The 144,179-nt window shown below is 42.5% G+C and overlaps 2 protein-coding genes across 4 annotated transcripts; both read right to left on the reverse strand.

The window, feature by feature from the left end:
- Window positions 1-7,848: 7,848 nt before the first annotated feature.
- On the reverse strand, window positions 7,849-9,629 carry LOC140200782 (forkhead box protein I1-ema-like). Its single transcript, XM_072264386.1, has 2 exons — window positions 9,065-9,629; window positions 7,849-8,366 (listed from the first exon to the last, which is right to left on the reverse strand). The coding sequence occupies exons 1-2, from the start codon at window positions 9,627-9,629 to the stop codon at window positions 7,849-7,851; spliced, it is 1,083 nt and encodes a 360-aa protein (XP_072120487.1).
- A 22,805-nt stretch (window positions 9,630-32,434) lies between these two features.
- On the reverse strand, window positions 32,435-106,820 carry LOC140200353 (sodium-dependent phosphate transport protein 2A-like). Of its 3 annotated transcripts, none has more exons than XM_072263563.1 (13): window positions 106,693-106,820; window positions 101,492-101,621; window positions 99,286-99,477; window positions 92,046-92,174; window positions 91,423-91,566; window positions 89,821-89,932; window positions 87,926-88,121; window positions 82,319-82,414; window positions 75,699-75,819; window positions 71,635-71,802; window positions 63,123-63,239; window positions 60,591-60,715; window positions 32,435-32,843 (listed from the first exon to the last, which is right to left on the reverse strand). In XM_072263563.1, the coding sequence occupies exons 2-13, from the start codon at window positions 101,607-101,609 to the stop codon at window positions 32,805-32,807; spliced, it is 1,557 nt and encodes a 518-aa protein (XP_072119664.1). In that variant the 5' UTR covers window positions 101,610-101,621; window positions 106,693-106,820; the 3' UTR covers window positions 32,435-32,804. The 3 variants fall into 3 exon arrangements, with proteins under 3 accessions (XP_072119664.1, XP_072119662.1, XP_072119663.1); XM_072263561.1 differs by lacking the exon at window positions 32,435-32,843 and adding an exon at window positions 50,296-59,301 and having other exon boundaries at window positions 106,693-106,818; XM_072263562.1 differs by lacking the exon at window positions 32,435-32,843 and adding an exon at window positions 50,296-59,301 and having other exon boundaries at window positions 101,492-101,689; window positions 106,693-106,818.
- Window positions 106,821-144,179: the final 37,359 nt, after the last annotated feature.

A 144,179-nucleotide genomic window follows, 5' to 3' on the forward strand; every position in this document is an offset into this window, starting at 1 on the left:
GTTAGAAAGGGCAAGAGGAAACTTTATCCCTATTAAGGCAGCAGGAAGACGGGGAGGATGAATGTCTGAGAAATGGAGGTGAGGGCTTTGATGAAGGTGGATATTTCTGATGTGCTGGAAGGGAAAGCTTCATCCTGGGAACAGGCAGCAGAGACGGAGGAACTGAGAAAAGGGAAAAACATTTTTACATGTTAAGAAGTATCGCTGAGAGAACTGTAGGAGTCAGCTAATTTATAAAAGATTAACAGTCTGTAATCTTATCTCTGGAGGCAGACAAGGAAACAGTCTGTCTCCAGGGATGGAGACAGAAAGATCAAGAAAGGGGAGAGGGGTGTCAATGATGGACCAAGTAAATTTAAAAGCAGGGTGGAAGTTGGAGACAAAGCTGTTGAAAATGACCAGCTCAGCATGGGTGCATGAAGCAGCACCAATGCATTCATCAATGTAGTGCAGAAAGAGTTGGCAAGCATTACCAGGGAAGGTTGGAACATGGACTGTTCCACATAGCCAATGAAAAGGATGGCATAGCTGGGTCCATGTGGGTGCCCATAGCTACACTTTGGGTTAGGAGAAAGTGGGAGGAGCAGAAAGAGTAATTGTTGAATGTGGCAAGAAAGATTGGTGCCTTCGTGGTGTGTTCCTGTGGATGACCCAGTTCCTCACCGATGTCGCTGACTGGGGCGTCACGGGAGGTTGATACTTAGGTGCGCTCCTGTTGAAATAAGCAATGCTGCAGATTGTAACATTGAAACAGCGAGCTGTTGGCCTCCTCTCTCACTTTGGCAGGAGCAATATCTCTCTCTCCCTCACTGGTGATGGAGAGAGTCTGTGAGATGTTAAAGTGTTGGGATGGACAGTAGATTTTCTGATGGACTTTAGATCATGGTCCCTGGGGGCTTTGCTATTGCTTGCATGGTGGGTGGTGGGTGGTGGACGCTTTCGTTGAATAGAGTGGGGTGGGGTTGCTGCTGCTCGTGCATGGGAGGGAGGAGGGGAACATTGGTGTTATAACATTTTCTGTCATTCATTCTTTAGGGTTTTTCTTCTGGATTGTGGATGTCTGTGAAGAATAAGAATTTCAGGTTATATACTGTATACATTCTCTGATTTTAAATTGAACCATTGAGGATCAGTTCCACCAGATGGAGGAGGCTGATGATAAGAGGAACTGGTTAGGTCCTGTCTAGAGAGAAGCATACAGCATTAAGTCCTTCTTGATGGGGGTTAAAAATATACAGAGACTGAACATCCATGGTGAGAATGAAATGATCAGCACCAGGGAATTGGAAGTAGTTGAAGAGATTGAGAGCATGTGAAGTGTTGTGGATGTGGGTGGGAAGGCACTAAACAGGTTTTTATGAACCACCACTTGGTTGCTGTGTCAAAACCTTCCATTGTATGTAACACACACAAAATGCTGGAGGAACTCAGCAAGGCAGGCTGCAGCGATGGAAACAAATAGTCAATGTTTCGGATCAAGATACTTTGTTAGTGACCCGATGAGGGATTTTTATCCAACACATTTACTCTTAATTTCTCTCCTTAGATGCTGCCTAAACTGCTGAGTTCCTCTGACATTTTCTGTGTGTTTCTCTGCTGAATCTCTTGTGTCTTTCATGATATGCCATGTTTTTAAAGACTGCACGATGTTACTCTGAACTCTGCACGTTTTCACAACAGTCTCTTTTCTTTCAGGAATTATTTTCTGCAGTTGCTGAATGAATGCATTTCCCTTCTCAGAAGTTTCAGTTGAAGTCGGAAGTTTACATGCACTTAGGTTGAAGTCATTAAAACTCACTGTTTAACCACTCCACAGATTTCATATTAGCAAACTATAGTTTTGGCAAGATGTTGAGGACAATTACTTTGTGCATGACATGAGTAATTTTTCCAACAATTGTTTACAGACAGATTATTTCACTTTTAATTGACTATATCACAATTCCAGTGTGTCAGAAGTTTACAAACAAAATCAAAAGAAATCAGCCAAGACCTCAGAAAAAAAATTGTGGACCTCCACAAGTTTGGTTCATCCTTGGGAGAAATTTCCAAATGCCTGAAGATACCATGTTAATCTGTACAAACAATAGTACACAAGTATAAACAACATGGGGCCACACAGCCGTCATACCGCTCAGGAAGGAGATGCATTCTGTCTCCTAGAGATGAACATACTTTGGCGCGAAAAGTGCAATTCAATCCCAGAACAGCAGCAAAGGACATTGTGAAGATGCGGGAGGAAACAGGTAGACAAGTATCTATATCCACAGTAACCACAAACACACTGGTGCTCCTGGTGCGGCCTCCTCTACATCGGTGAAACCTGACGCAGATTGGGGGACCGCTTCATCAAGCACCTCCTCTCCGTCCACCACAACAGACAGGATCTCCCAGTAGCCACCCACTTCAACTCTGCTTCCCACTCCCATTCAGATATGTCCATACATGGCCTCCTCTACTGCCATGACGAGGCTAAACTCAGGTTGGAGTAGCAACACCTCATATACCGTCTAGGTAGTCTCCAGCCCCTTGGTATGAACATAGAATTCTCCAGCTTCCAGTAATTCCCTCCCCCTCCCTTCTCCTATCCCTATGTCACTCTGCCCCCTCCCCCAGCTGCCTAATCACCTCCCTCATGGTTCCGCCTCCTTCTACTACCCATTGTGTTTTCCCCTACTCCTTCTTCACCTTTCCTGCCTATCACCTCCCTGCCTCCCCTCCCCCACCCCTTTATCTTTCCCCTTACTGGTTTCTCACCTGGAACCTACCAGCCTTCTCCTTCCCACCCTCCCCCCACCTTCTTTATAGGGCCTCTGCCCCTTCCCCCTACAGTCCTGACGAAGGGTTCCGGCCCAAAACGTCGACTGATCTTTTCCACGGTTGCTGCCCGACCTGCTGAGTTCCTCCAGTGTGTTGTAAGTGTTGTTATATCCACAGTAAAACGAGTCCTATGTCGACATAACTTGAAAGGCTGCTCAGCAAGGAAGAAGCCACTGCTCCAAAACCACCATAAAAAAGCCAGACTACAGTTTGCAAGTGCACATGGGGACAAAGATCTTACTTTTTGAAGAAAGATTCTCTGGACTGATGAAACAAAAATTGAACAAAAATTCAGAAAGCCTTTGAAAGTCCCACATAGGAGATTAGTGGGCAAAATTAGGGCACATGGTATTGGGGGAAGAGTACTGACATGGATTGAAAATTGGCTGACTGACAGGAAACAAAGAGTAGCGATTAACGGATCCCTTTTGGAATGGCAGGTGATGACCAGTGGGGTACCGCAGGGTTCAGTGCTGGGACCGCAGCTGTTTACAATATACATTAATGATTTAGATGAAGGGAGTAACATTAGCAAATTTGCCGATGTGGCAGTGTGAAATGCGAGGAGGATGTTATGAGAATCCAGGGTGACTTGGACAGGCTGGGTGAGTGGGCAGATGCAGTTTAATGTGGATAAATGTGAGGTTATCCACTTTGGTGGTAAGAACAGGAAGGCAGATTATTATCTAAATGGAGTCAAGTTAGGAAAAGGGGAAGTACAATGAAATTTAGGTATTCTTGTACATCAGTCACTGAAAGCAAGCATGCAGGTACAGCAGGCAGTGAAGAAAGCTAATGGCATGCTGGCCTTCTTAACAAGGGGAATTGAGTATAGGAGCAAAGATGTCCTTTTACAGCTGCACAGGGCCCTGGTGAAACCACACCTGGAGTATTGTGTGCAGTTTTGGTCTCCCCAGATTTGAGGAAGGACATTCTTGCTATTGAGGGAGTGCAGTGTAGGTTCACAAGGTTAATTCCCGGGATGGCGGGACTGTCATATGTTGAAAGATTGAAGCGACTGGGCTTGTATACACTGGAATTTAGGAGGCTGAGAGGGGATCTTATTGAAACGTATAAGATTATTAAGGGATTGGACATGCTGGAAGCAGGAAGCATGTTCCCACTGATGGGTGAGTCCAGAACCAGAGGTCACAGTTTAAGAATAAGGGGTAGGCCATTTAGAATGGAGTTGAGGAAAAACTTTTACACCCAGAGAGTGGTGGATATGTGGAATGCTCTGCCCCAGAAGGCAGTGGAGGCCAAGTCTCTGGATGCTTTCAAGAAAGAGATGGATAGAGCTTTTAAAGATAGTGGAATCAAAGGTTATGGGGATAAGGCAGGAACTGGATACTGATTGTGGATGATCAGCCGTGATCACAGTGAATGGCGGTGCTGGCTCAAAGGACCGAATGGCCTACTCCTGCACCTATTGTTTATTGTCTGTTGTCTATTGAACTGTTTGGCCATAATGACCATCGTTATGTTTGGAGGAAAACGGGTGAGGCTTTCAAGCCGAAGAACACCATCCCATCCGTGAAGCATTGGGGTGGCAGCATCATGTTCTGGGGGTGCTTTGCTGTAGGAGGGACTGGTAAGCTTCACAAAATAGATGGCATCATGAGGAAGGAAAATTATGTGGATATATTGAGGCAACACCTCAAGACATCAGCAAGTTAAAACTTGGTCGCAAATGGGTCTTCCAAATGGACAATGACCCCAGGCATAACTCTAATGTTGTGGCAAAATTGCTTAAGGACAGAAAATTCAAGATATTGGAGTGGCCATCACAAAGCCCTGACCTCAATCCAATAGAAAATTTGTGGGCAGAACTGAAAAAGTGTGTGCGAGCAAGGAGGCCTACAAACCTGACTCAGTTACACTAGTTCTGTCTGGAGGAATGGAACAAAATTCCAGCATCTTATTGTGAGAAGCTTGTGGAAGGCTACCCTCAATGTTTGACCCAAGTTAAACAATATAAAGGCAATGCTACCAAATACTAACAAAGTGTATGTAAACTTCTAACCCACTGGGAATGTGATGAAAGAAATAAAAGCTGAAATAAATCATTCTCTCTACTATTATTCTGACATTTCACATTCTTAAAATAAAGTTATGATCCTAACTGACTTAAGACAGGGAATGCTTTCTAGAATTAAATGTCAGGAATTGTGAAAAACTGAGTTTAAATGTATTTGGCTAAGACGTATGTAAACTTGTGATTTCAACTGTATCTTTAAGTTTACCCAGTTCTGTTGGACCTTATGATGGCAGCTTGTTATTTACTAATTTGAGTTTAAGCTTCCTTTGTTGAGTTCGTGATGAAGATGGTCACAAGAGAGGAACCTGTGGAGAAAGCTAGAGTATTTTATGAATGGTGAGAAGTTAAAGGTGTTGGTGTTTTTAAAAATGAACAAAACTAACTGTGGTTACTGTATCATCAACACACACAAAATGCTGGTGGAACGCAGCAGGCTAGGCAGCATCTATAGGAAGAAGTACAGTAGACGTTTTGGGCCGAGACCCTTCGTCAGGACTAACTGAAAGAAGAGATATAGTAAGAGATTTGAAAGTGGGAGATCCAAAATGATAGGAGAAGACAGGAGCGAGAGGGATGAAGCTAAGAGCTAGAAAGTTGATTAGCAAAAGGGATACAGAGCTGGAGAAGGGAGAGGATCATGGGACGGGAGGCCCAAGGAGAAAGAAAGGGGGAGGGGAACCCAGAGGAAGTTGGAGAGCAGGCAAGGAGTGATTGTGAGAGGGACAGAGGGAAAAAGGGGGGGGGAGAAAGAATAATAAATAAATAGATAGATAGATAGATAGATAGATAGATAGATAGATAGATAGATAGATAGATAGATAGATAGATAGATAGATAGATAAATAAATAGATAAATAAATAAATAGATAAATAAATAAATAAATAAATAAATAAATAAATGGATGGATGGATGGATGGATGGATGGATGGATGGATGGATGGATGGATGGATGGATGGATGGATGGATGGATGGATGAATGAATGAATAAAGGATGGGGTAAGAAGGGGAGGAAGGGCATTAATGGAAGTTAGGGAAATCAATGTTCATCCCATCAAGTTGGAGGCTACCCAGACAGAATATAAGGTGTTGTTTCTCCAACCTGAGTGTGGCTTCATCTTGACAGTAGAGGAGGCCATGGATTGACATATCAGAATAAGAATGGGACATGGAATTAAAATGTGTGGCCACTGGTGGATCCTGCTTTCTCTGGCAGACAGAACGTAGGTGTTCAACGAAACGGTCTCCCAGTCTGCGTCGGGTCTCGCCAATATATATAAGGCCACACCAGGAGCACCGGACGCAGTATATCACACCACCCAACTCACAGGTGAAGTGTATAATGTTTTAGGAGCTTGACACTGCGATATCTCATACAGTCGTGTTGTGCAATGCAGAGGCAGGCCCTTTGGCTGACCCCATCCAACCTGACCCTTTTTGCCCATCTATTCCAATCCCATTTGCCTGTGTTAGGACTTTCCATGTCTTGTATTTTTGAGTATCTGTCTTAATATATTTTAAACCAAATAATTGTATTGGATTCCACTACGTCTTCTGGCAGCACATTCCAAATAACTGTCTGTGACTATCTGAAAGCCTTTGGTAGAACACGACTGAAGAATGTTGGCTCCAAAACTCTCTGGTCTGGGAGTGCTTGACAGGACAGAGTAAACAGTGTGTTTTCTAACCTTTGCTGCACCTTTATCTTGGAAGTTTCAATTAGGGAAGTTAAGATGGAATTTATCCATGAATCACACTTCAGTATAATTGAGCTGGGAGTTCTTCATGCTGACAATAGGTGCCTGAAGGCAATAGGTGCTCAACTCAAGGGAACGAAAATTTGATTTGCATAAAACCACAAAAAAACTGATCTTAAAATCTCTTAATATACTTTCTTCATAGTAACAAGCCCAAGAATGAAGTAATACCCTTTATAAAACATTTTATTGTAGGTTAATTCCCTTTATCCTCAGAGGTAAAATTTTACAAAGCACAAAATTGGACATAAGAAAAAAAATACAAATCACAAACTGCAATTAAGCATTTGTTGAAAATAGTGGACAATTAATATAAAGTTGTAACAACTGAATGCCATTTAACAATCACACAAACTTAACACATTACTGAAAGCTTAAAACACTCACTGGAGCATTGCACCCCATCTACAATCAACCCATTTAAATAATCAAACAACGTTAGAATTGAAATGCATATTTGCTGATAATTGTTGGACCTTTACTAGTTATCCTCTCTCCTGCCCTGATCACCCGTGTTGTGTTATTACAAGTGCCTGCCACCCTTCTCATTCGTTGTAAACCTGGGGGTTGATGATAAAGTTGATCAACAACGAAGGTCATCACATTGAAGTCTGTTCCCAGTCCCTTAACAAAGCCCACATACATGCGGTTTCCAGATTGCAATCAGAAACCAAAAACTGTATTTTTTCCTTTCCGTGTTCAGGAATGAAGAGACTTAATTGGAGTATCCCTGCAGGTCCAGTTTTCTACATTATTTCCTACCCTGTAGGACCATCCCTATTTATTGATGCAGCCTCATCAGGAATGGCAGAGAAAGCTGTTTTTCCCCAGGCACTTTACCTCTTCAATGCTAGAAAGCTCAAGCATATTTGAATGGCTATTTCTTTCTTACTGGTCTGATCAATTTGAATCTTATGGACATTATGAGGAACAGGTTAGGTAAGGGAAAATCAATTAAGACAGCAAAAACTGTCAACGTCAACAATTTGGGACTCATGCAAATTAAGTCAATCTCTACACCGGGTTCTGTGATGCTATGGTTTATATCCATGTGCCCAGGCTTAGAAATTGTTAGTTTAATTCAACTGTTCTTCTTTTATCCTCAAGGCGCCTGAACACAGTGCCCTTGAAATGTTTTCTCATAAATAAGCTGCATACATAGCATAAAATGGACTAGTGTGTTACAATTATTTATTATTTTACAGTTGATCCTTCATTCAGCAAATCTCCCTTTTCATGCTTCTGTCCCTTCTCTGGAGAACAGCAAACTGTTTGCATTGATGCTGTTGTAGAAATGGTTGTTGAATTGGTTAAGCACGGAAGAATAGCCATAACGATTTGATGGCCCTGGATCGGACCACTCTGACCCAGGCTGGCTCAGGATATTACTGGAAGGTGAGTACGAGCCGAACCCCATCATGTTCGGTGACGTGTCATTGACCAATCCAAGAGAAGCCTGTCTCCCACCTATAGGATTGTTATAGGTTGACATACTGGAAATGAAGTTGCTGAGGCAGGGAGTGGAGATTGAAGTTGGAGATTTCTTTTCAGGTGAGGTTCCTGTCCTTGTGGAGGGGATGTCCATGAGTCCTGGGCTTTGAGGTGGTTTTTGATTGCTGTCATCAGACTTTTCAGTGCTGATATTGCCTGCACTGGAGTTGGGATCTGATTTCCTTTTCCTCTTGCGCCGAAAGTTTCCGTTGTCAAACATTTTTTCGCAGTTAGGATCCAATGTCCAGTAATTTCCTTTACCTGAAACAGTGGAGGCAAGGAGGGGGAGAAAAGAAATAAAATCCCATGTGAGTATGACATCAGCTCATGAACAAATACGGCACCCAATACAACATTAGCACTGGGTCTCTACTAGCCACGAAAGTGTACTGTTTAAACATTCTCTTCTTTCCTTTTCCAGTGCTCATAACCTCAAAGTTCTTCAACTCAATCTATTGTAGTCAATGTTTTTCTAGTTTCTTAACTTCCTGCCAATGACCTCACTGTTCTAAAATTAAAATTCATCGCATTTTGCCATATTCACACCTCCTCCTTCTCCAGAATGCCCTAATTTTCCTTTTCTCCCCCAATTTATACTCTTCCAGAATCTAGCCTTAGCACTATCCATACTCTTCATTTGACTTCCTCCCCGACTCCTCGATCTTAGGAAATTTAACTAGGTCATTTGACTAAAATAAAAGTCTGTGTACATGAGGGAGTCACCAATATTGGTGATGCATTATCAGGGACAGTCACAGTCATGAAGGACCATTTAGTTATATCCATCAATCAGCTTTTGTCCTACTTTCCCAAAAATCCTACTTTCCTTCAAATTAAATATCTACTTTAACTCCTGTCAATAAGACATGCTTAGAAATGAGGCATAATACACTAATGAACCTGCCGCTATCCAGAAAGAAAAGTCCTTGAAGCTAACATAAAATGAAGTGGTGACATACCTGGATCATCTTCATCTCTGGGGACTTTCTTGAAACAGTCATTGAGGGAGAGGTTGTGTCTGATGGAGTTCTGCCACCCAGCTTTACTCTTGTTATAGAAGGGGAAGTTGTCAGCCACATACTGATAGATTTGACTTAGGGTCAGTCGCTTATCTGGTGCCCCGTGGATTGCCATTGCGATCAGAGCTGAGTAGGAGTAAGGCGGTCTCACCAGTTTCAGAAGCTCTTCCTGATTAGGAATAGATAACCACCCAAGGTCAGATCCTCCCAAACCAGTGTTGTTGGGTAGGAACTGTCTCGGCATCCCGTAAGACTGGGGGATGAAAGGGCTGGCATTCGATCCCGGCAGGTACGATGAAGAGTTCATGGATGGTCCGTTTAACCAGAGGTAGGGGTTGGCACTTGAACTGTAGTCATCAATGTCATAGTTAGATGGTCTCTGTGAATTCTGTTGATGGAAGAAGTTCTCACAGAAGATGTTCATCTCCGGAGGCTCTTGACCAATGCTGGGGAATTGGGGACTACAGCGAGGAGGTGACTGTGTCTGCAGGTCGAAGGAACTCATATTCGGTTCTGGCCTGTGAGGGTTTAATCAACTGGCAGGATCTCTTGTGGTAAAGACGTCGTCAAGGCAATTGCACCTTGCATCTCATACTTATACACCTGTGTTCTCAGGGTGTCTGTTACAAACTCCACCCCAGCTCAAATTGATTGGTGTGACATCACCAAGGCAAAATGTTGACGGATCAGATTTTCCGCATGCTTGCTCAGTACAGTGCCCTGGCTGGCACGTTGCTTAAGGTTGGAGGGGGCAGGGGAGGTGGGATGGGGTGGAGAGAGAGAGAGAACAGAGAGCGAGAGAGAGTGAGAGACAGAGAGAGAGAAAGAGAGAGAGAGTGCGTGAAAGAGAGAGCAGAGAGCAAGAGAGGGAGAGTGAGAGAGAGAGAGAGCGCAAAGAGTGAGAGAGAGAGAAAGCAAGAGGGAGAGCAAAAGAAATAGAAAGAGATAAAGAGAGGAAGAAAGAGAGAAAAAGGCAGAGAGAAAAAGTGAGAGGGAGAGAGAAAGAAAGAAAGACAGAGGGGGAGAAAGTGAGAGAAAGTGAGAGGAGGGGGAGAGAGAAAGAAAGTGAGGAAAGAGAGAGTGGAGATAGAGAGAGAGGGAAAGGGAGGGGGAGAGAGGGGAGACAGAGGGAGAGAGAGATGGAGAGAGAAGGGGGAGAGAGAGAGAGAGAGAGAGAGAGAGAGAGGGAGGGATTATTTATTTGCACTATCAACACAGGCACACTGCCTGAAGCATTCTGTAATCAAGAATTATCTGACAAAGTATTGAGCAAGGCATTCCAACCCATTTAAAGAAACCCCATTCTGACAGAAAGAAGGTTTCCACTTGCAAAGGATTTGTTTTACCTGATTTTGCAAATTAGTAACTCTGAGATGAGGCAACATTGTCCCTCGTTGACATGGGCTAGTATTTAAATCATTCATCTGAGCAAATACATTTCTCCCATGGTTTAGAAATTGCTTTGCCTGGGTAGTGAGAAAAGGTTTTGGATTGCACCATGACAGAAGGGAGAATTTTAAGCATTACCTCAGCATAAACACAAACCAGGATTGTGTTAGTGTGCTCTTCTAGCTATATAACACTGGCTATATAGCACTATATTTTCACTTAGGATTGATTGCAATTTTAGTCATGGTATATATTGAATGCAAAATCAAAACTATCTGCAGACACAAAGCAACCCCCAAACACAAACCTACACCATGTTCCACCCCCACCACAGACTATGAATCCAGCCATAATTTCAACTGGCCTCAACATAAAAATCAGCCAAAGCACAAAAAACACAGACCTGTATGTCCCCTGAACTTCTCACGCCCTATTGCTTCTTTACAAATACCCTTAATAATCTCCTCAATATGTTATTCCTAACCATGACTACTTTTTCAACAATATATACCCTATTAAATGTTTCAGACACATAGTATGAGCCCCCCAATAGGTTGTAGATAGGAAAAGGTAGGCAAAACTAAACAAAGGGCAATGGAGAGTGGGGGACACGAACTATGAAAGACAACAGGATTTGGAAGAAAAGAAGACAGATATAAGACAGTGGTACAGCTAGTGGAGCTGCTGCTTCATTTTGCCAGTCACATAGGTAAAATCCTGTCCTTGGGAGTAATCCGAGTGGAGTTTGCATATTCTCCCTGTGGCTGCACGTGTTTCCCTTGGATGTTCGAGTTTCCTCCCACGTTCTAAAGATGGCTGGACTGGTATGTGAACTGTGAATTGTGACTGGTTTGTAGTGAGTGGTAGAATCTGGGGGGAGCTGATAAAAATGTGTGTAAGCGGGTGGGTGATGGTGTAGATGATTCAGGCAATGGGCCTGAATCTGTCTGCATCTCTCTCTGACTCTATGATAAAATCAAGAGGGGCAGCTGTCCTACTTTTTGCAAACTCTAATCCTAAAACAATTCAAGCAATGGGCTGGTTATCGCTAACCTTGTTTGCAGACTGTCTAATACTAACATTAACTTCAATGCTGGCTAAAGCAACAGATTAGCTTTAGCTGCAGAGTTCACATCCCAAACACCAATGCCATTCGAAAGAATAGAACATGTTAAGGACTGAATTATGTCACATTGCCAACATATATAATCCCTATCAATCATTTATTCTGGTGTTGGCTTTCCCTCACTGTTTTCTCACAGTTGCCATACCTTTGCTACCTGCTGCTAATGTGGCCTCCACCACCATTGAGAAGTAGCTAGCCTGAAGTCTCAGGAATGAATGCTGTCTGGATGGTGGATGAGTTACAGGTGAGCTGATCCTAAACAGCACCTAGACTACACAACTGAACAGTGATCAATAATTTGACTTACTGGATGAGTCAGCAAATTAGAATACATTAATATTTTTCAACTGTAATATTGGGAGGTTTTAAACACTGCCTTAGAAGCAAGAGTAACACAACCAGTTTGAATGCACTAACATCTATATGAAGCTGGATAAAGCAACACATTGCCACTTGTTGCAATGTTTTCAAATATTAAAAAATGATGAGAATAACAACTTGTCTCAAGAACTTCTTACAGAAACACACATATGCATATAGACTCAAAAATGCATGCTTGCACCTGTATATACATGTGCACGTGAGTGCGTGAGCGCGCGTACGTACACACACACACACACACACACACACACACACACACACACACAAATGTGTGCCTTCTTATATTGAGGGTATTGAGGGATGGGTATGATGGATTTCGTGGCGTTTGTGTTTTACCAACATGAGAGTTGACATAACTGATTTCAAATGACTGCTTTGCTATCGGTCAGCTTTTTGTTTGCGCGGGAGCTGTTAATGAATGCAGTGTCTGAATTCATTAACTCTGTTCCTGGCAGTAAGACAGATAAACATAATTTATGAGACTTGTCAAAATGTAAAGAAATTATCCGTCTTCTGTTGTATCTGTTATAATATTACTGAAGGCATTCTTATTTCCTACCCTCTACTTTTGGCTACCACGGCACTCTCGAAGGATGGATTCTGTGTTACACTTGAGACTCTTGAAAAGCTGACCAGTCGGTAAAGAATTTGCACTCTATCTGTGGTTGTGTGGAGGCTTTTACAAGCTCAGGATGTCCCACTGTGCTTCAGAAGTAACACTGAAGTGGTGCTAGAGTTGTACTGTTGGAAATGAAGCAGCAAGCAAGTGTACAGAAAGATCCCACATGTGTTACTGCCCAAGTCATTCATTTTAACCTTGGCACCAGGAAATCACCTCTCAGAACAGTGTTGTGAGATGCTCAACTGATCCTGAGCAGTTGGACTAGCTCTGAATTTAATGACCTTTCTGGCAGCTGGCATCTCAAGTGACCTTAGACAATGTTCCCTCTAAGGTGTGCTCATGTGCGTGCACGCACAGCTTTTGCTACAAGCGCACAAAGGAACTTAAACTGCACACAAAAGGTTGTCATCCTCTACCTCATTGACATGCTAAGTATATTTCACGATCGTACACAATCACATTTCCTTTTCTGGTTCCTGATGCAGATGGTGTTGACAACATGGAGCTTGCGATGATTTGTCAGCAAGTTTTAGAACTTCTTTATTTAGACTGTTTTTATTGAAGAAATTGTTGATTAACAATATCAAATTCAAAAGAAGCAAAGGGTGTTAAGCACAAAAGACCTGATAGTTCACTTAAAGTGGACTGGCTTAAAGAAACAGTAGAAACCGCTACACTGAACGCTCATAATGTTGGGGATGCACAGCTACGACAAGTACTTATGTACAATACAGAAACTAATGTTACCTGCATGTATTGTTATGATGCAAAAGTTTCTGGAGAACTTGCAAGTAGGAAGAAGCGGAGTGATATTTGGAAACTTTATTTTTTAAAGTGCGACACACACAAAAAATGCTGGTGAACGCAGCAGGCCAGGCAGCATCTCTAGGAAGAGGTACAGTCGATGTTTTGGGCCGGGATCCTTCATCAGGACTAACTGAAAGAAGAGATAGTAAGAGATTTGAAAGTGGGAGGGGGAGGGGGAGATCTGAAATGACACTGAAGAAGTTTAGATCCTATCATTTCGGATCTCCCCCTCCCCTTCCCACTTTCAAATCTCTTACTATCTCTTCTTTCAGTTAGTCCTGACGAAGGGTCCCAGCCCGAAACGTCGACTGTACCTCTTCCTAGAGATGCTGCCTGGCCTGCTGTGTTCACCAGCATTTTTTGTGTGAGTTGCTTGAATTTCCAGCATCTGCAGATTTCCTCGTGTCTGCGTTTTTAAAGTGTGACTTAGCAAGCAAATCGTGTATGGATGGTGTGCAAAAGCTCGGGTAAGAAAATCCTTCATTACCCACAACAGGTCTGCTATATATGTTTTATGACTGGGTAAGTGAAGGAGTGCGTGAAAATTATCAAACCCAATGGAGATCAAATTTCTTATTGACAGTGTTTTGCTAGCTGTTAAAATGAATACCTCTAAATATAAAACTCGGTGCACACATGTTGTTGCCACTGGACAAAAAATTGCACAGCACAAGATTTTTCACACACTAGTCATTACAAATTAGAGGGAATATTGATAAACAGTGTGCAAGCGGTTACAATAGAATTGTATTTATATGTCTAGAAACAGTACTTATTTATTGAATCTCACATTAATTGAACTAAGACCCTGAATAAGTTCAAGTTTTAGATTGCTTGCAAGACTAACGATGGAGAATTACTGAAGATGCCAGAGTGGTTTTGATATGGTGGGACAATAGCTGCTCATTCATATTCAGAAATTACTATCTGGATCTCTTCTCCCAAGGACAGACGTGACACAGGGAGACAAGAGATTAGAGGCCATCTGCCACATTCCTCATGAAGATGGGGTGAAGTGGGAAGGACTGCGGATGTATTGGACTGCAGATGAATTGGCTTGAGGAGGGGATCAATTGTGAGGGGAGATTGCACATTTGGGGAGACCAAAGTCATGATAGGGCACATGACACCTGAGCAGGTGTTATCTCTCACTGAGTTCACCTTGACTAATCAGCACCTACTGATACTAATGCTGGAATAATATCATGTTATTAAACTTTCCCACCCCCATCCTGCACTATCCACACACCATTCTGTACATCTAACAACCGGCACATCTTTGGGAAGTGGTAGGATACCAAAGCAACTGAAGGAATATAACATGGTCACGGGGAGAGCACCACAGCACTGAAAGTCAGAATTCAAGTTCAAGTGCAAATTTCCTTGTCATTCAACCATACATGAATGCCTACGGAAACAAACAAACGAAACAACGCTACTCCAGGGCAAAGATCCAAACCACAAAACCAACAGTCACACACAGCACAAGGCACATATAGCTCATATAAGGTAGCAAGCACACATAAGATATAAGTCAAATACAGTTACACAAAAAAATATAGTCCAAGACAGTGAGTCCATGAATGTTGCAATGGTCAGCAGTCAAACACAATTTGGCTTGCCTTCTGCTGAGTGAACACAGGGGCAGCACTGACTCCAGCTTGGATACTGTGCCACACCACCACGAGCACATTGGCTCCAACACCCCTCTTTTCCGGGTGACTGTAAACAGGCACCAGGATTGGCTCCAACACCCCCCTTTCCCAGGTGACTGTAAATAGACACCATGGTTTGAGGCCACGCAGATCCACCATCAATCTACCCTGCTGTCCGCCCATAAATCAGAGAATCAGACTTGCAGCATTCCACATTAGCCATGTCCAACAGGGTCTTGCGATCACAAGAAAAGCGTATAAGATGACCGCTCACTGTTAGTCTGCACACTGTCTTTGCACAGCATGATCCACATCAACTCCAGCTCCTTCTGTTTTGCCTCCAATGAGTAGCTGGCTGATAGGGCAGACCTGCAGTGCTTTAAGTTCTTAATGTCCAGCAGGATCATGCAATCCTAAAAAATACAATTAAAAAAGATAGGTTGACTGCATAGAAGCCATTGCAATTGAGCGCTCCACCATCCTACTGGAAGAATTAAACCTGGACCATGAGAATAATAAGGCTGCAACTCCTTTAGCTGATGTTAGATGAAAATTATTGCAGAAAGACAAGGGATAGGTATCCTTTACCTGTTAACAAGCTTCCAAGGTTGGTGCAATGGGAGACAAATGACATTGCCAGGGGAGACCCTAATGGCAAATGCCCTTCAGGGTCAGCCAATCAGGTGTGGGAATGGAACCACATGACCTATCAGCTTACTTTCCCTCCAGTTACGTTAGGGAACCATTTGGGTTTTTGTATCATCTGAGGGGTTCATTGCAATTTTTGCTGCGGAAAACTTTCCATTCCTAATATTATTTTAGAAGGAATTCAAGTCTGCAAACAACTACAGGGGCAATTCATATTATTAAGTTTATTGCAAGCTCATGAGCAGATTAAACAACATTGAGGAGCAAGAATATTTATGTGCTTGGGAGAATATTTGCACCAATCTGTTAAATCCCATGATAATTAGCCTTTCCGTGAGATTAGAATAATAACTCGGTGAATTTGCATAATTCAGAAAACTTGGCTGGAAATTTCCTGATTTGAATAGTGCTTGACTTGACCTTGGTGAGTGTATATGACATCTTTATTCCCTGGAAAATGTCCTTTGCAGAGGAATTTAGGTAAGATCATTGTGTTCTGTTCTGGAAACAATGCTACCAACCTTGGACATTGCCAAGGAGTTAAGATTCCTACTTCCAACTGCAGCCAGTCTGAAATGGATAATAAATGCCACCCTTGTCAGCAATGTCTGTAATCTGAAATTTAATTAAAAACGCTTTGATGTCCAGCAACCATCTTGCCTGACTGAGCATGGATTTCAGTGATCAAGAACACACTGAATGCTGACTAAAGTCGCCAGTGCTCTTGGCCCTTGCACCTTTCTCTCAGCCAACTTTTAACACAATTCTTTGTGGCATAAGCACACAGCACATTGAGTGATGCCTAGTCTACTTCTGTTAGTCGCCTATCTTACAGCTCATAATACAGCTCTTAACTTATCCGTGGATTGTCACCTTGTCGTGGTGGAGAAGCTTGTGTCGTCCTGTGATCCCGAGAGCAATGCTGTCTGGAGCTATGCTGCTGGTAGGGTCACCCATGGCGGTAAGGTCGAGGGTGAGGTCCCTGACAAAGAACAATCCAACCAAGATCTCAACAGTGGAACAGGAGGATGAAGTTACTTCGAACTCAACGGCTGTGAAGGCGGACGAAGGCTGCAACAAATCCATCAGCTCCAATCATCGTGATTTCCATGGCACTGGAATCAGTTGGTTGATTTGCGAAGTATCGTGTGCTTCTTGGAGTGCAACATCAAGTACACGTTAAACAAATACACGCACAGGCGTCTTTGCTCTGTGGGCCACTTCTTCAGATTGAAGACCATCATCCTCGACCTCGAGGGATAGCCATGATGACGACAGCTATTAATCTTCTCAATCCTAATCTGTTCAGAGTTCCCTCTTGCCCCACCACTCTGCGACTGTTTCCTTTTGCAATTAGTGATTTTCAATTATTCAATGCAGAGATAAACTCTTCTGTCCATGTCAATATTGATTATTAAGTATTGAATTGACTTTATTACTTACATCTTTCATATACGAAGAGTAAAAATCTTTATGTTACGTCTCCATTCAAATATGCAATGTGCAATTATAGTAATTCATAATAAATATTACGTACAACAGTATAGTCAATATAAAATAGAAATACAATTGTGTCGGCATGAATTAAGTAGTCTGATGGCCTGGTGGAAGAAGCTGTCCCATAGCCCGTTGGTCCTGGCTTTTATGTTGCGGTACCATTTCCCGGACGGTAGCAACTGGAACAGTTTGTGGTTGGGGTGACTTGAGTCTCCAATGATCCTTTTTACACACCTGTCTTTGTAAATGTCCTGAACAGTAGGAAGTTCACATTGAAAAATGCACTGGGCCGTCCGCACCACTCTCTGCAGAGTCCCGCGATTGAGGGAAGTACAGTTCCCACACCAGGTAGTGATGCAGCCAGTCAGGATGCTCTCAATCGTGCTGCTGTAGAATGTTCTTAGAATCTGGGAGGGCTATACCAAACTTCTTCAATTGTCTGAGGTGAAAGAGGCGCTGTTGTGCCTTTATCACCACACAGCCGGTATGTACAGATCACGTGAGACCCTCGACGATGATTATGCTGAGGAACTTAAAGCTGTTCACCCTCTCAACCCCGGATCCATTGATGTCAATAGGGGTTAGCCTAACTCTATTCTTCCTGCAGTCCACAACCAGCTCCTGTGTTTTTGCGAGAGGGAGAAGTTGTTTTCTTGACACCATTGTGTCGGGGTAATGACTTCCTCTCTGTAGGCTGCCTCATTATTATTTGAGATTAGGCCAATTAGTGTAGTGTCATCAGAAAATTTAATTAGCAGATTGGAACTGTGGATGGCAACACAGTCATGGGCATACAGAGTATCTATCTATCCTTACTCCATTAACCAAAACTTCTATGCCTTGGAGATTCAAGTGTTCATCAAGATGCTTCTTAGGTTTGAGAGACTTTGCTTCCACCCTCCTTTCAGAGAAATCCAGAGTATAGCTGGCTGCCAATTTCCCCTTGTTTTGTACATCTCATCCTAGTTGACTTACCAACTATTTTAGAGTGGTCAGCCAGGAAACAGGATTGCGAGGCCATTTGCCTCTACAGTACTGCCCTCTCACCAAGGACCCTCAGAAGGAGGGTGCAATGCAAAATCTATTGGAATTCTGTGGTGATCTCCTGACCCAAAACATTTGTGTTACCTGAGAGGACTGGCAAATACACGTTCTCATTTCAGCAGTGATCCGATCAATTCCCAAATCCTGTGTGATGAACTGCCCTCTCGTGGCCTTTCTCTGCCACTACAGGATTTGCCACATCTACAGACATTGAAGCCTAGAACACAAATAGGCATAATGGTTATCCAGCACTGAAGTAAGCTCTCCTGCCCAGTTTGCATGTGCTAACCATTAAAATCTCATGCACACTCATCCTATTTAGACTTCCCACATTCTTATCAACTCCCTCAGATTTCACCACTCACCTACACGTTAGGGGCAATTTACAGAGCCCAATTGACATACCAGCCTGCGAGTGTTTTGGATGTGGGGTGATGGTGCAGGAGCACCTGGAGGTGACCTGCACTGTAGTCACTGAGAGAATGTGCAAACTGCCCACAGACAAGTTGGGATTGTGCCTGGGTAATTGGAGTTGTACAGCAGCAGCTCTACTCACTCCGCACCACTGCCAGAAATGTGATGGCTGCTTGGCATTTCTGGTTTATGCTTCCTAAGCCTTCAGAATAGTCCACGGGAAAGCAATTCATATCAGCAGACAGCTTGCAGGGTCTGAACTAAAGTTACTCTGTGAGCATGCAGACTTGGGGCTCCACACTCAAGCCTGGCTGGCTTTGAACTGCCTATGAAAGTCAGTCCATTGCAGGCAACAAGATATTACAACCCCAGTCACAGACCAAAGAACTTCTGGCCACAAAGTTCCTCTCACTACTTATGCCTTACACCACCTGCTGACTCTGAAGTCTGCCGATCCCCTGGACCAAGTCTCACGAACAATGGGACTATCAGAGGCCATTTGGCCAGACTGGCTCTGTCAATGCTAGCTTTTCACACTAGTTTCTTATGATTCACGTCCCAGGTGGAACCCAAATTGACTGATACCAATTAAAATTGGGACACTACCCTATCAGTTACATAAATTCTGCAAATATCAGTAAAATTATTTAATGTAACCTTGCACATTGTGTAGAATTGGATTGGATCACAGCTGACTACAGAGGGGGATTAACCTAATACTTGCCTCCCATTCCATCTCCCCTCATTATGAGAAAGAAGGTGGAATTGCTATTACTCTTGTTCATTTATTATTGTCAAATGTACCAAGATACAGTGAAAGGCTTAGTTTTCATGCCATCCATACAGATCATTTCATACATACATCAAGTGTATGTCCAAAGTACACTGATTATTCATGTATTATTGAAGTGTGCATACATCATACAACCTTGAGATTCATCTCCTTACAGGCAGCCACAAGACAAAGAAACCCAAAAAAAAGCCCAAAATAAAAAATGTCCAATGTGCAGAGAGACCATACCTCGCCTTGGGCCCTGCCACCCTGACCTTTTCAACCTGGCCCGGCAGTTAGATCATCATCCAAACACAGTGTTCAGTCACTTCGATACACTCTGGGGCCTAGACCCTGCTGTCTCGATTAGCCTGGACCTCACCTTTCGGATTCGGCCTGGCACTTAAGTCAATCGAAACTCAGGTCTTCCTCGGAGACCTCTACAATGTGTTATGCATTCAGAGGTGTTGTTCTGCACACTACTGTTGTAACGCCTCATGATGTGAGTTACTGTCACCTTCCTGTCAGCTTGAACCAGTATGCTCATTCTCTTCTAGCCTCTCTCATTAACAAGGCATTTTTGCCAACAGAACTGCTGCTCGCTGAATGTTTTTTTTTGTTTTTTTTCTCCATTCTCTGTAAACTCCAGAGACTGTTATGTGTGAAAATGCTATGTTTGTGTACTGCAGTAGTGTAGCAGTTAGTGTGACACTGCTACAGCCTGGAGTGTCGGTGTTCAGAGTTTAATTCTCACGTTATCGGTAGGGAATCTGTACATCCTCCCCTTGGAAATGTTTGGGTTTTCCAGTTTCTGCCCACAGTTCAACAATATATCAGTCAGTAGCTGATTTGGCCATTGTCCCATGATTAGGTTAGGTTAAATCGGGGGTTGCCTGGAGGTGCAGCTGAAGGGCCTAACCCATTCTGTATCTCTAAATAAAATAAAATAAACAAAATTAAAATAAAATGAAAATCCCAGGTCAGCAGATTCTGAGATACACAAACCACCCCATCTGGCACCAACAGCCATTCCACAGTCAAAGTCAGTTAGATCACATCTCTTCCCCATTCTGATGTTTGACCTTGAACATACATTAAATTGCTGCTTCATGATTAGTTGATTAGATATTTGCATCAACAAACAGGTGGACAGGTGTACCTGATAAAGTGGCATGGTCACTGAGTGTTAAGTACGCTGAGGTAGGAAAAAAAAGGAAAAGCAAGAAATGTTATAAGTAGGAGAAGGGAGACAAATAAAATTCAAAGTCCACAACAAAGTCGATTGAGGGATCAATCATCTATCTTTCAGCATATAAGATGATCATTCAAGTTTGAAAACAGCAGAGGAAAGCTGACCTTGAGCCTGGTTGTACATGTTCTCAAGTTTTTGTTTATTCTGCTTGATGGAAGCAGGGAAAAGAAAGAAGACTGGGGTGAAAGGGTCCTTGACTATGCAATCACGAGGAAATCTGCAGATGCTGGAAATTCAAGAACACACACACAAAAAATGTTGGCGAATGCAGCAGGCCAGGCAGCATCCACAGGAAGAGGTACAGTCGACGTCTCGGGCCGAGACCCTTCATCAGGACTAACTGAAAGAAAAGATAGTAAGAGATTTGAAAGTGGGAGGGGGAGGGGGAGATCCGAAATGATAGGAGAAGACAGGAGGGGGAGGGATGGAGCCAAGAGCTGGTAAGTTGATTGGCAAAAAGGATACGAGGCTGGAGAAGGGACAGGATCATGGGAAGGGAGGCCTAGGGAGAAAGAAAGGGGAAGGGGAGCCCAGAGGATGGGCAAGGAGTTATAGTGAGAGGGACAGAGGGAGGAAAAAGAGAGATAGATGGATAAATAAACAAACAGACAAACAAACAAACAAATAAATAAATAAATAAATAAATAAGGGCTGGGGTACGAAGGGGAGGTGGGGCATTAACGGAAGTTAGAGAAGTCAATGTTCATGCCATCAGGTTGGAGGCTATCTAGATGGAATATAAGGTGTTGTTCCTCCAACCTGAGTATGGTCTCATCTTGAGAGTAGAGGAGGCCGTGGACAGACATATCAGAATGGGAATGGGACGTGGAATTAAAATGTGTGGCCACTGGGAGATCCTGCTTTCTCTGGCAGACAGAGCGTAGGTCCTTGACTATATTTGTGCTTTCCTAAGTGTTAGGTACATGAGTTATGATTGAAAAAGTAAGTGGCTGGAGTTGCTTAGCAGTTTAATGCAGGGATGTTTCTAGAGGTATCAAAAATCAAACTTGCAAAAATTAGTGAAAATAGTGAAAAGAAAACTGTCAATATTTACAAAAAGATATCAAACAGAAACCACGACAATAGCTCCTTTCTATTTGTCCAGTGTGAACTCCTGGCAGACCGATCTCTCTCTTCCCCTGAGAGTGATCAGCCCTGTTTATTAGGCATCAGGACATACCATCTTTAATTACCCTCAAAGTTAACTTAAGACTGCAAATAAATTAGAATATGATGCATTCCACCATGTAGTTACAATCATATTGCAAAATAAACAGAAGTATCTACACAGATACAATATGCATGCAACATATAAACACTTATACATTCCCATTACTAAAGAAGTGGACTAGTCAGCTGTGTATGGCGTGAAAAGCACCATAAACCTAACCCCTTTAGTACCGATTATTAGAATATATTGAGGGAAGATGTTGAAGTGCGCAGACTCAGCAGAATGACAAGGTAGAATGTGTCAGTGTGCGTGTGTGTGTGTAAATGTGCATGTGTCAGGAGTGCATTGACTAAGTTCTGTCTGTCACACCAAAGCAGTTGGAAGTGTAGAAAGAGTCAATGGCAGGAAGGCTGGTTTGAGTGATGAACCTGGATGCATACACAGCACTCTTCAATTTCTTGCAGTCTTTGGCAGATCAGTTGCCAAATCGTTCTGCAAAGCATTTGGATAGGGTGCATTCTATAGCACCTCTGTAAAACTTCGTGAGAGTCATTGGAAGCCATCCACATTCTCCTAGCTTTCTGAGGAAATACAGATGCAGGCACGCATTCTTGGCCCTGATTGGACCAGAGCAAATTGTTGCTGATAGGTAAATTTCAAATGTGGTGAGCAATGGTTGGCAAGTTGAACTACATATTTTGACCTCAACCACACAAAAAAGTTAACTGTGACACTAACAGAGCCCACATTCAAGAGAAGTCCTTGCAGAAACCATGAGGTCACTCTGAAGAACTAACACCTCAGTAAGTTGGAGTAAGAATGTAATGCTGGTTCATAAACCTACAAATTGGACCAAATTCTTTTGGAAAAGACTGTTTAGGATAATACAAAGGCCATGTGATGAGAGTAGATAGCTTTGAAAGGAATAGTTGACTTTGGGCTCTTTATTCCCAGCACTGTTCTCCTTTTGGACTTTCCTTGTCCATGTCTGCGTCTTCTGGAAACTAATAGAATCATAGAGTCACATGAAAAGTACTACAGGCTCTTTGGCGTATCCGGTCTATGCTGAATCATTTAAGCTGCACAGTTCCATTGACCTGCACCCTAGAATATAGCTCTCCACACCCCTTCATGTACCCGTCCAAACTGCTCCTAAACGTTGAAATCAAATTCACATGCACCACTTGCGCTGGTAGCTCATTCGACGCTCTCACAAGCCTCTGTGTGAAGAAGTTTCCCTTCATATTCCCGTTAAACTTTTCACCTTTCACCCTTAACACATAACCTCTAATTGTAGTCCTGCCCAACCTCAGCAGAAAAAAACTATTTTTTATTTACCCTATCTATACTCCACGTGATTTTATATACCCCTATCAAATCTCCCCTCAATCTTCTAAGTCCTCAAGGAATGAAGTCCTAACCTATTCAATCCAAACTATCATCCAGATTATTGATATCGATGACAAACAACAACAGACCCAGCACTGATCCCTGCGGCACTCCACTAGTCACAGGCCTCCAGACATAGTGGCAAACCTCTACTACTATCTCTGGCTTCTCCCACAAATCCTAGTCCAATTAATTACTTCATCTTGAATTCCAAGTGACTGAACCTTCTTGGCCAACCTCCCACGAGGGACCTTGTTAATTTATTTGAAAACATACACTGCCTTGCCTTCATCATCTTTCCTGGTAACTTCCTCAAAAAACTCTATAAGATTGGTTAGACATGACCTACTACACAAAAAGAAGGGTCTCAGCCTGAAACATTGACTGTAATCTTTTCCATAGGTGTTGCCTGGCCTGCTGAGTTCCTCCAGCATTTTGTGCATGTTACACAAAAAGACATGCTTACTATCCCCAATCAGTCTATGTCTATCCAAATATTTATATACCTTGTCCCTTAGAGTGCCTTCCAATAACTTTCGCATTACTGATATCAAGCACACCAAGCTATAATTTCCTGGTTTATTATTAATGTCTTTCTTAAACAACGGAATAACATTCACTTCTTCTAATCCTCCAGTACCTCGCCTGTCGCTAATTTTGATCTAAATATCTCTGCTAGGCCCTGATAATTTCTGCACTTGCCTCCCACAGGTTCTGAGAGAACACCTTGTAAGATCTTGGGGATTTATCCATCCTAACTTGACTCAAAACATAATCACCTCCTCCTCTGTAATCTGCACATAGTCCTTGACCTCGCTGCTGTTTTTCCTCCCCTCTATGTCTATCGCCAGAGCGAACATAGATACAGAAAATCCACTTAAGATCTTCCCCATCTCTTTTGGCTCCACACGTAGATTACCGCTCTGATCTTCCAGAGGACCAATTTTGCTCCTTCCAATCCTTTTGCTTTAAACATTTCTGTAGAATTCCTTAGGATGCTCCTTCACCTTGTCTGCTAGGGAAACCTCGTATCTTTGTGTCTTCATTTAGCCCTCTTGATTTCTTTCCTATGTGTTCTCTTGCATTTCTTATACTCCATAAGTATCTAAATTGTTTCTTCCAGCATTGCCATGACACTTTCCTTGACTAGTTATGCCATCTCTCCTCCTTCAAACCCTCCTACTCTTTTGCGTGTAAAGCAATGAAATCCGGAATACTGTGATGCAAGTCCTGCCCCTCCTGCAGCCAAGTCTCACTAATGGCTACAATATCATTCAATGTGTTGATCCATGCCCTGAGGTCTTCTATCTTTCCTACAATATTTCTTGCATTAAAAAATATTCATCTCAGAATATTAGTCGCACCATACTCAACCCTCTGAATCCTGACTTTGTCTGAGGTCTTAACAACATCTGTCTCCACACCCCCTCCACTATTTGATCTGGTGCTCTGGTTCCTATCCCATTACAACTCTAGATTAACCCACCCCTATGCAGCACTAGAAAACCTTCCCACTAGGATATTAATCCCCCTCCAAATCAGGTGCTAACAGAAGCAAATAGTGAGGCTTTAAGTGGTGGGAGGGCAATGATTGATCTGAAAAGCCTGATGAAGCCTCTCCCAAAAAAACTCCCATGAAAAATGTGGCAGCCAGTGAATTCTCACCTTCAAAATGACACAAATAAAATTATCAATGTTTCTCAAATGTTTCTCAATGTCAGAAATTTAAATATACTAAACAAGAGTTTTTTCAATATAAAATGGTTTAAAAGCAAGAAGAAATAGCTCTAACTGAAAATGGAACAATTGAAAACATTAAATAAAACACAGATTTTTATATCATGAATGTTGGAATTTCACAGAAAGTTTCCGCCTCACTTACCTACCTCAGTGCAGTGCATTTGATAGGTGGATGGAAGAAGCTGTCAGAAGATTGAAGGTTTTCACATTGATATGGTAATCCTCAAACCACTGGAGTCTGGTGAAATCTGGATTTATGTCTCCATCTTCCAGCAGATGCTGCGGTGGGTTATACACCAGATGGCAGCACTGTGCAAGTTTCATTCTCATTGTCCCTTCTATAACCAAGTTTTGAAAGGCAGCAAATAAACTTCTGTTTTGAACACTACTCTTTATCACCAGCTCCTTAACACAATACAAAGCATTTAAACCAAACTGAAAATTTCAGCTTGTCTTTCTATGGAGGCTGAGTTCATTTGTTGCTGCACAGTTCCAGTGACCTCTTGAGCTGAATATGTGAAGTTTGTTTGTTCTCCCTAAGGCTGCACTTGCTTCCTCTTGATGCTCCGGTTCCCTCCCGCATTCCAAAAATATGAGCATGAGAAAATCTGCAGATGCTGCAAATCCACAGCAACACACGCTGGAGGCACTCAGCAGGCCAGGCAGCATCTGTGGGAAAGAGTAGAAAAAATAATAATGTTTTGGGCCGAGGCCCTTCATCAGGACTGAAATATGAGGTTTGGTAGGCTGTTGTAAATTGTCTTTCATTTGCAGGTGAGTGGCAGAGTCTGGGAGAGTTGATGGAAATGTGGGTAAAGCGATTTGTGATTACTGTAGGTTTAGTATCACTAGGTTCTTGATGGTCAACATGGGATTGATGGGATGAAGGACCTGTTTCCGTGCTATGACTCTTTGGCTATGACTCTTTGTTTAAAAATAATTTTTTAAACAAGCAATAATAATGCATAGTTGGTGATAAGTAATGGGTTGCAACTTTATATCTAATACTGGAATAGGTGAAGCAACTGAAACTGCACTGGGAACACGAAATGTTCATTCGCTATGAAAGAAAATTAATTTACTGTCACGTCACAATGGATTCATTAATTGAGCAGTTGTAAGTAAGCTCCATACCAACCCCTCTCACTCGGAGACTTCAGAGTGAGCTGGGATGATAAGTACAAAATGTTGCACATTGGATTAGCAGGGAAGCACTTTGTGGAGATTAGCTTGGGACAGTGCAGACAGAACTTTACTGTGTACCTGGCTAGGGCAGAAAGCATTTAGAACCATAGAACCATAGAACATTACAGCACAGAAACAGGCCGTTTGGCCCTTCTTGGCTGTGCCGAACCATTTTTCTGCCTATTCCCACTGACCTGCACCTGGACCATATCCCTCCATACACCTCTCATCCAAGTACCTGTCCAAGTTCTTCTTAAGTGTTAAAAGTGAGCCCGCATTTACCACTTCATCTGGCAGCTCATTCCACACTCCCACAACTCTCTGTGTGCCCTAATGTTCCCTTTAAACTTTTCCCTCTTTACCCTTAACCCACGTCCTCTGTTTTTTTTTCTCCCCTAGCCTCTGTGGAAAAAGCCTGCTTGCATTCACTCTATCTATACCAATTATAATGTTATATACCTCTATCAAATCTCCCTTCATTCTTCTACGCTCCAGGGAATAAAGTCCTAACCTATTCAACCTTTCTCTGTAACTCAGTTTCTCAAGTCCTGGCAACATCCTTGTAAACCTTCTCTGCACTCTTTCAACCTTATTAATATCCTTCCTATAATTTGGTGACCAAAACTGCACACAATACTCCAAATCCGGCCTCACCAATGCCTTATACAACCTCACCATAACATTCCAACTCTTATACTCAATACTTTGATTTATAAAGACCAATGTACCAAAAGCTCTCTTTACGACCCTATCTACCTGTGACACCACTTTTAGGGAATCCCATATCCCTCTGTTCTAGTGTACTCCTCAATGCCCTACCATTTACCTTGTATGTTCTTCCTTGCTTCGCCCTTTCAAAGTGCAATACCTCACACTTGTCTGTATTAAACCCCATCTGCCATTTTTCAGCCGATTTTTCCAGCTGGTCCAAGTCCCCCTGAAAGCTTTGGAAACCTTCTTCACTGTCTACTACACCTTCCATCTTTGTATCATCAGCAAATTTGCTGATCCAATTTACCGCATTATCATCCAGATCATTGATATAGATGACAAATAACAATGGACCCAGCATTGATCCCTGTGGCACACCACTAGTCACAAGCCTCCACTCAGAGAAGCAATCCTCCACTACCACTCTCTGGCTTCTTCCATTGTGCCAATGTCTAATCCAATTTACTACCTGTCCACGTATACCTAGTGACTGAATCTTCCTAACTAACCTCCCATGCGGGACCTTGTTAAAGGCCTTACTGAAGTCCATGTAGACAACATCCACTGCCTTCCCTTCATCCACTTTCCTGGTAACCTCCTTGAAAAACTCTAATAGATTGGTTAAATATGACCTACCACACACGAAGTCATGTTGACTCTCCCAAATAAGTCCCTGTCTATCCAAATACTTGTAGATCCTATCTCTTAGTACTCCTTCCAATAATTTACCTACTACTGACGTCAAATTTACCAGCCTATAATTTCCCAGATTACTCTTAGAGCCTTTTTTAAACAATGGAACAAAGTGAGCTATCCTCCAATCCTCCGGCACCTCACCCATAGATACCAACATTTTAATTATATCTGCTAAGGCCCCTGCAATTTCAACACTAGTCTCATTCAAAGTCTGAGGGAATACCCTGTCAGGTCCTGGGGATTTATCTACTCTGAATTGTCTCAAGATAGCAAGCACCTCATCCTCTTCAATCTGTAAATGTTCCATGACCTCACTACTTGTTTGCCTTATTTTCATAGACTGAGTGCCAGTTTCCTTAGTAAATAGAGATGCAAAAAACCCATTTAAAATCTCCCTCGTTTCTTTTGGTTCCATACATAGACGACAACTCTGATCTTCAAGGAGACTAATTCTATCCCTAACTATCCTTTTGCTCTTAATATACTTGTAGAAGCTCTTTGGATTATCCTTCACCTTGACTGACAAAGCAATTTGAATGGCCAATGTAGAAGGATTTTCTTTTTTGAATTAACCTCTGCAATACTTACTCTGGAAGTGTTTGATGGAACAGGACCTACACTCTGACAGTGCAGCATGTTCTCAATACAGGCCAGCCCTGGGTTATGAACGCCAGACTTACGGACACCCTCACACACGAATGAGCTCTCATAATAACGTTAAGTTTCGAAGTCCAATATACATACTGTACCTACATACAGTAATTCATTCCCACAAATAACAGAACTAATTTTCATTTTCTCTTCTTGCTTGGCAATTATTCTTTCCTATCATTCTTACGTGTTTTGGATGCCACTCACTACAATTCCATGGAAGTATGGTTACTAATAAGAGACTTTTGTGTATGGACAGATTTGACTTATGAATGTCTGTAAAAGTGGAACCTGTTTGTTCCTCATGGACAGACTATACCATACTATAGTATTGGTGGTGAATACTTGTTCAAGTGTCAGATTCAGATTTATTTATCATATATACATGTTGGTGTACAGTGAAATGCATCAGTTGTGTTAACAGCCAAAACACCTATGGATGTAGTGGGGACAGCCTGGAAATGTGGTCACATATTCTGGTGCCAACGTGACATGGCCACAATGCTTAGCAGAACAACACAGAACACAACAATAGCAAAATCAGCACCTTTCCTCCTCCTCTCCCTCCCTCCCACTGACCCACACACATGGATTGTCTTCCAACTCCAGGACTGGCCTCCAGTCTCCGGTTTTCATCCATCAAGCTTCAAGCTTCGATCTTTAGTACAGACCCCTAGACTACTGAGGCTCACCCTGAACTCCAGCCTTACCGAATGACTAGCCTTCTTGCCTCTTGCTTGCACATAGAAACATAGAAACTTAGAAAATAGGTGCAGGAGTAGGCCATTCGGCCCTTCGAGCCTGCACCGCCATTCAGTATGATCACGGCTGATCATCCAACTCAGAACCTTATACCTGCCTTCTCTCCATACCCCCTGATCCCTTTAGCCACAAGGGCCTTATCTAACTCCCTCTTAAATATAGCCAATGAACTGGCCTCAACTGTTTCCTGTGGCAGAGAATTCCACAGATTCACCACTCTCTGTGTGAAGAAGTTTTTCCTCACCTCGGTCCTAAAAGGCTTCCCCTTTGTCCTTAAACTGTGACCCCTCGTTCTGGACTTCCCCAACATCGGGAACAATCTTCCTGCATCTAGCCTGTCCAATCCCTTTAGAATTTCATACGTTTCAATAAGATCCCCCCTCAATCTTCTAAATTCCAGTGAGTATAAGCCTAGTCGATCCAGTCTTTCATCATATGAAAGTCCTGCCATCCCAGGAATCAATCTGGTGAATCTTCTTTGTACTCCCTCTATGGCAAAAATGTCTTTCCTCAGATTAGGGGACCAAAACTGCACACAATATTCCAGGTGTGGTCACATTATCCACATCAAATTGCATCTGCCATGAATTTGCCCACTCTCCTAACCTATCCAAGTCACCCTGCATCCTCTTAGCATCCTCCTCACAGCTAACACTGCCGCCCAGCTTCGTGTCATCCGCAAACTTGGAGATGCTGCATTTAATTCCCCCGTCTAAGTCATTAATATATATTGTAAACAACTGGGGTCCCAGCACTGAGCCTTGCGGTACCCCACTAGTCACTGCCTGCCATTCTGAAAATGTCCCGTTTATTCCCACTCTTTGCTTCCTGTCTGCCAACCAATTCTCTATCCACATCAATACCATACCCCCAATACAGTGTGCTTTAAATTTGCACACTAATCTCCTGTGTGGGTCCTTGTCAAAAGACTTTTGAAAATCTTTTTGAAACCCTTTTGAAAAGACTTTTGAAAACATGTATCTGATCCTGGGACCCATTGACTTTTGACACCCCAACATCCATGAATGTCTTCCATCACTCTCCTCATGGCTGGCTTTGAGCACAGAGCGTTTCCACAGTATGATTAACCTCACAAGCATCTTTTTGGAGATAAAATGAATGTTAAACTGCAACTGACACACAAAACTTGGATACACTGAGGGATGGTAATCATTTTTTCAAATGAGTAATATGATACACTGAAGGACCCATCCTGGCTCTGGGCTTAGTATTTAATAAATCTTACCCAACTTCAGGAGTTTAACGAGCAGAAACCCTACTTCATTTTGACAGCATGCTGGACCTGGTCCCAAAGTGGACAATCAGAAAATAACATTGAATAGCATAGAACTGCATCATGCAAGTAGAATTTATTGTTATTAAAATAAGCTTGGAAATGAGAGGAGGCCTGAGAGAATTTTATAAAATTATGAGATGTAGATAGGGTAGACAGAGTAGATTTGATTTTATTCAGAGATACAGTATGGTGTAGGTGCCCAATGACACTTATGTGACCAATTAAGCCTCCAATAGATGTGCCTGTGAGGAAACTAGATTGCCCAGAGGATAGCCACGTGGTCATGAGGAGAGTATGCAAGCTCCTCGCAGACAGCATCAGGAATTAACCCAGGTCGCTGGCATGGTAACTGCATCACGCTAGCCACCACATTACCATTTTATCACAATGGTCATGGACGATGGTTGGAATATTTTTCCCAACATGGAAGTGTCAAGTACTAGAGCAGTAAGTTTAAAGTGATCTGCCGGGTAAGATTTTTTTAAAAACACAGAGCATGATAGATGTCTGTATTGGGCTGCAAACGGTAGTGGTGGATATGATAGTGAGGCTATTAGATAGACACATGAATATGCAGGAAATGGAGAGATATTGATCCTGTGTAGGCAGAAAAGACTTAGTTTAATTCAGCATTGTTATCGGCACAGACATTATGAGCTGAGGGTCTGTAACTATGGTGTACTGTTCTATGTTCCATATTCTATGTGGTGAAATGAAACCATGACCAGTGGCTGTTGTTTACTTGGATTTTCAGAGGGTCTTGCCAAAGTGCCATACATGAAGCTGCTAGACAAGATAAGAGCCAATGTTATTGCAGGAAAGTTACAGGCATGGATAGAAGATTGGCTGACTGGCAGGAGACAAAGTGTGAGAATAAAGGGGGCTCTCTCCCGTTGGCTGCTAGTGGTGTTCCACAGGGGCCAGTGTTGGGACCACTTCTTTTCATGTTATATATCAAACATCTGGATGATAGAATTGATACTTTTATGGACAAACTTACAGATGATAGAAAGATAGGTGAAGGGAGGTAGTGTTGAGGATGCAGAGGAATTTAGACAGATTGAGATTAATGGGAAAAGAAGTGGCAGATGATATACAGTGAAGGGAAATGTATGGTAGAAGGAATGAAGGCATAGACTATTTTCTAAACTGGGAGCAAAACTAAGAAATCAGAGGTACAATGGGACTTGAAAGTCCCAGTGCAGGTTTCCATAAATGCTAACTTGCAGGTTGAGTCAGTAGTAAGGAAAGCAAATGCAATGCTCCTTTTGAGGGGGCTAGAATATAAAAGCAGGGATGTTATGTTGAGGCTTTATAAGTCATTGGTCAGACCACACTTGGAGTATTGTGAGCAATTTTGGGTCCCTTATCGAAGAAAAATGTGCTGGCACTGGCGAGGGTTCAGAGAACATTCACAAGAATGATCCCGGGAATGGAAGAGCTAACAGATGAGGAGCTTTTGATGACTCTGAGCCCTCACTCGCTGGAATTTAGAGTGAGGGGGATTTCATTGAAATTTATTGATTATTGAAAGATGCAGATGGAGTGGACATGAAGAGAATGCTTCATGTAATTGTGAGTCTTGAACCTGAGGGCGCAGCCTCTGAATACAAGGATATCCCTTTAGAACAAAAATGAGGAGGAATTTCTTTAACCAGAAGGTGGCAAATCTGTGCGATTCATTGCCAGGGATGGCTGAGGAGTCCAAGTCTTTGGGTACACTTAACATGAAGGTCGATAGGTTCCTGATTACTGCGGGCGTCAAAGGTTACAGGGAAAAGGAAGGAAAATTGGATTGAGAGGGATAATAAATCAGCCGTGGTGGAATGGCAGAGCAGACCAGATGAGCCATAAGGTCATAAGGTCTTCTAGGGTCTCATTTGGCAACTCTGAGTGTTGCTTGTTTGGGAATGTGTGCATTTAGATGATCTGTGAAGCAGGATGAGGCGTAGATATTATGGTGTTTAGGTGGCATTGAGGAAATAATCCAGCCTGATATGTAGAAGTAGGGAGGCAAGTTAATCAAATCGAGTTTATTGTCATCTGCAGAAGTACAGCAATGCACAGGTACAATGAAAAACTTGTTTGCAATAGCATTGGAGACAACTAGACTCAAATAACACACAGACATAAATAATATCAAATCAGAATAAACTCAGAATCAGTTTTATCATCATAGACATATAATGAATGTGCTGTTTTGTGGCAGCAGTATAGTGTAATACATAAAAATCACAATCAGTTACAATAAGAAATAAATAGTGCAAAAGTACAAGGCGGTGAAGTAAAAGACTGCATACAAGACAATAATACAACAAACACAATGTGAAGAAAGTCAGTGTTTCTTGGTTCTTTGATGTTGGGGACTTGCTGAACCTTCCTAAGTTGACATTGGTGTCCTTTACTCAAGAGATTTTGCGGACGCTGGAAGTCTTGAGCACACACACTAAGTACCTGAGGAACTCAGCAGGTCAGGCAGTATCTCTGGAGGGGAATAAACAGCTGATGATCTGCAAGATGAAAAGAGTTAAGATACTTCAGGATGTCGTTTGTCTTTCATCTTCACCAGTACCTATACCATTCGGAATAGTCAGTGGCTGTTACATACAGTCTCTGCAATGGATAACCAAAGTTGAACGGTAAATATGAAACTTAGTATGAGCAATATCATCCCTGGTTTACTAGGGCTTGAGAAGCATTCAGACAGTATTTGACTACACCATTGTTGCAATTTATTCACTTAAGTGCAAAACTTAGACTGATATTTTTGTCCAGTGGAGTACTGAAGTTCTTTCAAGCACAACGTATCCACCAACAAAGATGATTAAAATCAAAATGTTTAACCATTCACTTTATAGCTGTTTGTAAACTCTATATATTGAACTGAATCACCAGAGATAACATATGCCTTCATAACAGCCCTATCAACATGCATGGCAACTTTGAGGGAACTATAGAAGTGGTCCCCAAGTTCCCTCCTTTGCTCTACACTGCCAAGAATCCTACCATTAACCCTATCTTGCTTTTAAATTTGACCTTCCAAAATAAATCACTTCACATTTTTCCACCTTGAACTCCATCTGACCGGCTCTGCATTCTGTCAATGTCTTGCTGCAACCTACAATAACTCTCCACACTTTCCACAACTTCAGCAACTTTTGCGTCAAATTTACTAACCCATCCTTTCACTTTCTCATCCAAGTCAATTACAAAAATCACAATCTGCAGGGGTTCTAGAACAGATCCCAATTGAACACCACTGGTTATTAACCTCCAGGCAAAATACGCTCCATGTACTAACACCTTCTGCCTCCTATGGTCAAGCCAATTCTGAATCGATACAGCCAAGTCTCCCTGAATCCCATGCCTCCTGACTTTCTGAACGAGCCTGCCATGGGGAACCTTATAGACCACATCCACTGCTTTATCTTCATCAGTGTGCTTTGTCACATCCGCAAAGAATTCAATCAGGCTCGTGCAGTATGTTTCCTCTATATCTGATCAGTCTTACTCTCACTCTTCACATACTCGTAGAATGCCCTGAGGTTTTCCTTAATACTACTCGCCAAGGCCTCATGCCCACTCCTAGCTCTCGTAAGTCCATTCTTCAGCTCCTTCCTGGCCATCTTGTAATTCTCTAGAGCCCTGTATGATCCTTGCTTCCTAAACCTTGACCAAGCTTCTTTCTTCTGATTGACATGGTGTTCCACATCTCTTGTCAACCATGGCTCCTCTACTCTATCATCATTTCCCTGTCTTAATGGGACAAACCTATTCAGAGCCCCCTTCAAGTACTCCCTAAGCAACCTTCTCTCTTCTGTTGTGCATTTCCCTGAGTAGATCTGTTCCCAATTTGTACACACGTTCCTGCCTAATACCACAATAATTCCCCCTCCCCCTTTCTCATACCATCTGCTCCTATCCCCTTCCAAGGCTGTAGTAGAGGTAAGGGAGTTGTGCTCACTGCTCTTGAAATATACTTACACTAAGAGATCTGACACCTGACCTGCTTCATTGCCTAGCAGCAGATCCACTAGGGCTTCTCCTCTAGTCTATATATTAAGTCAGGAATCTTTCCTGGATATACCTAACAAATTCCTCCCCATCTAAACCTTTTGCAATAAAGAGGTGCCTATCAATATTAGGGAAGTTGAAGTCCCCCATGAAATTAATCCAATTATTTATGCATCTTTCCAAAATTTGCCTCCCAATCTGTTCCTATGTGTCCCTGTTACTATTGGGGGTCTATAGAATACTCTTAATTGCTCCCTTTCTATTTCTGACTTCCACCCACACTGACTGAGTTGAAAATCCCACCACAAGATCTTCCCTTTCTGCAGCTGTAATATTATCCATGATTAGCAATGCCACTCCCACCTCTTTTATCTTCTTCCCTAACCCTTTTGAAACATCTAAACTCCATTAATCCAACAGCAAATCTTATCCTTGTTTCAACCAAGTCTTTGTAATGGCTATAACATCATAGTTCCATGGACTGACCCATGCTCTAAGTTCACCACCTTTATTCCTGATACATCTTGCATTACAATGGACACATCAACCCAAGGTAAAGGTTAAAGATTGAAGAAGAAATCTAATAAGAGATGAAGCTGGACGACAGTAGAAATGGAAGGAGTAGGGCAACCAAAGGGAACTGATGGGCAGATGAAGCGAAGAGAAGGGGTGAGATGGTAACCAGAAGGGGAATAAAAAAAGAAAGCAGGACGGAGGGAAAAAATTACCAGGAATTGGAGGAATTGATGTTCATGCCATCAGGTTGGAGGCTACCCAAATGGAGCATGAGGAGTTGCTCCTCCAACCTGAGTTTGAACCATCATGGCAGTAGAGGAGGCCATGGATAGAAATATCAGAATGAACTACTTTGCTAGATGTAGATTACCATGTCACATTAACTCTGTGTAGAGACACATTTCACTGGGAATGTTTGTCAGGATTGATGAATATTGTCCACATCATCCAGAGTCATCAGAGCAAGTAGAACAAATGAATGGGATCAAACAATGACTGACTAAGAATCCTGAAAATGGTGTACTCTATCATCTTATGTAACATCAGTGTCATGGTCCCGCTGGCAATTCCCCATCTTGCTATTACCTCCTTAATTGGGCCTTAATCCCCTCGTCTGATTTCCGATCATTCCCAGTTCCACTAATTACAGCACACCTGGTTCCTGTTAGCGAACATAGGATAAAACTCCGGTGGCGCAGCTATGCTTTGCCAGTTCGTTGGTTGACTCTAGTGTGAGTAAACCTCGTTTCCTGATTCTAAGCTCCGCATCATTTCCTGGATACTCTACGTAAACCTTGTCTCTGTGTAAAGACTCTCCTGGATACCGGTCCCCCATTCGCTGCAGTGCTAACTTCTCACGACTCTAACTCCGCACCTGTGTCCTGCACTTGAGTTCGGCCTCAGCCTCACCCTTACAACAATCAGAGAGCCCCAAACAACCTGTTTACTACTTGGAATTAATAATCTTACAGAGGTTGATACACATGTTATGGCAGACAGTTCAGTTAACTATTGTATGAAACTAACCCAAGCTGTTCAGTCTTCTCAAGAGGTTTCTCAGCTTGGAGTGATCCAACAGAGTGAAGAAATACCATGGTTGCAGGAAGGACAGGGCTCAATATTCCGGGATTCTGTTGTTTTAGGTGCAACAGAGCGGGAGGGATTAAAGGAGGAAGGGTGGTGTTACTAGTCTGGGCAAATATCATGACAGTGCTCAGTCAGGACAGGCTGGATAACTTGTCTGGTGAGGCAATATGTGGGAGGAGGAACTGTGACTAAGGAAAGTATGAACACATTAATGGGGCTATATTACAGACCACCCAACAATCTGAAGGATTTAGAGAAACACATTTGCAAAGAGATTGCAGACTGTTTTCAAGAAACATAAAGTTGTTATAATATAAGAGGATAGATCCCCAGGGCCAGATGGTCTGCATCCCAGAGTGCTTAAGGAAGTAGCCCAAGAAATAGTGGATGCATTAGTGATAATTTTTCAAAACTCGTTAGATTCTGGACTAGTTCCTGAGGATTGGAGGGTGGCTAATGTAACTCCACTTTTTAAAAAAGGAGGGAGAGAGAAACTGGGGAATTATAGACCGGTTAGCCTAACGTCGGTGGTGGGGAAACTGCTGGAGTCAGTTATCAAGGATGTGATAACAGCACATTTGGAAAGCGGTGAAATCATCGGACAAAGTCAGCATGGATTTGTGAAAGGAAAATCATGTCTGACGAATCTCATAGAATTTTTTGAGGATGTAACTAGTAGAGTGGATAGGGGAGAACCAGTGGATGTGGTATATTTGGATTTTCAAAAGGCTTTTGACGAGGTCCCACACAGGAGATTAGTGTGCAAACTTAAAGCACACGGTATTGGGGGTAAGGTATTGATGTGGATAGAGAATTGGTTGGCAGACAGGAAGCAAAGAGTGGGAATAAACGGGACATTTTCAGAATGGCAGGCAGTGACTAGTGGGGTACCGCAAGGCTCAGTGCTGGGACCCCAGTTGTTTACAATATATATTAATGACTTGGATGAGGGAATTAAATACAGCATCTCCAAGTTTGCGGATGACGTGAAGCTGGGCGGCAGTGTTAGCTGTGAGGAGGATGCTAAGAGGATGCAGGGTGACTTGGATAGGTTGGGTGAGTGGGCAAATTCATGGCAAATGCAATTTGATGTGGATAAATGTGAAGTTATCCACTTTGGTGGCAAAAATAGGAAAACAGATTATTATCTGAATGGTGGCCAATTAGGAAAAGGGGAGGTGCAACGAGACCTGGGTGTCATTATACACCAGTCATTGAAAGTGGGCATGCAGGTACAGCAGGCGGTGAAAAAGGCGAATGGTATGCTGGCATTTATAGCAAGAGGATTCGAGTACAGAAGCAGGGAGGTACTACTGCAGTTGTACAAGGCCTTGGTGAGACCACACCTGGAGTATTGTGTGCAGTTTTGGTCCCCTAATCTGAGGAAAGACATCCTTGCCATAGAGGGAGTACAAAGAAGGTTCACCAAATTGATTCCTGGGATGGCAGGACTTTCATATGAAGAAAGACTGGATGAACTAGGCTTGTACTCATTGGAATTTAGAAGATTGAGGGGGGATCTGATTGAAACGTATAAAATCCTAAAGGGATTGGACAGGCTAGATGCAGGAAGATTGTTCCCGATGTTGGGGAAGTCCAGAACGAGGGGTCACGGTTTGAGGATAAAGGCGAAGCCTTTTAGGACTGAGATTAGGAAAAACTTCTTCACACAGAGAGTGGTGAATCTGTGGAATTCTCTGCCACAGGAAACAGTTGAGGCCAGTTCATTGGCTATATTTAAGAGGGAGTTAGATATGGCCCTTGTGGCTAGGGGGATCAGAGGGTATGGAGGGAAGGCTGGTGCAGGGTTCTGAGTTGGATGATCAGCCATGATCATAATAAATGGCGGTGCAGGCTCAAAGGGCCGAATGGCCTACTCCTGCACCTATTTTCTATGTTTTCTATGTTTAATAGGTGATTTTAACTTTCCACATATTGACTGAGACTCCCATACTGCAAAAGGACCAGATGGCATAAAGTTTCTCAATGTGTTTAGGAAAGTTTCTTTAATCAGTATATACAAGTCCTAACGAGAGAGTGTACTTTATCTGCATTCAAGATGAGATGGCAAATTGTCTTTGTTGGAGAGGCTAGAGAATGGTAGTAGATGGTTGCCTCTCTGATTGGAGACCTGTGACTAATGGAGTGCCGCAGGGATCGCTGCTGGGCCCATTGTTGTTTGACATCTCTACCAATAATTTGGATGATAATGTGATTTACTGGATCAGTAGATTTGCAGATGACACCAAGATTTGGGGCTGTAGTGAACAGTGAGGAAGACTACCATGGCTTGGAGTAGGATCTGGACTAGCCAGAAAAATGGGCTGAAAAATGGCCAATGGAATTTAATGCAGACAAGTGCAAGGTTATGTACTTCAGTAGGACCAATGAGGGTATGTCTTACACAGTAAATACACTGAGGAGTGTTCTACAACAAAGGGATCTGGGAATACAGGTCAATAATTCATTCAAAGTGGTGTCACAGTTAGATAGGGTTGTAAAGAAAGCCTTTGGCACATTGGACTTCATAAATCAGAGTAGTGAGTACAGGACATAGAATGTTCTGTTGTAGTTATATAAGATATTGGTGAGGCCTAATTTGGAGTATTGTGTACAGCTTTGGTCAGGTACCAGCAGGAAAGATATAAATAAGGTTGAAAAAATATAGAGAAGATTTACAAGAATGCTGCTGGGTCTGGAAGACCTGAGTTAGAAGGAAAGATTTAATAGGTTAGGACTTTACTCCTTGGAAGGTAGTAGACTGGGAAGAAACTTGTTAGAGGTACACAAGATTATGAGGGGTACAGACAGTGTAAACAATAGCAGACTGTTTCTACTGAGGCTGGGTGGCTCTATAACCAAGGTTATGGGTTAAGGTTGAAAGGTGAAAAGTTTAAGAGAACATGAGGTGAAGCGTCTTCGCTCAGAGGGTCGAGGAGTGTGGAACAAGCTGACAGCACTAGTCGTGCATGCAAGTTTGATTTCAATGGTTAAGCAAAGTTTGGAAAGCTACATGGATAGTAGGGGGTTTGGAGGGCTGTGGTGGTGAAGCAGGTTGATGGAAGTAAGCAGTTTGAATGGCTTTGGCGTGGATTAGATGAGCCAAAGGACCTGTTTCTGCGCTGTACTTCTCCGTGACGCAATAACTCTATAATTCTAGGTGAGAGGGTACTGATCAAGAAACCATATCTGGAGCCTTTGGGTGCTCATTGGGAAGGACCTTATCAAGAGCTGCTGACTATCAATTCAGCAGTAAAAGTCGAAGACAAAAATATTTGAATACATGTTAGCCACTGCAAATGGGCTAACATGGTGCCCAACAAAGACACCAAGCGCGGAGGTTAATATGCTAGCAATCTCTGACTCAATGCCTATGATGCTAGGCTACAGTTAGCAAATCACCTAGTCCTGACAAAGGGTCTCGGCCCGAAATGTCGACTGTACCTCTTCCTAGAGGTGCTACCTGGCCTGCTGCGTTCACCAGCAACTTTGATGTGTGTTGCGTTAGCAAATCATAACCAGCCAGAAGATGTCAAAGTTGTGAACTAATGGTCATGAAGTTTATAGTGATGTTGCAGAAAGTAACATCAGAAATGATTACAATGCATATGACTGTTGTCCAAAACCATATGGCATTAGATCTTGTCTAAGCAGTTAAAGAGCCAATATGTGCAGTTATAGGTGTAAGGGGTTTCTTCTTTTATGTTACTGTGTATGTTAATCAAAATGGCTTTTTTGTTATGTTAAATGCTGAGAAGGTTCTCTCGCTGCAGTTTGTTTGGATTATCTTATTGATAAGAGAGCGAATGAACCAATGGGTGTCCAAGTTATTCTTTTTTGGGATGATATGCTGTCTCATATGGCTGGGAAACGGAGGTTTTGGCGGGGAGTTGGAGGAGAGACCGGGACGATGACGGACATGCTAGGAGTTCTCTGGTCCATCACTTCGGGTGGTCTCAAGCTGAGAGTCGAGGGGGTCGGAGTGGATCGCAGGGTGAAGAAGGAAGGTCCCGAGCTCCAACTGTGTGAACGAAGAAATTGAACTTTGATAAGTCTGTCAGCATTTTTTCATTCCCTTTTGTATTGTACTTCTATTAATCTCATAGTCGTAGTAAGATTTATAAAGTGTAATTTGTAAAACGTACATTGTGTGCTGGCTGACGATTGATGTTTGAGGCCGAATCAGGTGGCATTGCACAGCAACCGACATAACCGGGAGACAAGGTTGGGCAGCGGACGGGGTTTTCCCTAGATAAATACGAGCCGATATAGCTGAGCGTTACATTTCTGGGGGCTCGTCCAGGATTGAATTTTCGGTAAGCTGTATAAATCGCCACGTTAAGTAGTGCGGAGATGGATTGAGATAAGATTGCATACCATTAAAGATGGCGTCCGTAACTGGCGACTTTGCGTGTGCTCTCCCGAGCAAACTGCCCTCTCCACTATCCTATACCCGAGAAGCTCTTCTAAACCTCCAATCTAACAAGATCAAGATCAACAACACCCTGGCGAAGCTACTGACCCAGCTGGAGACCACCGAGCCAGAACTGCTTCTTAAACTCCGGACCACACCTGGACCCGACCAGCGAGGCCCACCATGTTCCCGGAGACCCACGGTCTGCTACCGTGCCGGAGCGCTTGGAAACACGGCTCATTCCAACCAGTACCTCTCCGGAGCAGACGACCACACAGAAGTGACGGCGGAGACCTCAAGGTGCCCCAGACGCCTCCCCAGAGCGACCACTGTAAAGCTCCGTTGGTGGCCATCCACAACTGCCGGAAGTGAGGCCTCCACCCCGACCTCGGAAATCGAGCCCGAGGCTCGGCTGGAGCGGAGGCCTCCGCAACTGTGACTCGGCTTATGGACTTGTTTCAGCAAGGAGCGCAGCCATCCGGGATTAAGAGTCGGCTTCGGGGCCCAACCCAATGGACAGCCCGGGCTCCTGGCAGCTGGAAGTGGCAGCGGAGCCTCCCCCATCACTCGGCCCGACCTGAAGCACCCGACAACGTGACCCGCCGATCAATACCCGCGGGACGCATCCACCAACATCAAAGAGCTGACAACAAAACATTGCATCTATGGAGACCCGGAAAGATACACTACTTACCGAGGAAGTGTGGGGAAAAGAGCTGGGCTGCTGGTCAGATTGAAGCTGAGGGGCTTCAGGGTCCCTATGCCCACCATCCTACTAGCTAATGTGCAAGCCATAGAGAACAAGGTGGATGATCTTAAAGGGAGACTCACCTACTGCAGGGAAATGCAGAACTGATGTGTATTCTGTTTCACTGAGACCTGGCTGTCCCCTGCCACCCCCGACTGTGACATCCGACCGGAGGGATTTTCCATCCATGGGATGGACCGCACGGCATCTTCAGGCAGGACGAGGGGAGATGGTGTCTGCCTACTGACCAACACTGCGTGGTGCTCGGACACAGTGGCACTGACAAGCTCCTGCAGACCGGACCCGGAATGCCTGTCGGTGAAGTGTCATCCCTACTATCTGCCACGGGAATTCACCTCGGTCATACTGACAGCGGTCTACATTCCCCCCCAGGCAGACGTGGAGTGTGCTCTGAACATACTGTATGACAACATCAGTGAACATGAGACCAGGTATCCAGAGGCTTTGTTCATTACATCCGGGGACTTTAACTAGGCCAACCTCAGAAAGACGCTGCCAAAGTTATACCAACATGTCTCCTGCCCCACTAGAGGCCCGAATATACTTGACCACTGCTACACAGCAGTCAAGGATGCCTACCGTTCCGTCCCATGACCTCACTTCGGAAAATCAGAACATCAGGCCATACTCCTCCTCCCGGTTTACAAACAGAAAATGAAGTGGGAGGTCACGGTGTCAAAAGTAGTGTCGCGTTGGACAGAGGAAATGGATGAGGTCCTCCATGACTGCTTTGAATCGGTGGACTGGTTAGTATTCAAGGACTCGGCAGCTAACCTCGATGAGTATGCCTCAGCTGTCATGGACTTTATTTGGAAATGCACAGAGGACTGTGTGTCTCGCAAACATTCTAGGTATTCCCTAACCGGAAACCCTGGATGAATTATGAGGTCAAGTCCCTTTTAAAGGCTGGAGCTGCGGCTTTTAGGTCCGGGGATAGCAGTCGCTACACAGAATCCAGGGGTGAACTCTGGAAAGCCATTAAGGGCACCAAGAGGCAATATCGAGCCAAGTTGGAAGCCCAGGCTAACCAGAGGGATGCCAGTAGACTATGGCAGGGTCTAAATGAGATCACTGGGTGCAAAGAAAAGGCTGGGAATATCAATAACTGTGGCGCTTCTCTTCCTGACGAACTTAACGTATTCTACGCAAGATTCAAACAGAAGAGGAGCATCTCACTCCCTCCGGATGAACTGGACCTGATGGCATCGAGATTCATCGTCACCGAGGAGGACATTAGAAGGGCCTTCCTGAAGATAAATCCAAGGAAGGCGACGGGCCCAGATTGCGTCCCAGGACGGGTTCTCCGGGCCTGTGCAAGCGAGCTAGCTGGAGTGTTTGCTGACACCTTCAACTGCTCCTTGCTTCAGTCTAAGATCCCCTTGTGTTTTAAGAAGGCAACGATAATCCCAGTGCCGAAGAAGAGCAAGGTGGCATGCCTGAATGACTATCGACCTGTGGCTCTGACATCAATTGCTATGAAGTGCTTCGAGAGATTGGTTATGGCACACATCAACCACAGCCTACCGGTCAACCTCGACGCTTTGCAATTCGCCTACCGGAGCAACAGGTCAACGGCAGATGCCATCTCTCTGGCCCTACATTCCTCCTCAGAACACCTGGAGAATAAAGATGCATATGTAAGGCTCCTTTTCATTGACTACAGCTCTGCCTTTGATACCATCATTCCAAATAAACAGATTCCTAAGCTCCGGAACCTGGGCCTCAGCACTCAGATCTGCAGCTGGATCTTCAGCTTCCTCACAGACAGGACCCAGGCTGTAAAAATAGGGGACAAGCTCTCCTCTACAATCACTCTGAGCACCGGTGCCCCACAATGCTGTGTATTCAGCCCCCTGCTGTACTCACTGTACACCCATGATTGTGTAGCCAAGTTTCCATCAAACTCAATATATAAGTTTGCTGATGACACAACAACTGTAAGCTGTATCTCGGGTAATGATGAGTTTGAGTACAGAGAGGAAATTAAGAACCTGGTGGCATGGTGCAAGGACAATAACCTATCCTTCAACATCAGCGAGACGAAGGAATTGGTTGTTGACTTCAGAAGGAGTAGCAGACCGCACGACCCAATTTACATCGGTGGTGCGCAAGTGGAACAAGTCAAAAGCTTTAAGTTCCTCGGGGTCAATATCACAAATGACCTGACTTGGTCCAACCAAGCAGAGTTCACTGCCAAGAAGGCCCACCAGCACCTTTACTTCCTGAGAAAACTAAAGAAATTTGGCCCATCCCCTAAAACCCTCACTAATTTTTATAGATGCACCGTAGAAAGCACTCTTCTAGGGTGCATCACAACCTGGTATGGAAGTTGTCCTGTCCAAGACCGGAAGAAGCTGCTGAAGATCGTGAACACGGCACAGCACATCACACAAACCAATCTTCGTCCGTGGACTCAATTTACACTGCACGCTGTCACAGCATGGCTGCCAGGATAATCAAGGACACGACCCACCCAGCCAACAGACTTTTCGTCCCTCTTCCCTCCGGGAGAAGGTTCAGAAGCTTGAAGACTCGTACGGCCAGATTTGGGAACAGCTTCTTTCCAAATGTGATAAGACTGCTGAATGGATCCTGACCTGGATCTGGGCCGTACCCTCCAAATATCCGGACCTGCCTCTTGGTTTTTTTGCACTACCTTACTTCCCATTTTTCTATTTGCTATTTATGATTCATATTTTAATGTTTTAATGTATACTAATTTTAACTATTTTTAATATCTTTAATATTTAATATTTGTAATCCAGAGAGTGTGAAGTGCAGAATCAAATATCGCTGTGATGATTGTATGTTCTAGTACCAATTGTTTGGAGACAATAAAGTATAAAGTATAAAGTAAGCTGGTGTGAGTTAGAGGACGTACTGGTGAATCATGCGTGCGTGTTAAGTGGGGTGGATTTCCGCATTTCGTGAGATGCGCTAGTGTGGGGTTGAGTTTGATCAAAGGTATGGGGCAGGTAGGACTGGTAGCTAGAAGGTGCGGTAAAGAAGTGGAATCCAGCTGGGTGTTGGTCCGTACGAGTGCTGATGTCATGACGTTGGTACTGCCACCGACAGTCAGCATCCAGGGGGAGGCAGGGTTGTGGGGCCTCCACACCCTCCCGGAGGAAGAAAGTGAGGAGACACCAGAGGAGGAGTTAGATGAGACCCCAGGGGAGGTGCCAATAACCAGCCATGGGGGGTCAGAGTGGGAAGGCTTGGCCAGGCCCCATCCCCCAGCTAGAGGTGAGACTTCCGAGTTAGCAGCCGCCATTACCTCCCTGGTGAGAAGAGCCAAGGAGCCCCGCCCGAATCTGAGAATTTTCTCAGGAGCCATGCCTATCCCAGGAGGGGAGGACGACTACGATACATGGATCGAAAATACTTCCCAGTTAATAGAGGCGTGGCCAGGCTCGGATGAGTAAAAGAGACAGCGATTGGTGGAAAGTTTGAGGGGACGGGTGGCCGGAGTCATCCGGGAACTGAAAGCTGAACAGCCCTCAGCTTCCCTGGCAGAGTATCTGGAAGCTTTGGAGGGAGCGTTTGGACTGTCAGGGGATCCGTGGGAGCTTTTAGTGGAGTTTCACCACATGGGGCAGGGTAGAGGGGAAAAGCTCTCAGAATACATTTTCCAGCTGGAGAGAATGCTTACTGGGTTGTGGCGCCAAGGGGTAGTGAAGGCGAAATGGTGAGGTTGAGGATGAATCAGATATTTAGTGATTCTCTGGGGGAGGACAAGGTGGCTTGGAGTCTCCAGCAATCCTACAAAAGGAGCCCCCCTCCATCATTCGGGCAGCTGATTAGAGAGGTGTGGGAGGAGGAGAGCGCGTTGGGCCGGAAAAGGGGCTCCGGCTACCGGGGACGATACTCAGCGGTACAGGAGGTCATAGCCGGGTTGAGAACCGAGAAACCCAAGGGATCCCGGGGAGGAGGGCCTCCCTGTTTGAGGGGATGGACAAGGAGAGTACTCCCTTTTGGGGAACGGCCCGCACCGTGGGCTGGGAGTGGGGGGCATCCTGGGAGAAGAGGGGCGGCGGGTAGTGTGTGCTATAACTGTGGGAAAGAGGGGCATTTCCAGCAGGAATGTGAGTGGTCAGGGGTGTGCTACAGCTGTGGGGAAGAGAGACACTTCCAGAGGGATTGTGAGAGACAAGACGCCCTGCAGAGGGCAAGCCCCCGGGCCACTAAGAAGGGAGAGGTGTCGGGAAACTTAGAAGAGACTCAGTGAGGGAACAGACTGGAGTCCCAGGAGGAACACGTTCCCAGAAATCAGCCAGGGGACCCCCAAAAGCCCAAGCCCTTATTCGGGATGGACTGGTGGGACCCCGTTCCAGCATTTCCCTACGGATAGAGGGAATCTTTGCAAGAGCCATCCTTGACACAGGATTACCTTATTGTACAGGTCGTTCTACAACACATATCTAAAGCATTTGCCAGTAACCCGGTTTAATGCCCTGGAGATTTGGGGTATAAGTGAGGATGATTACCCGTACGATGGGTACCTGTCAGTGAGATTGGAATTCTCGGAGGGCGATGTGGGAGTGTTGGAAGCCCTTGAGATGTTGGTGTTGGTTTGTCCGGACCCAGTGGAAACAGATGGCACTGCCCTTCTGGTGGAGACGAACTCCCCTCTTGTGTGATGGCTCCTGGGAGCCCGTAAGGAGAAGGGGGGGGAGTACTTTCTGGAGACCCTCTCGGTACACCCAGTGTTTCGAGCTGTGTTTGAAGAAGTGAGTGACCCCCGGGGGCTGGATCCTGAGTGCAAACGAAGGAGGGGACTTCTTTTATCAGGGCGAGTTTGATGTGGGCTGTTCCAAGAGCACTCGTCATACTATCCGGGTGACAAATGACACCCTGCTTAGAGAAAGATCGCCGTGGTTGGCCCCAGCAGATGTGGAAGATGTGTGGCAGCACTTGCGGCAATTGAAGGATGCAGGGATTATGGAGGAGTCTCAGAGCCCCTATGCGTCCCTCATAGTCATGGCTAGGAAGAAAAATGAGAAGGTACGCATGTGCGTAGACTACCGCACCCTGAACCGGTGCACTGTCCCCGACCAGTATACGGTCCCGAGGGTTGAAGATGCGTTGGCCTGCCTGAGTGGTGCGCAGTGGTTTACTGTTTTGGATTTGCGGAATGGGTATTACCAGATTCTGATGAGTGAGGTCGATAAAGAGAAGGTGGCCTTTATCAGCCCCCTGGGATTCTTTCAGTTCGAACGAACGCCCCAAGGCATATTGAGGGCCCCAGCCACCTTCCAGAGGCTCATGGAGAGGACGGTGGGGGATATGAACCTGCTCGAGGTGTTGGTGTATCTGGATGACCTGATAGTGTTTGGATCTACTTTGGAGGAACATGAGGAGCGGCTGCTGAAGGTGCTGAATCGGCTGAAGGAGGAAGGGTTGAAACTTTCCCTGGATAAATATCAGTTCTGTAAGCCGCCTCGGCTATGTCGGACACATAATTTCGCGAGATGGAGTGGCTACCGATCCGGCTAAGACAGACGCAATGACCACCTGGCCGAGACCCCAGAAGGTGAGCGCCCTGCGCTCGTTTTTGGGGTTCTGTGGGTATTACCAGCAATTCGTGAAAGGATACGCTAAAATGAGTCACCCATTGCACCAGTTATTGTGTGGCTATCCACCTGTGGGGAAGAAAAGGAAGGGGGACTGAGGGCAGGAGGCAGGAGGATACTTGAACCCGGCGGAGCCTTTTGGATCGGAGTGGGATGCTCAATGTGAGGTGGCGTTCCAGTCTCTGAAAAGGGCGCTGACACAGGCCCCGGTGTTGGCGTTTGCGGACCCCCGGAAGCCATATATGCTACACACTGATGCCAGTCGCGAGGGTCTGGGGGCTGTCCTGTACCAGGAACAGGGCAATGAATTGAGGCTGGTGGCGATTGTCAGCCGAAGTTTGTGGTCATCTGAGAGAAACTATCCCACTCACAAGTTGGAGTTCTTGACGTTGAAATGGGCAGTGGTGGACAAGTTGAGCGACTATCTAGTTTGAGGTGAGAACAGACAACGGTCCCCTCACTTATATTCTGACCTCAGCAAAACTGGACGCTACTGGGCATCGGTGGTTGGCGGCCTTGTCTGTCTATGTGTTCAGCCTGAAGTACCGGCCGGGAACTCGGAACATCGATGCAGATGCTTTTCTCATTGGGCGCATGAGCGGTCGGGCACGAATGAGAATTGGGAAAGTGTCCCTGCCCTGGGAGTGAAGGCCATGTGGCAATTTGAGAACGACGCTGAAGCAGGGGTCCCGACAGGGCTGGATCGGACAGTGGATCAATTGGGGGCTGATGATGACGCACTACCCATTGTTTACTGTAATTTGACTGCTCTGAGGAACAGGCAGTTGCTGGAGTTGAGCCCCCAGGAAGTGGGGGCCGCTCAGCGTGATGACCCGAGCATTGGCACTATCTGGTACGTGGCTAAAACGGGGGATATGGCTGAGGCAGAGAAGGCGAAGCATGCCTCAGTGCACTTTGTACTGAAGGAGTGGCCTTGGCTGAAGCTGAAGAACCAAGTCTTGTACCGGGTCACGTTGCCCCGGGACCACCCCCGGCATTGGCAGCTGGTCATGCCTGAGAAGTATGGAAGACTGTGCTCCAAGCACTACATGATGATTCCGGGCACTTGGGGGTAGAAAAGACCTATGGATTACTGAAGGACCGGTTTTACTGGCCCCGGATAGGGGGGAGGTTGAAGACTACTGTAAGAAATGCAGTCATTGCATCAGGAGGAAGACTCTGCCTGCGCAGGCGGCTCCTTTGTCCCACTTGCAGAGTGCGGGACCCATGGACCTGGTGGGTATGGATTTCCTGTCTATTGAGCCAGACATCAGCAACACCGCAAATGTCTTAGTCATCATGGATCACTATACTAGATATGCTCAGGCGTTTCCCGCTACGGACCAGAAAGCGACTACAGTGGCGAAGGTGTTATGGGAGAAGTACTTTGTTCATTATGGACTCCCCAGGTGGATCCACAGTGAGCAGGGATGGGACTTGGAGAGCAGGCTTATCCATGAATTACTGGTTATGCTTGGGGTCGAGAAATCCAGGACCACACCTTATCACTCGTAAGGTGATCCTCAGCCCGAGAGGTTTAACCGGACCCTGTTGGACATGCTCGGGACTCTGGAGATTCAGAAGAGTAAGTGGATTCAGCACATTGGGCATTTGGTTCACTGTTACAATTGTACTTGCAATGATGCTACAGGGTACTCGCCTTGTTATAGGAAGTTCGGGCGGGAAGCGAGGTTGCCCATTGACCTGTGTTTTGGGACTGTAGCGGGTGAATTACCTTCGAAGGCAGATCTGAAGTATGTGTCCGATATGAGAAGAGAGTTGAAAAGGGCGTACGAGTTGGCTGAGGTGGTGGCCACCAAGCAGAATCAGACGAATAAGAGTTATGATCAGCAGGTGAAGTTCGCCCAACTATTGCCGGGAGACCGGGTCCTTATACGGAATTTAGGACTACCTGGTAAGCACAGGCTGGTGGATCGTTGGGCGACCACCCCCTATGTCGAATCTACCTGTTTACCGAGTGAGACCAAAGGATGGGAAGGGGTCTGTCAAGGTACTCCATCAGAACCACCTGTTGCCTTTGGGTCAAGAGGTTCAGGTAGACCAAGAGCTCGAATGGGAGTTTACGCCTAGTACGAGGACTCTGCGAGGGCGTGGGGCGAGGGAAGAGCCCGCTGCGGAAGAGATGGGGCCGGTCCTCACCCCGGAAAAGGATACTGCTTCGGAAGACGATGATTCGGATGTGTGGCACCTGTTTCCGTTTGCTAATTCCCTGGTACCGGAAGAAGAGGCTCCTGGCCCTTCCCCCACTGAGTTAGGTGAGAGGGTGTTGAGGAGCCGCCTGAAATACAGCTGGTATTGGGGGAAGAAAGGGTGGAACCAGAACCCAAGACAGAGGGCTCACAGGTGCCGAGGGGTCCCAGTGAGGGTCCGACAGGTAGGGCCGGGGTGTCATCTGTGGTGTCTAGGCCGGAAGGGTCGGCAGAGGAGGTACAGGGGTCTCAGAGAAGTAAGCACCCCTGGAGAGGTAGACCTATACAGCGCCAGGAGAACAGGGTGTGATCTCTACTTCCCTGGGAAGTTATGTCACTGCTTTATGCACCTGGGTTGGGTTTTGTGTTTTGCAAGGAGCAATGAACTCTGTTAACGTCATGAGGGCATGACTTTTATTTGGTGGGGGGAGAGTTTAAGAGGTTTCTTCTTTTATGTTACTGCATATGTTAATCAAAATAGCTTCTTTGTTATGTTAATCAAAATAGCTTCTTTGTTATGTTAATCAAAATAGCTTCTTTGTTATGTTAATCAAAATGGCTTTTTTGTTATGTTAATCTTTTATGTTACTGCGTATGTTAATCAAAATGGCTTTTTTGTTCTGTTAATCTTTTATGTTACTGTGTATGTTAATCAAAATAGCTTTTTTGTTATGTTAAATGCTGAGAAGGTTCTCTCGCTGCAGTTTGTTTGGATTATCTTATTGATAAGAGAGCGAATGAACCAATGGGTGTCCAAGTTATTCTTTTTTGGGGTGATATGCTGTCTCATATGGCTGGGAAACGGGGATTTTGGCGGGGAGTTGGAGGAGAGACCGGGACGATGACGGACATGCTGGGAGTTCTCTGGTCCATCACTTCGGGTGGTCTCGAGCTGAGAGTCGAGGGGGTTGGAGTGGATCACAGGGTGAAGAAGGAAGGTCCCGAGCTCCAACTGTGTGAACGAAGAAATAGAACTTTGATAAGTCTGGCGTCTTTTTTTCCATTTCCTTTTGTATTGTGCTTCTATTAATCTCATAGCCGTAGTAAGATGTATACTGATGATTGCTGTTTGAGGCCGAATCAGGTGGCATTGCACAGCAACTGACGTAACCAGGAGACAAAGTTAGGCAGACAGGGTTTCCTCTAGATAAATACGAGCCGATATAGCTGAGCGTTACGTAGGCAAGGAGTGCTGCACTTACGTACCTGATGAGTCTGAAGACATAGTTGATTTATCTGATCCTAATTGTAAAGAAACAGCTAAAATATATCTACCTGATAGATGGGATGTCTTTAATTGAATCAAATCAAAGCGGGAAAGTAGGGTTACTTGATATTATGAATCTTAACATTTGTCCTTATCATAATTTACATCTGAATTACTTCAAAGTTTAAAGTAAATTTATTATGAAAGTACATATATGTCAACATATACACCACTGAGATTCCTTTTCTGGCAGGCATATGCAGTCTGAGGTTTCTGGTGGTCAGGGTCAACCATGGATATTGCTTCCTTGTCGAGATGCATAAGCCAGGACGGTACAATATGGAGAGCAAGCTGTTGCCCATGTACTAAGCTTCTCCCCTCCACACATCTGATCTGATGAACTCAAAGGAACGGCAGAGACCAAAACAGTTTGGTATCAACAGTATTGTAAGAGTTGCCAATTAGCGTTGAACTCAACATAGCACTGCCTTGGGGACTCCAGCTCTGGATTTTTCCGTAGGGTTTACTCCTGAAGCCTTCCCCATGCATGGGTATAACCACAAGGCAGCTGAGGTTTGAAATCAGAGTTTTCCTTCTCCTTAATGAGCTGCCAACCATGGCCGACAAGCCCATCTGCCTGAAGTATACACAGTAAATCCAAGAAATACAATACAATGAAAGACCGTGAAAGACGGGATCCAACAAGATGGACAAATAACCAATGTGCAGAAGACAACAACAGTGCAAATACAAAAAAAAAACAGAATAATAATAAATAAATACCAAGAATGTGAGATGAAGAGTCCTTGAAAATTTGGTTGTGGGGCAAGTGAATTTAAGTGATTACTACTTTGCTTCAAGAGCCTAATGATTGAGATGTAATGAGTGTTCTTAAACCTGTTGGTATGAGTACTGAAGCTCCTGTACCTGCTTCCTGATGGTGGTAGTGAGAAGAGAGCATGGCCTGAGCTGTGGGGCTCTCTGATGATGGCTGCCACTTTGCTTTACCAGTGTTTCATGTAAATGCGCTTAATGTTGATTTACCCTTGATGGACTGGGCCATATCCATTATTTTTGTAGGATTTTCCATTCAAGGGTGTTGTTCCAATTCCTGGCTGTGATGCAGCCAGTCAATATACTCTCCACTACATATCTATAGAAGTTCGTTAAAGGTTTAGATCTCATGCCGAATCTTCGCAAACTCCTGAGGAAGTAGAGGCGCTGTTGTGCTTTCTTCGTAATTGCACTCACGCGCTCCAAAATAATAATACCAAGGAATTCAAACTGTATTGGCTAACCATTCTCCACCTCTGATCTCCCAATGAGGACTGGCTCATGGACCTCTGAAAGACAGTGAAATCAATAATCTGCTCTTTGGTCTTGATGACATTGAGTGAGAAGTTGGTGTTAGGGCACCATTCAGCCAGTTTTTCAGTGTCCCTCCTGTATGTTCATTCATCACCACCTTCTGCTACGGCCAAATGCAGTGCTGGCATCAGCAAACTTAAATATAGCACTGAAGCTATGCTTAGCTTCACAGGTATAAAGATATATAGGTATAAAGAGAGTAGAGCAGGGGGCTAGTCCACAGCCTTGGGATGCACCTGTGCCGATGGAGATCATGAGGAAGATTTTGATACCAATCCAAACTTTTATAAGGAGCGTCTCATTAACTGAACTACTCAAACCATGTGAGTGTAGCTCTCAGGGTACACCTATTAATAGTGTACCTACTTACGAAATGATTCTTCTGATTATGATATAATTGTAAGAGTACCATTGATGCTTTCATAACTCGAGGTGAATCTTTGATTGCTTAACACTTAACATAGATACTGCAAGATTCCTGCCTTTGAATTTTCAAATATATTGATTCTAAATATGTGATTTAGAAACAAACTTGGTGAGTGTGTGGAATGGGCTGCTGGCGGCGGTGGTGGAGGTGGAAATGATAGGATCTTTTAAGAGACTCCCAGATAGGTACATGGAGCTTAGAAAAATAGACGTCTATGGGTAAGCCTAGGTAGTTCTAAGGTAAGGACATGTTCGGCCCAGCTTTGTCAGCTGAAGGGCCTGTATTGTTCTGTAGGTTTTCTATATTTCTATGTTTCTATGCTGGATTAGAGTATAAAATTGTTATTTTTCTTGTAGTTTAATCTTTCCTGTGCTTGCTTGTATTTCTCTATAATAACCTATTTACTTGTAATTGTTCAGTGAATTTTCCAGTACTTTTAGTACAGCTGATTCTGTATTTTTCTAGAGGCTTCTTAGTCTTTCTTAACGGCTATTGCATAGTTTAATTGTTATCACTGGAATGTCTTATCTCCCTAGTCTGAGATAATTTTGTATAAGACAACCACAACTTCTTTGTTCTTTGTTCTTATGAGACTCAATAAAGGCTTCTAAAGAATCTTTGGAAAAAAAATTACCAGAACCAACACCTAATTTAATCATTAGGTTAAGTCCCTCCCCAGGAACTTTCCTCTGCAACCATAGGAGATCTAGCAGCTGAATGTCCCACATATACTGCATCAAACAAGCCTCAAAACAACCCTTCCAGGTGAGATAGACATTCACTTGCACCTCCTCCAATCTTGTTTATTGGATTCAGTTCTCTCAATATGGTCTCCTCTACATCAGCGAGACTAAGCACAGACTGGGCAACAGTTTTGCTGCAGACTTGTGCTTTGTCTGCCTTGACCTTCTGGAGCTCCTAGTTGTAAGCCATTTGAATTCCTTTCCCCATTTCCAACTGACCTCTCTGACCTCAACTTTATGATGCGGGCTGAATAGAGGGGCATCCTTTTAGAATGGAGATGAGGAGAAATTTCTTTAGCCAGAGAGTGGTGAATTGGTGGAATTTGTTGACATGGGCAGCTGTGGAGGCCAAGTTACTGGATATGTTTAAGGCAGAGGTTGATAGATTCTTGATTATTCAAAGCATGAAGAAAACAAGGGAGAAAACAGATGACTGGGGCTGAGAGAGAAAATGGATCAGCCATGACGAAATAGTGGAGCAGACTCAATGGGCCAAATGACCTAATTCTGCTCCTATATCGTATGGTCTTTTGTGTCAAATAAAGAACACCCAAACTGCCCACAGACAGCACCTGAGTCCAGGATCAAATTGGGCATGTCACTGGAGTTGTGAGGCAGGATTTCTACCTGATGTGCTACTATGCTGTTTGAGAGCATGGGGATCGATTTTCCAAACCTCAGCACTTTTTATAAAGGGTAAATAATTTTTTTTTATAAAGAATATAGTGTGTTGTGAAATAAATGTACATAGTCATACAAAGATTCAGACTAGATGTATTTCAATATTCTTCCTCTGCCACTTGTGATTCCATTCATTCCTTTAAATAATCATATTATAAACACTAAATACAGCCAAAAAAAACCACAATTCCTGTTAAAAATACTCAGCTGATTTCCCCTTCTGAATAGCAGCACCATATTGAATATCAACACCTATTCTACCTTTGAAAGCAAAGCACAGAAGTTTTCAATTACTCCAATCTAATACCTGAATTTATTGTGTCTAATCTATCTCTAACACTAAACACTGCAAATTACAATGCAGCTGTTGAAAGGATTCCGATAATTTGAAGGCAATATTGCATTATAATGAATGACAGAACCAGAAATAGATATGGTGTACATCAAATCACACATTATAAAGATGTTCTCTTAAATCATTCATTGGTCCATTGTCCAATATTATATTGACATGTGGATAGAGAAAAAAAGAATCTGTATTTATAAAGTGCCTTTCATGTTTTCAGGACAAGATTTTCATGACTAGCGCCATATTTCTAATGAGATACCACAGCTGGAATGAATGAAACCAACAACCAGTATTGGATATTGTAGGTTCACATGAGCAATGAATCTCTACTACTTCTGTTGGTGAAGGGATAAATGTTGGCTGGACATGGGACGAGCTTGCCAACCCTTTGACAAAGAGTGGTGTGGGGTCATTTATTGTCCATGTGACATGAGGTTAAGGAAATCAGGAAGAGGCATTTTGATATTCAACAAGAAAATAAAGTGTTTGGCTTCAGGATTGTGAGCTGCATGTGATGGCCTGAGGTCATGAGAAATGTGGCTATTCCTATGGCTTATTGTATACCTCTACTCAAACCAGCTGAGAGCACAAGAGTGATTTTGTGGAAATGCATAAGGTTACATATACTACAAGCCCTATTTGCAGGCTTTCTCAAAGAGCAAGGTCCTTCTGGGGAGCTTGTTCTGACTTTCTACCCATCCCTACTCTCTTCACTGTGCTTGCCCTATCTTGTACGTTAGAAGCAGGTTCAGTGGCTGATATCACCCTCAATAGATTAAAATCTTTTTATTTCTTCTCTTTGGTCCTGAAAGTTTTGAACCCTATAAAGGTATCAGTCAAAGGGCAAAAGGAAGCCTTGACACCAAATGCATAATTTTCATAACATAATGAGAGTCATTAAGGATCAGTTAGGAAACACATTTGATTCCTCTCTGATCAGGAGTTTAAAGGTAAGCTGTTTGAGCACAATATTGGATGAATAGTGCTCTTTTCATTGGAGGAGAAACTGCAAGTGCATTCCCCAGCCTCAATGGCCAATATACTCACCTTCCCAGCATATGCCAGAGTGGCACTAAAAGCAAGGCAAGCCATCTGAGGAAACTGGAATCCTTAGTTGATTGTGGAGGCTAAAGATGGATCTACACTTATCTTTGGGGTCTCTGGTCTCCACCAACGGCTCTAGATATTTTCTGGCCCTGATATCCTCCTACAGTGGAATGATCTCCATCTAGTCATGTCTGAACTGGCAATGGAAGAAGGACCTACTTGAATAGATGGTGTGTACGAGTGCCTGTAGAGTTCATGACCTCAGAGTGAAGTGACTAAAGTATTAACTCCTACCACAAACCCACAATGGAAATGTTTCATATCAGAGTCAAGAAAAGAAGTTCATCAAAACAGCAACCAAGATTAAAATAAATACCATTTAATCCTTTGGGTGTTTTCTTTTCTATTAAGCAAGTGGGTGCTGACGGGGAGCTCAGCAAGTGCAGGGAGTGATTAAGTGACTGACGGACCTTGCTTCAGGAAAGGCCATTGCTCTAGATGTATGGATGTTGTTGTTGTTCCTTTCTACACCTTGTGATGCATCTGGTGGCACCCTTGCTGTTTCTTTAGCATTTTTTGAGTTGCTACCTTGACACTAAACCCAGCCTGGATAAAAAGCATGGGCAGAATTGAATCCATAACAACTTGCCTCAAAGTTCAGTGCGATGCCACTATGCCACTGGCCAGGCTAAGACGTTTGGATGACCAGCTTATTCTTTGTAGAAGATGGGAGGTAAGTGAAATGCTCAAGCTTAAAGAGAAGGTTTTTTAACTCTCTGTATTCATGGAACATTATTAACCATATCAGTAAGTTTTTACCTCTTCCTAGAGATGCTGCCTGGCCTGCTGCGTTCACCAGCAACTTTGGTGTGTGTTGCTTGAATTTCCAGCATCTGCAGAATTCCTCGTGTTTGCATCAGTAAGTTTTTGTTCATTTATTTATTTTCATAATCTGAGTCTCTTTGGCCAAATCAGGTTTTACTGTACAACTTTAATGACTCGTGAGGTACCATCATTAACCACTTCAGAATTTCTGCTGAAGCAGCCCTCACAGTGGCTCTGGGGAGAGAGTTCCATGTTTAGGACCTGGAAATGATGAAGGACAGGCAGTACAGTAACAGTTCAGAACAGGGGTGGAATTAGATGGGAGCATATAGACTTGCAAGTCTTCTCCTTCTTAACCGAAATGGTTGAGGATAGGGGAGGTGCTGTTAGTGCAATCTGGTAGAAAGAAATCTATAATAAAATTCTCAAAGGAAAGTGTGCACAGTATTTTATGAACCTGGAAGAGGCATGTAGAAGGCCAATATTTTGTTGGATCTATGAGGAATATGCAACAAACTCCTGAAGCTCCTCAAGATACTTGCTTGTATTTTTTACAATTTTTTTTTTCATTTTGTTCAACACTAAGGTTTTTGCTAACAATAATGTCTTTAAATTCTGTTTTGTTGTCCTGATTCTTATGCAATTACCTTCAGGTTGTGCTGGCTAGCTATGTGATGCTAGGAAAGTAACATGTCAGGAAAGAGTGAACAGTACTACAGGCACTGACTAGAAGGAACTGAAATTTAATGGAACCAATTAGTGCTTGTGAGGATGTGAAATGTATGGCAGTGATACAGCACCTAACAATTTAATGGGACCAATTAGTGCTTGTGAGGATGTGAAATGTATGGCAGTGATACAGCACCTAAGAATTTGATAAGTTGCTGAGCTAAAGTTCATTAGGGTCTGCCTCACATCCAGCTTGAACATATATGGGTTAGCATTCTAGTATAGTACTGTAGAAAATATAGTATTGAACCATATGCTGGTCCAGCAGCTTTGGTAAAGAACTCATAGCACTATTTCAGGAATCATAGACACATATAGCACAGAAACAGGTCTTTTTACCCTCTGTGCCAATTAAAATCCTGCCTGTACTAATTCTATTCACCAGTAATTGGTCTGTAGCACTCTACATTTTGTCAGTTCAGGATGGGCTGGTAGTTGTCCCAAGAACAAGACCAACATTTGATCTTCTGCAAGATTCATCTAAATGCATCTCCAACCTAATGCTGAAGACCACTGCTGGAGTATAACACCTGCCCGACCAGATCAAAAGTGTGAATTTTCCAGGTAATTTCAACAAAAGAAACAATGTAAATGGAAGTGTTATTAAGATCTGTGTGACATTGTGTCAACATGTTCTTTTCATATCAGCGCTGGTATACGCTTAATCTAGCATAGACCTGAAAGCTTCAGGGAGATAATTTAGAAGTTATTGTTCTTCATTATGATAGATAATTATTACCTCAGAAAGTTAGGTCAGACAGAAAGAAGCTAATCAAGAGCTGGGTTTGGTTTCACTGAGATAAACTTTCACATTCACCTGCTGCCTGTCGCTTCTCAGAAGAGATGCCTCCCTTTGACAGATTATTGTTCAGATGGTGTAAGTCTAAACTCCATCACTTCAGTGGGGGGGGCATGGAATTGGATCATCAGATGTTTGTATGTATTCAGGATGATTTGTAGAATATCTACTCCATTGAAATTCAGTGGTTTATTGTTCCACGTACCATAATGGCACCAAGAAAAAGATAGGAAGACTTCAAACAAAAGCCTCTATATCTGTATAAAGTACAAAAATTGATGACAATATATGTAACAATATTCAAACAGGCATATAGAACTGGACTGATTAATGTAAAACTGCTCAGAAAAGGCAGGTATTTATATCCCTCCACATTTTCAAAAGAATCCAGATTACTTCAAGAAAAAGAAAATAATTCATTGGTCCAATGTATGTCAGACTTGAATTTATTCTGAGTTATTGAAAAGATTCTTGCTTGAAGGGAATTGGATGCTTGAGTGAACAAATTGGTATGCTTGACCCCATTTCCCATTATACCACCCACTTGCTTAATGAAGAGGGAATTGGAAACATGATAAATTAGGCCATTTGCTTCAGTCTTACTGATTTCTGACAAGCAAGATATTATACTGGAAGGAGAGCCTTGAAAAGAAGACCCTCAAAGTTTATCTGTTTGTTGTTTATCCAATGTTGTCTTTCTCAGACAATTTCTGGCCTGTACTCAACCATTTTTAGAACTGTTTCGGATGGGGATCTGTTACCATAGACTGAAAAGAGTGAAAAGGTGGGTGACTTAACCTGGGCATTGAGCTCATTTGTATCAAAAATATTTGACTATTTAGGGCGAGTGAAGGTTCATGGCACTGGGAGTAATAGATTAACATAAATTGAGGAAGTCAGACCTGAAGTTACTCCTAATACTCCACTCAATTTTCTTAATAGATTAATAGGCTTGGTGAACGAATCCCCTTTTGCCAATAGCAATCATCTTTTGTTCTCTTCCCATGTTTTTGATATCAACCTAATTATTCCAGTGAGAATTGACATGAGCTGGAATGGATAGGTAGTCTGCAAGTATTTGCAGATATAGTTACGTCACGAGTGTTAGAAGTTAATATCAGCTGGTTACCAGAATCATCCTGGAGCCTCAGGGAATTATGGATTAATCTCCTATGAACAACCAGAAAAGTCATCAGGAGATTAAAGCAATGAATTATGTGGTTATATTAATTTACGTTGAATATTTGTTTATTATTTGCGAAAATAAATATTGGAAGTGACAGAAAACAGTCTTTTAGGTGGGGGAGGGGTAGTTGGAAGCATTTGCTTACGAGCAACCAGTTAGACAGATGTTCTCTAGATCTGTCAGTGTTCTCTGATTTGTTCTTTTATCAGAAGCATTTAAGTGTGATAAGTAGCAGATGTTTGTTCTTCCAATGATTTGACAGTCACTTCCAGGTGAATTCATCTGGAAGTGAAGAGCAAATAGCCTCTAAAGAGGTGTATTTGTATTGTCTAAGGTGAGACTTGGTAGGCAAAGGGTGGGCAGAAAAGGATGTGGGAAAAAGATAAGGAAAAGGAGGAGGAAGGACTCTGTAATTCATGAAAATATCAAAGGAAAATGGGAAAGTTAGTGTGTTACTACAGCTTTGTGATGTCCAGGACCGGCAATCTGTTTAATATGGGCGAAGAGGCTCCAATTGAAATATCCTCCAGGTAGGCAATGGTTGAGTTGTCACAGGCTGTCTTCACCTTCGTCTGTGGTGATAGCTCAGTTTGGCTGGTGCTCTCCCGTATTTCTCTCTTGTCTGCACAAATGCAGTGGTCCGTGCAGCAGAGAGCAGCATTAGTTATTATACGGTCCATGGGCTTCAAGGAATGCATCCAGATAGGGAGGAAGTCCCATGACTGGAGTTTTTTAGGCAGATACTTGGGCCTACGTGCCTGCAAGACGTTGGTGATGCCAATGAAGATGAGTATGCCCATGAATGGGGCACCTACGCCTATCAGTACCTGCCAACCAGCCATGGAGAGGCCAAAGATTAGCGAAGGGAGGAGCAGGAAGCAGATGATCAGATATAAAACAGCAAACCAGCGGTACTTGGCAGTTCGTTCTCCCAAGATTTTTGCCATGCGGATAGGGAAGCGGGTGATTGGAATTGGGTACCAAAGTATTATCCCGGCAATATTGAAAAAGAAATGGGAAAGGGCAATCTGAAAAGCAAAACAAAATGAAGATAATTTGCTGTCCATATAACTTAGGTAAAGCCACAATTAAATCAATTAAAGTTGTTACTGTGAATAATACTTCCATTATGGAGAAAGGCAAGTTACATAACAATAATAAGTGCATGGTGTTAAAATTGCCCTTATTGTGGGTAGTGGTGGGTGTACTACGATGGAGTTGATGGACACGTGAGAGAGAGTAGGTTGCAGGTAATATGTGAGGGAATGAGATTGATGAGAATGTGTTGACAGCCTGGATAAACTCAATGGGCCAAATGGCTTCATTTATGTTCTAAGAAGATTAGAATATTATGTGAGGGTTCATGACCTGAAGTTTAAGATGGAAAAGGGTTAGCTATTATTTTGTTGTTTTTTTCTGATTTTTGTTTACATAATTTTTAAAATTATTTCTTAGAGCTTTAATATATTTTTAATTATTATTTGCCATAATATTGGAGGAGGCCATTTGACCTATCAAGTCCAGAATGACTGGCATTAGTCCCACTCCTTCTTCCTTATTTCCGCACTGCAACTTATTCTCTCACCTGCCCTTCAATTCCCCTATGCAACTTACCTATTTTAGGGGGTAATTTACAGTGGCCAATAAACCTACTACCTCATCTTTGGGATTTGAGGGAAAGAGCACCTGGGAGAAACTCACAAAGGTCACAGGAAGAATATAAAAATTTTGCACAAACAGCACTGGAGATTTGGATTGAACTCAGGACAATGGAGATGCAAAGCATCTCCACTGTGCTTCCCACTGGATTGACTAGCTTATTTAAATTGTTCAAACATGCAATCCTCTACGTCTCTTCGAGTTTAGAGTGTATCAGCTTTAAAGGTCAAGAAATCATGAACAAGATCAAGACATGTTCAAGGTTGGACATTCATTTGGTTACATTCATTGCCTCAAACAAGTCAAAATAAGTGAGCCACTCTAATACACAGAACTAAAGGACTAGGTGTATTAAAGCAAGTTATCCTATCACCACTGTTGGTCAGAAGTTTTTAGGGACAGGGTGTGATAATCCCATGTGTATCTCCACTCCAGTGCTGAATACTCACAAAGGATCACAAATGAATGCTGCCTATTGAATAAGGTGCCAGAAGATAATGAGTATCATGTGCAAATGCACTCTTGCCCAAGAATGCACCAATAGTGTAGGAGAGGAAAAGGAGAGGACATTTAAATGAACTGTATTTGTATTTGTACAATATTTGTGTTGATCACAGAAGACTAAGCCACAAAATAAAGTGGGAAACGTTGGCTTTACCTGGAAAGCACTTGGTAACATGTCACCTGGGCTGGCCAGAGCTGCCAGAACTGCAGTGGTAGTGGTGCCAATATTGGATCCCAACGTTAATGGGTAGGCACGTTCAATACTGATCACCCCAATACCTAGAAAATAGGAAAGAGCAAGACAGGTGGACCTCCTTACCACAATGATCAAATGGTGCACACAGCCATTATCACCTTAACACCTTCTATAATGTATTCATGCCAGGAACGCTTGGTGTGTGGTGATCAAACCTTCAAGATGCTATTGGAACAGTGCAACCCTAACAGGTCAGGGAGGGGGACCTGGAGAGTTTCTTGTCATATGACAGATTTCTGTCTATCCTCTACTCCAGATGATGTGGAATGTAGAACATTTCAAAGCTCTCTGTATTCGGAGTGTACTGAAAATGGATATAATCCAATGCATAGAATTAGGAATTGTTTTGCTGTGACAGAAATGGGATTTAAGTTAATAAACCCGCAGAGATAAAGAATCAATCTCAACCCAATAGAATCAAATGCTATTTATAAAAATCTTGTAGAAGGGTCTCAGCCTGAAATGAGGACTGTTTATTCATTTCCAGAGATGATGCCTTACCTGCTGAGTTCCTCCAGCATTTTGTGTGTGTTGCTTTAGATTTCCAGCACCTGCAGTCCTTCTGACGTTGATTAAAATCCATTAGGTTTGAATGGCATTTACATTATCTCTTATGGGGAATCTTTTTTGAAATTAATGCTAGGCTCCTCAGCAGTACAAACACAAGAAAATCTGCTGATGCCGGAAATCCAAAGCAACACACACAAAATACTGGAGGAATTCAGCAGGTCAGTCACATCTATGGAAAAGAGTAAACAGTCAATGTTTCAGGCCAAGATCTTTCATCCAGACGCGAAAAAAAGATGAAAAATCAGAGCAAGAAGATGGGACAGGGGAGGAAGATGTACCAGGTGGTAGATGATAGGTGAAATTGGGGTGGGAGGGGTGAAGTAAAGAGCAGGGAAGTTGATTGGTTAGAGAGATAAAGGTTTGCAGAAGGGGGAACCTGATAGGAAAGAGTAAAAGACCATGGAAGTAAAGGAATGGGGAGGAGCACCAGAAGGAGATAATGGGCAGGTAAGGAGATAAGGAGAGAGAGGGAAATGGGAATGGGGGAAATGGTGAAGGGGAAGCTCGAGAAATTGATGTTCATCCCATCAGGTTGGAGGCTACCCAGATGGAATATAAGGTGTTGATCTGTCAACCTGAGTGTGCCTCATCGCAGTGGTAGATAAGGCCATGGACTGGCATGTTGGAATGGGAATGAGAAGTAGAATTGAAAATGGGGGCATTTTGTGACTCCCTTGCCCATTCATCCCACCCCAGTGATCTCCCTCCTGGTACTTAACCTTGTAAGTGGAACAAGCGCATACTTACCGCTACAACTTCTCCCTCATTACCATTCAGGGCCCCAAACAGTTTTTCCAGGTGAGGTGATACTTCACCTGTGAGTCTGTTGGGGTCATCTGTTAATTCCTAATTCTATGCTTTGGATTATATCTATTTCCAGTGTTCCCGGTTTGAACTCCGGTATATATGTGAGACCCAATGTAGACTGGGAGGCTGCTTCGCTGATCTACGCTCCGTCCACCAGAAAACATGGCATCTCCCAGTGGCTACCCATTTCAATTCAATTTCCCATTCCCATTCCGAACTGTCAGTCCATGGCCTCCCCCATTCCCTATTCCCTCTCTTTCCTTATCTCCTTACCTGCCCATCACCTCCCTCTGTTGCTCCTCCCCCTTCTCCAGCCCTTTGTTTCTTTCACCAATCAAATTCTCAGCTCTTTACTTCACCTCTCCCCCTCTCCTGGTTTCACCTATCACCTACCACCTTGTAATTCTTCCTCTGCTCCCCCACCTTCTTAGTCCAACCTCATCTTTTTCTCCAATCCTGGTGAAGGGCTGCTGCCCGAAACATTAACAACTTACTCTTTTCCATAGATACTATCTGGCCTGCTGAGTTCCTTTTGCATTTTGGGCATGTTGCCTAGGTTCCTCAGTCATCAGATTAGCAACCCATCAACTTACAAGGATGGCAGAATGGTTCAACGTATTCCTGATTCTGCCTCAACTGTCAACTGAACTTTGGTTCTTATTCATTTTGCTGTAGACTTTTCTCCTATAAAGCAAATTTTATACACATATGGAGCTGTAACTTAGACAGAAGAGAGAATTTTGAAGATAACAGAAGGATTAGTTAAGGCAAGGGTCAGGAAATTCCATCTTTATAAAACTCCGGGTAGACTAGTTGGAGTACTGTGTGTTGTTCTGTTAGCCCCATTACAGGAAGGATGCAGAAGCTTTGGAAAGGGTAATGAAAAGATTTAGAAATGTTCAAAAGGGAATGGGAGAAATATTTCAATTCGATGATATTGCACAGATCTGGTGATTTGAATAATTAGATAATTCCTTCACAAAACCAAAACTGACAAGATGTAGGACGCTCTCCTCTGTGTTGTAACATTCCATGTTTGTATCCTAAACTTACCAATAAGCGGAGTGATGGCTGAAGTAAACACAGAGCTGCTTTGGACAACAAATGTAATGCCAGCTCCCACCACCATGGCAAGATAGCCTGCTAGCCAACCAAACGGGTATGGAAAATCTGAAAGCAGGCAAGATGACATAATGAACTTTCCATCTAGAATACTTCAGTAGTTTCCTAAGTTACTACAACTTAATTATAAGCCAGACAATAACTGTCAGCACCCGAGGAGTTCCTCAGAAAACAATTAGTCAAAAACCAATGAATATCCATTGAGAACACTGGAAGTTTCATAATCAGAATCAGAATCACAACCTGGTTTATTATCATTGACATGTGCCATGAAATTTGTTAATTTAGCAGCAGCAGTTCAAGGCAATACATAATCTAGCAGAGAAAAATAATAATAAAAATAAATAAAATAAAAATAAAAATAAAAAATAAATGAACAAGTAGATCACTTACATATATTGGATAGATTTTTAAAAATGTGCAAAAACAGAAATACTGTATATTTTTTAAAAAGTGAGCTAGTGTCCAAAGATTCAATGTCCATTTAGGAATTGGATGGCAGAGGGGAAGAAAATGTTCCTGAATCGCTGAGTGTGTGCCTTCAGGCTTCTGTACCTCCTACCTGATGGTAACAGTGAGAAAAGGGCATGTCCTGGGTGCTGGAGGTTCTTAATAATTAACGCTAGCTTTCTGAGCTGATTAGATTTATAACCTTCTGCAGCTTCTTTCGATCCTGTACAGTAGCCCCACCATACCAGACAATAATACAGCCTGTCAGAATGCTCTCCATGGTACAACTATAGAATTTTTTAGTGTATTTGTTGACATGCCAAATCCCTTCAAACTCATAATAAAGTATAGCCGCTGTCTTGCCTTCCTTATAACTACATCGATATGTTGGGACCAGGTTAGATCCTCAGAGATCTTGACATTCAGGAACTTAAAGCTGCTCACTCTCTCCACTTCTGATCCCTCTATGAGGATTGGTATGTGTTCCTTTGTCTTACCCTTCCTGAAGTCCACAATCAGCTCTTCTGTCTTACTGATGTTGAGTGCCAGGTTGTTGCTGCGGCACCATTCCACTAGTTGGCATAACTCGTTCCTGTACACCCTCTCGTCATCACCTAAGATTCTACCGACAATGGTTGTATCGTCAGCAAATTTATAGATGGTATTTGGGTTATGCCTAGCCACATAGAGAGTAGAGCAGTGGGTTAAGCACACATCCCTGAGGTGCACCAGTGTTGATTGTCAGCAAGGAGGATATGTTATCACCATTCAGCACAGATTATGGTCTTCCGGTTAGGAAGTCGAGGATCCAATTACAGAGGGAGGTACAGAGCCCTGGTTCTGCAACCTCTCAATCAGGATTGTGGGAATAATGGTATTAAATGCTGAGTTATAGTCGATGAACAGCATCCTGACATAGGTGTTTGTGTTGTCTAGGTGGTCTAAAGCCGTGTGGAGAGACATTGAGACTGCTTCTGCCATTGACCTATTGTGGCAATAAGCAGATTGCAATGGGTTCAGGTCCCTACTGAGGCAGGAGTCCAGTCTAGTCATGACCAACCTCTCAAAGCATTTCATCACTGTCAATGTGAGTGCTACCGGGCGATAGTCATGAAGGCAGCCCCATTATTCTTCTTAGGCACTGGTAAAATTGTTGCCTTTTGAAGCAAGTGGGAACTTCCACCCGTAGCAGTGAGATGTTGAAAATGTCCTTGAATACTCCTGCTAGTTGGTTGGCACAGGTTTTCAGAGCCTTACCAGGTACTCCATCGGGACCTTCTGCCTTACGAATGTTCACTCTCTTTAAAGACAGTCTAACATCAGCCCCTGAGACAGAGATCACAGGGTTATCAAGTGCAGCAGGGATCTTCACAGCTGTAGTTGTGTTCTCTCTTTCAAAGCGGGAGTAGAAGGCGTTGAGTTCATCTGGTAGTGAAGCATCGCTGCCATTCACGCTATTGGGTTTCAATTTGTAGGAAGTAATGTCTTGCAGACCCTGCCAGAGTTGCCGTACATCCGATATCGCCTCCAACTTCACTCAAAATTGTCTTTTCGCCCCGGAAAAAGCCCTCCGCAAATCATACCTGGTTTTCTGGTACAGGGCTGGGGCGCCACCGATCTAGCCTTCAGCAGACGACATGCCTTCTGGTTTATCCACGGCTTTTGCTTTGGGAGTGTACAGCAAGTCTTTTGGGCACACTCTCATCCACACAGGTTTTAATGAAGTCGGTAACTACTGCAGCATACTCATCCAGGTTCGAAGATGAACCCCTGAATACAGTCCAGTCCACTGATTCAAAGCAGTCCTGTAGGCGCTCCTGTGCTTCCCTTGTCCATACCTTCTTGGTCCTCACAACTGATGCTGCAGTCTTCTGTCATGGTCCGGTCCATGACTTCTTCATTCCAGTTCACCGTCCGGTCCATCAATCCGTATTCCAGGTTTTCCGGTTCTCCTTTGTCCCATTGTGTGCCTTAATTGAGGCACATGATTCTGATTTTGGGCTGGCTACATAAATAGCTCCTGGGTTCAGCTTCATTTGCTGGACTATTCTCTTCCCCCTCCCCCTCCCCCTCCCCCTCCTCTCTCCCCCTCCTCTCTCCCCCTCCTCTCTCCCCCTCCTCTCTCCCCCTCCTCTCTCCCCCTCCTCTCTCCCCCTCCCCCTCCTCCTCTCTCCCCCTCCTCCTCTCTCCCCCTTCCCCCTTTCCCCCTTTCCCCTTTCCCCCTTCCCCCCTTCCCCCTTCCCCCTTCCCCCTCCTCCCCTCCTCCCCTCCTCCCCTCCTCCCCTCCTCCCCTCCTCCCCTCCTCCCCTCCTCCCCTCCTCCCCTCCTTCCCCTTTCCCCCTCGAGCCTTGTCTCAAACCTGTGCCTGGAGCCTCGCCTGCAACCTTGTCAAGTTCAACCACCGGAGGGAGACCGGAGCCTTGCTGCGTCCAAGGCTCCGAGGTTCCTGTCGCCTAGGACCACGTCATGTCTTCGCCTAGTTCCGGAGTCCGAGCCCGAGTCAAGACCCAGGTTCTGGGTCCTTGTCCCGTCTCTGGCTCAGAGTCCAAACCCAAGCTTCGTCATGTCCTCGCCTCGAGGACCCCAAGCCTCGTCATGTCCTCGCCTCGAGGAACCCAAGCCTCGTCATGTCCTCGCCTCGAGGAACCAAAGCCTTGTCATGTCCTTGCCTTGAAAGCCCAAGCTATGTCCAGTCCTGTAGCCACATCATGTCCTTGCCTAGTTTTGGAGTCCGAGCCCGAGTCAAGACCCAGTTCTTGGGTCCTTGTCCAGTCTCTGGCTCGGAGTCCAAGTCCAGGCTCCTAGTTTCCAGTTCCTTGTCCTGGTCCTGCTTGCCTAGCCAATGCCCTAGGCCAAGTCTGTGTTCTTGTCTCAGCTCCTAGTTTGCATCCAGTCACGTCACTATCTCTAGTCTCTAGTCCTGTCCTGTTCCTCGTACTTCAGTTTCTGTGTCTTGCATTTGGGTCCGCTCCCAGCGTTCACCTTATGACGGAACAGTCCAGCCAAATATGGACCTAGCGACACAGACACTGTCATTTTACCCTTGCCATCGTGAGTTCCCTCCTGTTGAATACCCTCCCACCTGCCCGTGTCGTCCTTAGTCCTGGAGAGCCTGTTCGGTCACCAGGAGGCTCCCATAGAGGGGTGGGGGGTACTGTCATGGTCCATTCTGTGAAGTCCGCATTCCGGTTTACGGTCCAGTCCATCGATCCATATTCTAGGTTTTCCGGTTTTCCCTTGTCCTGTTGTGTGCCTTAACTGAGGCACATGATTCTGATTTTGGGCTGGCTACATAAATAGCTCCTGGGTTCAGCTTCATTTGCTGGACTGTTCCCTTCCCTTTAACTTCCTCCTAGAGCCACGCCTGCAACCTGTGCCTAGAGCCTTGCCTGCACTCTTGTCAAGTTCAACCACCAGAGCGAGACTAGAGCCTTGCTGTGTCAAGATAAGGAACTATCTATTGTTGAGTTGGAACAGTCTCTGTGTTCATGCCTTCACTAGGTGGGTCCGGCCATTTGCCGCTACCTAGTGTTGGGAACCGTCTCTGTGTCCTCTCCTTCCCTAGGTAGGTCCGGCCGTTTGCTGCTACCTATTGTTGGGAACCATTTCTGTGTCCTCTCCTTCGCTAGGTAGATCTGGCCATTTGCCACTACCTAGTGTTGGGAACCGTCTCATCGTTTTCAGTATTCTGTATATGAGACCCGGCCCTACGTCCTGTTCCCAAGGAGGGGTACCGGCTCTTGTTCCATGTTCCTGTCTCTCAAGTCCAAGGCTCCAAGCGTCCAGTCCTCGTCCAAGGCTCCAAGGTTCCTGTCTCTCAAGACCACGTCATGTCTTCGCCTAGTTCCGGAGTCTGAGCCCAAGTCAAGAACAAGGTTCTGGGCCCTTGTCCAGTCTGTGGCTCGGAGACCGAACCCAAGCCTCGTCATGCCCTCACCTCGAGGAACCTAAGCCTCGTCATGCTCTCGCCTCGAGGAACCCAAGCCATGTCCAGTCCTGTAGCCACGTCATGTCCTTGTCTAGTTCCGGGGTCCAAGCCCAAGTCAAGACCCAGGTTCTGGATCCTTGTCCAGTCTCTGACTCAGAGTCCAAGCCCAGGCTCCTAGTTCCCAATTCCTTGTTCTGGTCCCACTTGCCTAGCCAATGTCCTAGGTTCTTGTCTCAGCTCGTAGTCTGCATCCAGTCACATCACTATTTCTAGTCTCTAGTCCTGTCCTGTTCCTAGTGCTTCAGTTTCTGTGTCTTGTATTTGGGTCCGCTCCCAGCGCCCCCCTTATGTAATCTTCAGTCTCTGCTTATACTCAGAGAGTAGAAGTACCTGGTGATCAGACTTCCCGAAGTGAGGGCGTGGAATAGCATGGTAGGAATTCTTGATAGTGCTATAGCAATGCTCCAGTGTGTTGCTTCCTCTGGTAATGCAAGTGATCTGTTGATAGTACTTGCTTAGTGATTTTTTTCAGACTGACCTGGTTAAAATCTCCCAAAATGATGGTGAAGGCATTAGGGTGCGCTGTTTTGTGCAAGTTGATCCCATTGCTCAGATCATCTAAAGCCTGCTTGACATTGGCCTGAGGTGGAATGTAAACTGCTACCAGAATGACCCCCGAGAACTCCCGTGGTAGGTAAAAAGGACGGCACTTTACTTCTAGATACTCCAGGTCTAGTGAGCAGAATTGGGACAGCACTGATTTCTTTGTGCACCAAGAAGAGTTGATCATGAGACATACTCCTCCACCTCTACTTTTGAGAGACTCTATAGATATATCCTGATGGTGAACCCCTCAATCTGGATCGCTGCATCAGGTATGGAGGGGGTTAACCAGGATTCTGTGAAAGGACACACGCGGTTCTAATGTCTCTCTGATTCAACACCCTAGCTCTGATGTCTTCGATTTTATTCATCAGGAGCAGCACGTTCACCAGCAAGGTAGTCAGTATAGGGAGTTGAAAACCCCGTTTCTTTAAAAGCACTTGTAACCCTGATCTACACCCACGCTTCCTCTGAGGTGCCCTCCGTGGGAACCTCCGACCACAATCGGTGTTGTTTAAACACATTAAGACATCTTTGTTGACTGTACTGACCTTGGAAGCAGTTGTGCTTTTTCGCTATATCAGGCTAAAACAGAAATATTTAATTGTATCCATTGAGAATACTGCTGCTACTCGATTTGTGCCTGGCATCCCGGAAGTAGGTATAACTGGAAGAGTGTGCCATACTATGAATCAAGTGGGCAGAAGTGTATTGTTTTATGAATACGGTTTCAGTATTGCTTTTAAGTTGAGAATAAGGTTGCTAATTATGGCATTAAATTCCCGTGTCTACTATCTTCTTCAGAATTATCACAGTCCAGGTAATGTTCATCATCCCTCCTTACTGTCAGATATGGAGTTCCAGAGTTTTGACATTATTACACAGGAAATACTAATGAGATATTTTGGAGTATTTTCCATTGGCCTGAAACTAGAACAACCAATGTCTTAGAAACATAGAAACATAGAAAATAGGTGCAGGAGTAGGCTATTCGGCCCTTCGAGCCTGCACCGCCATTTATTATGATCATGGCTGATCATCCAACTCAGAACCCTACCCCAGCCTTCCCTCCATACAAGGGCCATATCTAACTCCCTCTCAAATATAGCCAATGAACTGGCCTCAACTGTTTCCTGTGGCAGAGAATTCCACAGATTCACCACTCTCTGTGTGAAGAAGCTTTTCCTAATCTCGGTCCTAAAAGGCTTCCCCTCTATCCTCAAACTGTGGCCCCTCGTTCTGGACTTCCCCAACATCGGGAACAATCTTCCTGCATCTAGCCTGTCCAATCCCTTTAGGATCTTATACGTTTCAATCAGATCCCCCTCAATCTTCTAAATTCCAACGAGTACAAGCCCAGTTCATCCAGTCTTTCTTCATATGAAAGTCCTGCCATCCCAGGAATTAATCTGGTGAACCTTCTTTGTACTCCCTCTATGGCAAGGATGTCTTTCCTCAGATTAGGGGACCAAAACTGCACACAATACTCCAGGTGTGGTCTCACCAAGGCCTTGTACAACTGCAGTAGTACCTCCCTGCTCCTGTACTCGAATCCTCTCGCTACAAATGCCAGCATACCATTCGCCTTTTTCACCGCCTGCTGTACCTGCATGCCCACTTTCAATGACTGGTGTATAATGACACCCAGGTCTCGTTGCACCTCCCCTTTTCCTAATCGGCCACCATTCAGATAATAATCTGTTTTCCTATTTTTGCCACCAAAGTGGATAACTTCACATTTATCCACATTAAATTGCATCTGCCATGAATTTGCCCACTCACCCAACCTATCCAAGTCACCCTGCATCCTCTTAGCATCCTCCTCACAGCTAACACTGCCACCCAGCTTCGTGTCATCTGCAAACTTGGAGATGCTGCATTTAATTCCCTCATCCAAGTCATTAATATATATTGTAAACAACTGGGGTCCCAGCACTGAGCCTTGCGGTACCCCACTAGTCACCGCCTGCCATTCTGAAAAGGTCCCGTTTATTCCCACTCTTTGCTTCCTGTCTGCTAACCAACTCTCCACCCACACCAATACCTTACCCCCAATACCGTGTGCTTTAAGTTTGCACACTAATCTCCTGTGTGGGACCTTGTCAAAAGCCTTCTGAAAATCCAAATATACCACATCCACTGGTTCTCCCCTATCCACTCTACTAGTTACATCCTCAAAAAATTCTATGAGATTCGTCAGACATGATTTTCCTTTCACAAATCCATGCTGACTTTGTCTGATCATTTCACCGCTTTCCAAATGTGCTGTTATCACATCCTTGATAACTGACTCCAGCAGTTTCCCCACCACTGACGTTAGGCTAACCGGTCTATAATTCCCCGGTTTCTCTCTCCCTCCTTTTTTAAAAAGTGGAGTTACATTAGCCACCCTCCAATCCTCAGGAACTAGTCCAGAATCTAACGAGTTTTGAAAAATTATCACTAATGCATCCACTATTTCTTGGGCTACTTCCTTAAGCACCCTGGGATGCAGACCATCTGGCCCTGGGGATTTATCTGCCTTCAATCCCTTCAACTTACCTAACACCACTTCCCTACTAACATGTATTTCGCTCAGTTCCTCCATCTCACTGGACCCTCTGTCCCCTACTATTTCTGGAAGATTATTTATGTCCTCCTTAGTGAAGACAGAACCAAAGTAATTATTCAATTTATTCTTTCTTGAGGTCTTCTGTAATAATCTACAGAAAATGCCAGAAATACTCAGCTTCTCATGCATACAACAATATGTGGGAGCATACAGGTGAGTAAATGAATTTCATTCAGTTTCTGAGGGTCAAATCAAAAGAGGACTACAGATCCCAGAAACTCAATCGTGTCAAAGCTACGCCTCAGAATACATTCACGAAAGCTCATATATTACAACATGTGTAGGACCTTTCTCAATCACCTGCATTAACTTCACTCCATCCCTTTTAGCAGTATGCAATGATTCTTGAGCGCTATGAAGACTAGTCAAGTTCTATCATTCTCTGAGGCTCATTGAATTGGCAAGCTGTTCAGATATAGAGCCTTAAGATCTGTTAAGCGCAAAACGGAGGAAATCTGACTCAAAAACAGAAATGGAAGGAAAAATATTAGGTTAATCAGTATCTGCTAAGGGAGGACAGTAGAGTTAAGGTTTCAAGACATGACCCTTTATTTCCCCACTGAAATGCTCTTTAAACTACTGAATTCCTCTAGCAGATTGTTTGTTGCTTCAGATTTCAGCATCTGCACTCATCTGTCTCCCCATCGTTCACTAGTAATAGCCAATGATCTAAAATATGAATTCTATTTCCTTTCCCCTAATCACAAGCTTTCCATTTTCAATTTAGTTTAAATTAAGCTTGCTAAACTTTTGTGCAGAATAATTGCAAGTGTTTGATCATTTGTGATCCACTAAAGACTCCTCCTCATCACAGCAGAGAACTCAAGCCCTCGGCTGCAGCAAACACTCACCAGTATTGATGACCTTTTTGATAGCTTTGGCAACCTGTCCCCTCAGCATGGAATTCAGCAGCTTGACAATCAGAACAAGGCATGTACACAGGACAACCAGAGAGCCAGCCAGCAGGATCAGCCCCACCACAAGATCAGACATAGTGGAATTCACAAACAAGTGGTTACCTGGATAAAGGAAGAAATGTTGGAAGATCAAGAAACTACTGCAAGTTAAGCAAGTGGCCAGTGGACTGGGAAAAAAATGGAAGATTTACTGAAGTATCATTCCCAAACAGCTGTCAGTCAGATAACCTATCTCTCTTCTGCAGCTATATAAAACTTTGCTTTGCATGCATTTGGAGTATTGTGTGCAGTTCTGATCACCCCATTAAAAAAAGAAGCTTAGGAGAAGGTACAGAAGAGGTTTGCAAAGATTCTGCATGGATTATAGAGGATATAAACTATAAGGAGAGCTCAGACAGACTTGGGTTGTTTCCTCTGGAGAAACAGACGATGCCATGCAACCTTATAGAGGTCCATAAAACTGTAACAGGCATGGATCAGGTAGATAGTCAGAATCTTTGTTCCATGGACATAAACTGAAGGCGAAAGAGGGAAAATGTAAATATGATGTGTTGGGCAAGATTTTTTTTAACCAAGAGTGGTAGGTGCCTGAATGAACTGCCAGGGATAGCGGTGGAAGCAGATATGATAGATATTGAAGAGGCTTTTAGGTAACTATATAAATGTGCAGGGAATGGAGGGATATAGATAATGTATCAGGCCGACAAGGTATAGTCTAATTTGTCATTTTGTTCATCACTGACATGGGCCTGTTCATTGCTTACTGCAGTATGTTCTTTGTTCTAATTATAACAACCAAAGGCTGTGGCCACTCTTCACTACTGAAGCTTCATGCAAATCCATAAGAGGTTCATGAGTAGATTAAGGGAATCTTGCAGCATGATACAAGAAGAGGACCCAATCACTCAGTGCTGAACCATTGCTACTCTCAGTGTACTTGAGTCTGAAGCTTTTTCTGTACACTGGCTCTGAATGTACAATAACTACTGAATTGTCTGCCACTAGTTGTCAGAAATCACTGACCAAGTTATAGGTTGGCCAAACTTGGAAGTAGGGAGTTTCCAATTCTGTAGCTAGTCAGAGGGCTAGGTTAGCTATATTTGGAAGTACTGTACATGGGATTTGGACATTGGTATTCCACAGCAATAGCCCTGGAAAGGAGTACAGGGCCAAAAGAGTAGGTACTAGCCATTCTGCACCTCAACCCAAAATACATAAAAGTACAATGGCAGCTATTCAGCCCAAATGGTTTGTTCTAGTTTTAGTCTTTCAAATGACTTATCTTACCAGCTGTGCTCTTCTTCTGAAGGCAATTTAAGATCAGTACATTGGCAACATCTTTATAATTCAGGAAATCAGTGGGAAAGGATAGCAAGAGAGCATCGAGTTCAGAGGGGAGTGGATTAACCTAAAACTTCCCCATTCCCTGCATTAGCACCTCATTCCCCTGAACCTCAATTCAGAGTAGGATTCCTGACTGATGAGATTTCTCTGATTTAGCACTTCCATGATTAACTGGATAAACCAGATCCTTTCTTTGTCTGTTGAGATACCACATGGTACTTTCTCCCTTTCTAGATGCAGAGGACAGCATCTAAGGATAGGTTTCCCTTAGCATGGTAAAGATTCCGCAAGCTTGTTATTTTTCAATGTCCCTCTCTATATTTATGTTGTGCACTTTGTAGTCCAACTGTTGCTTGAGGAGAAGCTGTGGGAAGTAGAATGGGTATTGGAGATGATGCAAGAGTGACCCTGAATGTCTGAGGGGAAAGGTCCCTTCAGAAAGCTGAAAGAGAAGAAATGAGGAAGTGTGCAATGGTGACATCATGTTGGAATAGTGATAGACTTGGGCTGGAAGAACAGAATGGGCATATGGTAGAGAAGCAACAGATTTTCTTTTAAAAATATGTTCTTCCTTGTAAAAATTGTGTTTAGTGTTTTTTTTTTGTGAATGCTGCTGATATGATGCAATATGCTTATGATTCCATTTTATTCTCCCCACATTCCCATCAACTTGCCCAGATTCTACCACTCACCCACACTAGGAGAAAAAAACATTATCTCATCGCACAGAAAACATTCAAACTTCTTAAGACAACACCCAAAGTCAAGATCAAACCTCGATCACTGAAACTGTGAGGCAGCAGCTCTAATATGTGGCTTCCACTGTGAATATCATGCTAAATTGTTGTGATTGTCTTATAAGGAGGAAATACGTAAAATATATAGGGACGGAAAGTTGGGAGGAGGGACTCATTATGTCAACAGACTAGGAAAGTTTGGGCTTTTCTCCTCAGAGGAGAGAAGTTTGAGAGGTGATTTGTTAGATATTCAGTATTACAAGGAGCCTGGATGATGTGAATTAAAGAGCAACTGTTTCCATTAGTGGAAATGCCAAGAACAGATTATTCAGGAAATGGAATAAGAAATTGAGGAAAATTTGTTTTTGCACAGTGAATGAAAATGATTTGTAATTTGCCATCATGAAGAATATTGGAACCAGATTCATTAAAGTAAATTTTATTATCAAAGTACATATACGTATGTCACAATATACAACCCTGAGATTCATTTCCTTGTGGGTATACTGAGTAAATCTATAGAATACTAACTATAACGTGATCAGTGAAAGATCAGCCAGAATATAGAAGGCAACAAACTGTGTAAATACAAATATAAGTAAATAACAATGAATAACAAGAACATGAGGTAACAAGATAGAGACCATAAAGTTGTTTGTAGGAACATTTCAATGGATGGGCAAGTGAGTGTAGTTATTCCCTTTTGTTTATATTATCCATTTTGTTTATATTATGCATTATACTTTTCACAATCAATTTATATAAGCACAGCTGCTTGGATTGAGTGAGTGGGTAGATTTTTTACAAAATAGGGGAATTAAGGGTTATAGGAAGAAGGTGGAGCTGAACAATAATCTTATAGACTGGTGGAGCAAGCTCAACATTCAGCTGGTCTAATCCTGCTCATATTTTTTAATGTACTTTTTAAGCAACCGAGGGTGGTCTTGAAGAGGATGAACAATAGTGGTGAAAGGAGACCCTCACCCTAGGAGTGAGTGGCTGGCAGCTGGAGAAGGAGGAACAAACTCAGGGATGAAGTGGAAGGAAAGAAAGGAAGAGGATGTGGAGAGTGGAGTGAAAGGAAGGGAAAAGGTTCTCTTTGTGATTGAACTTCTGTGGACAGATGTATGAATTTATGTGACTGAAGATTTTCAATTCGGGTAATAAAAATTGCTAGTGGTCAACAGGGTGAATTTGTGTTGAAATTCAAACTGTAACAGGTATTAGTATTAGGTATATTTGTTACATATATTGAGAGGTACTGAAAAATTTTTGTTTTGCTTGCTATTCAGACAGTTCATGCCATAAATAATTACATTGAGACAGTAGACAAATGCAGAATGTAGTGTGCAGTTATGTGAGGTCTTTCAGGAGTACGATAACAACAGGATTGAAATTGCCCTTGAGTCTGGTGGTGCATGCCCTCAAGCTTGATTATCTTCTGCCCAATGGGAAAGGAGAGAAGTGTGAATGACTGGGGTGGGAGCAATCCAAGATTATATTGGCTGCTCTTCTGAAATAACGGCAAGTCTAAACTGTCAATGGAAATGGCTGTTTCTCGTGATGGACTGGGTTGTGTTCACAATCATATCTGATGAGAATGCATGGTAGTAGCTGCCGCAGTACAACATAAAACTCTATCAATGCATGGCATCCTATCTCTGTAAGCTTCAGGCCTACTATACCCCAGACATAGACAATTTTTCTTGCAGTACTTTTATGGTTAGGTTGTATGAAATGAAGTGTCTGGGAAATTATTGCACAAAATTGAAATATATCAAATCGCATTGAAAAGGGATGTGACAAAGTTTACAGTTCTTTACAATCATATAACAAGGGTATTAGTCAATCAGCCCTCCACTTTTACATAATTAATTATGTATTTGTACAAGGGTGCAAAATTATTTTTCCACTTACATTTCTCAATGTTTTCTTTATATGTCCTGTTGACTAAAGTCCATGTGTAGTTGTTATCCTGCCAGCACAGTTCTGGTGTCATACACTTCTCTAGACCATCCACTGTGACGTTGTCCTGGAACTGTAAGAAATAGCCAGATAGCAGAAAACTTCAGGGAATTTCACCACCATTTCACGGTAGATGAAGAAGCAGAGATAAATGAACTGAAGGATTTTTTTAAAAGGAGTAGGATCAACATAGCTGACTTTCCCACAATGCCTTCTCCTATTCTGTAACAGTAAAATGAATCCAGAAATACAGGAAAATGAAACAAAGATCCAATCAAGTAATTAATAATTTCCTTTATTTCTGCAAATCTCTCTCTCTCTTTTCCTTCGTATATTCTGTTTCCCTCACATTCTTCATTTCTCTTTCCTAACTTCATCCACCAGTTTTTCAGCTGGATTACTTATTTCTAAAACTATAATCAAATAACTATGAAGGAAGATTGTTGCAAGAGAAAGTAATTCTGTTTGGAAATATGGGGGAGGCTCGACAAAAATGCAAAGCAGCAAAGGCATTTAGCAGTGAAAGATATTTTATGAATAAACTTCAAAATAACAAGCCATGTGCAGCCAAAATGCAAGAGAGAGCAGAGATTGAACATGACAAGGCAACAATGTAACTGAAGGCTAGGAGCAACTGGTTGAGGCTAACTGGTTCGATGTGTGAACAGACTGTGGATGAGAGCTCGGTGTAAATGGGCTGTGTGCGATAAGTTGGAACCAAGTGGCAGGTGACTTCTGTTAGCAGGGTTGAGACTGGGAGGTGCCAGCTGGTGCAGGCCCGACTAGATTCTGCCCACCTCTGCTATGGCTGGCACCCGATGTCCCAGGCTGATCCAGATCGGTCCAGTGGTATTCCTGATGAGTGATAGATCCAAGATGAAGCTGGATGGCTCACAAGAACTTTCCTCCAGGCAATACCTTTCCCAGTCAACCAGTCACTGCACACCCCATCCATGACTACCTGAATCCATCAAACAATGAACCTTGTACACTGGACCACCTTCCACCATCTTGGTTCTGGAGCTGCAGCGTCAGGTGGGTTCAATGGTCAACAGACAATAGGCTAGAGGGAGGACATTTGCAAGGTAGGTGTGATCCTAAATGATGGTGGAAGTTGGAGATGCTAAGTGACTAGATTGTTGCAATGGGTAATTTTAAAGGGACAAATAAACCCGGGGGGGGGGGGTGGAGGGGGAGAGCTGGCAGGAAAGGGAGGCATTCATGTGGCAGAGGAGGTGTGTAGATTGTGGGATGCTTTGGCCTAGAGCACATACTACCTCCATGTGGAAGGTTTAGAGCCAGTGAAGCATGGCAGAAACTTCTCCACTTTCTGATTGGCTTCTGTGATTGACCGTAGGTCTGCGGATGATCTCCACAGGACACTCAGTGAGGTGTGAAGGAGGGAGCAGAAGGCTCACCAGAAGTGGGTTCTGGTCTAACACAATGTCACGATGGAAACTGTGGAGGTGAATTGCATGTTGGGGGGAACCAGGTCCGCCATCTCAGCAGCTGATGGAAGATTGGGGAGGGCAATGAAGTGGGTCACCTTGGAGAACTGCTCCACCACTATCAGGATTACCATGGCCCCTTTGGAAGGTGGCAAACACATAGTGAAATACATGATGTGAAACCCATGGCCATTGGGGAAACTGGTAGCAGGAGTCCAGAGGGCCGCTGGTTGGAGGAATTGAACTGGGCACATTTGGGGCAGGTAACAATGAAGTCACCAACATCTGTGATCATGGTGGGCCACCAAAACCAGCATTGCAGAAAATCCAGAGTCCATTATGCACCTGGATGACCGGAGAGTGGTTTGGGTGGGCCCACTGGAGTGTCTCAGAGTACGTGATTGACGGTATGTACATATGTTTGTCTGGTGTGTTGGCCAGAGCCAGCTCGTGCTGTAGGTCTTGGCAGCTTTGGTCCTCAAGATCCCAGATGATCAGGGTGAGGATCTGCAGGGATGGAATGATGGGCTGAGGGTCGATCTCCTTTTCAGCTGGGTCAAACTGCTATGACAGGGCACCTGCCTTAGTGTTCCTGGAACTGGGTCAGTAGGAGATGGGGAAGCTGAATTGTTTGAAGAATGACCATGAAATGGGTTGAGCTGGTGGGTCTGCTGAATTGATATGAGGTTCTGGTGGTCAGTTCAGATGAGGAAGGGCCTGGTGTTTCCCATCAGCCAACGTCTCCATTCCTCCAAGGCCCATTTAATGGCAAGTAGACCCCCATTTCCTACTCCATAGCAGTGCTGTGCAGAGTTGAAATTGCATGAGATGAAGGCACAATAGTGTGTCTTCCCATCCAGTCCTTGCTGGGAGAGGATAGTCTCAGTTTCCACATTAGATACATCCACCTTAACAAAAAGTCTGGATGTGCTTGGATGGCAGAGAATGGGAGCCATGGTGAGGTGTCTCTTGAGTCCCTCGAAAGCATGGTCCACAGCAGCAGATGAGGTTATCCATGAGATAGGAATTTTGGTGAGAGAGGTGAAATTTGGTTGTAGTTCCTGATGAAGCAGTGGTAAAAGTTGGAGAAACGTAGGAAGTGCTGTAGTTCTTTGAGGGATCCCAGACTCCAAGGGACCCCCGTCAATGGCCATGATTCAGAAGGGGTGAGAGACAGGCTCAGAATCAGAATCCATAGGGAATCCAAGCTGCACACACAAACTCCACTCCAGAAATTTGCCTCCTGGGCACATAAGGCTATCAGTGTGTGGAGGAGGACAGAGAGAATGGGTCAGGCAGTGGTGCTGGAATGAGGGGCTGGGGGGAACTTCCTAGATAGAAGGCCCCTCGTCTGAATCCGGTGATGCTATTTTCCTAGACACAGTGGACATTTGATGCGTGGGTGATCAGTAGCTCCTCAGTAGGCACTCAAGTTGTTTCTCCCTCGATGGTTAAGCTCTTTTGGAGTTACAGAAGCTCTCCCTATTTGCACAGATTCTGGAGGCATTGATGATGATGAGGGTCCTGCGGCCTGAAGTGTTTCTGGGAACAGATCTGGGGTTCTGGCTGACAGTCTGGAGGATCATTCCATAAGAAACCTGTCAATTTGGAGGGCAAGAGTGATAAGGCTTTCGAGGTCAGTGGACATCTCCAGGATAGACAACTCATCTTTCAAGTGCACCACAATGTAATCCAACACTGAGTGTGAGCCTTGCTACAGGCAAAGTTATCTGATATGCTGCCTCCCTTCCACTCTCAGGTGGTTGAAAACCCAGCATACCTCAGTGGTAAAATCTTCATATTTGTCGCAGATAGTGTTTTTATTGTCACAGGTAGTGGCAGCCTAGGTCAGAGCTTGCCCAGTCAAGAGGAAGCGATGACAAAGGCAATCTTGGTTTGGTCCGTGGAATACAGAGATGGCTGTAGTTCGAAATGCAAGATGCACTGGGACAGGAAGTTGCGGCGTCAGGTTGGGGATCCATTGAAGAGTCTGGGCACCAGAATCTGGGGCTCCAATGGAAGAGGTTGAATGGCCTGAGGTTGCTACAATGAGACCGATGCTGAGAGTGGCAAGCAGAAGAGTAATGGTTTTCTGCTGCTTCAGGATTGTGTTCTCCTGTAGACGAACAGCTTCCTTTAGGTGAGTGTACGCTGTCGAGTAAATTGTGCATTCAGCCATCCTATCAGGAAATGTAGAGGAGGATTGACCCAAAATCAGAGCAGGGAGGCAAGTTAGCACTAAACAATACTTAACTAACAAGCCATGAGGGGTCAAAAAACAAATGAGAACAGATACTTAACACAACAAGGGAACAAGGTAACATTTAATAAAGTACAAAGTAAATTTATTATCAAGGTACTTTTTTGGCTACTGCATACAGCTCTGAGATTCAATTTCTTGCAGGCATACTCAGTAAATTCAAGAAACATGATAGAATCAATGAAAGACCTCACCCAACAGGATGGACAAACAAACAGTGTGCAAAAGGCAACAAACTACACAAATACAAAAGAAAATAATAATAATAATAATAATAATCATAAATAAATAAGGAATAAATATCAAGACCATGAGATGAAGAGTCCTTGAAAGTGAGTTCATAGGTAATGGGAACAGTTCAGGGATGGGGCAAGTGAAATTGAATGAAGTTATACCTACTAGTTCAAGAGCCTGATGGTTGAGGGGTAAAAACTGTTCCTGAACCAGGTGGTGTGAATCCTGATGGCAGAAATGAGAAAGGAGCATGATCTGGATGGTGGAGGTCTGTGGCATTGGACGTTGCTTTCCTGCAACAGTGCTCTATGTAGATGTGCTCAGTGGTGTGGAGCACTTTAGCAGTGATGGACTGGGTGTAATCGAAGGCTTGGAGCAACTGATTGAGCTTGGCTGGTTCAATGGGTGAACAAAGATTGTTGGTCAAAGTTGGGTTTATAAACAGGTCGCTGGTGATGAGTTGGAAACAAATGGTACTTGACTCCTGTTAGCTGGGTGAGAGGGGCCTGACTGTGCAGGCCTGATATAGGGCAAAAATGAATGTAGCTGCTAGGACAAAATAGAAGGTGCTTGACAAGCAGAAAGGTCTCACTGTAGATTAGTCACATAGACCAGATGGATAACAACCAGAGGTTCTGAAGGAAGTAGGTGAAAAGGTATGGAGGTATTAGTAAAGATCTTTCAAAAATCACTAGAGTCAGAAATAGTTCCAGAGAACTGGAAAATCGAAAATGTCATTCCACTTTTTAAGAAGAAAGGGAGACCAAGAAACAGGAAAATATAGGCCTGTTAGCCTGACTTCTGTGGTTGGTACATTTTAGAATCTGTTATTAAGATTGAGGTCTTGGGGTATATGAAAGCACATCCTAAAATAGGTCAAAGTCAAAAGGTTTCTTTAAGGGAAGATCTTCCCTGACAAATCTTAATTTGAGAAAGTAACAAGCAGGATAGAGAAAGAAGTGCAGGCCTGCTCAGTCAGGCCCCTCTCACCCAGCTAACAGGAGTCAAGTATCATTCATTTCCAACTCATCACCTACAACCTACTTAAATCCTGCTTGTAGGTATTTAAAAGAGCAAATCTTGCCTCGTCCCTGTACTGAAGACACCGCACCCCAGCGGCCTCAATGACTACAGGCCGGTGGCATTGACCTCCCACATCATGAAGACTTGTTCTGGAGCTGCTCCGGCCTATGGTTAGGCCACACTTGGATCCCCTTCAGTTCGCCTACCAGCCCCGACTAGGAGTTGAGGATGCCATCATCTACCTGCTGAACCATGCCTACGCCCACCTGGACAAGCCAGTGAGCACTGTGAGGGTCATGTTTTTTGACTTCTCCAGTGCGTTCAACACCATCCGCCCTGCTCTGCTGGGGGAGAAGCTGACAGCGATGCAGATGGATGCCTCCCTGGTATCATGGATTCTTGATTACCTGACTGGCAGACCACAGTACGTGTGCTTGCAACACTGTGTGTCCGACAGAGTGATCAGTGGCACTGGGGCTCCGCAGGGGACTGTCTTGTCTCCCTTTCTCTTCACCATTTACACCTCGGACTTCAACTACTGCACAGAGTCTTGTCATCTTCAGAAGTTTTCTGATGACTCTGCCATAGTTGGATGCATCAGTAGGGGAGATGAGGCTGAGTACAGGGCTACGGTAGGAAGCTTTGTCACATGGTGTGAGCAGAATTATCTGCAGCTTAATGTGAAAAAGACTAAGGAACCTGAGGAGGGCTAAGGTACCAGTGACCCCTGTTTTCATCCAGGGGGTCAGTGTGGACATGGTGGAGGACTACAAATACCTGAGGATATGAATTGACAATAAACTGGACTAGTCAAAGAACACTGAGGCTGTCTACAAGAAGGGTCAGAGCCGTCTCTATTTCCTGAGGAGACTGAGGTCCTTTAACATCTGTCAGAAGATTCTGAGGATGTTCTACGAGTCTGTGGTGGCCAGTGTAATCATGTTTGCTGCTGTGTGCTGGGGCAGCAGGCTGAAGGTAGCAGACACCAATAGAATCAACAAACTCATTTATAAGGCCAGTGATGTTGTGGGGATGGAACTGGACTCTCTGACGGTGGTGTCTGAAAAGAAGATGCTGTCCAAGTTGCATGCCATCTTGGTCAATGTCTCCCATCCACTACATAATGTACTGGTTGGGCACAGGAGTACATTCAGCCAGAGACTCATTCCACCGAGATGCAACACAGAGCGTCATAGAAAGTCATTCCTGCCTGTGGCCATCAAACTTTACAACTCCTCCCTTGGAGGGTCAGACACCATGAGCCAATAGGCTGGTCCTGGACTTATTTCCTGGCATAATTTACATATTATTATTTAATTATTTATGGTTTTATTTTGCTATATTTATACTCTATTCTTGGTTGGTGCAACTGTAATGAAACCCAGTTTCCCTCGGGATCAATAAAGTATGACTATGACAATGACTAAATTTGTAGAGGGAAAGCAATCAGTTGCAAGAAAAATGAGTTTGTGGTAGTCAATGATATTAACTTTCCACAATCAACTGGGGCTCCCATACTGTTAAAGTATCATAGCTCTCTCTCTCTCTCTCTCTCTCTCTCTCTCTCTCAGTATTTTATTTTCCAAATGACAGAGATACTTTCTTACCTGGACAGTTCTTGTCAGGCACCATATCTTCACAAGACTCTTATTACGGAAACTTTCATCCCCAGTTGCTATTGCAGTGATTACAGATTTATCAAGCTGAAAAACAATACCTAACAATAACTAACTACTTCTAAATACTTCTCATTACTACCATCTCTCTGTATATTATGAGTGTGGAACGGCTGAGGATTTTCGGAGCGAAGGCATTTTACTACTCAGGGTAAATAGAGGCAAGACTGTGCAGGCGCATGACGTCAGCCAGTAGAGCAGGAAAATTTTAAAAAGAAGACCACCATATCCAGTGGGCAGCAGAGTGAGAAGGTCACAGAGTGATAGGGCTTTGGCTCAGCGGGCTTAGGCGGTAACGGGACGAGGTGAGGTAGGTTTACCTGTCTTAATTGTGGAAAGGAAGTATGTGTGTGAGGCTGGTGTTCTGTGCTTGGTGTCAGATGTGGGAGGTCCTGAACTCCCCCAGCCTCCCGAACGGCCATATCTGCACCCGCTGTGTCGAACTGCAGCTCCAAAGTGGTCCGCCTTAGGGAACTGGAATTGCAGCTCGCTGACGTTCGATTGGTCAGGGAGAGTGAGGAGGTGATAGAAAGGAGTTATAGGCAGGTGGTCACACCGGGGCCACAGGAGGCAAACAAGTGGGTAACAGTCAGGAGAGGGAAGGGGAAGTCGGGTACTAGAGAGTACCCCTGTGGCTGTACCCCTGAACAATAAGTACTTCTGTTTGAGTACTGTTGGGGGGGGGACAGCCTACCTGGGGGAAGCAACAGTGGCCGTGCCTCTGGCACAGAGTCTGGCCCTGTGTCTCAGAAGGGTAGGGAAAGGAAGAGAAAGGCAGTAATGATAGGGGACTCCATAGTTAGGGGGTCAGACAGGCGATTCTGTGGACACAGGAAAGAAATTCGGATGGCAGTTTGCCTCCCAGGAGCCAGGGTCCGGGATGTTTCAGATCGCATCCACGATATCCTGCAGTTGGAGGGAGAACAGCCAGAGGTCGTGGTATATATTGGTACCAATGACATAGATAGGAAAAGGGGAGAGGTCCTGAAAACAGACTACAGGGAGTTAGGAAGGAAGTTGAGAAGCAGGACTCCAAAGTAGTAATCTCGGGAATACTGCCTGTGCCACATGACAGTGGGTATAGGAAGAGAATGAGGTGGAGGATAAATGCGTAGCTGAGGGATTGGAGCAGGGGGCAGGGATTCAGATTTCTGGATCATTGGGACCTCTTTTAGGGCAGGAGTGACCTGTACAAAAAGGACAGGTTGCACTTGAATCCCAGGGGGATCAATATCCTGGCGGGGAGGTTCGCTAAGGCTACTGGGGAGAGTTTAAACTAGAATTCTTGGGGGGTGGGAACCGAACTGAAGAGACTGGGGAAGAGGTGGTTGGCTCACAAATGGAGAAAACTTGGAGACAGTGTGAAAGAAGGATAGGCAGGTGATAGAGAAGGGATGCACTCAGACCGACAGTTTGAGATGTGCCTACTTTAACACAAGAAGTATTGTGAACAAAGCGGATGAGCTTAGAGCGTGGATCAGTACTTGGAGCTATGATGTGGTGGCCATTACAGAGACTTGGATGGCTCAGGGACAGGAATAGTTACTTCAGTGCCGGGTTTTAGATGTTTCAGAAAGGACAGGGAGGGAGGCAAAAGAGGTGGGTCGTGGCACTGTTGATCAGTGATAGTTTCACGGCTGCAGAAAAGGTGGATGTCATGGAGGGATTGTCTACGGAGTCTCTGTGGGTGGAAATTAGGAACAGGAAGGGGTCAATAACTTTACTGGATGTTTTTTTATAGACCGCCCAATAGTAACAGGGATATTGAGGAGCAGATGGGGAAACAGATCCTGGAAAGGGGTAATAGTAAGAGATGTCATGGTGGGAGATTTTAATTTCCCAAATATCGATTGGCATCTCCCTAGAGCAAGGGATTTAGATGGGGTGGAGTTTTTTAGGTGTGTTCAGAAAGATTTCTTGACACAATATGTAGATACGCCTACAAGAGGAGAGACTGTACTTGATTTGGTATTGGGAAATGAACCTGCTCAGGTGTCAGATCTCACAGTGGGAGAGCATTTTGGAGATAGTGACCATAATTCTATCTCCTTTACAATAGCATTGGAGAGAGATAGGAACAGACAAGTTAGAAAAGCGTTTAATTGGAGTAAGGGGAAATATGAGGCTATCAGGCAGGAACTTGGAAGCTTAAATTGGAAACAGGTGTTCTCAGGGAAAGGTATGGAAGAAATGTGGCAAATGTTCAGGGGATATTTGTGTGGAGTTCCGCACAGGAACGTTCCAATGAGACAGGGAAGTTATGGTTGGGTACAGGATCCGTCGTGTACAAAGGCTGTAGTAAATCTAGTCAAGAAGAAAAGAAAAGCTTACGAAAGGTTCAGAGAGCTAGGTAATGTTAGAGATCTAGAAGATTATAAGGCTAATAGGAAGCAGCTTAAGGAGGAAATTAGGAGAGCCAGAAGGGGCCACGAGAAGGCCTTGGTGGGCAGGATTAAGGAAAACCCCAAGGATTTCTACAAGTATGTGAACAGCAAGAGGATAAGACGTGAAAGAATAGGACCTATCAAGTGTGACAGTAGGAAAGTATGTATGGAACCAGAGGAAATAGCAGAGGTACTTAATGAATACTTTACTTCAGTATTCACTATGGAAAAGGATCTTGGTGATTGTAGTGATTACTTGCAGCAGACTGAAAAGCTTGAGCATGTAGATATTAAGAAGGAGGATGTGCTGGAGCTTTTGGAAAGCATCACGTTGGATCAGTTGCCGGGACTGGATAAGATGTACCCCAGGCTACTGTGGGAGGTGAGGAAGGAGCTGAGCCTCTGGAGGCGATCTTTGCATCATCAATGGGGACTGGAGAGTTTCTGGAGGATTGGAGGGTTGCGGATGTTGTTCCCTTATTCAAGAACAGGAGTAGAGATAGCCCAGGAAATTATAGACCAGTGAGTCTTACTTCAGTGGTTGGTAAGTTGATGGAGAAGATCCTGACAGGCAGGATTTATGAATATTTGGAAAGGTATATGATTAGGAATAGTCAGTATGGCTTTGTCAAGGGCAGGTCATGCCTTACAAGCCTGATTGAATTTTTTGAGGATGTGACTAAACAATTGATGAAGGAAGAGCAGTAGATGTTGTGTATATGGATTTCAGCAAGGCATTTGATAAGGTACCCCATGCAAGGATTATTGAGAAAGTAAGGAGGCATGGGATCTAAGGGGACATTGTTTTGTGGATCCAGAACTGGCTTGCCCACAAAAGGAAAAGAGTGGTTGTAGATGGGTCATATTCTGCATGGAGGTCGGTGACCAGTGGAATGCCTCAGGGATCTGTTCTGGGACCCTTACTCTATGATTTTTATAAATGATGTGGATGAGGAAGTAGAGGGATGGGTTAGTAAGTTTGCTGATGACACAAAGGTTGGAGGTGTTGTGGATAGTGTGGAGGGCTGTCGGAGGTTACAGCGCGACATTGATAGGATGCATAACTGGTCTGAGAAGTGGCAGATGGAGTTCAACCCAGATAAGTGTGAAGTGGTTCATTTTGGTAGGTCAAATATGATGGTAGAATATAGTATTAATGGTAAGACTCCTGGATCAGAGGGATCTTGGGGCTCAAGTGCATAGGATGCTCAAAGCAGCTGCGCAGGTTGACTCTGTGGTTAAGAAGGCATACAGTGTATTGACATTTATCAATCGTGGAACTAAATTTGGGAGCCAAGAGGTAATGTTGCAGCTATATAGGACACTGGTCAGACCCCACTTGGAGTACTGTGTTCAGTTCTGGTTGCCTCAGTACAGGAAGGATGTGGAAACCATAGAAAGGGTGCAGAGGAGATTTACAAGGATGTTGCCTGGATTGGGGAGCATGCCTTATGAAAACAGGTTAAGTGAACTTGGCCTTTTTTCCTTGGAGTGACGGAGGATGACAGGTGATCTGATAGAGGTGTATAAGATGATGAGAGGCATTGATCATGTGGACAGACAAAGGCTTTTTCCCAGGGGCTGAAAAGGCTGCCACAAGAGGGCACAGGTTTAAGGTGCATGGGAGTAGGTACAGAGGAGATGTCAGGGGTAAGATTTTTATGCAGAGAGTGGTGAATGCGTGGAATGGGCTATCAGCAACGGTGATGGAGTCGGATACGATAGGGTCTTTTCAGGGACTTTTGGATAGGTACATGGAGCTTAGAAAAATAGAGGGCTATGGGTAAGCCTAGGAATTTCTAAGGTGGGAACATGTTTGGCACAACTTTGTGGGCCGAAGGGCCTGTATTGTGCTGTAGGTTTTCTATGTTTCTATGAGCTAAAGAATGCAGAATTTAATCATCATGAATTTTAGAATGCAATGTTTGGACAATGTTTCTGGTGAAGTTCTGATAAGTTTTTTTTTAGTAATCTATCTGAGAAATTAGCTGCAAACCCTTTCTAGACACCACTTTCAATCACCAGACATACTTAACATCTTTAAGGAATCACATCTCATTCAAGTCATGGAACAGCATGTTTGATTTCATTTGAAGTTAAAACTTATCAACCAAGAACACAGCAAGTATATAATTGACAGTATATGACATATTTCTATATAATTTAAACTGCTTCCTGAAAATTTTACATGATCTTTGTTATATAATGTTGCCTGAGCAACATTGTGATTGGAGGTGCAGATATAAATGGTTAATATTGGAATTCTTTCAGATCTACGTATTTGATTGTTAATAATAGAACTGATTCAATACCTTCAGAAGAAGATCTGATAGAAGAGTTACTCCTGGCAGACTATCCAGAAAGAATCTGCCAAGCCGTTCTCCCACCATGTCTGCTTGTGCTAAATAGAGACCTGTTTCATCTACAGCTCTGGACAACATTTAACTAGCTATTTCTTTGATTTTTGAATTGACCAACTATTGTTATTGTCCATGATTTTGATTAAGCAACAACTGGTATTTTAAAAGGAATTGATAGTTGTGTAAAAAGTGAATCAATCATGTAATATTGCTTAACTACTTGAATCAGCACTAATTCCAGCCTCTAATTAACAAAGGTTGTACATTGTATAATCAGGTAGAAACAAGAATTTGAAATCAATTAACTTTACTCAACCATAAAAATATTTTATTCTCTCCACACTAATGCTGATGCTGCACCCTTAACTGATGCACTATTACACTACCCTATACCCATCTTAAATTATAATAATATAGGAAGAGCCAATTTGGTCCATTGGACTGATGCTGGTACTCGGAGAGCAAACCCATTCATCCCATCCCCTCCTCTACTAATCTCCCAGCGGCTCAGAATTTATTTTTGTTCACACATAATCCTCAATTCCTCTTTGATTATTTTGATTCATACTATAGTAGCCAGTAATTTATCTATTAATCTTTTGAGATGTGGGTGGAAACCAAAGTGTATGGAGCTAACTCACTGATCTTGACCTTGAAAGTGGATTCCTGGAGCCATGAGCCAGCATCACTATCTGCTGTGCCACTGTGCTACCATAACTTATCACCATTAATCCAAACATAAATGCATTAAATACGTAACACAAGTAACACAATAATAGAACTGATGTCCAAACCTGTATAATGTGATCAGTGAATGGATCGATAATGATACCGAGAAGGTTAGGTGCATCGTTTCCTGTCTGGATTATGAAGCTCCCCACCACAACCTTAGTGAGTCGGTACAGGAACCCGCTGACAACTTCGATTGGCAGTAGGACCAACACAGAGAGCCAGTTGAAGCAATCATGGACAGTGGCGCCTGCAAATGCCCTGAAATTAATTTAACAAATATTTGGCATAGAGAATAATTCGAATGACTTTCATTCTGGAATTAAGCTTGAATGACTGAGTCAGCCAGTGACAGATATATTTTTCCAGCTGGCTCTTTGTAACATAGAGAACTATAAGTTTATTTTCTGTTTGTCCTGATTCTATGCTGAGTCATACCAAAGGTGGTGTAATTAGCCTCAAGACTGCTCAGATGGGTGAGATGTTTGATCAAGTTTACTATGATCTGATTGTTATGCAAATATCCCTGGTGTTAATCAAACAATCAGATCTGTGTACTCGGTGGGGTGGCGGAATATAGCTGGGCTGGCCTTCAACGCTGATAAAACATAATATTTCACCCCTGAATTTTAATAGAATATAATTCGTCTACGTTTTGATTTCCAGGTAACTCCAAACAGCTGGCTGAATTTCACACCTCAGAGTTGGGAAGTAGAAAATTTGGTCCTCGACTTGAGGCACAGCCAGTTGGAAAATCCGTTGGAGAATAACCAGGACTCAATGAAACAAAACCACCAATACTTACTGTACCTAGTGATCTTAGAGTATTGAGAACATTGGTGGTGAAAACAAAGTCAGTGAGTTTGTCTAAAAAATGAAAAGCCCTATGGAATTTCTACATACACAGGGCACAGATTTGGTTAACCTGTTATGGAAGAGATATCAATTAGCTGGAAGAAGTGCGAAGAAGATTTATGAGCATGTTGCCAGAAATTGAAGGCTGAGATATAGGGGGTGTTTGGTCAGGCTAAGACTTGATTCTTTGAGGAGTAGGAGACTGTAAGATATCCTGAAAGAAGAATATCAAATCATTAGGGATATACACAGTCTTTTTCCCAAGGGGAAGAGATTCAAAAAATAGAGGACATGCAGTAGGTTTAAAGTGAGAAGGGAAAGAACTAAAAGGGACTGAGGTGCAGCTTCGTCACACAGAGTGTGGAATGAGCTACCAGGGGAAGTGGTTGAGACATGTACAATAACAATATTCAAAAGACATTTTGACAGGTACACAAATAGGAAAGGATTAGAAGGACATGGGCCAAACCTGGGCAAGTGGGACTAGTTTAGATGAGCATCTTGTTCAGCATGAATGAGTTGGGCCAAACAGCCTGTTTCCATGCTATGACAGGGCTAATTATTCACTGACTTTGCAATGCCTGTGGACCACTTTGGATTGCTCTACTGCACCTTTACGATATTCTGGGTTGGATGTTCAGTCTTTGATCATTATTCAAATAATTTAAACAGTTATGCTGGAGAGGAAAAAGAAACAATAAATACTTATTTTAAATTTCTGTCTTTTTGAGGATTAAATTGGCATTTTACCTCAAAAAAAAGACGATAACAGCACTGATACGTACAGCTTTGCTAGAGGGTGTTGACATGGAACTATGGATAATGAGAATCAGAATCAGGTTTATTATCACTGGTGCAAGTCAGTAAGTTTATTATTTTGAGGCAACAATGCAGTACAAGTCATAAAAATAATTTTAGTTACATAACTAAATACACTAAACAGTGCAAAAGAGAAATAACGAGAAAGCCTTTGATTTAGGACAATTTATCTAAGATTTTAGAGACTCGACATTATCCTTCTAGGCACAGGCTTACAAGATGCTATGGAAAGAGTCCAGTCCCATTGACTTGAATTGGCTGCTGGATAAGTCATGATAAATCTTACCGTTTGAATTCATTTCTGTCCCCAGCTTGCATTAGAGCTACAATAGTATTTGTTACTGAGGTTCCAATATTGGATCCCATAATAATTGGAATGGCAGATTGCACTCCCAGTACTAAAAAAAAAAGCACAGAGAAACTGAGTGTTTGTATTACAAATTTGAAAGTCAGGTTATGTAATATAAGAGATCGTAAATTTCTGTAATGTATCTCTGATCCATTAGAAAATATCTACCAACAGCTTCTGGAAATGCCTGTTAATTTACATCATCTGCCATTTTCCACTCCATCCAAAGTAATTAGATCTCAAAATCTCAATACCAAACTTAGGTTGGGTTTACTTAGATGGGCCTTTTCTGAAAACAGTCAGCTCCAGGAACAGACTGTTGGTTTCTTCAATGGTACTTGTCCACCCAACTTCATCAAGTTAAAGCCAAGGTAGAGATCATATCATAAAAATGGTAGCAAGTGATTAATATTAAATTGTGCAGGGTGGTGCACGGGACTAATTTAATTTATCCTAAGTTGTGGAAGAAGATGATTGGGGGCGATTTCTCGGGTCAGGATTTTTTGTAGTCCAGCACCAGTTAGATCCCAAGCAGGAAGAGCTCAAGAGTTTCAATCTGTGAAATTAGAAATGCAGGAAATACATAATTAATCAGACAACATTTGTGGAAAGAGAAACAGAGTTTACCATTGATCTGAAATGTTAACTGTATTACTCTATTCCCTGATGTAGCCTGACCTGTTGATTTTTCAGGCAATATTCAAGTATGGAATTAACAAACACACTGGGTTGACTCAGACAAGAGATGTCGGGAAGGCTGAATGAGTGGCCGTGGTGGTGATGTAGAGCCAGAAGCACACCTCTCGGCTAATTAGGACACTGCTGATATTCTGGATCTATCTCAAGATGTGACAGGGAAGAGGGATGCATTCCATAATAGCTCTGTGGAATTTGATGCCTCTCTAAGATGATGTCTAAAACACTTTATTTGTTGCCCCATTATAGTAAACAACTGCCTTTTAATTAGTAATTATTTCTGCTAAAATAGAACACAGAGATAGTTATCAATGATATAGCCACAGATATCATTAGCACAGTCAGCAGTCACTCCCAGGCCTTGTTTATCTTTGATCTCCATTATATCTCCAGGCTAAAAAATGAAGAAACTGTGGGAGCCAACATTTTGGATCCAGGTTCTCTTCTATGATGTCACTTTTTGTGGCAGCTTATTAATTGGGAAGCATAGCTATGTGAGCATTGTCAGAACCGGATGTCACTAAATGAGCCTTGAGTGTCAATTAGTTCTGAAGCCTAGATACATTATAATAGTAATAACACATTATATTCAATAAAAGTTAATTTGTTGTTTCTCCAAATTCCTATGTGATACAAGTAGTTTGAAATTATATTTGTGTCCATCTTCAAGCAGTCTATCATAAACAAAAAAAATTCTGAGGAAAGCAACACTTCTAAAAAAAATTTGTTGTCCAGCGTAGTGTTTTTACATGATTGATAGTGGTTTATCTGTCTGTTTCCTGTTTATTTCCTTTACTTCCCATCTTCTGGTGATCCTATTGCAGTCAGAGCAAGTCTACTTACATCCTGATGACACCATGCTGACAACAATAGAAGTTGAAGTACTTGAGCTTTGGACCAGGACAGTGACCAAGATTCCCACCACAAGTCCAGCCACAGGATTGGACAGGATTGCATTGTCCTTAAAAATATCGCCTGCCACCTTGCCTGAAACAGAGAGACTTCATTGGCACATACGTTGTGAGTTAGACAAGAACATGCTAAGCAAATTAATTTAAATTACTTCTGGATGGATATATTCAGTTTTGGAAAAGAAAGGCAGAGTTGGAAATTACTATACACTGTACCTATTTTACACTTGTAAATGGAATACACCAGTTATTGCAAAACTTTGTGCTTTTGGATTGTCAGCTCCAGTTGCTAGTCATCTGGACAAACACCAAAGAGGACTTTATATTCTTCAAGAAGATCAGTTTGATTCTTCTAAACTCCAAAGAAAATAGGTCTGACTTTTTGAACAATTTAATTATTTTTAAACCACAACTTATTGAATGCTTCTGGCCCCAGTACTTGTAAATCCTTTCTTAAATAAGGAACAAAATCTGTATCTAGTGCACCTAGCATGGTTTCATCCCAAAAGTAATGAAGAATTGGATCTGAAGTGTAAAGAATGAAACAGCTATTACCTCCAGCAAGTTGAAAGGCTGCACTGAGAACATCGAGAGAACAAACAAACATGTAGAGAAAGCTAAAGAGGAGCAGAATCTTCATTATTGAGTTCATTAACAATCTCAATTTCGCTTTTGTTTCCAGCTCTGAAATAAAAACAAAGGTATTTATTATTTGTTTTAAATCAATTGTGTTAAAAAATTATCTTCATTGTTGAAACTGGTTTATCAATTTCAAACTTAAGTGTTAGTTGTATGTATACATTCGTGATCTGACACAGGGTAAATAAATAATAGTAAATTCATCTCCAGCCCCAGCCCCATGCTTTGGCATGGAATATCCTGTCAGAAATAGACCCAGACCCCAGACGTTTGATTCCTATTTCCCTGTTGACTTCAGCTAACATAGAGTCATAGAGTCATAGAACACTACAGCACAGAAACAGGCCCTTGCGGTCATCTAGCCCATGTCAAACTATTAATCTGCCTAGTCCCATCGACCTGGCCCAGAACACAGCCCTCCATACATGTAGATTGAGTGAACCAAATTGGTAAAGGTGCTGAGGAAGAGGATTTCTTGGAATGTATGCGGGATGGTTTTTTGAACCAACATGTCGAGGAACCAACTAGAGAGCAGGCTATTCAGGACTGGGTTTTGAGCAATGAGAAAGGGTTAATTAGCAATCTTGTCGTGAGAGGCCCCTTGGGTAAGAGTGACCATAATATGGTGGAATTCTTCATTAAGATGGAGAGTGACATAGTTAATTCAGAAACAAAGGTTCTGAACTTAAAGAGGGGTAACTTTGAAGGTATGAGACGTGAATTAGCTAAGATAGACTGGCAAATGACACTTAAAGGATTGACGGTGGATATGCAATGGCAAGCATTTAAAGATTGTATGGATGAACTGCAACAAATGTTCATCCCTGTTTGGCAAAAGAATAAATCAAGGAAGGTAGTGCACCCGTGGCTGACAAGAGAAATTAGGGATAGTATCAATTCCAAAGAAGCAGCATACAAATTAGCCAGAGAAGGTGGCTCACCTGAGGACTGGGAGAAATTCAGAGTTCAGCAGAGGAGGACAAAGGGCTTAATTAGGAAGGGGAAAAAAGATTATGAGAGAAAACTGGCAGGCAACATAAAAACGGACTGTAAAAGCTTTTATAGATATGTAAAAAGGAAAAGACTGGTAAAGACAAATGTAGGTCCCCTGCAGACAGAAACAGGTGAGTTGATTATGGGGAGCAAGGACATGGCAGACCAATTGAATAATTACTTTGGTTCTGTCTTCACTAAGGAGGACATAAATAATCTTCCAGAAATAGTAGGGGACAGAGGGTCCAGTGAGATGGAGGAACTGAGCGAAATACATGTTAGTAGGGAAGTTGTGTTAGGTAAATTGAAGGGATTGAAGGCAGATAAATCCCCAGGGCCAGATGGTCTGCATCCCAGAGTGCTTAAGGAAGTAGCCCAAGAAATAGTGGATGCATTAGTGATAATTTTTCAAAACTCGTTAGATTCTGGACTAGTTCCTGAGGATTGGAGGGTGGCTAATGTAACTCCTCTTTTTAAAAAAGGAGGGAGAGAGAAACCGGGGAATTATAGACCGGTTAGCCTAACGTCAGTGGTGGGGAAACTGCTGGAGTCAGTTATCAAGGATGTGATAACAGCACAGTTGGAAAGTGGTGAAATGATCGGACAAAGTCAGCATGGATTTGTGAATGGAAAATCATGTCTGACGAATCTCATAGAATTTTTTGAGGATGTAACTAGTAGAGTGGATAGGGGAGAACCAGTGGATGTGGTATATTTGGATTTTCAGAAGGCTTTTGACAAGGTCCCACACAGGAGATTAGTGTGCAAACTTAAAGCACACGGTATTGGGGGTAAGGTATTGGTGTGGGTGGAGAGTTGGTTAGCAGACAGGAAGCAAAGAGTGGGAATAAACGGGACCTTTTCAGAATGGCAGGCAGTGACTAGTGGGGTACCGCAAGGCTCAGTGCTGGGACCCCAGTTGTTTACAATATATATTAATGACTTGGATGAGGGAATTAAATGCAGCATCTCCAAGTTTGCGGATGACACGAAGCTGGGTGGCAGTGTTAGCTGTGAGGAGGATGCTAAGAGGATGCAGGGTGACTTGGATAGGTTGGGTGAGTGGGCAAATTCATGGCAGATGCAATTTAATGTGGATAAATGTGAAGTTATCCACTTTGGTGGCAAAAATAGGAAAACAGATTATTATCTGAATGGTGGCCGATTAGGAAAAAGGGAGGTGCAACGTGACCTGGGTGTCATTATACACCAGTCATTGAAAGTGGGCATGCAGGTACAGCAGGCGGTGAAAAAGGCGAATGGTATGCTGGCATTTATAGCGAGAGGATTTGAGTACGGGAGCAGGGAGGTACTACTGCAGTTGTACAAGGCCTTGGTGAGACCGCACCTGGAGTATTGTGTGCAGTTTTGGTCCCCTAATCTGAGGAAAGACATCCTTGCCATAGAGGGAGTACAGAGAAGGTTCACCAGATTGATTCCTGGGATGGCAGGACTTTCATATGAAGAAAGAATGGATGAACTGGGCTTGTATTTGTTGGAATTTAGAAGATTGAGTGGGGATCTGATTGAAACGTATAAGATCCTAAAGGGATTGGACAGGCTAGATGCAGGAAGATTGTTCCCGATGTTGGGGAAGTCCAGAACGAGGGGTCACAGTTTGAGGATAGAGGGGAAGCCTTTTAGGACTGAGATTAGGAAAAACTTCTTCACACAGAGAGTGGTGAATCTGTGGAATTCTCTGCCACAGGAAACAGTTGAGGCCAGTTCATTGGCTATATTTAAGAGGGAGTTAGCTTTGGCCCTTGTGGCTACGGGGGTCAGGGGGTATGGAGGGAAGGCTGGGGCGGTGTTCTGAGTTGGATGATCAGCCATGATCATAATAAATGGAGGTGCAGGCTCGAAGGGCCGAATGGCCTACTCCTGCACCTATTTTCTATGTTTCTATGTTTCTATACCCCTCCCATCCATGTACCCATCCAAATTTCTCTGAAATGTTGAAATTGAATCCGCATCCACCACTTGCTCCTTCCACATTCTCACGACCCTCTGTGTGAAGTGGTTTCCCCTCATGTTCCCCTTAAATGTTTCACCTTTCATCTTTAACCCATGACTTCTAGTTGTAGTCTTACCTAACCTCAGTGGAAAAAAGCCTGTTTGCTTTTACTGAATCTATACACCTCGTAATTTATATATCTTGATCTAATCTCCCCTCAGTATTCTACATTATAGAGAATAAAATCCTAACCTGTTCAACCTTTCCCTATAACTCAGGACTTCAGGACCTGGCAACATCCTTGTAAATTCCCTCTGCAATCTTTAAATCTTACTAATACCTTTCCTGTAGACTGCTGATCAAAACTGCACACAATACTCCAAATTACATCTCACAATCGTCTTATACAATTTTAACATAACATCCCAACTTCTGTACTCAATACATTGACTTATGAAGGCCAATGTGCCAAAAGCATTCTTTATAACCCTATCTGCCTGTTATGCTACTTTCAAGGAATATAAATCTATACGTATTCCCAAAAACATCTGTTCTACCACACTCCTCAGTGCCCTACTACTCATCATGTATGATCTACCTTGACTGGTCCTCCTAAAGTGCGACACCTACATTAAATTCCATCTGCCATTTTTCAGCCCATTTTTCCAGCTGTAAGCTTTGACAGCTTTCTTCGTAGTCCACTACATCCACAATCTTGGTGTCATTCACAAATTTGCTGATCTAGTTTACCACATCATCATCCAGATCTTTGACAAAGGTGATAACAACAAAAGACCCAGTACCAATCCCTGTGGCACACCAGTAGTCACAGTCTTTCAGTCAGAAAAGCAACCATCTACTACCTCTCCCTGGCTTCTCCCACAAAGCCTATGTCTAGTCCAATTTACTTCTCCATCTTAAATGCCAAACCTTTCTTGCCCAACCTCCCATGCGGGACCGTGTCAAAAACCCTGCTAAAGTCCATGTAGACAACATCCACTGCCTTGCTTTCATCAACTTACCCGGTAACTTCCTTGAAACTCTCTATTAGTTTGGTTAGACATGACGTACCACACACAAAGCCATGCTGAATATACCTAACCCGTCCCTGTCTATCCAAAAACTTATGCATCCTGTCCCTTAGACTTCCTTCTAATAATTTTCCCACTACCGATGTCAGGCTTATCGGTCTATTATTTCCTGGCTTAATCTCAGCACCTTTCTTATACATAGGGCTAAATTAGCTATCCTCCAATCCTCCAGTACCTCAAGCATGGCTAAGAATGTTTTTAAATACCTCTGCTAGGGCCCCTTCGATTTCTGCCCTAGCCTCCCACCGAGAGCACTTTGTCAAGCCCTGGGGATTTTCCACTCTAATTTGCCTCAAGAGAGCAAACATCTTCTCTTCTGTAATCTGTATTAGGCCCATGACCTCACTGCTGCATTGTCTCAGTTCTATAGAAACTGTGTCCATCTCCAGAGTAAATACAGATGTAAAAAAATCTTCTTAAGATCTCCCCCATCTCTTTGAGTCCATACATAGATTACCACAATGATCTTCCAGAGGAGCCACCTGATTCCTCCTTAAGTGTTCTTTTGTATTTCATATACTCCTCCAGTACCTTGTTTATTCCTACCTACCTATACCTGCTATGTGCTTCCTACTTTTTCATAATCAGGATCTCAATATCTCTTGAAAACTAAGGTTCCCAAAGCTTGTTATCCTTGCCTTTTATTTTGACAGGAATACCCAAACTGTGTAATCTTAAAATTTCACTTTTAAAGGCTTCCCACCTGACAAGTACATTTTTGTCTGGAAAAAAAACTTGTCTTAATCCACGCTTACCAGATCCTTTCTGATACAATCAAAATTGTCCCTTCTCCAAATTAGAAGCACAACCCAAGAACCAGACCTATCCTTTTTCATAATTATCTTGTAAGTAACAGCATTATGATCATTAGGTGCAAAGTGTTCCCTTACCTCTTTCACCTGCCCTGTCTCATTCCTAACAGGAGACCTAGTATTGCATTCTCTCCATTTGGGACTTTTATGTACTGATTAAGGAAACTTTCCTGAACACATTTGACACACTCTTTCCATTGCAACCCTTTTACAGTCAATATGTGGAAAACTAAAATCACCTACTACCACAGTCTTATATTTCATGCAACTGTCTTCAATCTCTCTACAAATTTGCTCCTATAAATTCTGCAGACTGTTGGGTGGTCTATAATATAATCCCATTAATGTGGTCATATATTTGATATTCCTGAGTTCGATCCATAAAGCCTCACCAGAACAGCTCTCCATTCTGTTTTGACTGAGCATTGCCAAGACATTTTCTCTGAAAAGTAATACCACTCTTCCCCCTTTAATTCCTCCTGCTCTACTGCATCGAAAATAATGCAACCCCAGAACATTTCTCTTGCAACCAGGTCTCACTAATTGCTACAGTCTCAAAATACCACATTGTGATCCATGCCCTAAGCTCATTTGCCTCTCTTACAGTAGTCATTGCATTGAAATATACACAGCTCAGAACATTAGCCCCACCATGCTCAACCTTTTGATTCCTGACCTTGTATGTAGACTTAACAACATCTTTCCCACAATCACTCCACTATCTGTTCTGGTGCTCTGATTCCTATCCCCTTGCAAACTCTAGTTTAAACCACGTTATGGATTTGGGAATAGAGATCCATAACTCTTTGAAAATTGCATCACAGGTAGATAGGGTCATAAAGAGATTGGCACATTTCTAAGATTAGCACATTGGCTAATTATTGAGTACAGAATTTGGGATGTGACTTCAAAATTGTATAAGACATTGGGACCTAATTTTCAATATTTTGTGCAGTTGTGATCACCCACCTACAGGGAAGATAACAATAGGTTGAAAGAATACAGAGAAAATTTACAAGGATGTTGCCGGGACTGGAGGACCTGAGTTATAGGGAAAGGGTGAATAAGGTTGAAAGGGAGAAGATGGCGACGCGACGCAGCTCGCAGCGGCCATTCCGGTGAATGATATCTGTTATCTGTCAAGTAGGGCGCCATGCACAATCCTGATTTGATGGAGACAGACGTGAGAGCACGGAGGAACATCTGGTGAAACTTCTGAAATGCCTGTTTCGCTGCTGCTGCTACTACATGATCCAGAATCTCCAGAGGGGTAGGCCCCGAGTCCTTGGCTTTGCTTGTTGCTCGGCGGCCGGGGCGGGGTCAAAGCACTCGGCAGACATGGTGCTCGGTGTTGGAGGTCTGGTCAGAGGCTTGAAGTTTTCGGATAGATTCAGAGTCGGCTGCGGTCGGGTGCTTCCAATGCATCGGCAAGTTGCGGCGCTTGGAGGTTCATGGCAGGGAGAGTTTCTCCCTTCTACAATCTGTGTGAGATGATGGGGTTTTTACCGTGTCCATGGTCTGCTCTTTATCAAATTACGGTATTACTTTGCACTGTTGTAACTGTATGTCATAATTATGTGGTTTTGTCAGTTTTAGTCTTGGTTTGTCCTGTGTTTCTGTGATATCTTTCTGGAGGAACATTGTATCATTTTTAATGCATGCATTTCTAAACGACAATAAATGAGGACTGAGAGTCCTTATAATCTAATCTAATAAATCAGAATTTTATTCCCCAGGGTGTGAGAAAAATGAGGGAGATTTGAAAGAGGAACAAAAATTATGAGGGATATAGATTAGGTAAATGCAAGCAGGCATTTTGCAATGAGGTTAGGTGAGACAGGAACTAGAGGTCATGAGTTAAGAGTGAAAGGAGAAATGTTTAAGGGGAACATTGGGGGGAAATTCTTCACTCAGAAGGAGGGAAAGAGTGTGGAACGAGCAGCCAGCGGAGGTGGTGGATGCAGGTTAAATCTCAGCATTTAAGAGTAACTTGGATAGGAACATGCTTGGGAGGATGTGGAAGGTTATAGTCCGGGTGCAGGTCAATGGGACTAGGCAGGTTAATAGCTTGGCATGAATTAGCTGGGCTGAAGGACCTGTTTCTGTGCTGTAGCATTTCCAGTTTACTTTTGGTTATTCAATTAAGTGGCATTCCTGCAAAAGCATCTCTCCATTTGAGAATGCATAGTTCACAAATGGAGAGACATTTGCAGACTTAATAACAAAAGAATACAACATAAATCAAACAATGTTGGAGGAAAATGTTCTGTTGTGTTGTTTGTTTAAATTAATAACTCACCACTTACCTCTCCATTGAGGCACATTATCTGGCCTGGACATTGTCCAAGTTTTAGCTGAATGCGTGTCGATCTCAAATGTGTCCATGCCATCCACCAAGTTGACAGATGACCCTGGACAGAGGTACCCATGATCCGAGTGTGGAACCCCTCCCACCGCTGGGAGAGGGTATGGTTTAGTGCCTGCCACTCCATGCATGCCTGCCATGGTAAACACAACATCAGGGCTGTTGAGACTGGAAGTATTACTGAACATCTATTTAAAGAGGAATCAGGTTTTGGATAAGAAATGGTGTTCAAATAAGTAAAAGGAATTATGAATAATATTTAACATTCCCACCAATGATCCAGCAAGCGGATACAATAGAGATTCCCAGACAGGCAAATGGATGTAAGGAAATGGAGTGCTATAAACTGCATTGGTGGGAGCAGATAGTTTGATTGTGGAGAATGTTTATATAGGTCAGCACATTATCGTGAACAAAAGGGCCCATACGTGCTGTACTGTTCTATATTCTGTGTCCTATAGTTAAGGAAATGATATTCCAGTTCTTGCATGAGGCAGGTAGAGCCCTGCAATAAACACCCCACCTTACAGTATGTTGCATGTGGCACAGCTTTGCAATTGAAGATCATGGTTGGTGTTAGGGGAGAGCAATAAGTAGATCTGAAACCTAAGGACACTGAGGAGCCAGAAAATAAGGATTAGGAGACTGAGGAAAGCTACGACAGACATCTCAGCAGAGCATCATCAGCCTCACGTTCCAGCAGCAAAGAGGAGGGAGACATTGTACAATGTCTATACCAGGCAGACTCTGAGACCTCGAGAGGCCACACCCCACACTCACCAACCATCAAAGCTATCAGTAAAATTCAATGCATGTGAATGCCTTTATTCACAAATAATCTGAAATGCTCAGGCAATCTAAAGTAAAATATTCAAACTACACTTATTTAAAACTATGACACCTTCCCTGTAAAGGAGACACATCTGATGAGAAATGATAAGAAAAAAGTTACTATCTGTATAGACTGTTCCATTAAATCAATCTAATCTACAAATTAACAGGTGAGGGATCCCATGATAAGCAATGGGCTAAATCATGCTGATGGCTCCTGACTGATCTATAGGCAATTGTCAACCATCTACAGTGTGCATCTAACCTTTCACTGACAGTTCTTTAGACCACAATCTACTATCTGTAGCAAGGGCATCTGACCTTTCCTTAAAAAGCTACCCTATTCTCTGCTTGGTGGACTATAATGGATGGCCTAATTTTTCCAAATGACATTCCATTTGCCATGTCCTACCCCTCACTAGGCTAATCAATTTCCACTGTAACTTCTTTAAATGCTCCTCCCTGCTCACTGTGACCTGAGCCCTTGGCCCACTGGGCCTAAACTGATCACCAGGCTCTCGTACTTTAGTGGTGTTCTTTGTTTACATTTCAGACACTTGTTTTGGATTGAGATAGCATCTTCAAATGCAGGTCAAGAAAGCTCACCAACGCCTCTACTTCCTTAGGAGCCGAAAGAAATTTGGCAGGACCCCATTGACCCTTACCAATTTTTCATGATGCTCGATAGAAAGCATCCCACCTCGATGCATAATGGCTTGACATGGCAACTGCTCTGCACGTGACTTCAGAAAACTGCAGAGAGTTGCAGCTCAGCACTTCACAGTGACTAGTCTCCCCTTTATAGATCTGTCTATAGTTCTCACTACTCAATAAAACAGTCAGTAATCAAAGACCCCACCATCCCTGGGTAGTCTCGCTTCTCCCCTCTTCCATCAAGCAGTGCCCATCAGACTCAAGGGCAATTTCTACCCCACTGTTATTTATACTGTTAAATAGTTCTGTAGTATTATTTGAATTCTTGACCTTGCAAACTACCTCAATGTGATCGTCTGCATTGCTTTTTCTTTTTTTGCACTGCACTTTTTCTGTCTCTGATTCTCTTTATTCTGCATTGTTATAGTTTCACCTTGTTCCATCTCAGTGCATTGACTAATGTTATCTGTATGAACAGACTGCTAAGACAAGCTTTACACTGTATCTTGGTACATATGACAATCATAAGCCAATTCCAATTCCAGTTTACCATCTTATCATAATCAGTCACATCCTTTATGTCGTCTTTTCTCGGCTTTTTTTTTAGCAATTTTGCTATCAAAAGTGTCTCATTGGTGAAGAGTAACTGCACAGTTCAATACCATTGATAATTGCACATGGCAGGTGGGGTGAGTCAGGTGTGCCCCCACTTGGAAGGTTGATGGGTCCATGGGGCACTGTCCTAGGACTGGCTGTGCTTGCTCCGTGATGTGACGCCATCCTGCTCCAAGCCTACAGGGCGGAAAAAGGACTTGTCATTCTCTTGGAAATGGCATCTCATTCTTACTCCCAAGAGCTACCTAAGAATGAAGTAACAGCAATTATATTTCACATTCTGTAGCAAGGCAAGTTATTGACAACTGCTCAATAATAACTTGAGAAAAGGAAAGCTTTGCAAGCAAATTATATCATCCAAGATCAAAAAGATGTAGATGCCATAACACTGAACGAAAGACAATGAACGCTAAAGAGTTAATGGTAGATTTCCAATTTGCAGAATTAATTCTGTTTTCTTCTCCATGGACATTTCTTGAGAAGCTGAATATTCCTGGAATATTCTGTGTAGGTTGTATCATTTTGTCTGGGGTTTTCACTATGCATTTTGGATGGGGTGCAAATTAAGTGTATTTTATGGAGCATATATTTTGCATATTATAGGTGATGGGGGTAATTTATGGTATGTGTAATAGATATTCATTTCCCAGGGCCCAAGTGGCTTACTGCTAACCTCAGCTTGTTAGCAAAGCAGTATGACCTTTCTAAGAATCAAAGAGTTGTTTTTGACTAAGTTAAACTTCTAACCAATATTCCTTGCTCAGCCTCTTGTTGTAAACAAGAGAAAAATACTGAACTGTACTGAAGTATGCCTTTTGTGTTTTTGTCTTTTTTTTGCTGCCGTTTGCATGTTTTTTTTGCATGTCGGGGGGAGGTGGATTTGATGTTTGATGTTTTTCTTTGAACAGATCGGTTCCATAGTTTTTCTTTGTTTCGTGACCTTCGCTAAAGAAGACAAATTTCAGGGTAAATGATAAATGTACTTTGAACTTCTGAACTTTGAACAATAAGGTTCTTGTTGGCTCATGATTTAGTCGAGAGAAATAATGGGTTACACATTGGCCTAATTAAAAATAACTAGTAGAAAAACAGTATAAATTTTATACTGTTGGGGATTGTTAGGGATTTAAAAGTGGAATGACAGAAAGATAGGGTGGCAGAAAGCCGATCTAGAATTCTTCTTCAGCCTTTCTGTGACAGGTGACTTCTTCATCTGCAACTTGCTGGTATGTATGTCTTTTTAGTTTGTAGGAATTGTACCTGTGTTTGGAAATCCTTTGTACTTTAGAAATATTTTGTAATCTTTCATAAGTTAGAAATCCTCTAAGTTTTAAGTTTATGTCAAGAACTATTCACCTAAATTAAACATATACCACTAAAAATAAATTAAACTGTGTTTAAACTACTTCATTAGCTGGAAGAATCACCCCTTGGTAGGGAGGGGAGACCCACTGCTCAAATGCTGATTATTGACAGCTAGGTCTCACTGCACAGTGAAGTAAACTAGACCTTAAACTATAGGGTGATACAGTTTAAAGCGTGAGTACTCATAGATATTTAAGTTGGAATGCGCAAAAGTCTTCTATTAAGTTTAGAGCTTGTGAACAGTGGACTCAATATCATCACAGATGCCAATTATACAAATTACATGAGTTTTAGACTAGAGCTATTGTAAGATTTGTGTATTATCTCTATGCCTACTGCAGCAGTCAGGGATAAGGATCGTAGCACAAAAAGGCTCTGCACTACTGAATGTTCAACATGCAAAGTTTGAAGAAACTGATGAATGCTAAAAAAGTTGAATGTTTCCTGGGGTTCAGTAAAGTTTTGAAGAAAGCGAAGTGACCTTACTGAAGCCTATTAGGTTCTTAAGGGCCTTCATAGGGTAAATAATTCCCCTTATCAGACCATCTAGAATCATGGTTCACAGTTCCAACATAAGGAATTGGCCACACAGGACAGGGATGAGAAAACATGCCATCATCTGATGCGCAGTGGCACTCTCTAACTTTAGAGGAGAATGGAGGTTCGATCATGGAGACTTTTAAAGGGATATGGTATATGCAGAAGAGGAGTGTCAAGGCAGAGGACCAACCATAAACTTTTTGGATGACAGAATAGATGTGAGGGGTCAAATGTCCTACTCTTGTTTCCGTATGATTTTCCGGTGCCTATATCTGCTCTGACATGAGACCAGAGACCTTGTCCCAAATTTCAGTAATGCATTAGAAAAGCTAAGCATTCTGAGCCCATATTCTCTTCAAAGGTAAAGTGGAGTCTGTCCTGAAACAAATGGGTAAAATAAATGAAAATTTCCACACAAAGAAAAATGGTCACTGTTGTTCAATTATTTTAGCCCCTCAACATCAATGCAGGAATTCCTTAAGGTAGTGTCCTTAGCCAAACCACCTTCAGACTTTTCTTCCTTTGTAGGTCAAAGGCTGATGAGAACACAATATTCAATTCCTTTCCAGCTTCTCAGTGGAGAAATAGTCCATGTCAAATAGACAAGAGCAAGATAACAGCTTCTGGGCTGAGAACTTGCAAGCAATATGCAGTTCTCAAAGGTACAAGGCATGACCTGCTCTAACAAGAAAAAGGTTTAACCAACTAACCTCGACATTTAATAGTATTACCCTTACCAAATCTCCTACTAATAACCAGGAACTCAATTGACCAGACCAAAAGACTGGAGAGCCACGTGGCAGATGAAATTTCATATATGGAATTGCAGAGTGATGTAGTTTGCTTGGGGGAATGAGGAGAGGCAATACAGAGTAGAATATGTAGACTAAAAGGTATGCAGAATAGAATGATCTGGAGGTATGGACATAGAAGGTACTGAAAGTGGCAGGACCAGGTTAGGAAGCATACCCAATTTAATGTTTTACAATAGAGACAGAGGGTATAAATGCAGGGAAGTCATGTTGAAGCTTTATACAACATTGGTCTAATTTCAGCACAGTTTGCCTCATTGAAGGAAGGATATGAAGGAAATAGAGTAATTCTGGGGAAGATTTATGAGAACAATCTTTGTGATGAGGGATTACAAATGCAATAATAGAGTGAAGATGTTGGATGCATTTTCAGTGAAGAAGAGAAGACTGAAGAGAAATCATAGAAGTGCAGAATATTGAAAAACAATAGTCTGGATGGAGTGAGTAGTAATAGGCTGTTCTTTTGGTGGATGGGTCACTGACAAGATCATGGGTATAAGTAAAAGGAATGAGAATTAAGAGTGACATGAGAAAACCGTCTCTTACATAGGTTGGTTGGAATGCATAGCCTGCAGAAGTGGTGGAAACAGATTCTATTCTGGACTCCAAGAGGGAACTGTATATGTACAATGTGGAGAAAAATTTGCAAGGGTACAGCAAAAAGGACCAGTGGATGGAGTTAATGAGATGACCTTCCAGAGCACTGGCATGGCTACATGAGCTCTTCGTAATGGAACCATTCTATGGTTTTAAGTAGATAAATAACCGTGCCTGGTCAGATGGTGGGTATCTTGTGGCAAGGCACAGGAGATACCTTTTTACTCATCTGGATGAGTACAAATCCAACAATACATAAGAAGCTCTACACCAGTTAGGACAAAGATGCCCACTTCACTGAAGGTTCATCCACTGCCCTCATATTCATTCCCTCCTTTCCATCATGCTGTACAATAAAGTCTACCACCCACAAAATGGGTCAGACACCATCCTTCCTTTAGGAAGATGTTTGATGCTTCATCTTAATCCAGATACTCCTTATCCAACACTGTTGTGGGAACACGTTCACTAGAAGGAGTGTCTCAACATAATTTCTCAAGGGCATTAAGGGATTGGCAATAAATTCTGGCTTTGTCTGAATGCATTACAAAATATGGATAAGGAAAATCTACATTTCCCCTGAAATGGTACAATTTGAAAGATCAACTCTCAAACTACATTCTTTGTTCTTATTGAGATTTCTAACTTCCTAAAACCTCAGATATAATCCTGATTAAATGTCTTGATTGCTTTGCCTTTGGATCAAAGTGGCCAACACAAGGGACAGGGTAATCGCAACATTAACCAAATTCATCCACTGGCTGATGGTTTAGGCCATCTGAAATTTACCCCTATTTTGACCAATTTAAACGTGTGATTTTTTTTTTTGTCATTGTCCAACCAGGATATTTTGCTGGAAATGCAATTGGATCTATGATGGTCATAGTGATTGAAACAAATCACCCTAGCCAGCTTTCATTTGAGCAAAGAATAGTCATGTGTTTGCAAATACAAAATGGAAAATTAATTTCAGCTGCAGCTCCAACATCCAAGAGCCACATTTTAATTGAAAACCAGGGTTTTGCTCTATTAATGTAACCTATCCAATATTATGCTATTTTCTGCCTCTTCTGGCTCTTTGGCTTCCAGGGTATCTAAATCCCATCATCAGGGTCAGAACACACAATTGACTATCCATTCTGAAACTCTCTAAACTTCTTGTCTTTCTTTCCTTGTCACCCTCAAACCCTGTGGAAAATTGGTATTTATTCAAAGCATCAATTTGTTGCTTCCCACCTCACCTTTGTCTCTATCCATTCTACTGAAACTCTTGTGAATCTTTTTAAAGTTAATTATTATTAATTTTTTTTTCCTACAAAAATTAGTATTATACAACCCCATAGATTTTACATTATTAATATTGTTATTAAATTATATCTGAACAAAAACACTAACTCCCAATATTCCTAAACTTTAACCTTTAGTGTGATCTTTTGTAAAGCATGTTGGCGCATCAAGACGGACTTTAAGAACTAACCAAGCAAAATAAACTACAAATATATAGTCAAGCAGATTAATTCTCCAAATTTGTGTCTAATGTTGAATATAGAATGTATTGATTAATTCACCAGTTTAGAAATAACAGTTTAAAAACAAATTTAGCTTAGATTAAATTCAATTCCTTCTGTTCCATGAAAATTGAACTCAATTGCTAAATCTGGTAAATTTTGTGTTAAAGTACTACAATGTATCTTCTTGCAAAACTATTAAACAGAACTCAGTAAAAGTAATAATGCAATTAAAAAGCTTTAATCAAATACCACTTAATTCACTTTGTGATAATTATTTTTTTCATTTATGTTATATTTAAATAGAAAGGCAACTTTATGATACATATGACATTTTAAATGCCTCATTGCAAATTCAAATACTATTAGCACTCAAAACTGAAGTTCATGAATTTACTGCTGCAACAATATATATATTTGCCTTACCTGAGTTTGGAACAGATCTCTACATGTGAGTTCTTACATTCAAGTACTTGACCCAGTTTGAGAAGAAAGAATTAAGACATTTTTTTTATATATACTCAGACCAAAAGAGCAAAGTCTGGCATGTCATACCCACAAAGCATACACCTACAATAACTAACCACTGCTTAGGAAGCTGAACGTTGTTAATTTATAATCAATTTTTGGTCAGAAAAATGCTGACACTGCAAGAACTGGGACTGTGTATTCTTGCAAATCGTAGTTCAGACATAAATAACACAACTTGCCTAATTCTGTAAAGTCTTTAAAATGAGCAGAAGTGGATTAATATTTTTTGGTAATTATTAGGTAAAGTATATTGATGCTGACAGTCAGAACTCACACAAGAGATGGCCAGCTTTCCTGAACCAGTGGATAAGGAAGAAGGAACAGGTAAAATGGAGCTCTTCCGTTTCTCATTCCGATTTCAGTTTCATGGTAATAGATGTAACAGGGAAGAAGTGTAACTGGGAGCCCAGAAACATATACAGAGATGAATGGTATTTTATCCTATTATTATGTTGATTCTACAGCACCACTAACTTTAAGTCCTACAAGGTATGACACAGCATAAGTATTCTACCCAAGAAATGTGTCGTACCTGAGTTTTGCATCCATTCCTACTCTTGGAATTACCCAGAGGTGAAAAGAACAACACAATGCAAATTTAAGCCTTTCTTTTATTACCTTTATTTCCTTTAGAACTCATACCAAATGCACGGATGGTGAATCTACAAGGTAAATATTAAAATTGCAAAGGCTTCTCTTGCACCATATTAGAGATGGGCTGTTACGCCAGTGAGTAATGTTAATCATGACAATTCCATATTAGAGGTAAAGGGATGGGTTGCATCCTGCATCAGAGATTCTCAACTTGGACCATAATGCCTACCCCAGGGAACCATGCTAGATTTTGTAGGGGCCACAAGTGAAAATCAAGAAACAGGGGGCCACAGGAGTTTCTGAATGGGCCATGGTAATTTACTGTTTTAATGAAATGTGACTAAAGTATATAAATAAAAAAGAAATGAATATATGTAATTTAATTGAAATCTTGACTGAAATGAATGGGAAAATATGCTAGATGATGCAAATGAGGCAGCAAAACAGCCTAGCCTATGTGTGTGGCGGTGTGTGTGTGTGTGTGTGTGGGGGGGGGGGGCGGGTTGCAGCACGCCAATCATTCTGCTCCTGCTTGACCACGCACAGATCACCATTCACACCCTGCAGGAAGGCCCGCTGAGCCACATTCCACATCCACCCCTAAATCACAAATCTCTGATTATACAGTGAGCAGGTGGGCGTGACCCAGCAGGATACCCTGCAACGTGCTCCACCAGCTAGTGATTATGATTACTTTGTTTTAAAATTACATGTTAATGTGGAACCATCCGCATCTAATTTCAACTGAAAGACTGTTCAAAATTGCCAGCTTTTTCCATGTCAAAGCCTTTATCAGAAAGGAGTCTATCTGAAAAACTAAATTTATTAATCAAATAGTTACAAAGAAATGAAACTACAGTCTCATTATACAAAGAGGCTATTACCACTTTCCTTGGAAAACTCAAACTTTTCAGCAGCAATATTGGACATCGCGAGTTTATGCAATTTCCTTCACTGGTCACTCTAAAATATGATGTATATCTTGATCATTTGAAACAACTGCACACTGATATGGAATTTCAGTTCAGGAACCTGCAGGAGATGCATACTGCAGATTGGGTGGTGGATCCATTTGGGGTGAATGTGAATGATGTTGAAGAATGACTTACTGTGCTACAAATTGATAGAAAATCTCAAGCGAAATTCAAATGCTGCAAGCAAAATTTCTGGATGACTACTGATGTGTAAAATAAGTTTCCTCCGCTCTGGGGAGAAAGCAAAGTTGTTTTTAATTGGATTTCCCACCTCTTTCCAAGTTGAAAGTGATTTTAGTCAAGCTTTTCACCTGTCATCAAAAGCTTGTAACTGTCTTGATGTTGTGAAGTGATCTTAAATTGTCTTTAACCAAGTTGTGACCAGATGTTCAAAAACACACTAGTTTGCTTCAGTTGCGAAAATCTCACTAAATACCCAAAGTACATTATTAAGTGCTTTTTCATTGCTGTTTGGAAGAATATTGTGATATTATAAATGCAGTTATATTCAGAGTTTTGAAATCATTTTATTTTTCATATACATCTGTAACATTATATTTAAAGTATAATAATGCCGGTAACCTGTTAAATATTGACAGTATATTAGAATAATTAGTACAATTGATAAAAAAAACTTTAGCAACAAATGGAGAGTATAGACGGTGGGGGCCACAGAGATAAATGAAAGATACAAGTGGGCCACGAGCAGAGAAAGATTGAAAACCATTTTTCTACATTACATTAAAGCCTGAGGTTAAAATTAATTCTAATTTTAGAGATCAGAAGTTTCCATAAAGATTTAATTGGGTAGCTGTGAGTAGCAGTTTATTATTGTGTATGTGTTTGTTTAATGCAACCCTGTTTCATTCCATTCTGAGTCACATCTTTAGCTGTCCAATGCTATAAAATTTGGAGATCTCTCCTGAAACTTCTCCAGAAGTTTTTTTTTGTCTCTCTGTCTCTGGGCTCCTCCACATCAATGATGGTTGAATGAAGTTTCACATCCCATCATAGAAATGTGTCAATCAGAATAAGGCCAATAGTAAAGGTAATTATGCTACTCTTGCTGCCCTTTTCTCTCTCCATTACTCTTTGGTCTCCACTTCTTTGTGCGTTTGTCCAGATGCTTCTTAAACAGGATGAGAATTTCTGCCTCCACCACTCCTTTTCAATAGACATATTTAAAGTGGAGACAACTATATAGTTGAAAGGTTTAACAATCAAAGGTTACGGGGAACATGCAGTGGAGGAGTTGATGCTAGCATAGATCATCTGTGAACAGACTGAGTGGTGAGGCAAACTGGAGGGGCCTGGTAGCCTGGTCCTGTTCCTTGTGTTTCTTGTGTTCTGGCATGGAGTCCCAGATGACCATCGTTCTTTGTCTGAAATTAATCTTCCTCATTTTCTATCTGATCCTTTTACCTAATCTATATTGGTTACCTGTTGACCTCTCCTATAAGTGAGATATATCCCAACAGGAAATCTTTTCCTCCATCTCATTGAGCAAGTTAAATAGTGATGTGGATTTTGGATCTAAGCTCAAATAAAGTTTAGAACTTCTATAAACAACTAGGTAAATAGGTAAAGTCTTTAAGTTTTTGTCCACGTCATTGATAGTCTGAGTCAATCTGTCTCTCTGTCACTACATTCCATCAATAACTCAGCACAGATCCAGTATGGAATTAAACTTTAATGGCATCCTAGCAAGAACTGACAAATATTTTTCTATAGGAGTAGAGGACTGTAATGTGTCAGAACAAGAGTGGAGATTACACAAGCTCCCTATCAATTCAGTACCAATTTCCTGCACATCCCAAACACATGGGAATTAGTAGGTTACTTGGCCCAGTAAATTGCTCTCAGTGCTTAAGTGATTGGTAAAATCTGGAAGGAGCTGATGAGAATGTGAGAATGTTTTAAACAATTGGATTCATGTAGGATTAGTAGAAATGACTGGTTGATGGTCGGCTTGGACTCAGTTGACTGAAGTGCCTGTTTCGGAGCTGTATCTCTCTATAACTCTAACTCTCTGTCAGATCTCAATTACTGCCAGGTAGTTAATAATTTTGATAACTTCCATTCATTTTTCTAATTCAATCTCTTAATCACATTTTCCCAATCTGTATTTTTTGTTTTACAAGCCTGAACCTAAAGGAAAGAGACACACTGAGCAATATGCATCTGAAAATCGCATATTTTCACAGCAGACTATATTCGAGTTAATTTCCAGATCAGCTAGTCCCAATCCAGAAGTTCTACTAACCATTTCTGGTTGCAAGCTACCCCTTGAGCCAATGATGGATGTGATTTTCTGTGCCTGCCTCACATGGGATGAAGTCATTTTTTGTGACGCAGCTTTGATTTGGAAAATGAATTGTGTTCTGGGCAGTGCTCATCAATGATCATCCCCACAACCACCAAGTTTCCAATTTTATTTTTAAATGCAGCTTTCAGCATTTGTGTATCATGAATAAAGATGATGCTTCTGTCCATTTCTAATTCCCTTTAATTTGCTCTTTCAGGAAGCATTTGAAAGCCAAGCACATGAGTGAACCAGATGCCCTTTTACAATAATGTGTGACAGGTACATAGAACAAAGTCTAAGGGCTTCAGGAAGGAATGAATGGACTAGTATGGACATAACCAGTGTTTTGTAGAGAAGCAATCTGAACTCAGTCCCCAGACTGTTGAAGGTCAACACACCATATGCTGTCTTAACCACCCTAACAAGTTGCACAGTAACTTCTCTGCATATATGGATATGGACCCTAAGCCTCTCTTTTCCTCCACAATGCAAAGAATTTTGCTATTCATCTGCTCACTATCTTTAAGTTCAACTTTCCAAATATATCACTTCACAGTATTTTGAATTGAATTCTATCTACCACTTCTCAGCCAGGCTCTCAGCCTATCAATGTCCCATGTAACCTACCACAACCTTCTACACTGTCCATCACACCACCAACTTACCTTTCATTTGCAAACTTATTAACCACCACCCCCATCCATTTCCTCTTCTGAATCATTTATAAAAATCAGAAAGAGGCAGGAATCACAGAACCAATCCCTGTGGAACACCGCTCGTCACTGACCTCCAGGCAGAATACACTCTATCTACTACCACCTTCTGCCTTATCTGGGCAAGCCAATTCTTTATCCACACAGTTTCTCTCAATATCATGCTTCTTGACTTCTTGAATGAGGCTAACATGGGCAACCTTATCAAATGCCTTACTAAAATCTATATACATCACATCTACTGCACTACAAAGCCATGCTGACTATCCCTAATCAAATTATGCTTTTCCAAATGCTTGTAAATCCTGTCTCTAAGAATCTTCGCAATAGTTTGCCCACCATTGATGTAAGACTCACTAGCCTATAATTCCTAGGATTGCCCTATTACCTTTCTTGAACAAATAAATAACACCTTTCAATCTTCTGGTACTACTCCTTTGGCTAGTGACGATATACAGATCATCACCAAGGACATAGCAATTTCTTCCTTCACTTACAATCGTAACTTGGTTTATATCCCATCTGGCCCCTGGGACTTATCTATCTTAATGTTTTTCAAAAGTTCCTCTTTCCTGACATCGATATGTTCCAACATATTAGCCTGTTCTACATTGATCTCAGATTCATCAAGGTCCCTCTCACTGAATAATACTGAAGCAAAGAATTCATTAATGGCCTCTCCTACATTCTCTGACTCCAGGTACAGTTCCTCTTTTATCCCTGATCAATCCTACCCTCACTCTAATCATCCTACTATTCTTCATGTATCAGCAGAACACTTTGGGGTTTTCCTTAATCCTACTCAACAAGACCTTCTCATGTCCCCTTCTAGCTCTCCAAAGTCCCTTCTTAAGCTCCTTCTGGCTACCTTATACTGTAACTCTCCAGATCCTTGCTTCCTAAACCATAAGTATACTTCCTTCTTCCTCTTGACCAGATATTCCACATCTCTTGTTGGCCATGGTTTCTTCACCCTACCATCTTTTGCCTGCCTCGATGGGAAAGATTTATCCTGAACCCAATGCAATCACTCCCTAAAGATCTTCCTCATTTTCATTGTGCATTTTCATGAGTACATCTGTTCCCAATTTACACTTGCAAGTTCCTGCCTAATAGCATCATAATTCACTCCCTCCACCCAATAAAATTCTTGCTCATACCGCCTACACCTATCCTTGTATAAGCACATGGTAAAAGTCACAATTTCCAAGATCCATTACCCGACCAGGTTCATTTTTGAGTACTAGATCCAAAATAGCCTCTCCTCTAGTTGATCTGTCCACATATTGTGTCAGGAATCCATCCTGGACACACGTGACAAATTCTACTTCATCTAAGCCTTTTGCACTTTCGGACAGGAGTGAATCAAAGCAACCAACAATTTTACTCCTAATTGTTGTAAAGGCATCCCGTTAGAGTGCACAAGACCTGACACATAAATAAATACAGAGCACTGCCCAATATTTTCTTTCAAAAATATGAAACTGAATTCACATCAGAGATCATAGCTCAATCTGGAAATTATGTTCTTTTTGAGAATGAATTATAACAATTTCCACTTACAGAACATCTTTAAGATGGTAAAATATAACAGTATAAATAAAGAAAATATCAACTAATCATCATCAAAATCTTTGTCACAAAAGAGGGAAAGATGGAAAGGCAAATGAAGAAAAGAAAATAATTCCATTGCTTCAGACCTTCAGTAATTGAATGAGAGTGGAACAGTGTTTGAACAGTGTTCAAAGGAATTGCTAAGGAGGACAAAATTGGAGGAGAGTAGGCTAAAGAGGGCTTCAGAGTTAGGAGTGGCAAGGCCCTGAAGATCTGATATTATGGGTGAAAATTTTAAACCTTAAGTTATTCTACCTGGTCCCAGCATGGATCAGTAATTAGGAGTTCTGAGGGTTAAGATTCAAGATCAAGTTTAGATAAATGGAGGTAGTTCAGGTCATGTGGAACCAACCCCTGTATGAATTAGAACATTTGAGGAAAAGATGAGTTTAAGAAAATATCTTTTACTGATGACACTTCTGGTACTGTGTGTGAACCACAGTCTGTACACATGAATAACTTTAACGAGAAAAATTGAATCATAAAGCAAATCAACATTCTTTATTCTCCTGCAGGTGATAGAAATATTGTCAAGAGGTAATGTGCTTGCACAAGATGTTCCTGTCCTGCTGTATAAGCATTTTTTGCAGACACTGTATGTGGCAGCTTTCCAAATGTTCTTTACTGCCAGGATGGCATTGCATGATAAGATTCCATTTGGAATTCAGTTAGGAATTCACTGAAATGCAGAAGGTGCACTGCCTGAAAGGTTACTGCTCACATTTTTGGTAAGACACTTTTGTAATTAAATAAATTCTTTCATGATTTCAAACCACCCAAGTAATACAGTATTTGAACCAAAGCATTAAACTATTTCTCTATTGTCTTGCACTGTACTGCTGCTGCAAAACAACAAACTTCAGAACATATGTCAATGATAATAAACCTGATTCTGATTCTTTCGCTTCTGCTGCTGGATGGACCTGCTGAGTGTTTCTAGCATGTTCTGTTTCTATTTCAGATTTTCAGAGTTAACTGCTGTGTTATTGATGAGGAGTCACTGTTTGATCCTTCCTCACAGAATGACCCAAAACAAAATTACTTTTGGCAGTATCATTTCATGGATTATGCTTCTACCTGTTCCCACCTCAGTCTACCTCTCCTCAAGCATGCTATTTGATGGAGTAAATCCTGCTGAAAGGGGTTGTTCTAAGTGTTCCTAACTCAGCAGAAAGTCCCACAGGTCACCGGGCAATTCATGCCGTGAAAGTGTGCACCAGTTACTGTGCATGACCACACCAACAACCTAGAACAACTCTTGGCAAGTGGAATTATCTTTCTTGTACATACCTGAAAAGTAGCGCCAGGGTTTCCCCAAGTATTGCCATTTTGAAGCTGATTTATACAGATGATAGTATTTCTATTCGTATTAGAATTTTCCATTTATATCTTAGCGAACACTATTTGCTTACATGGCAACTTCGAATTTCTCTACAACTCATTAAAGTAAAATTTGATCCAAACATGCAGAGAAGCATCTGTGACCACAATGAAATCTTTCTGCCAATGAAAAATATTTGAATCTTATTTCAATATTGATGACATTAACTTCTCTCACCTTCATTTCTGTATAGTCAATACTTCTATCTATCTAATTCTATTTAGTCAGAGACCAAAATATTAGAAATATGGATAGAAGAAATTTGATAACATTATTGTAAAATATTCAGTACTCATTCAAATAGATCACACATACATTGCAAAATCATTATATCTCTTTTCTGAATAATTACTTCAGTGTTTAGGGTTAAAACCAGGATTCACTAACTACTGAATGCCAATTCACCAAGACTAATTGTATAATTGTTATTTTAGAAATGTTTGGCGTGCCCATTCAACTGGAAATTTGATCATTGTATTGCGGGTCCATCGAGGAAAAATAGGATGTTGTTTTATCATTTGTAATTGCATCTTGTTGGGACCTTAGATTACAAACCACAACCCAGTGGTTCCACTTATCTTTGAGTCAGAAGGTTGTGGGTTTGTAGTTTCTCAAAGAACTAAGCACAAATTCCAGTTTGGCTTCACTGCGGTACTGAAGGAATGCAGCACTGCTTGAGATGCTGCTGATCAGAAAAGTTTATACAAAAGCATCATATGTCTTCTAATGTCTCACAATGCTTGAAGGATGGTGGTGTTCTTCTCAATACCTTGACTGATAATTATCTCCCCGGTTGATCTCACTAAAACAAACCATTTGGTCATTCAGTTATAATTGTTTAGTTGCACTTACAATGCGTCAATTGATTGCTTTATTTTCAATATGTATCTACTGTACAGTGCTTTAGAATACATTAAAATAAGTGGCACAGTCATGTAGAAGTTAGCACAATGCTTTACTGTACAGGTGAAATAAGGTTCCATTCCCACCTCTGACTGTAAGGACTTTGTACGTTCTCCACATGACTGCATGGGTTTCCTCTGGGTACTCCAGTTTCCTCACACACTCCATAAATATACCAGTTGGTAGGTTATTTGATCATTGTAAAATGTCCCATGATCAGGCTAGGATTAAATTGGGTTATTACTGGCCATGTGGGTTGACGGGCTTATTCCGTGCTGCATCTCAATTAGACACTGGACACTAGAATACTGCAGCACAGTACAGGCCCTTCGGCCCTCGATGTTGTGCTGACCCATATATTCCTAAAAAAGAAAGTACTAAACCCACACTACCCCATAACCCTCTATTTTTCTTTCATCCATGTGCCAGTCCAAGAGACTCTTAAATACCCCTAATGTTTTAGCCTCCACCACCATCCCTGGCAAGTCATTCCAGGCACCAACAACCCTCTGTGTAAAAAACTTACCCCTGATGTCTACCCTAAACCTTCCTCCCTTAACTTTGTACATACGCCCTCTGGTGTTTGCTATTCGTGCCCTGAGAAACAGGTACTGGTTATCCACCCTATCGATGCCTCTCATAATCTTGTAGACCTCTATCAAGTCCCCTCTCATCCTTCTACGTTGCAAAGAGAAAAGTCCCAGCTCTGCTAACCTTGCCTCATAAGACTTGTTTTCCAATCCAGGCAACATCCTGGTAAGTCTCCTCTGCACCCTCTCCGTAGCTTCCACATCCTTCCTATAATGAGGTGACCAGAACTGAACACAATACTCTAAGTGTGGTCTCACCAGAGATTTGTAGAGTTGCAACATGACCTCTCTACTCTTGAACTCAATCCCCCTATTAAAGAAACCTAGCATCCCATAGGCCTTCTTAACTATCCTATCAACCTGTGCAGCAACCTCGAGGGATGTATGGATTTGAACCCCAAGGTCCCTCTGTTCATCCACACTCTTAAGTAACTGACCATTAACTCTGCACTCAGCCTTCTGGTTTGTCCTTCCAAAATGCATCATCTCACACTTATCCAGATTGAACTCCATCTGCCACTTTTCTGTCCAACTCTGCATCCTGTCTATATCCTCTTGTAACCTTCAACAACCTATAGCTCCATCCACAACTCCTCCGATCTTTGTGTCATCTGCAAACTTACTCACTCATCCTTCTGCCTCTTCATCCAGGTCAGTTATAAAATTCACAAAGAGCAGGGGTTCCAGGACAGATCCTTGCAGTACTCCACTAGTCACCGAGAATACTTCCCTTCCACAACTACCCTCTGTTTTCTTCCTGTAAGCCAATTTTTTAATCCAAACAGCCAAGGTTCCACTGATCCCATGCCTCATGACTTTCTGGATGGGTCTCTCATGGGGGACCTTGTCAAATGCCTTGCTAAAATCCATGTAGACCACATCTACCGCCCTACCCTCATCAATTTCTTTTGTTACCTCTTCAAAAAACTCAATTAGGCTCATGAGGCACAACCTTCCCTTCACAAAGCCACGTTGACTATCCTTGAGTAGACTGTACTTCTCCAAATGCTCGTAGATCCTATCCTTAAGAATCTTTTCCAATAGGCTGCAGACCACTGACGTAAGACTCACCGGTCTATAGTTCCCAGGATTCTCCCTATTACCTTTTTTTAAACAAGGGAACTACATTTTCCATTCTTCAATCCTCTAGCACCTCCCCTGCAGCCAAAGAGAATTTAAAGATCATAGCTACTGCTTCAGTGATCTCTTCTCTTACTTCCCACAGCAACCTGGGGTATATCACGTCCAGCCCTGGGGACATATCAATCTTGATGTTTTTAAGAAGATCCAACACTTCTTCTTCCTTAATCTCCACATTTTCCAGCACACATGCCTGTTCTATTTCGACCTCACCCTGATCAAGTGGCCAAGTGGTTAAGGTGTTCGTCTAGTGATCTGAAGGTCACTAGTTCGAGCCTCAGCTGTGGCAGTGTGGTTTGTGTCCTTGAGCAAGGCACTTAACCACACATTGCTCTAGTGTCTGTGCGAGGAGTGACGCCCCACACAGACTTCCAATCTGCGCCTTGTAAAGCATGAAAATGCCCGATTCAGGCCTCTCATGGTCTAAGTTGACGTTCCCTCCCTCCACTTGATCAAGGTCCTTTTCACTTGTGAATACTGAAGCAAAGCATTCATTTAGGACCTCCCCAACCTCCTCCACCTCTAGGCACATGTTGCCTTCTTTGTCCTTTAGCAGCCCCACTTTCATTCTTGTCATCCTTCTGTTCTTCACATACGCACAGAACGTCTTGGGGTTCTCCTTAATCCTACATGCCAAGGCCTTCTCATGCCCCCTTCGAGCTCTCCTAAGTCCTTTTTTAAGCTCCTTCCTGGCTACCCTATATTTCTTATGAACCCCTCCTGCTTCCTGCTTCCTGCTCCTTATATCTAACATATGCTTCAATCTTCCTCTTGACAAATTGCCTCACGTGTTTCGTCAGCTACGGTTCCCTTTTCCTACCATTTTTTCCTTGTGTCAGTGGGAAAAACCCATCCTGAACCCAGCACAAGTGGTCCCTAAACTTCCTCCACATTACTTCTGTGCTTTCACCCTTGAACATCTGTTTCCAATTTACTGTCGCTAGTTCCTGCCATAGCCCCTCATAGTTAGCCCTTCCCCAGTTAAACACTTTCCCATTTTGTCTGTTTTTATCCTTTTCCATGGCTATGCTGAAGCTAAGGGAGTTGTGGTCACTCTCACCAAAATGCTCCCCCACCAAGAGGTCTGTCACCCGACCAGGTTCATTACATAGAAACATAGAAACATAGAAAATAGGTGCAGGAGTAGGCCATTCGGCCCTTCGATCCTGCACCGCCATTTATTATGATCATGGTTGATCATCCAACTCAGAACCCCGCCCCAGCCTTCCCTCCATACCCCCTGATCCCCGTAGCCACAAGGGCCATATCTAACTCCCTCTTAAATATAGCCAATGAACTGGCCTCAACTGTTTCCTGTGGCATAGAATTCCACAGATTCACCACTCTCTGTGTGAAGAAGTTTTTCCTAATCTCGGTCCTAAAAGGCTTCCCCTTTATCCTCAAACTGTGACCCCTTGTTCTGGACCTCCCCAACATCGGGAACAATCTTCCTGCATCTAGCCCGTCCAATCCCTTTAGGATTTTATACGTTTCAATCAGATCCCCCCTCAATCTTCTAAATTCCAACGAGTACAAGCCCAGTTCATCCAGTCTTTCTTCATATGAAAGTCCTGCCATCCCAGGAATCAATCTGGTGAACCTTCTTTGTGCTCCCTCTATGGCAAGGATGTCTTTCCTCAGATTAGGGGACCAAAACTGCACACAATACTCCAGGTGTGGTCTCACCAAGGCCTTGTACAACTGCAGTAGTACCTCCCTGCTCCTGTACTCGAATCCTCTCGCTATAAATGCCAGCATACCATTCGCCTTTTTCACCGCCTGCTGTACCTGCATGCCCACTTTCAATGACTGGTGTATAACGACACCCAGGTCTCGTTGCACCTCCCCTTTTCCTAATCGGCCACCATTCAGATAATAATCTGTTTTCCTATTTTTGCCACCAAAGTGGATAACTTCACATTTATCCACATTAAATTGCATCTGCCATGAATTTGCCCACTCACCCAACCTATCCAAGTCACTCTGCATCCTCTTAGCATCCTCCTCACAGCTAACACTGCCACCCAGCTTCGTGTCATCCGCAAACTTGGAGATGCTGTATTTAATTCCCTCATCCAAGTCATTAATATATATTGTAAACAACTGGGGTCCCAGCACTGAGCCTTGTGGTACCCCACTAGTCACTGCCTGCCATTCTGAAAAGGTCCCGTTTATTCCCACTCTTTGCTTCCTGTCTGCTAACCAATTCTCCATCCACATCAATACCTTACCCCCAATACCGTGTGCTTTAAGTTTGCACACTAATCTCCTGTGTGGGACCTTGTCAAAAGCCTTCTGAAAATCCAAATATACCACATCCGCTGGTTCTCCCCTATCCACTCTACTAGTTACATCCTCAAAAAATTCTATGAGATTCGTCAGACATGATTTTCCTTTCACAAATCCATGCTGACTTTGTCCGATGATTTCACCGCTTTCCAAATGTGCTGTTATCACATCCTTGATAACTGACTCCAGTAGTTTCCCCACCACCGACGTTAGGCTAACCGGTCTATAATTCCCCGGTTTCTCTCTCCCTCCTTTTTTTAAAAAGTGGGGTTACATTAGCCACCCTCCAATCCTCAGGAACTAGTCCAGAATCTAACGAGTTTTGATAAATTATCACTAATGCATCCACTATTTCTTGGGCTACTTCCTTAAGCACTCTAGGATGTAGACCATCTGGCCCTGGGGATTTATCTGCCTTCAATCCCTTCAATTTACCTAACACCACTTCCCTACTAACATGTATTTCGCTCAGTTCCTCCATCTCACTGGACCCTCTGTCCCCTACTATTTCTGGAAGATTATTTATGTCCTCCTTAGTGAAGACAGAACCAAAGTAATTATTCAATTGGTCTGCCATGTCCTTGCTCCCCATAATCAATTCACCTGTTTCTGTCTGTAGGGGACCTACATTTGTCTTTACCAGTCTTTTCCTTTTTACATATCTATAAAAGCTTTTACAGTCAGTATCCAGAACTAGATCCAGTATGGCCTCTCCTCTCGTGTGTGTGTGTATATATACATAAATTTTAAAAATCTAAAAATAAAAAACATTCTCAGATTAGGAACACCACAATAACAACAAAACTTACTATTAACCACCACAACTTCCATAAGATTTAATTCATGAAATTTATTTAAGGACATCCAACTTCCATCCGTATATCTCCGACTACTCACTCTCCAAGATACTGCAGGATGGCAAGTAATTTAAATTAAAAGTAATTTAACAAAGTTCAATTATTTAAATTGATACTTATGAAGTGGTTTTCTTTGTGGAGCCAGATCACATCCATCCCATATCATATAAGAATTCTCCCATGTGCAGTGTATTTGTTCCTGACAGTTGTGTTCACAATTATTCCAACTCCTCAATGGTACTTTCACATTCTGGCTTTTGACTTGACATCACTGCTCATACTTCTGACTGACTGTCCAACATTTCTGGCCTTGCTTTGGATAGTAGGCATGCATGTAGGGTTAACTCTGTCTCCCTTTAGGTGAACTCTGGATTTTAAAATTAATCTATTCTTTTATAAGTGAATCTATCAACTCTGCAACAATGCAGCTATCCACTAACAACCTTGCCTCTATTAAGAAAGTAGCAAAGGATTCTGCCTGTTCTGACTTACCATTTGTAGGTGATTTGTAATAAACTTGTAATGCACTTCATGCATTCTGTAGGGTCTTATCCTGCAGGGACGTTATTGCATGGAACATTTCTCTGCCATGTCTCTAAGTGCCATGACACTGCTGCTCCAATAAACGTGTAACCTGTCTCTTATACACAAGCCTCAATAGACCAGAGTCCTAGTAACATATCACCCCTATGCTTCAGGATTTAAGATGTTTCCTTCATATCACCTTACTTTCACAAACCTTGTTTTATGAAGGACTTATTATGTTTTATCACATTGAGGACGTTAAACTAGGATGTTTTGGATTTTGTTGTTGATGTAAAGCCAATTGGCTACCGGTGCAATTAAGATAAATCAATTCCAACCGTCATTTAGAACAAATATCTGATGGGAAGAATCCAACTTGTTTCAATTCACTGTTAGCATATCAATTGCAAGGAATTAGACACAACTCGAAAATTAACATTAAGATTGGCAAAAGTTTTGACAAGGGAATGTTTGAGGTTGTGAAATGCTCTACACAGGTTTGTGGGCATCTCACAAGTAATTCATTTTGGATCCCATCTATAGTGACATATTTACCCTTAACTACACTTAATCCACCAACAATAAGCCCTGTGAGCCTTGAGATGGTCAACTGGTTCTGATCATCTTCCAGCATCTCATACAGAAAGTATCTGAACAATGAGCAAAGGCAATATTGAACATGTATAGTATTAAGCATGACAGTATTGATAAGGACAATGTTACCAAAGGCATAATGAATGTGAGCAAATTGATAAAAATACCTTCAAGTAAGAATAACCAATTTAGAATTTTGTCACAAGAATAATATGACGAGAGCAGTAGGTATGGATAATATTAATCAACATAAAGATTAGACGACAACTATATTAAACGTGGGCAAATCTACCCGGTGATCATATCAAACAGAGTCAATATAGGATGAAGACATCATCAGTGCTGATGTCATTTAAGAGCTGTTCTGCAAAGGGCAACTGTGTATGTACGCCTGGCACTGAAGAGATGAATACCCACACTCTAGTCACTGCAGAAGATAGAAACAACTTGTCAGTGCCAAGTCGGACTGCAGAAAAGGGATGCAGTCAGACTATAACAATGCTCTAAGATGGACTGGCTGGCGGGGTGGAGGTACATCTCTATCAAAGGAAATGTAAGATGTTCCTTCCCTCGTCAAGCCTGCAGGTCACCCTTGTGCAGGGTGTGGCACCTGCTTATCAACACTACCCCCACTGATCAGGGTAATGTGAAGCCAAGGAAGCAGGTGGTGGATGGTGATATGAGCAGATAGTGTGTATCACGAGTCCTGGTTATGTGACCACTGATGCCAGGCAGACAATCTCTGAGGAGTATTGATAATGGCTGGAGTCACCCGTCCTGTAAAGACACTGGCTAGAAGAGGACAACGGCAAACCACTTCTGTTGAAAAAATTACCAAGAACAATTATGGTCAAGACCATGATCACCCACATCATATGAAACAGTATATAATGAATGAATGAATGAATGAAGAAGAAATAAAATAACTCTGTTTTGGTTCCAGTTTAACTATAATGTCAGTCAATCATCAGGAATCTGACATTGGAGATGACAAAGTAGTATGTAAAGTGTCCAGTGGTGTGTGCGTGTCTGTGTGTGTGTGAGGGAGAGAGAGAGAGAGCTTTTAAAGATCATGAATCTTGGATAATGCAAGGATCAAATCTAAGGATGCTCCACTTGACCCCTGCATCAAGCGAGGAAGTTCAGATCTCAGTACTGGATCCAGTTGCTTCCTCTGACTGAGGATACTTCATCAGTCAAAGCGATCCCTCTGGTAGATCCAGTCCAAACTTTGCCAACCAAATGGCTTAAATCTATCTGGAAACCAAGCTGTCACCAATTTGGCCTTGCTGCTGCCTCAATATCATTCAAACCTGTCACCTAACAAATTACCTCTGTAGATCAAGAAGGATGTCTATGGACCCCAAGCCCTCTCTCTGTCTCTTACTCACTAGAATTTTCCTGACAGAATTGATGTGTCCTGCCCAGCAGTAATGCCAAGAATGGACTGCAAGAATGCACTCTGTTGGCGTGGTCTTACATTGATTCTATTATGGTTATTGAATTTATTGAGTATCCTTGCAAAAAATGAATCTCAGAATTGTATATGGTGACATATATATACCTGTACTTTAATAATAAAGTAACTTTGAACTTTGACCTTTGACCTACTTCACTTTCTATGACTTGTTCTCCCAAGATTTTGCATTCAGATTCTGAGTGGGAAGTCAGAGGTCAATACTGGTGGGAACCACAAAGGCAGGTGACTCCTCAGATCACCTGGGTAGGAGGTCAGTGTGTGTCCAGAAGTCGAGGTCCAAAGCACACTGTGGTCAAAGGTCAGCTATCCTGACCATTGGGCCACCAGGTGCTGAGCAATCCTTCTGCTGTCGAGTCCGAGGTTGGAGATCTGTGCAACGAACATCATGAGAGCCATTAAACACCCCCCAGAGTACTGGGGTTGAAGGTCAGTGCGAGTCCTGGGGCCGAGGCCAGAAGGTCAAACCCATGATCAGCAATTCCTGGAGTCAATACCCAGAAGTGGACGAAGTCTGGGAGGACAAAGCCAAAGATCAAAGTCTAGAGCTCATTAAGTCCAAATGTAGAGCTTGAAGGCTGAAGACAGTAAGTGGCAAACCTGGAGGTAAAGGCACGAAGTCAAGTCTGCGAGTGGGTCCAGGTTGAAAGGCCAATGCCTATAGTGTCAGGGAGCAAGAGTGAGTGTCATTGCTATTACAAAAGAAAAAGTGAGGCAGACTCAAAGGTCTTAAGGTGGATAAGTCACCTGGACCGGATGGACTACATCCCAGAATCCTGAGAGAGGTTGCTGAAGAGATAACAGATGCATTTGTCATACGTCTTTCAAGAATTGCTTGATTCTGACATGGTCCTGGAGGAATGGAAGACCGCAAATGTCGCTCCACTTTTTAAGAAGGGAGGAAGGCAAAAGAAAGGAAATTATAGACCAGTTAGCCTAACCTCAATGGTTGGGAAAGTGTTGGAGCCTATCATTAAGGATGAGATTTCGGCGTACTTGGAGACTAATGATAAAATAAGTCTAGGTAAGCATGGTTTCCATAAAGGAAAATCTTGCCTGACAAACCCGTTAAGAGTTCTTCAAGGAAGTAATAAGCAAGGAAGGAAAGGCAGTGGATGTCATTTACGTGGATTTTCAGAAGGCATTTGATAAGGTGCCACACATGAAGCTGCTTAACAAGATAAAATCCTATGGTGTTACAGGAAAGATACTGGCATGGATATAGGAATGGCTGACAGGCAGGAGGCAGCAAGTGGGGTCTTTTCTGGTTGGCTGCCAGTGACTAGTGGTGTTCCTCAGCGGTCAGTATTGGGACCGCTATTTTTCACATTGTTTGTTAATGATTTGGATAATGGAATTGATGGCTTTGTGGTGAAGTTTGTGGATGATACGACTATAGGTGGAGTGGTAGGCAGTGCTGAGGAAGCAATGCAATTGCAGGAGGACTTAGACAAATTGGAGGAATGGGCAAAAAAGTGGCAGATGGAATACAGTGTTGGGAAATGTATGATAATGCATTTTGGTAAAAGGAACAATAGTGTTGACTATTATCAAAATGGGGAGAAGGTTCAAACATGAGAGGTGCAGAGGGTCTTGGGAGTCCTTGTGCAAGACTCCCAGAAGGTTAATTTACAGATTGAATCTGTGGTAAAGAAGCCAAATGCAATGTTGGCATTTATTTCAAGGAGAATATACTATAAAGGAACATTCCACTATAAAAGCAAGGAGATAATGCTGAGCCTTCATAAGACACTAGTTTGGCTACATTTGGAGTTTTGTCAACAGTTTTGGGCCCCATATCTCAGAAAAGATGTGTTGTCATTGGAGAGAATCCCGAGGAGGTTCACAAGGATGATTCCAGGAATGAAGGGGTTAACATATGAAGAGCGTTTGGCAGCTTTGGACCTGTACTCACTGGAATTTAGTAGAATGCAGGTGGATCTCAATGAAACCGATCAAATGTTGAAAGGACTAGATAGGGTGGATGTGGAGTAGATGTTTCCTATGGTGGGGGTATCTAGAACTAGAGGGCACAGCCTCAATATTGAGGGGTGATCCTTTAGAACTGAGGTAAGAAAGCATATTTTTTAGGCAGAGAACATTGAATCTGGAGAATGCTCTGCCACAGACTGCAGTGGAGACCAAGTCCTTGGGTATATTTAAGGCAGAAGTTGGTCATTTCCTGATTGTGTGTGAGGGGTTGGTTGGATTGGATGGTGGGAAAGGGGATTGTTTGGCTGTTATGGTTTTGCTCTGTTGCTGTTGTTATTGTTGCTGTTTGTGTTATTCTGCTCAATATTGTAAGCATGCTATGTTAGCACCAAAATATGTGGTGACATTTGCAGGCTGCTCCCTTGGGTGAGTTGGTTGTTATTGCAAACAACTATTTCACTCTATGTTTCAATGTACTGTACATGTGATAAATAAACCTGAATCTGAATAAGTCTGAATCAGTTGAGAATAGCCTCAGAGAGTAGCCACACCTGATAATTTCTCCATCCGAGGAAGAGAATGTCAAGTGATAAACATTTCAGTTAAAGAATTTTAATTGAGGAAAGTATCTGATAACATAATACAAAATTGGAAAATGCTGGGAATGCTCAAGAGGTCAGACAGCATCTGTGGAATTTCTCTGGCACCTTGAATGAGAATAAACTAATGTGGTGGGTAAAATATGGCAGTGCTTTCTTATCTATGTTATGTGTTAATCATGAGGTTCCGTAGTATGACCAGAAGGTCAGACAATACGGTAATGGGAAGATCTGACCTTTTGTTATGACAGGCAAAAATGGCCAGTTCTCATACACAGAGGAATAAGTTATATAAAGTTGAAGAATCTAGTATTGTTGTTGGATCTAATTTCTGAAACAATAGGAGTACCGTTAGCACACAAGGTCTGCAACAGTTCGAAAGGCCTCTCAGCACTACCTTCTCGAGAGCAATTGGTGAGTCTACGAGCAAACTGAAAGATCACATGCAGTTGGTGTTTGAAATACCAGCCAATTATTAAAAACTGATGTTTACCAGGTGACCAGTCAAAGTTGATTGACCTGGGCATGAATTTGGCAGATCTTTTACATTCTCAATTGGGAAGATTACCAGTAAAACTACATTTTGATAACAGAATGCTGGCTACAGGAAGACTTAATTAAGTAACAGACTAAGTCCTAGTTACTGAGTAAAATGAATGTCCACGTCTAACAGTAAATCCATTTTTCTATTACAACAATAGGTGTGCACTGGTGGTGGCATCTGTTCGTCTCACGAGACCATGGATCTGCGCCTGGAAAGTCTTGCTTCAGTCTGTGTTAGAGCAGCGTCTGTTGTGGCTGTAGAGTCCCACACAGGAGCGACAGTCTCGGCTGCAGCAACTGCACTTGAAGGCACTGTCCTCCAGTGTTATCTTGGTGCTGTTTTTTTTGTTGTGCCTGGTGCATTGTTACTTTTACAGTCCACAGTTCAGGCTACTTGTATCCCAGTGGAGCGGGCGGACTATGGCGGGACAGCACCTAACTGGCTGGGGGCTGCCCAGCTTGAAGCGGGCGGTAGCCGTCCAGTGAGACACGATGGTCTCTCCCTCCGTTGAGAGCAACCCCTGGCACCTTGCTGTATGCCAATCGAGTACAGGATTACAACCGGTAGACTGCCGCTTTCCGTATTGTACCATCGTGATGAGGCGATGCTGGAGTGTCCTCTCCAGGGCGCAGGCCTGGGCAAGGTTGTATGGAAGACCAGCAGTTTCCAATGCAGCAAGTCTCCCCTCTCCATGACACCAATGTTGTCCAAGGGAAGGGCAAGGGCCGATACAGCTTGGCACCAGTATCGTCGCAGGAGTTGTCAGAACGAGGTTGAAGGCAACGTCAGACTGCCTTAGGGACTCCAGCTCCGGATTTGTCCTCAGGGTTTACTCCTGAAGCCTTTCCCATGAGTGGGTATGGCCACAAGGCAGCGGAGGTTTGAAATCAGTTTTCCCTTTCTGAGATGGACTGCCTTCCCAGGCTGACGAGCTCCATCTATCTGAAGCACTGGTTTTAAGGCACCAGGACCTGCCTTCGCCCTTTCTCCTGTCAGTAGAAACAGTTCCGCCAGGCTTAGAGGCTAAGCCACATGAGAAGTCCAGGAGTTGGACTTGGTTGTCAAAGGCTATTTGAGGCGCATGCCATGAGGAGCACTTTTAGGTGGTGGGAGCTTGTCCCAACTACCACTTCTTGGTTTGACAACCTTGGAACCTGGTGTGCACTATAACATAGTGAATGAAACTCCTGTACTGTGGACATCATCACTACTGCATTCCATGTCAACTTCCAGACTTGTCTTAAGTTCCGTTACTACATTAGCACAAGCCACATCCCTATTTCTTAGTTACTAACCCTCACTATACAATAGTGAGCGACATTAAATATTGGCCTTGCCGGAAGTGCTGATACACTACAATCCATTCTTTATGGTAGCAATGTCCCAGGCAGAAGGTGAGGTGCTCTTGTTTCCGTTGGGCCTCATAGTGACATTAATGGCTTCTCTTTGGGCAGCACAATAGCATAGTGGTTAGCACAACACTTTACAGTACCGGATTCCCACCACTGCCTGTAAGGTGTTTGAAAGTTCCTCCGGGTGCTCTGGTTTCCTCCCACAGTCTAAAGACGTACCGGTTGGTAGGTTAATTGGTCATTGTAAATTGTCCCATCATTGGGTAAGGATTAAAACGGGCTCAAAGGGCTGAAAAGATCGATTCCACACTGTATCTCAATACATAATTAAATAAATCTTTTTATAGGTGCTGCTGAAACTGCTGTGCTTTCCCAGCATTTTATGTTTTTATTTCAGATTTCCAGCTCCTGCTTTTTTATTTTTATTCTGTTCTGATGAAGATTCTTGTCAGCAACTATCAGTTGAGTAGATCAGGTGAAGATAATAGCAAATAGAGTTAATTTAGAATGATTTTCCCCAGGCAAGAAAGCATTGAAGTACAAAGTAATCGACTGAAGGCATTAACAGTTGAAAACAGATGGAATCTCTCTATCTCTTAAATCAACATTGTTAAACATGCTTTATTCATTTATCACATGGATCTTTGAGATATCTCACCGTGCACACATTTCCTTTAATAGAATTCAAATTTGAATGTTTTATTGTGAAAGATGCTATTCCAAAGTAAATCATTCTTTTGCACTGATTGGAAGCATTAGATAAAGGCAACAGTATGTTAGAATACAATCAGGTATAGTGCCAGATCAGAGTAAAAGAGGACAGCACTGTGTAGATAACATCTGGTGATAGCAGCATGGAGTGTGAATAATACTTTTACATACAGTGTCACATGAAACAATAGAATGATTACAGAGGTGGGAGCAATGACCATCTGAAAGTAAGAGCTTTGTAGGGCAGGACTTCTCGTTGCAGTACTGAGGGAATCAAAGTATGGAAGGAGTTAATGCACCATGAGAAATTTCCACTGAAATGAACATCAAGGTCTTTAATTAGTAATGGCAAATCCCACTGGGTGCAAAGCTATTTATATTCTGCAGTGGAACAGCTTTGCAATTCTCTGGGGAATAACATCTCCTAACAAATGTGTTCAAGAGTCATTGATCAAATAGTCTGATTTTCTACCTTCTAATGCTGCTCAATAAATAAATTGATTGGGAATGCCACCATCTGCAATTTCCCTTTTCGCTTTCACACCCTCCTGATCTGGAAATTACTGGCTAGTCACTCTCAATAATTTCTCATTCAGCTCCTCCTACTTCCTACAAACCAAAGATGTAGCCATGGGCACTCGCATAGGTCCCAGCTATGCCCACCTTTTTGTCTTCTATGTGGAATAGTCCATGTTCCAAGCCTGCACCAGTATCACTCCACAACTTTTCCTATACTACACCAATGACTGTAGTGGGGCTGTTTCTGCACCCACAATGACTTTGTCGACAATCTAATTTGCATCCACTTTCCACCCTGCCTTCAAATTTACCTAGTCCATTTCTGACACTTCTTTCCTCTTGATCTCTCCGTCTCTATCTCTGAAGACAATTTATCTGCTGATATCTTTTATAAACCCATTGATTCTCACAGCTACCTAGACTATACCCCCTCCCACCCTGTCACTTGTAAAAATGTCATTCCTTATCTCAGTTTGTATGTCTCCACCGTATCTGCTCTCTGGATGATTCCCCCTTCTCCAGCCCTTTATCTCTTTCACCAATCAACTTCCCAGCTCTTTACCTTACCCCTGCCCCTTTGCCAATTTCACATATCTCCTATTACCTTGTACTTCTTCTTCTCCTCCACCTCCACCTCACCTTCTTGCTCTAACTTCTTATTTTTTTCCCAGTCCTGATGACAGGTTTTGGCCCGAAATGTTGACTGTTTACTCTTTTCCATAGATGCTGCCTGGCCTGCAGAGTTCCTCCAGCATTTTGTGTGTGTTGCTTGGATTTCCAGCATCTGCGGATATTGTTGTCATTAGCTGCTCTTTAGCTGTCTACAGATCTAAATTCTGAACTTCCTACCCAAATTAATGATAGGAATACCTCAGTACATCAGTTCAAATGACTTGTCAACACAACCTTCTCAAGGACAATAGTGATTAACATTAAATACTTACACTCCATTCTCCTGGCAACAAAAGCAACAGTGTTTAATTTATCTTATTCTGAGCATCAATCTATAGCAATTATCCAGTTCTTTAGTTGATTTCACTTCTTAACCTTGCTCAGAGCTTTTTTAACTTTGATTTCCCAGGATAAGCCCTGTCAATGTGAATAAGATTTAAAATTTAAGAACAAAGGGCAGACAATAACATTTATAGGCACTCTTCTGTGGGCCTCCCTGTCAGTATGAAGCAATTTTAAATTCTCTCGTTTCCTGGAAAAGATTTCAAGCCCAGTGTGCATCTCAATAATTGTTTCAATAACTGGATCTTTATGCTCACAATTCAACACGCAGTCAGGGAACATTCATACTGGGCTGCTGGAAAGTCAGATTACATCTAGTTTAATTATTTTCCACAGATTCATCCCACTCCAGAGAAGCTAAACTAGAACTGGTGTTTCTTCCAACAAATGGATTACGACACTGTTAGATGCGCCATCTTTCAGATGAGACTGTAAACCAAGACTACTTTTGCTCTTTTACCTGACTGTAAATAATCTCCTGTTATTATTTAAGGGAGACCACAAGTTTTCTTACCTGTGTCCTGTACAGACCTCAAAATTAGGAACAGAGCCATTTAATTAATATCAGGGCTGATCTGAATGTAAATTTTCTCCACATTTCTGCCCTTTGCTTATCAAGTATCGTTCTGTCTTTGCCTTAAAAGCAATCCAAATAATAGTCTTTGTTTCTTCTATGCTTCAAGGAAGAGTATTCTAAAAATTCATGAGCCTCACTAAAGAATTCACACTGTCTGCGTTAAATGAGCTTCCTTTAAAACAATCATTTCCCCTTATTCTAGATTGTCCCATTGGAGGAAATATTCTGTCCCCAACCCTCAAGACCCCCTCAGGGTTATATGCATTTTATCATGTCTCCACTCATTCTTTGAAGGAATAAGTAAAAGCCAAGTCTTTCCAATCATTCAGGGCATCAATCTAGTAAATATTCCCCAAACTGCTTTTAATCTTTTCTTTCTTAAATGTTTCCTCAAATAAGGAGACCAATGTTGTTCACAGTACTGCAAATCTGGCCCCATCAGAGCCAGTTTTACTGAAATGTAACAACTCTACATTTAAAAAGAAATCAGTCCCTTTGCAAAAAACAATATCATTCCTGCTACTTGCTGTATTTGCATTCTTGTGATTTGTAAATATGAACACACACTTTCCTCTATATCTCAGAGCTCAGCAATTTTGTACCATTTATATTATATATTTCTTTCCACCCTAATGGGCATTTCCACTTTATGCACCATTTGCCAGATGCTTATTCATTCAACCTTTCTGCTTCATTTTGTAGCCTGTATTTTAGTTTTTACACCCTACTTTTCTACTTAAGTCATCAGCAGATGAACGAAAAAAATGGAGAACTGTGTGGGAAGGAAGCCTTAGAATGGTCTTCGCATAGGTTCAAAGGTCAGCACAACATTGCACTGTACTGGCCTCCGTTCTATGTTCAGATTTAGCAAAAATACTTTTGGTGCCTCTATTTTTAAAAGTTACTTTCAGGAGTGGTCTTTTTAAAAAGCATGGTGCCAGGACAAATCACTGTAGCATACAATTATCTAAGCTGTAAAAAGCTCCATTAAATGGGTCAAATGCTGGCATATGGGACTAACTTGGATGAGCATATTGGTTGGTATGAGCAAATTGGGCTAAAGGGCCTGTGTTTGAACTGTATATTTCTAAATCATTCTGTTTCATGTTAACCAAGCGATCAACTATCTCTACTACTACATTATATCCAGTACATAATCTTTAATTTTATGCAATAATTTGAAGCAGTACTTTATCAAGTATTTCCAGAAAATATCCAGCTTCCCTTTACCCAAAGCATGTGTTCCTTCCTTTATATGCTTTCATCTATTCTATGCTGTTTTTATTCTATTCAGTTCAGAATTCTCACCGCCCTCCCTATATTTGTACAATGATATACTGACACCACCCTTCACCTTTGTGGTTAACCAGAAATGGTGCGTCCATCTTTGGAACTTTTCTTTCCCTTTCTATGTATATTAAAAGATCCCAATATGCATCAGCCACTACAAAATGACAGATGACTCATCACTTAACCCAATTTGCCAGTTCTGCTTTCATGACATTAAAATTGTCCTTAATTAAGTTTAAATTGCTAGTTCTGGAGTCACATATCTCTTTCTCAAATTGAATGAAAAAACGATTATTTTATGATGGCAATGACATAGAAATGTCTTTACAATGAGGAGATTAATCAATGACAGTTTAAAATTTGTTTGATTATGAACATCAATAAAAAATAAGTTACAAAAAAAAATAGCCCACTCTCTGGCTCCTTAACATGTTGGTCTAAGAAGCCATCATGTGAACAATATTAACTCCTCATTTAGCCTAGATTTACAATCTGATGTTTCCAGTCTACAATGTACATAGAAACACACCATAATTATCATTCTTCAGCCAATGTCTCATTACTTCATCCTTTGTACAGTGACCTATCACCTATTTAGGGAGTCTGCACACCACTCCTGAAAGTAACTTCTTGATTTCATTTCTTATTTTATCTCAGAGCTCTTCTGAACTTGGGTAATCCCTCTCGATTGCTCCAAGACCTTTGTTTATTAACTGAGCTACATCTTCACCCTTTCCAAGCTTCATGGTAACATTCATGTCTTAATCAACATTGTTCTGAAGTAATGTTTCTATGAAGTCTATCACATCATTATTGTTTCTATCTGTGCTTTCTGATTAATTTTGTTTCAATTAGATACACTTTCAGATACACACCATTTAATTTTGTCCTTGGAGCCTTTAACCTTACCTGTGGGTTTATTCTTAGATTTGTTTTCTATCCCTTCCTGAAATAGTCTGTTTATCATTTCTCATACATGTCTCCAGGTCTGTTTCTTTTCACCACAACTTTGATTCCTTGCCCCCAATATTGAGTTTCAATTCCCCTCTACCCTGGTTGTGTGGCTTCTTTGGTGCTGACCTCAGCATCATTCAGCTAGAAAATCACAGAAGGGTGAAGTCACAAATATACAGCAGGCATACACTAAGATACATCAAGTCCATGGCAACCATCAACCACCCTTTTATACTAATCCCGCATTGAACCCATTCTTACACTCCCTACACTCCCGTTAGCTTCCCACGGACTCTTTCATTCACCTAGACTAGAGTCAATCTATACCGGCTAATTGAAGTGAGATAAAAGTGGAGAACTTGGTGGAAACCAATGAGGTGATGTGGACTACATGCAAACTCCTCATAGACAGCACCTGAGGTCAGAATTGAATGCTGGTCTCTGGCTCTGCGAAGCAAAAGTTCTACCATCTGTGTCACTGTGCCACCCTAAGTGAAAATTATATTTAACTAATAATTCCCAACAGAGCAGCTTCCACTTGGCCTAATACTGGCATCCATGTCTCAGAAATTAGACCCATTTCTATTGCATGAAGTTGTCCAGTGGCTTCTTGGGTACGGATCCTGTAACAATCCAGAGATGGTTACCTCAAAAGACCTACTTATTTCTCATTAATTATGCAAATCCTTTGTGTTTGCCCTTCCTATGTTGTTGATGTCTGCATGTAGCACAACAGATGGATCAGTCACCTTTCCATAAACTAGTCGACAGACCAGAACAGATCTCTGCAACTCTAATGCCAGAGAGGAAATTTGAAAAAAACATCAGATGCATCCTCTCCTCATAGACCCTACCCAGGCCTTTCAATATTCACTATGTTTCAATGAGACTCCCCCTCATTCTTCTAAACTTCAGTGAGTATAGGCCCGATGCTATGAAATGCTCCTCATATATTAACCCTTTCATTGCTGGGATCTTTCTTGTAAACCTCTTCTGGACGCTCTCCAATACCAGCACATCTATTTTTTGACAAGGGGTTCAAAACTGCTCACAATACTCAAAATGTGGTCTAACCATCACCTTATAAAGCCTCAGCATTGTACCCTTACTTTTATATTCTAAACATCTTGAAATGAATGCTAACATAGCATTTGTTTTTCTTATTACTGACTCAACTTGCAAGTTAACCATGAAGGAATGCTGCACCAGGACTCCCAAGTTTGCTTGCCCCTCTAGTTTCTGAATTTGTCCCTCATTTAGAAAATAGTATACATCTTTATTTTTCTACCAAAGTGCATTGCCCATACAATTTTCTACATTATTTCATCTGCCACTTCTTCTCCTTTTCTCCTAGTCTGTCCAAGTCCTGCAGACTTCCTGTTTCCTCAACACCACCTACCCCTCCACATATCTCTGAATTATCTGAAAATCTGGCCACAAAACTATCAACTCCATTAACCATATCATTAATATTCAATATAACATGAAAAGGACTCAACACTAGCTCCTATGGAACACCACTAGCCACAGGCAGCCAACCAGAAAAGGCCCCCTTTATTCTCACATGGCGTTCTGCCAGTCAGCCAATCTTCTGACCATGTAGTAACTTTCCTGTAAATCCATGGGTTCTTTTCAGCAGCCTTATGTGTAGCAACTTGTCAAAGGCCTTCTGAAAATCCAAGTAAACAACATCCACTGAATCTCCTTTATCCATCCTGCCTCAAAGGTTTACAACTGATTTATCAAATAAGATTTCTCTTGAAGGAAACAATGCTGGTATCAGCATATTTTATTATGTGTCTCCAAGTACCCTGAAACCTTGTCCTTAATAATGGAGCAACACACATCAAAGTTGCTGGTGAACGCAGCAGGCCAGGCAGCATCCCTAGGAAGAGGTACAGTCAACGTTTCAGGCCGAGACCCTTCCTCAGAACTAACCTCTTCCTAGAGATGCTGCCTGGCCTGCTGCGTTCACCGGCAACTTTGATGTGTGTTGCTTGAATTTCCAGCATCTGCAGAATTCCTGTTGTTTGCCTTAATAATGGACTCTGCCATCTTGCTAACCACTGAAGTCAGGCTATCTGGCCCATAATTTTCTGTCTCTTTCCTCCCTCCCCTCTTAAAGAGTAGTGTGACATGTGTGATTTTCTGGAGTGACATTTGTGATCTTCACTTGTCTGTATTTATTTCTCCCCATTTCCTTGCTTAACTTCACTGAAAATTAAAGCCAGGAGCTGTGAAGGAATAGGGATATGATTTTAAATTAGATTTAACTAGTAATGAAAAATTAAGGAAATGCACTCACCCTTCCTCATTGAAGCCCACTCTGAAGACTACACTGAAAGCACACTGTGCCTTACGATCTTCCCTTTTAAATACCGAAAAGCTGAAGTCACCTGAATTTAACTGACTGGTATCTGGTAATTACATGCTTCCCAATTACAATTACAATCAGAGCTCCACCCTAGGTTATGTGTTTACGGCTGGAAGCTACACATCAACAAGATTGCAAATTCCCATTTTTTCTTCTGACAGACAGAGGCCAATCAACCCACCTAGCCAGCCAGTGGTGCAGTGGCACCAGTACCAGACTGTGAGGCGAGTGGTCCCGTGTTCGAATCCGTCTGGCTCCTTGCACGTTTTCCATTTCTGCTGGGTTGAGCATTGAGCTAGCAACTCGGACTAGTAAAAAGCGGTCAAAGGCTACAGGAATGTCAAAAGATGCTGCCTATTGGGCACGAAAAGGAACAACAGTCAGCCCACCAAGTCTTCTTGGGCCCACAAAGCAATCTGTTTTCCCGGTAGATTTCATTGTAAAACCTCAGAGGTTTTATGGCCTGCCTGAATTTAGTGACTATTTAACCTTGCAACCTGGATATCCATAAGTTGTGCAAGACAGCTGCAGCAGTCAGGGTAGCAAATCCAGTGAGCAGCCAAACACTACACTTCACACAGAGAGCAGTGGAATTCAGGATTGAACCCAGGCCGATAGAGCTGTGAAACAACAGTTCTTTCTGCATCATCCTAAATATAAACTAGATTTAAATTATAATTATGGCTAAAATTAATTAAATTATCTTTTAAAAGACTTGAAAAACCATTTGGTTGAAACCATACTGTACTTTAAGAGGCTTACTAAACAGTGTTTATTTTTCAGGCGACATCACTAAAATCATATCCTCTGATGTTAATTCATTTTTATTCATTCTAAAGATGTTGTCTGATCTTTGGGAAATTTCAGCAATCTCTTTTATTTCAGGATCAGTTGCATCCTGTAGCTGGCTGGTGGTGTAGTGGCATCAGTGCCGGACTTCGGAGCGAAGGCTCCCTAGTTCAAACCCAGCCAGCTCCCCATGCATGCTTTCCATCCGTGCTGAGTTGAGCATCGAGCGAGCAAATTGACCTCGTGAAAAAGAAATTGCCTGCTACAGAAACAGCAACAGAAAAAAGTTGATGGCCTATGCTCTTTTGTGAGCTTAGAAGGCAATTTCCTTTCTTTCCTTCCTTGCGTCCTGTATCTCACAATTGCACTAATGTTTTTTTTTATCTCTGCACTCTATTCTCTGTTATCGTTTATCCTCCTCCGGACTGAGCAGCCACAGTTAACAAGCCTTCACCAAGCTCTTTAATTAGCACCAATATCATGTGTGTCAATCTCTCTGGTTTTCCATTCTAACACAGCCATCCCTTTTGTTCCTTCCATCACCCAGCCCCTTCGTACAGCGTAAGTATGCTTTCATGCTGATATTTCCTAGTTCTTATGAAAGTAACTCTGTTTCTCCTTTCAAAGATTTTGTTTGACCTGCTGAGCTTTTCTGCAGTTCTATTTTTATTTCAGATGTCAAGCATCTGCAGCATTTTTCTTTTCAGTCAGCAAAATGTTAGTCTACCTTGTTATTACGTTATGGAGCTTTGCTGTTTACTTCAGCCTGCAGTGCTCTTCTTCAGTGATTTTCTGTAGGCTAGCTATGTTGTGTTGCCCTAAGGTTATGAAAGAATGTTATGGCAGCACAATATATTTAACCTATAGTTGAGTATGAAAGATGCTGGAGAAATGTGTATCTTATAGCACTTTTCACAAGTTATAAAAATGCCTTTTCCCTTCATAAGAGTCACAGAAAGGGACTCTTCATCTTGCTTTGCTTCTAAAGAACATTAAATCCTCATCTACAGTAACTCCAACACTGATTTAATTTAACCGCGCTTAGTCCATATTGCCTTCATGATCTATGTAAGACGTACTCCTTAAATGCTGTGAGGGCAGCAGCTCCTGGACTACCCAACAAAATGCCAAGGAAGCAATGAAAAAGTATGTACTAAAGAGAGGGATGCTTAAACTAATGTGAACTACACGATGGGCATTAGAACCAGAAACTCTCATCGTACTTAAAAATGACCTTGATAAGTATTTGAGATACCATTTCAGATTAGGTTCGATTGGTTTATTATCAAATATAGTAGGGTGCATTGAAATTCCTTGTTCACACAAAGTTCACGTAATAAACTGTATACATGGTAACAAGAACTACAATTGCTAGCATTGAACAACAGAACGGTGCAGAGATTGTAGTGCAGTCGGAAGTTGAGTGAAAAAGTGAAAGTGACAATAATTGAATACCTGAGACAGGTAGATTTAAGGGTTCAACAACATGGTAGCACCACCAGGAAGGGGATGTGAACAAAGTGATTCATTCAATAGTCTGGTTGCACTGGAAAAGAAGCAGCTGTTCTTAAGTCTGGATGTCTGGACTTTCAAGCTCCTTTATCTTCTCCTGGAAGGCAGAAGAGAGAAAAGGAAATGGCCATGGTTGTAGACATCCTTGACAATACAACTAGCCTTAATGAAGCAATGCACCATGAAGATGGACTGAATGGGAGACTGTGAATGACTGGCTTGTGTTCACTACTCTCTGCTTGTTCCATTGGTCAAGGACCAAACAAGTGCCATACCAGACTGAGACAAATTCTGTCAGAATAATTTCTATAAGACATCAGTAGAAATTCAAGATTTTCTATATCTCAGAAATATCACCTAACTTTTTTTTCTAATCCCATAAATTATTGGTGAAAAGTGGATTAGTTTAACAGCTTTTTTTCAATCAGTTTGGTTGAGATGAGCTTTGATCTTTGATCATTCCATGTTTATGTCAGTAGGAGCCATACAGTCTATGGAACTCTGCAGATTGATCTTTAATCTGTGCTGGGTTATATAAACCCAGCAGGAAACATATTTGAGTCAATGAGCAGAAACACTCTCTTGATTACTACACAGAGTTATGTTAATTCTAGAACAGCTTGGTCCCGTCATGGTCTATTTTATGTACAAACGTAGATAACCAGTATTCAACCTTCCATAGAATTTTAGGAATTTATTCTATAGAAGGAGGCTATTTGGCCCTTTGTGCCCATACATGTACTTTGGAAACCCATGTGTGGTTAACCCCACTCTGTCATGTTCTAACCAGCCTTACAGGTTCACCTTTCCAAATAGAGATCTTCACAACCCAGAAACTCTCAATTTTGAAAAAACCTTATTCTCCCTATTTTTTTTGCCCTATGATTTAAAATCTCTGTTTTCCCCCCATATTTCTTCTAATTTACCATAATCCCCATAATCTCTCCACTGGCTCAGGGCCACTTTTGTTTAAACACATCCTTGCAAATCATTTGGCCCTTCTATGTTAAAGTAGCTACATAACTGCATGTTATTATTTTACTCATTATCTTATGATAATTAGCTGTAGACCAACAACTGTTAACTAATTTAGTGTCAATTATTGTAAATTAATGCAAGCATATCAAGCTCACATACACAGCCTGCCTAATGAAAAATAATATAAACAGATAAAAATAATGTTTTTGAAGATAGTCATAGTCATAGTCATAGTCATACTTCATTGATCCCGGGGGAAATTGGTTTGCGTTACAGTTGCACCATAAATAATTAAATAGTAATTAAATAGTAATAAAACCACAAATAGTTAAACAGTCATATGTAAATTATGCCAGTAAATTATGAAATGTCCAGGACCAGTCTATTGGCTCAGGGTGTCTGACCCTCCAAGGGAGGAGTTGTAAAAGTTGATGGCCACAGGCAGGAATGACTTCCTATGATGCTCTGTGTTGCATCTCGGTGGAGTGAGTCTCTGGCTGAATGTACTCCTGTGCCCAACCAGTACATTATGTAGTGGATGGGAGACGTTGTCCGAGATGGCATGCAACTTGGACAGCATCCTCTTTTCAGACACCACTCTCAGAGAGTCCAGTTCCATCCCCAAAACATCACTAACCTTACGAATGAGTTTGTTGATTCTGTTGATGTCTGCTACCCTCAGCCTGCTACTCCAGCACACAACAGCAAACATGATCACACTGGCCACCACAGACTCGTAAAACATCCTCAGCATCGTCCGGCAGTTGTTAGAGGACCTCAGTCTCCTCAGGAAATAGAGATAGCTCTGACCCTTCTTGTTGACAGCCTCAGTGTTCTTTGACCAGTGCAGTTTATTGTCAAATCGTATCCCCAGGTATTTGTAATCCTCCACCATGTCCACACTGACCCCCTGGATGGAAACAGGGGTCACTGGTACCTTAGCTCTCCTCAGGTCTACCACCAGCTCCTTAGTCTTTTTCACATTAAGCTGCAGATAATTCTGCTCACACTATGTGACAAAGTTTCCTACCGTAGCCCTGTACTCAGCCTCATCTCCCTTGCCGATGCATCCAACTATGGCAGAGTCATCAGAAAACTTCTGAAGATGACAGGACTCTGCAGTAGTTGAAGTACGAGGTGTAAATGGTGAAGAGAAAGGGAGACAAGACAGTCCCCTGTGGAGCCCCAGTGCCACTGATCACTCTGTCGGACACACAGTGTTGCAAGCACACGTACTGTGGTCTGCCAGTCAGGTAATCAAGAATCCATGACACCAGGAAAGCATCCACCTGCATTGCTGTCAGCTTCTCCCCCAGCAGAGCAGGGCGGATGGTGTTGAACGCACTGGAGAAGTCAAAAAACATGACCCTCACAGTGCTCACTGGCTTGTCCAGGTGGGCATAGACATGGTTCAACAGGTAGATGATGGAATCCTCAACTCCTAGTTGGGGCTGGTAGGCAAACTGGAGGGGATCTAAGTGTGGCCTGACCATAGGCTGGAGCAGCTGCAGAACAAGTCTCTCCAGGGTCTTCATGATGTGGGAGATCAATGTCACCGGTCTGTAGTCATTGAGGCCACTGGGGCGCGGAGTCTTTCAGCACAGGGACGAGGCAGGACGTCTTCCACAGCACAAGAACCCTCCAGAACCTCACGCTCAGGTTGAAGACATGGCGAAGTACTCCATATAGCTGAGGGGCACAGGCTTTGATCACCCTGGTACTGACACCATCTGGTCCTGCAGCCTTGCTTGGGTTGAGACGTTTCAGCTGTCTTCTCACCTGTTCAGCTGTGAAGCCCACCATGGTGGTTTCGTGTGGGTAAGGGGTATAGTCATGAGAGCAGGGTGGGGGACTGTGAGGAGGGGTAGGAGGGGAGAGTGGAATATGTGTTGGTTGGGGGCCGACAACAGATGACCAACAATGGGTCTAGATGGCAATGAGTCTAGGTTTATCAGCCAGAAGAAATGTTGTTCCTCTAGCAGTTTCTTCCTTTACAGTACACACTCGACCATGCCAGCATCCAGGGTTTAGATGCTTCAATTTTCCAGAGTATGAATAACTGATTCAACCCCTTTAAAGACTTAGGCCTGCTCCACTAATTGATGCTCCACTAATATTTTGGCACCAAGATTCAGATATTTAAAGAGCACCTGAACTCAGGTTCATTACTCAATTGTCGGATCATCTCTGGTTCAGTCTGCGACTGCATTTCGGATTCCTGTCTCATTTCGATTCTTCACTAGCCTTGCCAGGTTCTCAACTAGCATCTAGTCAAGAATCTATCTCAAAATTATGTTTTAATTCTAGTCTCAGATACTGCAGCACCTGGGTCTGTAGTACCCTTGCCTCGGCCTCTCGTCACACCTTGGAGGTGACTGGTCTAAACTATTACTTTTTACCTCAATCATGTCCCCTCTTCCCATTAGTAGATTTCATTTCTTGGTCACTCATTTGCCTCAGCTATTCTATCTACGACTTTAGCCATTCATATGCCAACAGAATAATTATATTTGTATCACTTTTCATATTTGATCCTCGTTATATGATCTCTCTTTACTTCTCATTCTGTAACTAGCTTGATTCCTACTTAAATTAATAACCTGATATCAAAATCCTCTTTTTGTCATTTTGTTTTACCCTCTGCCCTTTAGATGACCCAAGAAACTTTACTTTCCCTATCCCCCTCCCTTACAGAAAGGTCATACGGTCATAAAACGGTGAGATAATCAGAGATGTAGAGTATTAGAGCATGGAAACAGGTCCTTCAATCCATGATTAATATTAACCATGGTGTCTACCAAGCTAGTCCCACTTACCTGCATTTGACCAATATCCCTTTAAATCCCTCCTATCCATGTAGAAACCATATAAACCATAGAAAAACTACAGCACAGAAACAGGCCTTTTGGCCCTTCTTGGCTGTGCCGAACCATTTTCTGCCTAGTCCCACTGACCTGCACATGGACCATATCCCTCCATACACCTCCCATCCATGTATCTGTCCAATTTATTCTTAAATGTTAAAAAAGAACCCGCATTTACCACCTCGTCTGGCAGCTCATTCCATACTCCCACCACTCTCTGTGTGAAGAAGCCCCCCCTAATGTTCCTTTTAAACTTTTCCCCCTTCACCCTTAACCCATGTCCTCTGGTTTTTTTCTCCCCTTGCCTCAGTGGAAAAAGCCTGCTTGCATTCATTCTATCTATACCCATCATAATTTTATATACCTCGATCAAATCTCCCCTCATTCTTCTACGCTCCAGGGAATAAAGTCCTAACCTATTCAACCTTTCTCTGTAACTGAGTTTCTCAAGTCCCGGCAACATCCTTGTAAACCTTCTCTGCACTCTTTCAACCTTATTAATATCCTTCCTGTAATTTGGTGACCAAAACTAAACATAATACTCCAGATTTGGCCTCACCAATGCCTTATACAACCTCATAATAACATTCCAGCTCTTATACTCAATACTTTGATTAATAAAGGCCAATGTACCAATAGCTCTCTTTATGACCCTATCTACCTGTGACGCTACTTTTAGGGAATTTTGTATCTGTATTCCCAGATTCCTCTGTTCTACTGCACTCCTCAGTGCCTTACCATTTACCCTGTATGTTCTACCTTGGTTTGTCCTTCCAAAGTGGAATACCTCACACTTGTCTGTATTAAACTCCATCTGCCATTTTTCAGCCCATTTTTCCAGCTGGTCCAAATCCCTCTGCAAGCTTTGAAAACCTTCCTCACTGTACAAATCCAAATAACTTCTAAATATTGTTATTATACTTGCTCAACCGTTCCCTTTGGCAACTCATTCTATACACATACCACCCTCTGTGTGAAGAAGTTGCCTGTCAGTCTTTCCCCTCTCACCTTAAATCTATGTCCTCTAGTTTTTAGTTCCACTTCCTCCAGAAAAAGACTATATACATTCTACATAGTTTATCTATACCCTTCATAATTCTATACAGCTGTATAATGTCGTCCCCCATTCTCCTACATTCCATGAAATAAAGTCCTAGCCTGCCTACTTCTCCCGATAACTCAGGCCCTAGAGTCCTGGCAAAAACGTCATTAATCTTCTTTGACATCTTTCTAGTTTAATGATAACAGGATGACCAAAGCTGCACAAAATGCTCCAAATACCATCTTGCACAAATATAACATAATATCTCAACTCTTGTACACAGTGCCCTGACTGATATCAAATGCTTCCTTCACCATCTGTCTATCTGTGACACCACTTTCAGTGTACTATGTAGTTGTATTCTTTTCCACAACACTCCCCAGGGCCTGGCCATTCACCATACCTCCTACCCTGGGTTTGTCTTCCCAAAAACACAACACTGCACCAATCTGAATTGAAAGTTATTTGCCTGTCCTTGGGTCACTTACCCAGTTAATCAAGATCCCCCTGTAATTTTTAATAATCTTATTCAAAAATACTACCTATTTTTGTATAATCTATAAACCAATTAACCATACCATCACATTCGTATCCAGATATTTTATAAAAATGTTGAACAACAAATATCCCAGCACTAACTCATGTAGCATACCACTAGTCACAAGCTTCCAGTCTGAGAATTGACCTTCAAACATCACTCTCTGGTTCTTACCACTGAGCCAGTTAACTATCTCTCCCTAGATCCTATGCAATTAAACCTTCCAGATTAGCCTGAAAAGTGGGACCTTGTCAAATGCACCCAGTCTGTGTCTGAAACATCACCACCATAAAGGCTGCCTACCCTGCATTCAGCCATCCTGAAATGGATGCTATGACTAAGGGCCTGAAAAGTAACATAGCAATAAGATTCCTTTTCATCCTATCAGATTCCCCCTGTCCAGCCCTTTATCTCCTTCACCAATCAACTTCCCAGCTCTCTATTTCACCCCTTCCCCTCTCCCATTTTCACTTATTACCCACTACCTTGTATTTCCTCCGCTCCTCCCCCGGACCTTCCTACTCTGACTTCATTTTCTTTCTCCAGTCCTGAGGAAGGGTCTTGGCCCAAAATGTCCACTGTTTGCTCTTCTCCATAGATGCTGCCTGACCTACTGAGTTCTTCCAGCATTTTGTGTGTTTTGCTTGGATTTCCAGCATCAACAGATTTCCTCTTGTTTGTGATAGCAATAAGAGTAGGTTCTTCAGCCCTTCTAGTCTGCCCTGCTATAAAATTGAAAGATTGTTGGACTGCATCTTAACTGTAATTTCACTCTGTACATTTTAAGCCCTTGACTGGAAAAATATCTATTCAATGGGTTTTGATAGTACATTTAATGTCAGAGAAATGTATACAATATACATCCGGAAATGCTTTTTCTTTGCAAACATCCACAAAAACAGAGTGCCCCAAAGAATGAATGAACGACAGTTAAATGTTAGAGCCCCAAAGACCCCCCCCCCAACCTTCCCCTCCCACACTTAAGCAGCAGTAAAGCAACAACACCCTCCCACCAGCAAAAAAAGAAACATCGGCACCCCCCCCCACCTGCCACCGAGCACTCAAATGTGCAGCAAAGCATCAATAAAGACACAGACTTGCAGAACCCCAAAGACTACTTGTTCACCCGTTAATTCAACATAGCACAGTTTTTCTCTCTTTCCCTAATAAGGTGTTACCCTTTCAAAGCTAAAGGAGAGACATAGCCAAAAAAAATCTCAGATTTAGAAAGTTTAGTTAAGTGGTATTTTACATTGAAAGAGAGTATATAACAATTTTCAATAAAACTATTCCTAACCTCTTTCCAGAATACCTATCTCAAAATCTGTAATAAATTTTTATCCTAGATTTCCCTCAGAAGGATAAGACTATGCACAACACTTCAATTCCATTAAAAACCTGAAAGGCATTGATTAGATCATCAGTAAGCTCATGGTATCATGGTATATTCAAGCCTTGATCCTGGTGTGGGAATGACTTTTCTCCTCTCCATGTTCCCTCTTTCCTGCACCTTAACACATTTAATTTCCACTCTTCTTCAGCCTGTTGACAAGGCTATTACCTGTAACTTTCTCCATCCACAGATGTTCTATGAACTGCTAAGTGCTTCCAGCATTCTCTGTTCTTATCTCTAGGTCCTGTAACCTCTCTTCATAACCTTATCCCAGAACCCCATCCATGTTCTGATGAGTACTTCCAAGGAAAGTATATTCTTGTAAGGTGCAGCTTCTATAACTGTGCATGATACGGACAGTGTCTCTAATCAAGGTTAAGTATATCCTGATGGAAGAAATCCTTTTATTTACTCTCTAGCTCTCCAGTTCCATGGACTGGCTTA

Source organism: Mobula birostris, chromosome 7 (assembly GCF_030028105.1).
Source record: "Mobula birostris isolate sMobBir1 chromosome 7, sMobBir1.hap1, whole genome shotgun sequence".
NCBI lineage: Eukaryota > Metazoa > Chordata > Chondrichthyes > Myliobatiformes > Myliobatidae > Mobula > Mobula birostris.

Coding starts and splice junctions, on each gene's coding strand:
- LOC140200782 (XM_072264386.1), bottom strand. CDS start 9,629: ATGAGTTCCTTCGACCTGCAGACACAGTCACCTCCTCGCTGTAGTCCC. Junction 8,367..9,064: donor CAGAGATGAAGATGATCCAG/GTATGTCACCAC, acceptor CCACTGTTTCAG/GTAAAGGAAATTACTGGACA.
- LOC140200353 (XM_072263561.1), bottom strand. CDS start 101,609: ATGGCGTCACATCACGGAGCAAGCACAGCCAGTCCTAGGACAGTGCCC. Junction 88,122..89,820: donor GACAGAAATGAATTCAAACG/GTAAGATTTATC, acceptor AATTAATTTCAG/GGCATTTGCAGGCGCCACTG. Junction 71,803..75,698: donor TAAAGAAAACATTGAGAAAT/GTAAGTGGAAAA, acceptor TCCTTTATCCAG/GTAACCACTTGTTTGTGAAT.